This window comes from Marmota monax, unplaced genomic scaffold, assembly GCF_021218885.2.
Source record: "Marmota monax isolate L192 unplaced genomic scaffold, Marmota_monax_Labrador192_F-V1.1 WCK01_AAM20220418_F8-fsc00195, whole genome shotgun sequence".
Classification (NCBI taxonomy): Eukaryota; Metazoa; Chordata; class Mammalia; order Rodentia; family Sciuridae; genus Marmota; species Marmota monax.
Window position 1 is genome coordinate 2,952,266 of NW_026691979.1, and position 144,179 is coordinate 3,096,444.

The 144,179-nt window shown below is 46.9% G+C and overlaps 2 protein-coding genes across 12 annotated transcripts; one reads left to right on the forward strand and one right to left on the reverse strand.

Annotated features, from left to right (window-relative positions):
• The first annotated feature begins 3,088 nt into the window (after positions 1 to 3,088).
• On the forward strand, positions 3,089 to 24,902 carry Tdrp (testis development related protein). 2 transcript variants are annotated; one of them, XM_046446645.2, is made up of 4 exons: positions 3,089 to 3,308; positions 17,813 to 17,992; positions 21,455 to 21,558; positions 22,521 to 24,902. In XM_046446645.2, the coding sequence occupies exons 1-4, from the start codon at positions 3,204 to 3,206 to the stop codon at positions 22,864 to 22,866; spliced, it is 735 nt and encodes a 244-aa protein (XP_046302601.1). In that variant the 5' UTR covers positions 3,089 to 3,203; the 3' UTR covers positions 22,867 to 24,902. The 2 variants fall into 2 exon arrangements, with proteins under 2 accessions (XP_046302601.1, XP_046302610.1); XM_046446654.2 differs by lacking the exon at positions 17,813 to 17,992 and having other exon boundaries at positions 3,096 to 3,308.
• A 12,560-nt stretch (positions 24,903 to 37,462) lies between these two features.
• Positions 37,463 to 88,493, reverse strand: Fbxo25 (F-box protein 25). Of its 10 annotated transcripts, none has more exons than XM_058580321.1 (11): positions 88,363 to 88,493; positions 81,930 to 82,070; positions 59,175 to 59,278; positions 58,346 to 58,395; positions 55,710 to 55,802; positions 47,783 to 47,876; positions 46,039 to 46,223; positions 42,703 to 42,882; positions 40,620 to 40,763; positions 38,475 to 38,501; positions 37,463 to 37,875 (listed from the first exon to the last, which is right to left on the reverse strand). In XM_058580321.1, exons 2-11 carry the CDS (start codon positions 82,061 to 82,063, stop codon positions 37,786 to 37,788), a joined length of 1,101 nt encoding a protein of 366 aa, XP_058436304.1. In that variant the 5' UTR covers positions 82,064 to 82,070; positions 88,363 to 88,493; the 3' UTR covers positions 37,463 to 37,785. The 10 variants fall into 10 exon arrangements, with proteins under 10 accessions (XP_058436304.1, XP_046302650.1, XP_058436289.1 ...); XM_046446694.2 differs by having other exon boundaries at positions 42,703 to 42,885; XM_058580306.1 differs by having other exon boundaries at positions 42,703 to 42,885; positions 88,385 to 88,479.
• Between the last annotated feature and the right edge of the window lie 55,686 nt (positions 88,494 to 144,179).

Below are 144,179 nucleotides of genomic sequence, written 5' to 3' on the forward strand. Positions count from 1 at the left end.
GGGTCTGAATGAACAGTTTGCAAGAAAAGCAAGGTATTTTTTTTTTTAATTTCTTTTTTATAGTACTAGAAATTGAATCCAGAGGCACTCTTCCTCCTGAGTTGTACTCCCAACCCATTTTTATTTTGAGACAGGGTGTTGGTAAGCTGCCCAGGCTATCTCTGAACTTGGCATCCTCCTGCCTCAGCCTCCTGTGTAGCTGGGGTGACAGGTGTGTGTCGCTATGCCCAGCAAGGTACGTTCTTGATACGGGAAGGTGTGAGATATGAAGGGCATATACTTTGTTAAAGGAAGAAGAGTGATTTTTGTCCTACCCTTCTAGCTGGGATGACAGGTATGTGTCATTTGTCCTAATGACTGGTCATTTTAGGATAAAAAAAAAGAAAAATACTGGATGGTACCTGAATGGATATAGAAAGCAGCCAAAGGCTTTTGTGTGTTGTCTTGCTGGCAAGATTGAATGGATTTATAAGGTTTTAAAAAATGAACTTTCATATCAAAAGTACACTGGTGGAAAACTATAATTTGGTCTTTTTCCCATTAAAACTTTTCTTGGATTATTGATCATCTGGCTCTTGACCAGAGGTTGTAACAGGCCTGGAGAGAGGTATGGAGCTTTTGAATTCCAATCTTGTTTCCTTGGTGTTCTTTTGTGTCTTCTTTCCACTTATTTTTAAATATTTCCTCTACCCTTCCTTAGTAAGACTGCCTTTCTTCCATATTGCCTGGGATCTGCAGGGTTACAATTTAACTTCCAGTGACATCGGCCTGACAGCAACCTAGAACAGATGTGCCTGGCCATGTTGTCCTGGGCAGAGGGATCCTTCTGTTCCTCTATGTCCTCAGTCAAGTTCCCACCTTGGACTGAAAGTATCTTTGAGTAAGCTATGTTTGGACCCTGCTGTGTTTCTTTTTTGTTTGTTTGTTTGTTTCTTTCTTTTTTAAACTTTAATCTGTGTTTGTGCTTACAGTGTTTCTGACAGCACCCTGAAGCAATATGTTCATTGTGTGCTTCTCTAATCCTTAAGTTTTACCAGCCCAGGGCATGCCCATTTGATCTTGCTTGAAAAGGCACACAAGCTATATATATTCCCAATGTTCTTAAATATCTGTGCAGAAAGGAATTCCTAAATCTTCCTATATGGGCTGCTTGATCTTCAGCAGGTGCTTGTGCTTTCTCAGATCTTGTGCTCTTTGGCCTGGTGGGTTCAGAGGTCTTTGGGGAGAGGCATGTGAAGCTGAGAACTGGGTTGGGAGAGGTGGTGTTATTGCCACTGTCTTGGTGCCCAGGTAGCAGCTGATGTTTATGTATGTTTATGTCATGACTCTGTGCCTGAGTTCCTGGGCACCTTCCTATCTGAGTCCTGGACCAAGTTGCCACCCAGTTCCAACTTTAAAAGTTTTGTGGCCAGTCACTTTTGGAAAACTCACAAGTATACTTGATTATTTTTTAGAGCAATCAAGTTACAAGGTTTAGAAAAGCCTTGTAGAAAATTCTGTAGTTTTGGATCCTAAATGATAAATTTGGTGTGAAAATATAAGCAACATAGAAACATAGCAGGTAAAAATTTCTCCGTAGAAGCTAGTTTGCTGGGCAGGAGGGTATGCACATTAAAACTTTAACAGATATTAACAAACTGACTTCCAAAAGTTTGCACTGTTTGGCTGCCAAAAGTGAGTAAAGGTGTGCAGCAGGCCTCCCAAAGCTGCACCAGTGTCTGTAAATATTCACCCTCCTGATAGAAGGAATGTTAATTTGCATTGCTCCTTTTGGATGAATTGTCATCTTTTTGCATCTTGTTGCTTGGCTTTTCTGCAAAAGGAAGTAAGAGTAGATTGTCCTTCGAAGTGTGTGGGACTTAAGTGTTGGTGACTCTGGCCTGCTCATGACCATCCTGGAAATGCCTCAGGGCAACCTGGAGCCCCCCCCTCCCCCTCAAAGGCAGCCACAGCAGTCAAGATGGCTCTGCCTGGTCTTCCCAGTGCAGTATAGCTGACTGCCTTGTCCACAGCTGGAGAAGCAAGGAAATGACACAAGACTGACTGGTTACTGCCACCACGGCATGGCAGGGTCGGCCCTGCCTCCGCTCCTCTGGACCACAGATCCTGCGCGGGACACTTGACAGTCCTCCCTTGGTTCATGGAACCTGCTCTGGAAGCTCGGTCTTCACTTCTCCTGCTTGGTCTGGAGTCCAACCATTGGGCCCACTGCAGGCTCAGAGCAGAAGCAAGCGCCGGCTGCCCATCAGGGACTAGTTCTTTTTCCCTGGGGCCTCCGTCCCCTTCCCAGCCAGCGCCTGCCCCCTACCAGTGTCCCACTCCTCTTTCAGTGTACAGACAGACCCCTGTGCTAAGAGCCCGGGCCCCTCCGCCCGAGCCCAGCAACGGCCCCGCCCCTCTGCCCTGCCCCGAGCCCTCTGGCGCCGCAGGCTGAGCATGCGCGCTGCGCGGCTCCCGACCTCCAAGTTGCCTGGGTGACCTGGGACGGGCCACGCCCCCAGGCCGGGGCTCGGGGGCTAAGGGGCTGGGGAACTGGGGGTCGCCGGGGTCAGGGTCCGGCCCGGGGTTGGTTCTCTGGGTTGGCGGGGGTCCGGGTTGTGGGTTGCAAGCGTTGGTCGGCGGCTCGGTGGGATGGTCCTGCTTGAGGCCGAGCACCTTGGGGCGGGGGAGTCGGGCACGACGGGGGCTGGGGTCGGCGTGGCCCGTGGGGGCGGTGAGGGGAGAGTCACCGGGGAGCAGGAAGGCCCTGGAGAGCGGGCGGGCTCGGTGGACCTGGGGGCCAGGTGGGGCGGGGGCTGGCCGGGGGGGCCGGGGGCGGAGGGGTTTGGCCGGGTGGGGGGTGGCCGGGGGGGTGGGCCGGGAGGGCCGGGGCGGGGGGTGGCCGGGGGCGGGGGTGTGGGGGGGTGGCCGGGGGCCGGGGCGGAGGGGTTTGGCCGGTGGGGGTGGCCGGGGGGTGGGCCGGGAGGCCGGGCGGGGGTGGCCGGGCAGGTAGGCCCGGGGGGTGGCCGGAGGGCGGGGTGTGTGGGGGGGTGGCCGGGGGGGGGCCGGGGGGTGGGCCTGGAGGGCCGGGGCGGGGGGTTGGGCCGCCCGCCCGCCCGGCCCCGCCCGGCCACCGGCCGGCGTCCGCAGGAGCCGCAGGGAGCGCGTCAGCCGGGCTCGGGGAGGGGCGGTGGCGCGGACGGACCAGGTCGGAGCCGCCCGCGATGTGGAAGCTGAGCCGGAGCCGGGTGCTTCTGGATGAGCCCGCGGAAGAGGAGGACTGCCTGGGGGCGGCGCCGCGGTCGGGGACAGCCGCGGCCCCGGCGCAGGTGAGGCGCGCAGGTGGGGTGCGGGTGGGGTGCGGGTGGGCTGGGGGCGCCGGCGGGGTGCGGGTGGGCCGGGGCGCGCTGGTGGGGTGCGGGTGGGGTGCGGCTGGGCTGGGGGCGCCGGCGAGGCCGCGGCGCCCAGGGAGCGGGTGGAGCTGCGGGCCCACAGGTGAGGAGGGCGCGGGAGAGGGAGGGTCCGCCGTGAGGGGCGGGTGGGGGACGGGGGTCGCGCTCGTGGGGGGCTGCGGCTGGTTAGGATCCCGAGCGTGAGGGGAACTTGCCGCGAAGCTCGTCCCGGGCCGCGGGGTGCTTCTCGCCGCGTGGGCCCCGCGTGTGGTCAGTAGACGGCGTGGCCAGGGCCCCGCGGGTGGCCGGGGCTCCCGAGAGCCCCCAACGTGTCTGCCAGCTCCCGGAGCCGGCGGCGGCAGGGCGCACGGCAGAGCACTGCCCGGGCTGGCGGTCGCGCTGCCCTTCACATTCCTGCGAAGGTGCACGTCTCCCGGCCAGGTGCTGCCCGTTCCTGGTGGAAGAGCGGAGAAGCCCTGACTCACGGCGCCAGGGACCTCTGGTGGGGCGCTAGAGGGTCCGGGGGCTAAGTGTTTGCATAACGCGTGTTTCCTTTGAACCTTGGATTTTCTGAAGTTTGAAAGGCATTTGCTTGACAAATGTAGAGAGATGTTTGGAATGTCTGGAATTTTTTAATTAAAAAGAATCACAGGTGCATCCTGTATCATTCATAATCCTCCCCCACCTTTTTTTCGTGTGCCATGAAATTTAGGTCGGAAACCCAGCTTGCCTCCCTCCCTCCCTTTTCTTCCTTCTTTTCCTTACAATTTCTTCCTTCCTTCTTCCCTCCGCCCCCTTTTTATTCTCTCTCTGTGGTACTAGGGATTGTATCCAGGGCTGCCCTCTGCCACTAAGCCATATCTCCAGCTTTTTTTTCCGCACTTACGGACGTGCAGCATGCCTTTATCCTGTTTATTTTCATGTGGAGCAAACCCAGTGTCGCACGTGCTAGGCGCGCAGTCTGCCCTGGAGCTATGGCTCGCCCCTCTCCAGCTCTTTTTGTTTTATATTTTTGCACCAGGGTTTCCCTAAATCGTCCAGGCTTGGCCTGGAACTTGTGATTCTGGTGCATCGGCCTCAGGGAGTAGCCACCATGCCCTGCTACCTAAATTTCTTTTTGTGTTAAATTTTGAGCAGCTTTTATGAAAGCCGATGATGATTTACAGATCTTTTCTTTCACAATTGGAGTAGAAGAACTCTGAGACAAGTTGTTTCATCTTATGATTTTTTTTACAGGAGTTCATTACCATTCCCAGCTCACAGAAATTGGAGTTGGTTTCTTTCTCCTTCTGGTACTGGGGATTGAATGAAGGGTTGGAGGTGTTGGTCAGTGGTGTGTTACTAGTGACCAACACCTCCAGCCCTTATAAGTTTTTTTGAGACTGGTTTCACTGAGTTGCTGCCGAGGCTGCCTCAGCCTCCAGGGTCACTGGGATTATAGGTGGCATTGCTGAGCACAGCTGATTCTCTCTCTCTCTCTCTCTCTCTCTCTCTCTCTTTTTAGAGAGAGAGAGAGAGAGAGAGAGAATTTTTTAATATTTATTTTTTTGTTTTTGGTGGACACAGCATCTTTATTTTATTTTTATGTGGTGCTGAGGATCGAACCCAGCGCTCGGCGCACGCCAGGCGGCCGTGCTACCGCTTGAGCCATATCCCCAGCCCACAGCTGATTCTCTTAAAACATTAAGATATGGTTACTATCAGAATTTCTCTTTGAAAAGTCACCTTTTGATAGTATTAGTGCTTATGTATATTTTACTTATTTTGTTATTTCATTACAGTGCTGGAGGTAAGCCCAGGGAGGGCCTGTAGCATTGCTAGGCAAGTGCTCTACCCAGAGAGAGATACACTTCCAGCTCTACCTTTAGTTTTTTAAGGCTTAAAATTTTTCAGTTGGTCTAAACAGCATCTATTTTCTTAAGTACTATGACGAGGACTTATATGTGGTTACAGAAGTATCTGAAGAAGCTGTGAGTACCTAATGATGCTCCAAGATGAGCAGGGCTGTTTCCACATGGAGTCGGAACCAATTCAGCGGAACCTTCCTATGTTCTGCCTCCAGATCTCTTAATGAACACTAAAACCATTGTTTTTCCTCTTATGCTTTCATTTTGAACAGTTTCTAACATACAGAAAAGGTAGAAAAAAATAGGAGATCGAACACCCACAGAGCCTCTACTTAGATTCAATCATAGGCAACACATTTGTTAAAAGCTCTTTCTGATCTTTAGTTTACAGAATTGTCATTTGTACTCTCTGTGTGGGTTTCAAAAAAATTTTATTTTAATATACTTTATTTTTTAGGTATGCAATTTGAGATACTAAGCAAATTCATGTGGGAAGCACAGAAACTTCCCATGCCACCCCCCCACCCCCCACCTCCCTCCAAACTCCTGGCTCCTGGCACCAGAGCAACCACATGTCCTCTGTACCTGAAGTCAACCCAGCGCTGAAGTGCATGCTTGGTGTGCCTTCCTGTGGGTTTGGACCGATGTCTGCGTATGACATGGAACCACCTCTGTAGTATCCTACAGAGTAGGTGCACTCTCCCACAAGCCCTCTGGGCTCTGCCTACTCCTTCCTCCTGCCCCCCTATCCCCTGGGACCCCTGACCACCCCCTGTCTTCAGCATTTTGCCTTTCCCAGCATGTCTGCCATTAGCAGGTTTATGTCATTCCCACCTTACAGGAGTTGCAGGTGACTGTTGCATTTGAATATGGTCACTATCAGAACGTGTATTAGAGAAATTACTTTTTGAGAGTATGTGGCCTTTTTACATTGACTTCTTTCACTCAATAATATGCATTCAAGATTCCTTCATGTCTTTTTATGGATCAATAGCTCATTTCTTTTTAGTGCTGGATAATACTCCATTTTGTGGATGTACCAGTTTTGATCATTTTTCTTTATTATGGCATTGGGAATTGAGCACAGGGCACTCTACTTCTGAGCTACATCCTCAGTCCTTTAAAAAAATTTTTTTTTATGTGAGAAAAGATCTCAGTTGCCCAGGCTGGCCTGAAACTTGCAGTCTTCCTGCCTCAGTTTCCCTCTGAGAAGCTGGGATTACAGGTGTGTGTCACTGTGCCTGACTACCACAGTTTATTCATTCATGCACCTACTTGCTTGCTTTCAAGTTTTGGCTATTATGAGTAAGAGTGCTATAAACATCCGTGTGAGTAGTGTGTGTGTGTGTGTGTGTGTGTGTGTGTGTTAGAACATGAGTTTTCAGTTGGTTTGGGTAAATGCCAAGGATGCGCTTTCTTGGTATGAGTGTGGGTAGTTTTGTGAGACTGCTCTACTCCTACCAAAGCAGCTCACCATTTGGCATTCCTAGCAGCAGTGAGTGAGAGAGAGTTCCTGCTGCTCCACATCCTCTCCAGCATTTGGTGTTGCCAGTGTTTGGATTTGGGGCCATTTTTATTGGTGTGCAGTGGTGTCTCATTGTTTTTTTAATCTGCATTTCCCCTGTGAAATAAAATATGCAGCCTCTTTTCACATGCTTACTTACCATCAGCATATCTTCTTTGGGGAGGTGTTTTTTAATGTCTTGGCCTCATTTTTAGAGTTTTAAGAGTTCTTTGTATGTTTTGTATAACAATCTGTTTTCAGATGTGTCTGCAAGTATTCCAGTCTCTGGCTTTTATTCTAATTCTCTTGACAGTGCCTTTTGTAGAGCAGAAGTTTTTAATTTAAATGAGGTTCAACTTTTCAATTCTTTCATGGATTGCACCTTGGTGTTGCATCTAAAAACTTGTGCCATACCATAGTCTTCTAGGTTTTCTCCTGTTGTCTTCTAGTAGTGAGTGTAGACTGTGCTTTTTTGATACTTTATTAAGGATGGTCAGTATGTTGGAAAAACATTCAGTACTATCCAAAGTACAGGTATGAAGACACGAATTGGTATGTAAATACTGTGTATACAACCAGAGATATGAAAAATTGTGCTCTATGTGTGTAATAATTTTAATGCATTCTGCTGTCATATTAAAAAAAAGAACAGTAGAGAAAATATTTGTTAATTGTGGCAGGTCCTTCATACTTTTATTTCTTCAGGAGGATTGGTCTTTATCCAAAGCTAACTTCTCTTAGAATTAAATTTTAAAAGTCATGACAAGTCTATCATAAAACTGCTGCCTACAAATTTATTTAAATTTGAGAGAAGCAGAAACTAATATGTGAATAGTATTGATAGTACTGCAATTGATCACTCGTTTCATCAATAAAAGGTTTTAGAGTAGCAAAAAAAAAAATGCATGTAGTATTGAAGGAGTCTGCTAAATTTGTTGTCTCAGTAGAAAGATGTTCTCAGTCCTTTTGTGCTTTCAACATGCAGGTTGAGAGTACACTGATATTAAAAAGGTATTAGTTTACATTCATGCCTGTTCTGTCAGCTTCCTTGAAAATCAGGTCCACAAAGCTATAATCTGTATGTGTGCATTAAAGAAAAAAAATAGCTAAATGTTGAGTTCTAATAAGTTCAAATATGAGGTGCTCAAACTTACTACTTGGATCAAGGGACACTTTACTAAAGTAGTTTTAACATGGTGAAGAGTAAATTACCCTGTGATTCTCTTTAGGCCATTGACCTGTTTGGTCATAAACACACAAATATTTTGATTAAAATAAGCAGGTTGATAAGGAGAATCACTCGTTGTTGTCATTCAACAAGAAGGAGTGTGTTTTAATGAGTTTCATCTTTACTTAAGTAGGTCACTAAAACACGTGGCAAAACCCCTTTGGATACTAGTTGTTACGGAACTTCTTCCCCCTGTCCTCAGGGGTGCATTGTTAATGTTTTTGTGTATCATGGAATCTTTATGCAGCTTTACAGATGCATATGTAAGGACACACATTTGCCTTCCCGTCACAGGCACCTCTCTGTCCTCAGATCGTCCCCTTAACAGTACGTGTCTCATGGAGGACTCCATTTTAGCATCGCCAGCTGAAAAGAGGTGAATTTTCAAGACTGTGTGGTGGTAGATGTTTTTGGATGGATATGCCAAAATGTATTTGATTGGGCATATTGAGGGGCTGGGCCTTGTTTTGATCCTCCCCCTGAGAGTGTTAGCAGAGAGTGGAGAAGACCCAGCACTGGGGGTCTCCATGGGTTCATGCAGCTGAGCTGACTGCAGGCGGACTTGGTCAGCTGTAAGTTGGGGCCTTCACAAACAAACCATGGGGAATTTTTGACATATTTTCATGTTAAAAATACTTAAAGGGTTAGACGTATTCTATAGGCATTGCCAGAAGGGATGGGGGAAGAAAAGAGAAAGAAAGGAGTCAAAGACTGTTTCAGGAGTTTCAGAATCAGGTTTGAAGATGAAGAGAATGAGGGAGTCTGAGTTGATCCCCCAGCACCCTCCTCTGCTCTTCTGGAGCTCGCTCAGCTGATGGTCTTTGGGAAGGAAGGAATGCCATCACCTAGGCCCAGCCAGCCACCACTGGCGTCTTTCCAAGGGATGGCACAGTGGAAAGAGGCCCTGAAGCTCAGATGTGCCTGTGCACCCTCCTGGCCTCTGCTTCTGTAGCTAACTAACATAGTTCCAGCAAAAGTGCGCCCTCTCCTGTCAGAAGGCCACATGTTGTGTAGACGTCACCCCCGGCTTTCCCACTCAGCAGCGAGTGGCGATCTTTCCTAACCAGTGCAGAAAGAGGGTCCTTGTTCTTCCAGGTGCATTTTCTGTGTTTAGATGTTGTGTGCTTGTCTCAGTCCATTTCCTCTGCTGTAGCAAGTGGGATACACCGGAGGTGAAGTGGCACTCTCCATAGTTCTGGAGGCTGCAAGTTTGAGATCAAAGTGCTGGCATATCTGCTCCTGTTGGCCTTCCCATTGGCCTTCATGTGGAGGAGAGCAGGCTCTGGCCTCTTTGTGAGGACACTTATCTCATGACCTCTTTGACACTGATGACTGTCCTCAGGCTATCCCCACACACCATCCTCTGGGAATAGGGCTTCAAAAGGTGAATTTTGGAAGGACACTAACATTTAGTCTTCAACAGTAGTGTTTCCTTGTATGGATATACAGATTTCTTTTTTTTTAATAGTCCTCTTTTGAGGACCTTTAGGAGCACATTCTAGTCTTGTCCTTTCACTTATCTGAGGGAAATTTCTTCAAGTAGATCAATCACGAAATCCTTGAACAGTGAAGATCAACTGCACCTACCTTGCAGGGCCACCACAAGACTCTGCCGTAACAGACGACAGCAGACAGCAGGCCCTCCATGGGGCAGCACCAGCACCCTCAGTCCAGTCACTAACAGACCTCTGCTGAGCCATGCTCACAGCACACACGGTACAGGGGTCACAGAGCACCAGACTCTCTCTCAGATGTTAGAACTGATTAACATCTTCCAGTTTTGAACAGAATACTGTATTCCCAGGGAGAAAATTCGAGAGCTAAAGCTTCATTTTCTTTCTTTAATAGACACTTATTCATTAAAGAGCTCACACAAGGAATCCTGGAATCATGGGGCCCTTTCCCCTAGAGCCCTGGGCCCTCCTTACATTAAATTTGATACCCTTCCTGCTTCTGGTGTTTGGAAGTAACTGCTCCCTCCCTGCACCTGCAGAGAGCCACAGGGGGAGCGGAGACTGCAGGGTATGTGCCTGCTCCAGCCGCCTGTGGGATCCACCAGCTGACAGAATGAGCATGGAGAGTTCCGTCTGCCTGTAGCCGACAGAAGACAGCTGTGTTCATGGTCTGTGCTCTCTGTCTGGATGTTGATTCACCTGAAATCACAGGTGAAAATCCTCTCAGGCTTCCGCCTTTCAGTTTCCACCCCTGAGGCTGTTGCCCTGAGCCCCACTCCTCAGCCACAGCAGAGCTGGCCGTCCTCCCGAGTGGTCCCTGAGGGCAGAGGACAGCTGTGGACAGAGCGCTCCGGGAGGCCTGCCGTGGCACGGTGAGCCCGTAGGGTGTGAGGCAGTGCCCACAGGCACCGAGAAGGCCCTCCTCCAGGCCACGGAGTCCAGGGAAGACCAGCAGTGACCTGGGTTTTAAGCTCCAACTCCCACGTTTAAAACTGGCTTCCACAGGCGCTCACTGCACAGGGCACCACAAGGCCTCCAAGGCGCCACGGCCTCCCTGAAGAGCAGACCTGCACCTACAGGAAGATTCTAGAGCTGTGCTTTCCGGTTCCGTTGCCTTTAGCTAAAACTAGCTATTAAGAACCTGAAACGGGGCTGTGGCTCAGTGGTGGAGCACTCGCCTAGCACAGGCGAGGCCCTAGGTTCTATCCTCAGCACCACTTATAAATAAGTAAATAAATAAAATACAGGTATGGTGTCGACTACAACTGAGAAGCATTTTAAGAAAAGAAAAAAAGAATCTGAAACAGGACTCATGGAGCTGAGTTTTTAATTATTTAAATTTCAATTTAAAAGCAGATATTTAATTTCAGTTATTGGAAAACTTTTCAGGATTTTTGTAACAACTCAGATAAAACAATCTACTTTTACAGCTGTGAATTTTATAACCCTTAAATACTGATCAAGTATTTCTGATGGAAATTTAGCACTGAAATTAAATGTAAAATGCGCCGATAAATGTAAAATACCACATATCTAAGACCAAGCATGAAAAAAGTACAATGCATATCTCATGAACAGATTTTTATAGTTTACATATTTATGTAATTATACTTTGAAAATACTGATCTGAAATTTTGCATCAGAACTTTTAACATTTTGATGAGGCGACTAGAAAACACTATACTATGCATCTAAGGGACAGCAGCACTGCTCTGCCCCTGACGGGAGTGACCTCAAGTCTCCTCTTTCTTCTCTTTACTCCTCTTCCCTCCTCTGAATAACTCATCCATGGGAAATGGACTAGGGCTCTTCTGCTGAGCTGTACCACGTGTCCAATAAACAACCCCATCAGCAGGTGTTGTCCGCTCACCCAGGAGAGGAGTCTGAGCAGGCGACCGTCCTCCCCTCTTCCCCAGGTCTGGTGCCTCCGCTCGACCAGCACGAAAGAGGCCAGCTCTGCCCTAGGGCAGGATGTCCTCGTCCACTCATCTCACAGGTGCCTGGCACCAGCATGTGCCTGGCTCTGCTCTTGGCATCGGGGCACAGCCTGCTTCACGGTCTTTTCTGTCGTGAAGTTTCCAGTCCAGAATGTAGATGACTTGGGAGAAGACAAGTGAAACACGCAGCTGCTGGAGTCCAGCTGTTCCCCTTGCTGGCCACAGCTCTGTGGGCAGCAAGCACCCACAGGAGTGCCAGCAAGGACTGAAACATGAAGGTAGAACATCACCCTTGTTTAACCCCGGCCAGGAAGGAGCCCATTGGATAACTCAGATTTTTTTGCTATTCTGCACGTTTGCAAATAATTGCATGAGCACTTATTGATCAGCATTGGTGTTGGATGTGACAGGAAGAAATAGGTATGTGAAACCATGTCAAAACAAGCAGCAGGGCACAGAGGCAGCCTTCTGAATGGGATCAGTATTTCTCAACCATATGTCTGATAAACGGTTAATATTTAATGTGCAAAGAACTTGTGCAACAATGAAAAAACAAATGGATTAAAAATGGGAAAGATACATTTAAAGAAGATATACAAGTGCCCTATAAGCACATAAGATATTCATGACCAGTTCTCAGGGAAATGCAAGTCAAAGCCATGAGAGATTACTTCACACTTGTTGGTGTGGCCACTGGAAAGAAAGAAAGCCAGAAAAATGTCCAGTATAGGAGGATATGGGAAAATAGGACACTCATACACTATTGATGACTATATAACAGGAGGTAGCTACTTTGGAAAATGGTGGCAGTTCCTCTAAAATTTAAAATTGAATTACTATATGATCTAGCCATCCTTCTTTGGGGTGTATATCCTAAAGAAATGAGAACCAGATCACAATGAGATATTTGCTTGCCCACATTCATTGCAGCACTATTCACAATAGCCAGGAGGTGAAAACAATCTAAATGTCTATGGATGGTGCCATGGGTAAAGCAAATGTGAGCTCTATGAATGGTGGAATATTATTCCGTGTTAAAAAAAGAAGGAAATCTTGTCTTATGCTATTACATGGATTCACCTTGGGACGTTGTGCTTGGCGAATTAAGCCAATAATAGAAGATAGATAAAGCATGACTCTACTAGTGTGGTATTGAAAGTAATCAAACTCTTAGAAACAGAGGTTGGTTGACAACCTCTGTGGTGGGTGGGGCCCTTTTTACTGGAGGTCCCGTGTCCTACCATTATTGATGACAACTGGGGCCGTTGGTGGTGGAGCTTGTCTCCAGCCCCTCTCCCCCTGCAGTTCAGGGCCAGTGGTGGGTGTTTGGGGGCAAGTTCCAGCCTCTGAGGGTGGGGTGCGTTTTCCAGGTGACCAGTCTTCTTGCCGAAGCCATCTAGGTCCTGTTCCGTGAGTCACCATATTAGCAGACAGTAAGTTCCAGTGGTTTGGGGAACTTGGCCGAGCCAAGGATAAATACTAAATTTTGTTTTCATTTTACCACATGCTGAATTTTGATCTATTTGTATGGATTTCAAATTAGACTTTATTAAGATAATTATGTGAATGACTTAAAACTTTTAAAAAGTGATGAAATACCCCGGTCTCCCCCTGACCTTTGCTTTAGGGCTTGGATAAGTATTCCTTCCCAGTCTTCCAGTTTCTTGTGGCTTCATTTAAAAGAAATAAGTTTAATCTGTATGGAATTATTTTGTCACAATGAAATGGATCTGTGTTTTCTCTCAGAATAACCAGTTATCTTAAATCCATTTTGAAATGAGCCTTTTCCCTTTGTCTGTGCCACTTTTCGTTGTAAATCGTGTCTGTGTTTGGGGCTTATCGGGTTTTCCACCTGTATAGTGTTTCTTTATGTTTTCATTTTACTTCCACAACTTTACTTAGTAAAGTTTTATAATCCATGAATTACTGGGTAATGTAAATTGATTTTTATTTTAGACTTGAGAAAATACATCTGCCTTAGCATGTTTATTATTAATTTTTTTGGTATTATTAAGCAATTCTATTGTCTTCTCCTTTTTCAGTAGATTACTTTTTAGAGCACTTTTGGGTTTACAGCAAGATTAAGTGAAAGGTACAGAGATTTCCTGTACATCCCCGGTTCTCACACCATCTCCTGTACCAACATCTGCACAGAGAGGTGCATTTCTGAGTCAATGAACCTGTGGAATTCATCATCACCCGGAGTACACAGTTGACATGAGGGACCTCTTCTGTGTTCTGCAGTCTGTGTGTGGGGCAGATGTGCGACGGCAGTGTCCACCATCGTGGTATCACAGAGACAGATTCCCTGCTGAATACCGTGTTCATCCTGGCTTCCTCCATCCCTGGCAACCACTGACCTTTGCACTGGCTCTGGGTTTCACCTTTGAGGGGTGTGATGTACTTGGCACCACAGTGAGCGGCCTTTTGGAATGGCTTCTTGGACTTAGCAGTGTGCGTTGGTTTCTTACGTGGCCTCTTTTTATGGTTGATGGTTCATTTTTTTTTTTTTAATCACTGAGCACTACCTGTTATCTGGATGTACCACAGCTTACGTACCCACTCACCCACTGAAGGGCATCTTGGTTGCTCTGGAGTTTTGGCAGTGATGAGAAAAGCCTATATACACGTCTGTGTGCTGGTTTTAGTGTGGACACATGTCAGCTTTTCAGGGCTTTTGAGTAAGTAGCAGGGAACATGCCTGCTGGGTTGTAAGGAATGGACAGACTGTCTTCCAGGGTACATGTGTCATTTTGCATTCCCGCTGCAGTGGATGAGAGCGCCTGCTGCCCTGTTTTCTCGTCAGCACGTGGTGCTGTTTGTGTCTGGAGTCTGGCCGTGACGGGTGTGCAGTGCACCTTACCTGTCTGTGTTCCACACCACATGTGCTGACTTGCATCTGTCTCTCTCTTCCATGGAGATAGCTGGTCAGGCTGTTCTAGAAGTGTTCTTTGTGTATTTTTGATAGCAGTTCTCAGTAAGATATCTCTTGCAAATATCTTTTCCAAGTCTGGGTTTCTTCTCATCCTCTGCAGTGTTTTTTTTGCCTCATACAGTCCTGAGGGACATGCTTTATCACAAGAAGTGACAACAGCTTACTGTCTGGTTTTACTTAAGTAGAAAGGAACAGACGAAGATCTTGTTTCTGCTTTATGTTCTGCCTTCCTCCCGAGCACCATGCTGTGACACCTAGCCCAGTCCTTGGCTCTCAGACCTCTGGATGAGCAGGCAGCCCTGATGCCTCCGTGTGCTCGCAAGGTTTAATCCGAGAGAGATTTCACAGTGTCTCAGCTGAGAGGTTGGTAAATGTGTGCCGCAGAGGATGTGGACCAGAGGGGAGAGAGTGGGAGGAGGGCCATCCTGTGCATGTCCTTCATCAGGGGTCCACACAGCAACTGTCAGTGTGTGTGTGTGTTGGTGACATTTGGGCTGGGGAGGTGCTCTGTGATTTCTAGGAGGTCACAGAGTGGGTGAGCAGGGCCAACCACCCGATGTTCACCCAGGACAGGTGCAGCCTGAGGACTGCTGTTCTACACACCATGGAGTCACTAGGGCAGGTGCATCCTGAGGACTGCTGTTCTACACACCATGGAGTCACTCAGGGCAGGGCGTGCCTTGAGGTCTACATCTGGTTTCAGTGGTCCTCTGGCAATAGTAGCAGGCCTGGGGGCTCAGCCCTTCTGCCTGGGGCAAGTGGCCCCTGGGATCTGTTGAGTGACCATGTTCTCTGAGCCTTTCAGCTCAGGGCTTGTGAGTTGGCCACAGCCTCATCCTCAGTTCCCCTGTCACCAGATCCTCCAGGCTGATAAAAGGCCTGGCTTTGGTTTCACAGTTGACCTAGATGCTGAATTTCTCCAGAATTACCAGTTTTTCAATACCTTGAGTGTTTAAGATTATCTGAGTTCCAGAGTTCAGAATGGCTAGAGGCAAACCAGGTCTCTGCCTCTCTCCTGATTAACCCAGCCTGGTGCCCGTGATGGCGCTGCCTGTCTGTGGCTTACACACTGTCTTGTGGTGACTGTCATTCCCATGAGCAATGCAGGAAGAGCAGCACTGTGGTGGCTCAGGGTGCTGCCAAGGGGAGTGGCCATGGGGTGGCTGGCTTCACTCCCTCACCAGAGCACACAGCACAGACGGTGCTACTGCTGTCCTCCTGATGAACAAGCTTCAGGGCACATCCCAGTCCCAGTCCCTCCCTTTAGCCAGAATGCCAGCCCTGTTCAGGAATGTTCTGGAGGTGTGGCAGGTTCCTGCAGGACGTGGGCCATGGGCTGTGTGTCCTGCTGTCTGCATGCTGCTCTTGTTCCCACCCAGAGGCAGGCTGTGTGCCTGTGACCCCTGGGGCCAGCATCCTTCAGTAGGTGCTCATCCTCTCTGAGACCTCCTGATGTCCAGCAGAGGCCCAGATGGTGTCAACTGCCTGTTTCTGTCCATGCCTCTGAGGAGGCTCAGTGTTCAAGTTAGGCACAGTAAGAGGTTGACAGCTTCACTTGTGACACCGTCCAGTAGGTGTAACGAGGAGCTGTCGTGAAACGGGCAGCGTCAGTGTTGTTGCACTGTGGGTCACTGTTGACTAAATAAGGATGGCGTGAACACAGGGCCGTCCAGCTGATGATCCCGGGTGCTCAATGACCGGCCTGCAGGTAGAGTGCACAGAGCAGAGGAAGGTTCACGCCCAGGTGGGCCAGAGCGGGTGTGAGACTCCACTGCTGCTCAGAGTGGAGCATAGTTCAAAACATGGATCGCTTCTGGGTATCTCCATTTAGTGTTTCCGGACTCCATCGTCGTGTACCTGAACCTGGAAAGAGAGCTCTGGGAGGGCTGCCGTGCACCCTCTGCACGGGCCTCACACCAGCATGGCTCCCAGGCCCCGGGAACCGCGTTTCCTAGGAGAAAAGTGGCATGCATGACTAAGTTTTCTCCCTGCCCATGAACTGAGGGTCAGCCTGGGCTGTCAAGGGCTGTGTCCCCAGGTCAGCCTTTGCCAGGTGACTGAATCCTGAGGACTCTGATCTCCTCTTGAGGAATCCGTTGATGGTTCTTCATCTGTGGGGCTCGGGAGGTGAGGAAGTTTAGGAGGTAGGCTCAGTTGGAGGGAGGGTTGTGAGGGCATGTCCTTGAAGGGGACAACCTGTCCCCAGCCCTTCCTCTCTCTTTGCTCCATCAAGTGCTCCCCACCATGACATTCTGCCTCAGAAAGGCCCAGAAACAACAGATAACTGGACTGAAATCCCTGAAACTGTGAGCCAAAATAAACCTTTCCTTCTTTTAAACTGTTGTCAGGGATTTTGTCACAGTATTGGAAAGCTAAGTAACAGTAAATTTTAAAAAGTGGATATATAAAGTTACTATTACTGAAACATTGAAATTCTGGGCACCTGGACAGAGCAGGCATGCAGGCTGACCAGAGGGTGATTGTCCTGATTTCCTGCTCACTCGTTTGTGTGTCAGAGGTACTTGGTATTCTGTTTCCTTTGTCTGCCTCATTGAAATGGTATTTTCCTCTGTCACATGCAGTCTTTCCCTTTTCTAGCCTGGTGAAACTGTGCTCGATGGCCTGTGAGAACAGGGGCTGTACTGCGCAGCCTGGGGTCTCACCGGTTTTCACTTGGACTAGTAGTTTAAGCTAGTTTTGTATCTCAGGAAAATAGGAGAAAGTGTAAATGATACCTTATCGTGGTGTTTAAGTGACATGGGGACATTTTGACGTTCTGTGCTGAACTGACAGTGAAGGATGGCACATGACCATCTGGCTGGGAGGCCCAGGGTGGCAGAGTTGGTTTAAAACCTTCTGGGATGTCCCCAGGGTAGGCGCCCTGGGTGCCGGCTGGGCAGCTGGGCTCTGCACACTGTGCAGACACACACCCCCCCCACAGGGAGGTTCAGGTGAACTGGATGACGAGGCTTTCCCCATGGACCTGGGCCCACTGGGGTGGTGCTCGGAGCTGGAAGGTATCTCCTCGTTTCTGTGGCTCCCTTCTTGGGTTCCACACCCCGGCTACTTCTGTTTTCAGCTGTCACTTTTTCTCTAGTTTTGAAGAAGTTTTTTGCCCTGCTCCCCAGAGGTGTTTCGGTTTGTGACCTTCCCAAGAGTGGCTCTTGAGGGACAGAGCTCTTGGGAGAGGAGAGTTCCACGCCATACCCTAAACAGTGCCCGTCCCCAGTGCCCAAGGTCCTGCGCACGCAAGGACCGATTGTGTCCTCTGGACCTTCAGCCCTGGCACCAGCGGGACGTGCCCTCCCTGTGGAGGAATGCCATGTGGGCTCGCAGCCTGCCCCTACTGCAGCACAAGGGGAGGACAGGCCCCTGCGCGCTCCCCGCTTTGCCTGTTGTGTGGTCACTGGGACCTCGGTGCTGCCTCGTGGGTGGGGCCTCAGCTCTGGGGCTCTCTCAGGGGACGCCCGGCCAGGCACACAACCAAAGGGTACTGCAGGGCTGCAGGACGCCAGGCCCAGGCTGCGTGTCCCTAGGTGAGACGGGCGTGGTGGCTCCTGCCAGAGCCCAGGAATGGACCTGTAGGGGCGCTCTGGTCATGCGAAGTCGCGGTGCTCAAGGACCCTCGGCCTGGATCTACGCTGCCCATGGGAAGGCCAGCCAGCAGCAGCCTGATGCTCGTGTGGTGTCCTGTATGTCTGAGCAGTCACGCGTGGGTAAGCCTGCGGGTCTCGGGGGGCGGCGGGGTGCTGGCTGCCTGCCCATCCTCTCTAGGACGTGCTGCCAGGGCCTGTGCTGCTCTGCAGCATCCTCTCCGTGTCCAGCCTCCTGGCCATTGTGGTCTGCTCCTGCTGCAGATGTGAGTCCAGTAGGGTACTGACACCAGCTCCCAGGGACAGGAATAGAAAGTGGCTCTCAGAACAGGCCTCAGCCCCAGGTCCTGAGCCGGTGCCTCTTACCACCCAGGTCTAGTTGAAATGTATACATTTAATGAACTTTGACAAATGCTTGAGTCTGGAAGGATTTGACGGCACAGGGCTGCTGCGAACTCTGCCTGTTTTGGTGGAAACAGCTTCAGTTCATCGGAGAGGATCCCCATAAGGAGGGGCCAGGGGATGCAAGGTTCCCAAAGTCCCAGGACTTGTGGAAGGTTTGTGTGAGAGACTGAAACGCTACAAATGAGGGTTTTGTTAACCCTCCAGGAGTATATGTGCAAGGATAAGGAAGCCAGCAGGATGCAGGAGATGGAGGTGGAAGTCTGGTCTTGGGGGTGGCTTGGTCCAGTGGTTGCTGATGCGCTCTGTGGCATCTGAAAGTGCGGTGGCCCACTTTGCATGTGTAGAACCCAGGGTTTTGGGGAAGCCTGTTCATGGAGAGTCTCCAGCTTGGTGACCTCGGCAGGTGGACAGGAGCAGTGCCCTGGCCACCCTCAGGCACTGAGTCAACGTGGATTCTATAGCCAGGTCAGAGCCTACCCCCACCCCCAGGATTGTGCTTCTGGGTTTCTTTTTTTGGGGGGTGGGGGTGGCGACAAGGGATTGAACTCAATCTCTGAGCCAAATCCCCAGTACTATATTGTATTTTACTTAGAGACAGGGTCTCACTGAGTTGCTTAGCTCCTTGCCATTGCTGAGGCTGGCTTTGAACTTGCGACCCTCCTGCCTCAGCCTCCTGAGCCACTGGGATTACAGGTGTGTGTCACTGCTCCTGGCCCATGTTTCTGGATTTGCCATATTCAAGGCAGTAATTTAAATTCCAGCTGGGCATGGTGGTGCACACCTATGATCCCAGTGTCTCGACAGGCTGGGGAGGAGGAGGATCGTGAGTTCAAAGCCAGCCTCAGCAACTTAGCAAGACTCTGTCCTAAATAAAATATATAAAAGGGCTCGGTATATCATTCAGTGGTTGAGTACCCCTGGTTCAATCCCCGGTCCCCAAAAGAAATAAATTCCAGTTCCTCTCCTTTCCTGTTGATTTTTGTGGAGGTGCCAGGAGAGGTTGCGGGGGAGGGCCCATTAGGATGCTTGGGTGGGGAGTGAGATCTGTGTGCAGCAGGGAGCCGCGGGAGCCACTGTCCATGTGCTGGTAGGTGTGTGCCCTGTGGCATTTGGACAGGGGACACTGAGGTGGCGATGAACAACCTCCCCAAATCTTGCATTCAGCCAGCCTCCTCTGTAGCTGCTGCTTTGGTCACATGACGAGGGCCTCACAGTGCTCACAGGAACAGTGTCACTCTCTGGGTCACAACTCCAGGGAAGAGATGCTTCTTCACATGGAGCTGGGCTTGTGGTGGCTGCAGACCATCCTCCTCCTGGTCGGGACGGCGCACTGTCTAGCGCTCTGTCTTCTTCCTGGTCTGGATGGCGCACAGTCTAGCGCTCTGTCTTCCTGGTCTGGATGGCGCACAGTCTAGCGCTCTGTCTTCCTCTTGGTCTAGATGGCGTACAGTCTATTACTCTGTCTTCCTCTTGGTCTGGATGGCACACAGTCTAGTGCTCTGTCTTCCTCTTGGTCTGGATGGTGCACAGTCTATTTCTTTGTCTTTCTCTTGGTCTGGATGGCACACAGTCTAGCACTCTGTCTTCTTCCTGGTCTGGATGGCACACAGTCTAGCGCTCTGTCTTCCTCTTGGTCTGGATGGCGCACAGTCTAGCGCTCTGTCTTTCTCTTGGTCTGGATGTCGCATAGTCTATCACTCTGTTGTTGAGAATTCAGACTCCATGGGGTCCTGCCTGCAGCTACACCATGCCCTGAGCCCTGCGCAGGGGGACCAGCTGCTGCCAGGGCCCTGCCAATGTGTGATAGGCAGTCCATCTCTCCTTGGCTTGTGACGTCTGGGTTCTCTGGGAGGAGGCAGCAGTGTGCTCGTGAGCAGCTTCAACAACAGTGGGTTGTTGGAGGCCTGCCTGAGTCTGCCCTGCTGGGGAGAAGTGGCATCCCAGTTCTCCATCCCATGGTGCCTAGTTGGTCTCCCTATGTCTCACACCCACGCTGGGTTGCGTGCTGGACCCTGCATCCCAGCCTGCCTCAAGGGTCAAGAGTGGACTTTGTAGTGAACCACCTTTTTCCACTGCCTCCACATTCAGTTTTCAGGGCAGCTTGATTTCTGTTTCATTTTTAACATTTCAAAGTATTTGAAGCAAGGCTGCCCCATGACACACCCTGCTCCCCAAGCCAGTCCTTTAGCTGGAGTGATGGGCACAGGGAAGTATTAAGCCATGGGAGAAAGCCACATTTTCAGGAAACGCTGGTCTGTCTGCATACCATTCTTTGTTCTTTTAGTATTTTATGGAGCCAAGGTGCCATTGATTGTAAGATAATCTGACTTCAGAAATGAAAACTGCATGAAGTCCTTTGTTCAGAACCAATACATATTATTTTTTCTCCAAAGCCTGCACTTGAGGTTGGGGTGAGGGCCACTGTCCCTCACAGGTGCTGACGCCCAAAAGTGGGGCAGACGTGCTGGGGCCAGGAGCATCCTGCTCGCAGTCTCGGACAGGGCTCGTCTCCAGGTTCTGGCTGCCAGGGCTAAAGAGACCCAGTTCTTCCTGCAGTGAAAGCCGTGTCTAAACACAGGCCTCGTCATCAAGCCTATAAATGTGACTGGAGGAGAATGCATGCGGGACACAGGTGATGGACAGGTAGGCAGGACGCCGACACCGTAGTCACCACTGGCAGAAACCTGGTGTGTGCCGAGGTGGAAGAGCAGGTCGCAGGCCCCACAGTGCAGCCTCATGCTGTGGTGAATGCTTCCATCCATGCAGGCTGCAGTGTCCAGTGAGATGATAGCAGGGCTGAAGCATCTCCTAACCTAGTGACATTGTCACCATCTCAAGCCCCAGGGCAGTGCATTCCACGCTGTGATGCTGGTGTGAGCACACCCACAGCATCCATCAGGTGTGTCAAAGTGCAGCAGGTGGGCTGTGTCCATGACCTTGACGAGCAGCCACGTCACCAGCTGAAGTGGCCGCTGTATGTGCCTTCTCATTGTTTCAGGGTTCATCATGCACTGGGGCAGCATCTATACCACATGTGTGGGTGAGCCCCAGGCTGGCCCACCTGTGTCAGCACACTGTGATGTCCCTGCATCTCCCAAACCCTGCCTGTCATTAAGGAAAACTCAGATGATGAGTGTCGACATCAGCAGCAATCTGATGTTTCCCTTAACCTTTCTTCAGGTTCAGGGAGCAAGTTTCCGAGGTTGGAAAGAAGTGACTTCTCTGTTTAATAAAGACGATGAACAACATCTGCTTGAAAGATGTAAATCTCCAAAGTCTAAAGGGTAAGTCACCTGTGTGTGGAGGCGGTCACGTCTTGGGCAGCAGTCACTGGGCAGTGGAGCAGCTGTGTGACCACTGTGTGACCGCAGGCCCCGAGCAGCCATCCTGACTGTGCTTGTGGAGCCTGGGGGGTTCTGCCTGGAGCACAGAGGAGTTGCATTCTGCAATGGTATGGAAAGGTGAAAAGATCTCCAGTTCAGGTGTGTGTTGGCTTTAAGGCTGTCCAGCCATGCTTGAGGTTCTTGGTACTTTCAGAAAATAAGGAAAGCTCTATTGAAAACGCAAAGGCTGAATTGTAAACTAAAAGGTCTTAGAAACTGAGACTCATGTATCACTGCCACTTTACTATAAATATTTCACAACGTTAAAAAGTGCATTTAAAGTTGAAAATCAAGGCCACAGGCTGCCTGATGGACCTGCCACTGGCACAGCTGTCAGGGAAGCCCTGGGATGGAGGGCGCATGCTGGTGGGCCTCAGTGGCCGCCTGCCATCAGGACTGTGAGTGCTGGTGCTCTTGAGCCAGAGCCCTGACTGGGCCCATGAACTGCACTCTCGCTACGGGCGGCCTGCTGACCCGCGTCTGCAATGAGGCCTGTGGCGTTCTTTCCTTTTGTAGGATGTGTTCTTAACTCCCAGGTGCTCAGGTAGCTTGCTACTTGAGGAGCCTGGCATCCTAGTTTGGACCCTGGATTTTCCTGCGACTCTGCCTGGTCTGGATGGTTCAAATCTTGTCTGGACTAAACTTTGCCTCTGCAGGTGGTACCCTAAATGGCTTTTACAAGCTTCCTTACAGCGAGAGAAACTGCTTTTCAAAATTTCCTTATTAATTTTGATACAGATTCAAACCTGCACACATAGGGTAGGTTTCTAGGCAATTTAAAACTTCTAGGCAACAGCTTCATAGATGAGTGCATTTATGGGATGACGGGATCACCAACACGTAACTCTTTTTCTCTCCTGCAGATCTAACTTACGTTTAAAGGAAGAATCGAAGACAGAGAAGAAAGCTGGATTTTGGGACAATTTGGTTTTAAAGCAGAATATGCAGTCCAGAAAACCAGATGAGATTGAAGGCTGGGAACCTCCACAGTTTGCTCTGGAGGATGCAGCAGCTGGCACAGGGGACTCCGTGCACAGCCAGCAGCTCTGGATGGGCTGGGAGGGTGAGGACAAGGGCTCCACCAGGTACAGCAGCCTGACCAGCTCAGCCAGCAGTGCCAGGTGGAGCCTCCGGTCAGCGGGGAGGTTGGTCAGCCTCAGACGGCAGAGCAAGGGTCACCTGGCAGATGCCCAGGAGGAGGTGGAGTGAGTAGTAGTGCCCAGTGCACAGCCTTGTGCTGCCGTGCGAGCCAGGTTTTGCTGGCCTGCGTGGCCTTGTAGCACACCATCCAGCTGTCGAGCCTTCCCACACGAAGCCAGGAAACTGCTGGGTACCTGCACTTCCCATGTGGAGACCCTGTGCTCGTGCCCTTGGGGAACCCGGCAGGGCCTGTGCTTGGTTGCCTTATGTAGAAATGCCCACCCGCCACAGCCCATGCTCTGGGAACTGGATGTTTGACCCCAGTAATGACGCACAGTCTGTCCTCAGTCATCTGTCCAAGGACCCTGACCCTTTTCCTTGCATGTGACATGTGTTTGGGCTGTGACTGACCCGTGGTGGCCTGCTACCCTCTTTTCACCAAAAGGTGAGATGAGTCTCCCAAAGGTCACGTCAACCTCTGACATGCAAGTTGTACCTTTCCCTTATCAAATTTAAAAGAGGTGTAAACAAATGCTGTAAATGCAGAGGACACATGTGATGTGAAACGGTAGCACCTTGAATGCACACTGGTCTGACAGTGGGTTTTCCTTTGAGATCTTATTTTTACTTCTCCTGATTTCTTTTCTTTTCTTTTTTTTAATCCTGGGGATGGAATCGAGACCTTGCACATGCTGAGCTGCATCCCCAGCCCACTCTTGAACTTTTATATATTGCTTTTTATTTTCTTCAAACCTTCTGTTCTCTTAGTATACAGATTTAGGAAATTCTATAAAATGAGGCTAATTTTAGCTACTTAATAATTTTGTTTGGAAAACATGACCTTGCTCATTATAGAGCAAGGTGAAAAAACTATACTTAAAGGTAAAAAACTGTACTTAAGACACTGAAGTGCCTATTTTCTATTATTCCCAGGTGTTTAGTTTTTCAACACAAGATACTGTGATTGATGTTAGGTCTGTAAGTTTTGTTTCCCTCACAAGAGTAACTTTGGCTAACTCGATAGCATCTCACTTTGCCTGTCTCTGGACATGCTAACCGTCCTCAACAGTGTGATCCTGTATCAGGTGTCTTTGTCAGGATGACCTTAGTGTCGGGTGGGACAAATATCTACCTTAGGTGAAACTGATAGGCTAGGAATAATTTTCTTTGTTTTGATTAAAAACAAAAGCTTCTAGTTACACTGTGCATTCCTTTCCTGGAAAAACAAAGCCAAAAAAAAAAAAAAAATCCTGCCCTTGAGTTTTTTAGTGTGTGTTTCTGTGCTGTTCCGTGTACCTGGATGTTCCATTTAGTGTGTCCATGGAGAACCAGCTTTGCCTCACGGCTGAGCACACTGTGGTGTGTCAGAGCATCTAACTGCACTCTTGATAGAACAAGTTTACTTGATCCATTCATCTGTTGGTCCTTTATCATCCATGGCCATCCACCCCTCCATTTCTCTCTCCATCTGTCCATCTCTCCCTACATCCATCTGCCTACCTATTAATCTCTTTCCATCAGTCCATCCATCCATCCATCCATCCATCCATCCAACTTTTAGTAAAAGAACAAGTTTACTTACTGAGCTTTGAGAAGAGGAGATACTTAAGTGCTATTCAAATAAAAATTGATCTGTTAGAGACTGTTTCATAAGGCAGAGGAGAATTAGAATTTTTGTGCTGTAGCTGGATAGACAGGTGCAGGCACCCTCAGGTCAAAGTCTTAGAGTAGGGGCTGTGCAGGTGGAGTTCAGTGGATACCTGAACTTCCTGGGACACCGCCTGCTAGGATGGTAAGAGAGGACCCAGGCAAACATGACGCCAGGAGCTGGTCCAGCTTGTCTTTGGCCAGTCCTCTGTGTGGTGCACAGGTGTACCCTTGTGTTTGTGTCTCTGGAGCGTGTGGGGGCATCGCAGTCCTGGGAGTCCAGGTGGCGGTGGCTGCTGTGCCTCTGTGTTGAGATGCCAAGTGCCTGTTGTGTACCTTGCTGACACTGCTGTGATTGGAATATGCACTGTCAATCCAACTTTTCTTACCCACAAAGATTAATGTAAAAATGGCTTTTTTTCTCTGTTGTATCTGATTAAAATAATTGTTTATGGTTTTTGGTGTAAATATTTATTGGTGTGCTTTGGGGGGAGATGTTTCTCTGGAAAGGGCCACTTGGCAGCATGCTGTGCTGTGTTCACCCACGCGGGCAGCGGTGAGACGTGTGGTCTCTGCAGGTCCCAGTGGTTCTGACAGGAACGCAAGTGGCTTTGGGGAGGGAATGGTACTCCTCAACGCTTCTGTCTCCTTTCCTTGTGAGTTTGCCTGATTATCAGCATCAGCTTCTGATGACGTGACCTGACCGCAGAGCTAATGGCACTTTCCTGACCCTGTGGATCTCACACACGTTTTCATAAATAAATGAGTTCCAACTGAAGCCACTAATGTGTCTTTTGCACATCTGAACTGCTTTCTGGGTGTCCCGAGTGACCAGGTGCTCAGCACAGCATCTGTCTGCACTTGCTGGGTGCTGGTGTTTCTGGTCTTTGCGCAGGTTTTACCTTCTTGACAACTTAACAGTGGTACAACATTTTACCTCATCATTTTAATTTGTATTTTGAAAGGTGTGTCCATCCTTGGAAGTACATCTTCTGTGGAAGACAGTGGCCTCTTGTAGACGTGTTCAACTCCCGTGAGTGCTGGACGCCCAGATGAGGCCCAGTGTTGTGTTTCCAGGGGCGTGCACTTTGGGCAAGAGGCACAGGACCACACTGGCACCCTCACCAGATCTGATTCCGGCAGCTGGCCCTTCCCCCTGGCCCTGCCACACTGCCCACCGTCCTAAATGCTGACTGTGCCTGGCCATGCTGTTTCCTGCCACCAGGTGAGGGAGTGTCCTGGACCCCCTCCTGTTTGCCCAGCCCCAGCCCACTCTACCTGGGCAGCCAGACGAGAGCAGTAGGCCAGGATGGGCTTTCTAGCTCTAACAGCTCTTGAAACGATGCTCGTGACTGTCCCTAGGCTGTTTAAACAGGCGCATCTCCACCCTGGCTTATTGTGGGGCCGGAGAGTTGAAGCACTCGACCTGGTCGGTCTAGCATTGGCCAGAGCAGCACCCTGGGGATCCGTATGGCAGCATGATCCTGAGACTGTTTATGGTCCATGGAGGCAACACTGCAGAGTACTGATTGGATGGGATGTTCAGTTCGTTTCAGGTAAGCGATTCAGCCATCACGGTTAGCTCCTCAGAGCCCAACCAGGCTGCACAGCTTCCCATCAGGCACTCCTCCAGGGACCAGCCCTCTCCTCGCTGTTGGGGTCTATTGGCATGTTGCCCAAGCCCCCGGGGATGGGCTTTCTCCCCTGGCGCTGGCCATAGGACTCATTAATCACCCAGGGCAGCTGGGGTACAGGTATCTGAGAAAAAACCACCTCTGGCACCTGAGTGCCTCCTGCAGAGGAAGAATCCCACAGGGGCAGACACTAGACACTATTTTCCCAGCTAGTGGGAAAGTGATGGAGTGGTTTTCTAGTTGCTGAAAAGTATGAAGTTGCTACTGAAAGGTTCATTTGAGCTTTATTATTACCTGGAGCAGAGAGAATGGCTGATGGTGCTCAGGCCATCAGCTTGGTCCTTTGAATGAGGCCCTGGACATGAGCCCAGTCTCCAAGGGCCTGCAGCATCTCTGGGGTTTCGTGAGTGTGAAGCAGGACCTGCTCAGGACTGAGAGGAGACAGCAGTGTCCCCGAGTGGGTGAGGCCGTGCGATCCCGGGTGCTCTGTGGTGTTCCTTGCCTTGAGTTGGTCTTGAATAGCTACAACCAACAGCTCTGTGAGTTAAGACCTTTCAAGGCTAATAGCTGGAGGCAGATGTGCTGGATCCCTGCCGAGGGCTGGCGCCGCAGCTTTGCACCAGCCTCGAGGGCCGTTGTTTGGGTTGTTCGGCTGGGACGGCAGATTGCGTACTTCTGGGGAGCTGCGCAGGAGGCTGGGGGTGTTCACAAGGCGATCCTTTGACAGTGTCCTGGGATCTTGTGGCTGTTCTCAGTCTCCACATCCAGAGCCCTGTCTTTCCCACCAGGAGTTGCCCCCGCTAGTGGGGCTTCAGCAGATGTGTTACTTTTTATTATACCTGTCCATTTTCAAGAGGGGGAATATCAACTTCCTGGCTGGACCCGCAGCCCCATGAAGCCAGGTGGCCACATTGGGCTTGTGAGGGTGAGTAGCTAGGAGAGTGGACTTGGCACTGCAGATGCAGATACCCTGAGGGCCTCTCAAAGCCATGAGCCTCAGGCCCAGCTGCTGTGGGCTCTGTGTGCAAAGTCCCCATCCTGCCCTTAGACCACACCTTTTGCAGTTTCACCCACGGCCCTGACCCCATACACGGGAGGAAGGTGGTGCCACCTGTCCCCAGTGACTGCTGAGAGTGCCCACCCCAGACCTGGGGCCCAGGATAGCTCATGAGCCACCCGTGACTGGTTACGTGATGGCAGGGACACCTTCTGTACCACTGGGGCTGCCGGGGTTTCTGCTCATAACTCTGGGTGCTCTATCTCTTTGCATGGTTGTGGGCTGCTGTCCGACCCCACGAGCATGCAGAACAGATGGTGAGGGGGACACAGCCCACCTCAGGCTGGACAGAACTGCTATTCCCTGTAGACCTGGCTTAACAGCAGGGGCTTTTCCTCTCAGGGGCTGGTTCTGATTTCATTCTTCCTGCCAGGGAGGAAGGGGCCTGGGGAGAAGCCCTGGCGGAGAACGTGGGTGGCACATGGGTGAACTGGACGGGGATGCCTTCTTCCCCTGCTGCCCTAGGCTGCTCCACCTGGGGGTGGGATGAGAGGCTCACACGAGCTCTGGCAGGAAACTGGCCACGTGGATGGGTGATGCTCACAGGAGGCCGCAGACCGAAGGCCACGCTCTAGGTCAGCGGTTCCACGGCCAGGTGTTCCAGCCTCTTTTAAGGGTCAGCTGTCAGTTTCTTCAGGGTCACTGGGAAGCTGTTTGGTGTCCCTGGGTCCACTTCTCAGCTTCATGAATGTCTTCAAGCCTCTCTTCCAGTACTAGAGAAGAGGCAGAGGCACAGATCGCATCAAAGACAAAGACAGGACGTGCTAGAGCGGCAGCGTCCCTGAGTGGTCAGCGTTCACACTGAGTCTGGGCTGGTTACTCCTGCTCTGCTCTGCAGACAGTGTCCCTGGCAGCCTGGGATTCTGGAAAGCTCCTCCCCACGGCTGAGATGACCATGGCTGGTCCCGTGCTGTCTCTGTAGATTCACATTCATGGCACTAGCAGCCCCGGCCAGCTGTAGACCAGGGGGCCTGGGGGTGGGGGGCCTAGGAGGCGGGAGCCTCCAGGAGGGGGAATGGTCTCAGGGACCAGGGTCCTGGGGTGGGGGTGGGGTCTTTCTCTCTAAAGGGTCAAGTTTCCAGGGGGTAGGGCCTCAGGAGGCTGGAGTGTTCAGGGCACCAGAGTCTCGCGGGGGGGGGGGGGCAAGGACCAGAGGGGTGGGGGATGCTGTCAGGGGTCTGGGGCCTCTGGGTTGAAATGGTGGACAGGGGGGAGTTTCTGTATCACCATCAGTACCCTGCACTCTTCTCTTCCGTGTTGATTTCTGAGCATGAGACTGAGTGGTGTTCATGATAACAGCCTGTATCTTCCTGGCATCTGTGGCTGGTCTGGCCTAGCCTTGAGGGGAGGGTTCCATCTCTGTTGGCTGAGGGCCCCCACTTCTCTCAGACCCACGGAGGATGAAGTGACACAGCAGACCCAGACCACATGGTAAGTGCATGTTTTAACTATGTTAAGACAAAGGGAGAACGGGATGACTTTAATCTCCCTGGGATACATTAAAAATAAGAACAGAGACAATTATTAAGCACTGCGTGTTCGTGACTTGAGGTGTTTTCTAAATGTGGCATTAAGAAGTTCCACAGGCCGCACCTAAGGACATGAGACGTTTTCTAGAGGTAGAGGTCAGCTGGACCAGCCCCAGTGCCACACTAGGGACGTGGCCCCAGCCTATCCAATCTGTGTGTCCTGATGGCTTAGGTGGCCCCCCCACAGAGCTCCACTGCGGTCACGAAGCACGAGCTCAGGAAGCCTCAGCAACCAGGCATCTCTCTGGGCAGCCCCAGGTCCCCTCTGCACAGGTTTTAGGAGCCGGTGCAGCTCGGGGTGGTGCAGAGACTGGGCTTCTCACATGGTGGACAGCAGTATGCCATCTGGGCTCCGCTCTTCCCCTCTCACCTTTGCGGGTGGTACTTACAACCATCACCTAGATGACCCCGAGTAAGGCTGGGGCCTCCCAGAACTGATGATCATGTTTAAATTTAGACCACCAGGCAGGGACCACTGCAGGAGTGGGGGGATAAAACCAGTCCACTGTTTCAGAGTGAGCCCACTCACTTCACTTCCCTGAGGTGGAGAACTCCAGCCCACACCTCCAGCTCTGTCGATGAGCCCACTAGACTTTCTGTAGAGCATTCCAGCTGGAAACCCAAACAGGAAATGAGCAAAGCACACCAGACACTAAGTACTGAAGTCGGCTGACTAAGACCATTTAAAAATAACCTGCCTCTTAGACAAGACAGCAGTGGCAGTGGCCAGCTCTCTGCCCTCCCCAGGGGGGGCTGTCCCTTGGTCTCCTCTCCACACCTGCCCCTGCTGGGCCCTGGGGGGCCCTGGGCCCATGGGACTTGGTGCTTTCCCACGGGGCTGGGCATGCTGTGCCACTTTCGTGACACTGAGGCAGGAGCACTGGCTTGCAGCAGCTGGAGCAGGTTTGTTGGTGTCTGGGAAGAGTCAGGATCTGCACCTCCAGGCCTTGGCGGGGCAATGCAAGTGCTCCAAAGTCTCTTGTTCAGGCTGGCAGCTGCCAGTGCGGGAGTTGGGACACTAGAAGGTGCTGAGGGCCGGCATCCTGGCTCCTGGGTGTGAGCCCTGGTGAGCAGTGCCAGCAGCATGGGGCAGCTCCCAGGGGCCAGGGCCAGGGTCAGGCTGCAGGCTTCATCTGAGGCAGATGTTCTCACAATGCAGATCAGTGCTGTCGTGCCCTTTGTGTGGGGCTGAGCCTCTGGGCCCGGTGGAGGGAGTTCTGGCCTCAGGCCCCAGGCCTCACAACATGACAGGAGCAGAAAACATACAAGGGAACGTTAATCAAGTGATGCCCTAACTTGGCCAGCTCCATGCAGAGGTTTTAAAAGGAACTTTAGAATCCCCCTGCTGTCCTGGGCATTCGTCTAGGTCCATTTTGTCCTGCAGCCTGGGTGCCGGGGGAGGTTCTCAGTCCCTGTCCTCAAGAGGAAGCCACAGGGTTCCCTCCACCTCCCTTGCAACTCCAGTCTGCTCAGCCTCTGTGGGGCCTGGAAAGGGAGACGCCCTGAACAGTCACCCAGTGTTGACCCAGACCACTAACCTCAGGGGAGGAGGGCCCCACCTGGCAAGGACAGCAGTGTCGCCTTGACCTCTGCTTCCTAGGCTCTGGGCTGGAGGGTGGAAGGTTGGTTTTGCTTTTCTCCTGTAAAGTGCATTCCATTCCTGACCCTCGAGGGACTGGCAAGGTATTAGGACAAGAGGAACACATTAGATCTCAACCTCTAAGTGACGGTTAGTTGTCATAGTTACTCTGGCATATTTTAATTCGGCTCATTTTGGTTTTGGCAGAGAATATTTATTTCATTTTTAAACTTTACAATAAAAGTATGCAAAAGCAGAATAGTGTCCTGGACACCCACATGCAGCTGTGGGTTGCGTGCATGTGGTGCTAATCTGTGTTGCACCTTCTGCGCGGTGCACGGCTGTCCACTCCTGGGCATGTGTGTTTTCTAGCTGTCAGACCAGAAGCTGATCAAGAATCATGCCCGGTACAAGGCTGTTTTGTATCTGCAAGTTGAAAACGGGAACCACTGACAAACCTCTCCTTCCCAGTTCTTTCTGAATATGGCTTCATTCTTTGTGACATTTGGCTTATTCATCTAGGTAAGGCATGGTTGAATTCAGGCTGAATCTTTGGCATGGACACTCCTGGGGCCTGCTCCCTGCTGCCTTGTGGTGTGTGGGCTCACAGCTGGGTCACAGCCTAACCAGCTGCTGGGCATGAATCAAGAGAAACCTGCCATGGAAATCAGCAGCCTCACCATCTTGAGCCCAGAAGGCCCAGGAGAGCTAGGCTCCACTGGCTCCTAGACACCAGCTTTCTGTGTGCCATGGCCAGCACCTTCTCTCCACCACTCCTGTGCACAGAGGAGGAGGGAGGCAGGGAGAGCCTGGGAAAGAAGAGCATCCACCACTGTGGCTGAGAGCGCAGCCCCAAGGCCACCAAACCCTGCCTTTCTCCACCAGTGAGAGGTCACAGAAGACGGGGAAGGTTGCATGTCGTGACCATGCAAATAGGTCCTGGCACTGAGAATGGCTTTGGGATGTTATCAGTGGCTCGGTGGATGCTGGTGCTGAGTCGTGGCTGTGGAGACCTCAGGGAGGCCTGTCTGGCTGGCACAGGAGGGAAGCCAGTGTGGTAGTGGGAATGTGTCTCTCTGGGGAATGGCTCCCTCAAGACCTCAGCAGGATCCGATTTGGAAGAGGGTGACTGACATGGCACACAAAGTGCTGGGCCTGACCCAGGGGCTCAGGAAAGACTCTTCACGTCACACGTGCAGCGTGGGGCTGTGGGGCGTGCGGGCTCCTGCATTCCTGCCCAAAGGCCTCCGGCTGCCGGGTGGTCTCTCTTCTCTTCCTAAGGTCTTTGTGTAGTCCCACCCCGTGCCACACTCTGGCACTCAGCCCACGCCCTAGTGTTGGTCCTTTGTCTCGGAGTCGGGTGGTCTTGTCTCTTTCAGGTGCGTCTCTCCCGGTTCGTTCACAATAGTGGCTGCTTGTCCAAGAGGCCATAAATTTGGAAGTTAAGTTTGTGTGTTTAGAAACTGATGTCTTAGCGTGGCTTTTGGGAGTTGTGCCTGAGATGTCTGCAATTTATCCATGAAGGCTAGGGGGAGCTTTAGCTTTCAAAATGAGTGATATCAATTCCTTTGGAATTACTCATTAAGTCAAAATTAGTGTTGGGAGTTTTAGGGAAATATTTTTAAGAAGTTTATATAACCAAACTGTACTGTCCAAGAAAACTGAACAAATTGGGGTGGGATCGAGGTGATGTGAAGTGCTATTTGCTTTATCTGAGTTTTCTCTTGGAGAAGTGATCTTTTTCTTTCTTTCCCCTTTAGAAACTAGAGTTTCAGAAGTCTTCTCCCTGGAGACTTTACAGCTGGCGTCCTAGTGAGGGCACAGCAGCAGCTGGCATTCTGTAAGGGGTTTCCACAGCTCAGCACCCAGTTCTGGGGGAGCCCAGCTTGGATCTGTGCTGGGCTACTTCTTCCTAGGAGCCCAGGTATTTGGTTCTGAGCAGCAGGGAGAATGGTGCAGCCTCCCATGTACCTGTTTTCACTTTTCACAGGGAACAAGTTATGAATCTTCAAAAGCAACATCAGAGAAAATATTGGAAAGCTACATCAAACTGTTAATAACTACACTGAAGTAGAATTATGGGTAACATTTTAAATACTTTTGTGTTTTGACTTTCTAAAAGAATTTTCTACAGTGAACATATTTTTGCCATCAAAAAACAGACTTTTTAAATGAAAAATGTCAAACATACACAAAGAAGAGATCATACAAGGTCGAGGCCTGCAAACCACAGCCTGCTGGCCAAATCTGGTTTTGCACAGCCCATGAGAGAAGTTCTTACATTTTTAAATAGTGAGGAAAACAGCATGACATTCACGAGTCAGTGTCTGTGACGTGTATGGACTGGCTGGCTGTTCCACCAAGCAGTCCAGCAGCCATGGAGGGACCACATGGCTGCCAAGTATCTACTGTCTGCCTCTCTGCAGAAAGTGTTCAGACCCCTGGTGTGAACTGTGAGTGCCCACCCTCGGGCCCGGGTGACAGTTCCTGACCAGTTTTGTTTGAATCACGTTGAAGTGACACCCCGACATCTTAGGGACAGTCTTATCTTCATGTTGTGGGAAAACTCACTAAGACCATGAACAAACTAATGCACCAAGCACCAAACTCCAAATGCACGAGCAAATGCAGCAGGACCAAAGGACCAAAAAGGGTGCTCCAGGGCGAGGGAGACCCTCAGCACCCGCCCTGTGGGACACACCAGAGGCAGCAAGCGGCATGTGATGCCATGCCCCGGGGCCTGACACAGGCACATGGGACAGTCTCCAGGACATACAATACGTGAGCCCATAAAAGACTGAAATAATAAAAAGTACTCTGGTCACAGTGGGATGAACCTAGGCATCCACAGCAGAAAGAAAAGTGAGAAGTTCACAAATGTGTAGAAATTAAACGACATGCTCGTAAACAGACAACCAGAGAAGAAGCCACAGTGGAGATTGGAAAATACATGAGAACTAACACACAACATGCGAACATTTAAGTATGCAGTGAAAGCAGTGGCAGGAGGGGAATTTATGGCTGGAAACATGCCTAAAAAGGTGCTTTCAAATCAGCAACCTACATTTACACCCTAAAGAAGCAGGAAGAAACCCAAAGCCAACAGAACGCAGGAAACGATGAAGATGAAGGCTGAGTGCCATGCAGAGTGAGTAGACAAGTAGCAGAACAGAGGCATCGGGGCAGTCTGCAGACCTGGGAGGAGAAGCACGGTACAAGGCACTCAGAGCGCCTGGGCCACCCGGCGCTTCCACCGCCCACTCACGTGACTCAACCATGAGCACACAAGAGCCCCAGTGGCCCACAGCCCTGGGTGGGCAGTCACACAGCAGCTGACCAGCAAGACACGCCCAGGCCCGGTGGCTGCACTGGAGAATCTGCCCGTCCTTCTCAGATGTCCAAACACGCACAGAGAACACCTCCAAATGCATGCTGAGGCTAGCACTGTTCTGATACTCATACCAGACAAAGACACTCCAAGAAAATGGACAGTACCCGTGGTAAACATTTTTATATCAATATTTGATGAAATACAAGCCAACAGAATTCCACAGCACATGGAAAGGATGGCATATCACCGCCAGGTGAGCTTTGCCCTGGGGCGCATGGACAGGTGAGCTGTGCACCCCTCCCTCCACCCCGCAACATCTGCTCCACATGAGCAGAAAAGCATCAGCGGCCATCTCGGTAAAAGCATCAGCGGCCATCTCGGTAGAGTCCCCACACCCTTTCATGTGAGAACTCCCAGATGAGGAGCAGAAGAAAATGAGCACAGCCGATAGGGTCACAGGCAAAGCCACAGCACACATCACATTCAATGGGAGGAGTGAGGCAAGGTGCCACTCTCACCGGCTCCACTCCACACAGCACTGAAGCTCCAGCAAGAGAAACGAGGGGCAGCAAAAGGAAGACGCTTCTGTCTACAGAGAACATGACCTCTGTAGACATCTAGGTGGAGAACCTCAAAGACTCCATACACATAAAAAATGGATAAATGAATTCAGTAAAGTTAAAGGATTAAAAAAATCAACATGCAAAAATTCAATAAGAAATCCAAAAGGAAATTAAGAAAATTCCATTTATAATAGTAACAAAAAGAATGAAATACTTGGTAATAAACTTAAACCAAGGAGGTGAAAGATTTGTCAAACTACAAAAATATAGGCTAGGTTTGTGGCTCAGTGGTAGAGCGCTTGTCTGGCAGATGTGAGGCACTGGGTTCGATTCTCAGCACCACATATAAACAAACTAGTAAAGTAAGGTCTATCAACAATTAAAAACTACAAAACACTGATGAGAGGAATTAAATAAGACACACACACACGCACAAAATGGAAATACGTCCTGTTCATGGATTGCGAGAACACGGTTAAGAAGTCCATACTATCCACATGATCTTCAGGTTTAAAGCCATCCTGACCACAGGCCATGGTATGTTTTGCAAAAATAGAAAAACCCATAGTGAGGTTCACATGGAACTTCACTTTAAAGAAGGCCTGAGGGTGCAGCCCAGAGGTGCAGCCCTGCTGGGATCGATGGCCACTGCTGCACAAAGAATCGCCATGTGTCCTGGCTTGGATGTGAGGTGTCCCCCAAAGCTCCTGTTGGTGCAGGGATATGAGGGGTGGAATGGTTGATGGTGATGATGGTGAGGGCTGCGACCCCCTCAGTCCATCCTCGCTTGAATGTGGTGGGCGTGGCTAGGAGATGTGATGTGGTGGGCGTGGCCAGGAGATATGATGTGGTGGGCGTGGCTAGGAGATGTGATGTGGTGGGCGTGGCCAGGAGATGTGATGTGGTGGGCATGGCCAGGAGATGTGATGTGGTGGGCGTGGCTAGGAGATGTGTCCCTGCCTGTGTCTTCCTTGGAGCCTTCTCCCTGCTCCGTCTCCCGGCTTCCAGGCTGCCGGGAGCCGAGTAGCCCTTCCTCACCTAGGGCCCAGAGCAAGGGAGTTGTCACTGATGGACTGACCCTCTGAAACTGCGAGCCCCAAAGAATCCCTCCTCCTCTAAGCTGTTCTTGTCAGGTATTTTGGTCTCAGTGACTAAAATAGCAGGTGAGGTGGCCACCTCACTTAGAGTATGTGCCCACAAGAAGCCAAAGCAGAGTCTTGAAGAGAGACCTATACGCCATGTTCTCAGAAGCCAAGAGATGGAAGCAGCCCACGTGTCCACTTTGAATGAAAGAATGGACAGGACATGGGACGGCCACACAGTGGAATTAAACTCGACCTTAAAAATGAAAGGAAGCTGGGTGTGGTGGTGCACACCTGTAATCTCAGTAGCTCAGGAGGCTGAGGCAGGAGGATGGCGAGTTCAAAGCCAGCCTCAGCAATTTAGTGAGACTCGCTTGTTTCTAAATAAAACGGAAAATAGAGAGAGCTGGGGATGTGGCTTAGTGGTTGAGCACCCCTGAGTTCAATCCCTGGCGGTACCAAAAAAGGGGGGGGGGAGGCCTGATTCGCCAAAGCATGGATGGGCCTGGAGAACACAAGCTGGTCCCACGGTCCCACACACAGGGGGTACTAGAGTCATCACATTCACAGTAGAGGCCTGTCAGGGGCTGGCAGAGTGAGCAGGGAGTTACTGTTTAACGGGGATAGTCTTCACTAAGAAGATGAAGGCCTGGTTAAGTTCCATGAATCTTTTACTGCACTCTACAGTTGGTGACTGACATCAGAGTCGCCTACAGAGTGAACCCTGAGGAGCGGCTTGCCACCACCTGCAAGCTTCCCGATGCCTGTGACCTGGGGGTTCTACGCATATGCCAGGGCGGCCTCTCCTGACCCAGGATGAGCTGAAGAGTGGATCCCTACAGGATGGTACACTTTTCTCTGAGAGAAACTGCTCAATTCATGCAAGTTAAATGCAGATGTATGTGGTTCCTCAGCACAGCTGAACAGCACTGTAACGATTAACCTTTCAAGAAAAAACAATACGAACAAGACAACACCCAAGAGAGAACACACAGCGAACACAGTGCCAACCTCAGCCCAGCATGTCTCCGCTGCTCACCTTGGTCCTGCTGTGGATTGCCCCATGCAGAGCCCCACGCAGGGTCAGAGGCTACCCACTGCTGACCTTCACAGCAGCCAGGGCTTCGAATGACACAGGAGGAGGCTTCTGGTCACAGCAGACAGGGTGTTTATGATTTCATGAAAAGCTCTCCTCTGGGTCTACACACAGGGGCTGAGGGTCTGCATCCATCTGGAGGGAACCTGTCATCTGACGTCAGGAAACTGTTCTTGAGCTTTTATGTCAGCTCAGCACAGAATGAAGGACCGAAGATCCAAAATATGTTATGCCTATTCACAAATTTTAACATGCTTCGTCTTTTGTTTATTTTATTTATTTACTTTTGGTTGTTTTTGAGGTGCTGGGGATCGAATACAGGGCCTCATGCATGCTAGGCAAGTGCTGTACCACTGAGCTATTTCCCTAATATTTTGAGGTGGGCTCTTGCTGAGTTGCCCAGGCTGGCCTTGAACTTACGATCCTCCTACTCAGGCTCCTGAGTAGCTGGGATTGCAGGTGTGTGCAACTGTGCCCAGGGGAAAGGACATTTTAAAGAAATGATTTGCCAAGGTCTCTCACCCCATACAGAGATGAGTGAACAGTGGTGCAGTTCCACACAGCAGCTGCTGAGGGTCACTTACTTGTATTTGCATTATGGAATCAGGGGTGACATTTATTTGTTTTTTTTACATACCTTCATTTTCAAAATTTCCTGAAATGGACATACTTTATTTTAAAATAAAACTCTTTAGACTGATATGAATGACATCAATTGACATCGTCTTCAGTAGGATGCACACTGGCAAAGCCACCTCAGCACACACGAGGGCCACTCTGCTGCCTGTGGCAGCCGTCTTCACATTGTGCTGGCTGCCCTTCTTGGCAGAGGCCTTCTCCTGGGCTTGGGTCCCCCAGCAAGGCTAGGGACAGTCTGCACAATCACCGCCCGGCTGATGGAACATGCTCAGTGCTTCCCTGGGTCCCTCTGATATTGGAGGCCTTACCTGACATTGCCAGTGCTTTTGTGAAAGTAACTGTGTGTGATATTTATTTTTCTTATAATGTATTTACAAGGATCAGTGTTCTCCCCTCTTCCCCTGTGGGGTGGAAGATGTCCATGGAGAACTGTCACCTGACACCCCAGAAGCATATTCTTGGTCATTCGTATCTATTTAGCACAGAATGTAGAGTTTAAAACCAAAAATCTTTTTTGATCTGATTTATAAATATACAAAATTGCAAATTTTAAGATGCTTAGAAGAAAAGAAGTTTAAAAGGAAGAACAGAAATGATTTTCTTGGGTCTCCTGACTCCTTCAAAGACAGAAATGTACCACAATCATTCCTGCCGCACAGCCCAGAGTGGCAGTTTTTCATGTTCTTTCCAGTTCTTTCCAGAAGTGTGGGCCTCCAGATACTGCCAGTAGCAGAACCATCATGGCTTTTGGTCACGAGAACACTTTCCACCAACTAAGCACAGAATGCGCGGTGTTCACATCTGACGGCCACAGCAGGGTGAGGGCTGCCTTTAGAATTTGAAGAGATCGATGAAGTGCTGTGGGGACACGGGCGTGAAGCAGCTGTCGGGGTCAGCCGCAGTGCAGGGGTGACCTGAGTCCTGTGGGGAGGGGAGCTGGGTTAGGAACTTGCCACTACCACTGCCAGTCACAGCTGCAGAGAAGACACCAGCACTTGGCAAAGGGGACCCCGACCTCACCCAATGGTGCCATGGTACCTCCTTGGTGGATTCCTGAGGCCTGCAGTGGAGCAGGACACCAGTGCTGTCCTGAGTGTGAGGAGCTGCCAGTGCAGGGGCTGCTGGTCTCCCTGCCCACTCCCTCCCACCTCCTCCTGGCCCAAGCAGACCTTGCTGTTGGGATCCCTCTACTGGGCACAGGCCAGGGGAGTGGCTGGCCTCTGCCCACCTGGAGCCCTTGTTCAGGAAGGATGGGGAGAACCCAGGGTGTGCTGCCCGGTGCTGCCCACGGCCAAGGAGACAGAACTGTAGTTCAGAAGTGAGAGAAGAAAAGCAAGCCTCGGAAGAAGCAGACGCCCTCTTGGCCAGGCCGCGTGGGGCAGCACTGGGCTCTCCGGCCCCGGAACTGAGTGTGTTTTTATGGATGGTCTCCAGTTTTCCTGAGAGCCGGAACCTGAGCCAGGCTGCTGCCAGGCAGGGCTAGGAGCAGGCACGAGCAGCACAGTGCAGACAGGCAGTACCTTCAGGAGCCAAGCGAGGTGGTAGTCCTTAGCACGCAGAAAAGCCCGCGGGAGGCAGCAGAGGGGAGAAGGAAAGATGGGTTAGGAAGAGCTGCGCATGGTCATTCAGGACTATGCAGATTACTCATGAAAATAAAAAACGGTAACTAGGGCAATGCAAAGTACGAAAAGACAGGAACCGCCAGACACCCCGAATCCCATACAACTGAAGATAGTCTTGGGACAAAGATACTCCATTTCCTTTTAATTCTCTCAAACTGAGAACTCACAAGGCCCCTGTGCTAAATCTTCACAACTGTTCACTGAGAAACATAAAGCAAGGCTCGTGTTTCAATGTGCAAGGGACATTTGGAGAAAGTCCTTCATTCCTCCTTTTCCCCAAGGGTCTACTCCTCCATGCTAAATAATGGGTGTGTGGATCTGGACCTTCAAGTGTCTCGCAGCTGTGCGTTCAGCCTCTACCAGGAGGACCAGCAAGCCTGCTGCTCCCCACAGGCCCCAGCCCTGCGCTCCTAGCCCATCTGGAGGGTTCCCACATTCTCCCTGCTCATGAGTAGGGGCGGCTGGTCAGAGTGCTCATAGGAGATGCTCCCCAGACCTGGGTGCTGGACAGGTCAAGCCTGCCTCACCTCAGGCTCTGGCCACAGCTCTGTTCCTGGAGCCCACAGGCACCTTGCCGAGTGTTCTGTCTCAGGAAACCTAAGCAGCACCTCTTTCACTGACATAACCACAGAAACTCACGAGAAAGTGTGTGTTTCTTTATTAACTACTTAGCAGATAGGGCGAGCTCCAATATTCTTACATATTCTTGTAAGAATGTTGACGTCTTCACCAAACTGAAAGGTTTCTATACCACGAAGAGTTATTTCCACGTATGTAATTATCATTACTTTCATCGTTTCTATAAAATCGGGAGAAAAGAGATAAGCGACCCTTATCAGCATCAGTTCAACCTAGCCGTACCGTCTATCACCAGCTCTGACTGGGTGGGAGCTGCGTTCTCAGTAGTGTGAGCGATTCAGAGCATCCCCTGGGCCTGGCCTGGCTCCCACCAAGTAAGGAGTCAAAGCAGGTGAGAGCTGCTTCACGTGTCCTCTCCTTTCAGGCCAGGGCACCGGCATGTGCCTCTGTGCCCGAGAAGGGGGGAGGGATCAGAGCAACGTGCGCTCCTGGGACCACCCAGGACATCAGGACACAGGACGTTCCCTGCTCTTTACAGCATTACGGAGCAAAGCTGTGCTGTGGCTCCTGATTCTGAGGAAGAGGGAAGGCACTCTCCAACACAGGACAGTAACCCTGAAGGGGTAGAACCTCCTATGCTATGCCGTCCTTGCTGAGGCCTGAGTCACTGTGCATGGCCTGCTTACCTCTGATGGAATAGGTAAAGCCTGTGAAACAACATGAGATCAACAGGCCACTTACAGCGTCCACTCGGCTGTGGATCACCATAACAAGCCAGAGCATCATCAGTGGAGTCTGAAATGAAAGCAGCTCTCTCTTTCCAAACACTCTAGAGCCTGCCTATGACCCATCTGATAACATATGTAGATAAATGCAAAACAGAAGGTCAGTCAGAACAGGATCTGTAGCTGCCCTCAATTCAGAGAGATTGGGAGCCAGACACCTGTTTCCAGGAGAGGCCAACCCTCGCCCAGCCTGGAAACAGTTGGGAGGGGCCCCTGGGCAGTGGGTGGGCAGCGGGGTCAGGACTGGCACTGCCATCAGCATCAGGCCTCTGTAGTTTGAACACCTTTTCCCCACTGAAGCCTCAACATCAAACACCATCAAATGCCAGGTTCACCACCAAGTCTAAGACAACAGTAGGCAACAGGTGAAGGGGTCCAGCTCTGCTCTTCTGACACAGTGGATGCTGTAGATGAGCAGATGATGTGTCTAAGTTTTTCACCAAAGCCTTGCTGATAAGTAACAATGCTCAGGAGCCACCTCTGCTCTCTCTCCTGTCACTGACATCCGTGGGGAGAGGACACGGCATCTGTTTTCAACAGGCCGACTCAACAGGGCTGATGAAACATGCCACAGACAGCATTCTCCATTTTATTCTTACCTTTCCACTTAAAATACAGGTGAATGATTTGTTTTGCTGCATTACAGCCCTCACATTCCAGGAGACACTTAAATGATTACCTTCCAGAAGAGGATGCTGCAGTGCCGGCAAAAATGCAAGGTGTCTCCATACTGCTCCTTGGTTGGGTAATACTTCTGAAGTGTGAAATACATCAACTTCCATTCTACATGTCCTTTTTCTGAAAGAATCAAATGTCTACAAAACTAAACAAACAAAATTCTGTTCAGAATTGGCAAATGATTTCCAAAACAATATAAAGTGTAAAGCTATTTTTAAAAGGCAGCAGAGTTCACGAAACAATTATTTGAAATTAAACTTACTTGGATTACACCAATAAGGGACAAGTCAATGGTGGGATACCTGTATACTGATACCACTGCAGCTGTGCGACGGGTTTGATGACCCAGCACTGGCATGATGTCCATGATGCATAAAATAAGCAACTCATGTCATTTGTCTGATAAGGGACTTGTATGCAGAACACATAAAGAACACAACTCAATACAAAGACAGCCCCATGTAAGAATAGGCCATAGAATGAAAAAATAAAGAGGTGCCCAACCAGCCAGGGACCTAGGGCACAACACCCCTCACACCCCATGACAGCAGCAAGTGTGGGACCCTAACGCTGCTGCCGGGAGTCAAGTACGGAGACAACTAGCCGGTCCCCCAGGCCAAACACAGCCACAGCTGGCCAGCTGCTCCACTCCTGGTAACACCCTAGAGAAGGGGAGCATGTCCACAAACCTGGAGGTGAGCAACCGTAACAGCACAGGGTGGGCACACAGCCAGCGTCCCCCAGTGAGGAGTGGACAGAAACACCCGGGGTGTCCACAGAGTGGAATGTTATTTAGCCTGGAAGGACAGAAGCTCTGGTTTGTAGGACCGCATGAGCTGAGGGTAGAAGCTAGATGTCCAGAACAGGGATGTCCAGGGACAGAAAGCAGACACGGGGTGATGATGCTTGTTCCCACACTCGTGGCAGGGACAGCCACACGAAGCAACAGCATCATAAAGGAACGCTCCACTCTTCTGGTTGTGGGAAAAGAGACAAGCTCTTCCATGGTGCCCACAGAAGCCCAAGGTGCACCCGCGGCCACGGCTGGCAGAGCCTGCCCTCCTTGCTCACCACAATGCCCTCACTCTGTGCCTTGCGCCTAAGAGCAATGCTTTATGCCATACTCGAGCTGGGTCCCTGTTTCTGGGGACTCTGCAAATTATGATGGAGTCTGTGAGGAAATCTGCTTCTCATTGAGATGGAACCAGGGCAGCTCGAAAAGTAAAGGGGGGTCCTTACCTACCCGGCTGCAAACACCAGTCTCCTGGAATAAGAGCAAGCTCAGCTGCCCCTCTTCTACCAGCACGGTGCCCACCCACGCACAAGGGGAGCAGCCCACTCGCCCATGTTTTCTGACTCTGAATCCCTCGCCCACATCAGAAGCTCAAGTCAAGCCTGTTGGTCACTTGAGACAACCGGTCCAAGCTCACTTCTGTTGGTTTCGCCATGAGGATGCTTCCCACCTGCGCCCTGTTCACGCATTTCTAATATGCCTGCATGTTTTTCAGGGTCTGTTACTAAGCTACGCCTGGCCCTGAGAGCGCATGTTCCGTCCCACACCTGCACACCCCCAGTGCTCCTAGTACTTAATCGGAGTGATGTCTGATGAGCTGCACAGGGTGTCCTCTGCCCTCCCTTGGTGCAGAGTCAGCTCTGCAGAGGCTCTGAAGCAGTCCAGCAGGACTTGGCCAAGGATGGGGAAGGCCCTAGACAGGCTGCCGTGAACACACGTGTGTGCCTGGGGACTCTCCGGAGAGAGCTGTGGGGACAGGAAGCCAGGCCTCCCAGAGCTGTGAGGCTTTTCCAGGACACACAGCTTGGTAAAAGGCAGAGCTGGAGGTCAGCTCGTTAGATGAAGGGGACCCTGGGGAACTTGTCACCAACAAGTGGGACAGAGAACATGCTGCGGCTGTGCTAGTTGTTTCTGGGTGGTTTTCAGAATCACGGTTCTTTTTAAATGTGGAAAATACAGCCTGATCATCCTGATGCTCAGAGCTGGAGCCTCAGCCCTCTCTCTAGTGGCCAGGACAGACATGGCAGGGCACACGGGCCTCTGCAGCCAAGTGTGTCATGCACACACCCACCTGCTTTTCAGCAAAATGGTACTGACACAGCTTCTTCCACAGTTGCCTGTCCTCGCTGAGCACGTACAGGGTGGGTGTCACCTGGCCCAGGGTGACGACATCCCACCCGTCTGAGAAGCGATGGAGGATGTTGCTCAGCGTGTGTAATGGCAGGTCGCTGAGGGTGAGGCCATCATTCACCTGCTGGAAGGAAACATGGACAGCATCTCGTTGAGGCAGCAGCAGCTGTCGTCACACAAAAGCCCAGATGCACCCCAGTGATGCCTGAGAAGGTGGAGGCACCAGCCCTCCAAGGATGGTGGGCTGCACCACACAGCTCCCACACAGCGACCTGGGGCAGGACTGGTGCCTGAGGGACTCGCCCTGCCAGAAGGCCACACACTCCACACACCGGCTCCATGCTCATGTTCAGAGCTGAGAGTTTCACTGGCTGTTTCAGGGCACGCCCAGGAGAAGTGGGCTCCAAACAGGGGAAGCGTCAATGTGACCAGAACGTGTTTCAGAGACAGTGTCTTCAGAGGCCTCTTCAGCATTATTTTAGCTATTGTTTAAAAGTTCTGCTTTTCCATATTAAGATATGACCAGAAGCAGAACTTGTCTGTGTGTGGTGCAGCCTGATGTCTGAGGCATAGGTGTTTGGTGATATGGCTGCGTGTGACACCACACAGCAAGGTCCACTCAGTGCGTCTGCAGTGGACACTGCCGTTACCTACAGCCATCTGCCTCCATATGCTCCACTTCTGTGCTCACCCCACAAGCCCAAGGTGCCCCCTCTGGCTGCCAGCCTATGTGAGTACACACACACACACACACACACACACACACACACACACACGCGCGAAGCCATGTCCTCCCTTCATGCAGCTTGAGCACAAGCATGCTGTGCCTGCACTTGAGGGGATGCAGAAAGGCAGAGGCCGGGGGGAACGTGAAGCCCGGTGGTGGGCCAGCTCAGCTCCACTGAGGCTGATCAGTGGGGTCTGGGCTCACCCCCTGGGCTCTTGGGGCCTTGGTCCAGCTGTGTCAGTGTTCCCACACCCTCCCTGGAAGCACTTCTTCCTAGTGTCCTGAGATGGTGCCTGGGTCTGTGGCAGATGGGCAGCTTCTGGTTGTGCTTCCTGACTCTCTCATCCCCCTGGTCAGTGCACTCTACTGCGTATACTCCTGCAGAAGCGGACACTGACCATCTGGTTTTGCAGGATGAACTGACTTTGGGGTTTGGTTCAGGAAATCACTAGATTTCTGGGAGTGCAGTGTTCCTGCCACCATCCTCTGCAGGAGGACACTGTGCCCTGGCATTCTGGACAGGATCCTGTGGTCTGTTTCTGTCTTCTCAGCTGATGGGACCAGGGGTGGCGGCAGCAGCCCCACCCTGGCTGTAGTCCAAGAATGGCGAGCATCCCTTGCTACTGATGAGCCAAGTGCTTGTGGCTCAAGTGGAAGCCATTCGCGTCCCTGCTGTCCAGCGCAGGGCAGAGTCCCACAGGAGGCAGTGCGCGTCTAAGCAGATCCAAACAGTGGCACTTTCTGAGTCTGTCCTACTGCCAATGCCATGAAGATTAGGCACAAAGCCACAGAGACACTCCTGGAGCAGCGAGGTTCAGAGCCAAGGGCAGCGTAGCACCTGTTCCCAGGTCCAGCTTAAGGGCCCCACTGTACCTATAAAGACGCAGGCCATTTGCAGTGAGGCAGGGAGGCCTCCTGGACACTGCTGTGGCAGGCAGAGCCCTCTGCGGACCAGGCCAGGCTGACCAAGGAGCAACACCCTCTGGGCTGTGGGATGGGCTTGGGCTGCAGTGAATGTCACCAAGCCCACCTCGGGAAGCCCTACAGTCACAGTCCCCTTTATGTAATGGAGGACTGGCATCAACATCAGTTGGCCTGGACAGTGCCTGCCACCTCAGGGTCCTGGCCTGCTCCCACCCCACCCACAGGCAAGGCCCGGGCACCAGCGTACTGTTCTCTCCCCTCTTGCCTGCTTCAGAGCCAATAAGGCCCATTCCCTAGTACCCCATGCACCTGCAATATCAGGTCCTCAACAGCCCCTAGTGCAGTGCTGCCGGCCCCTGGGCTTGGAGACCTCTGCTGGGAAAGCCTGCAGTCCGACAACACCCGGAGCCAGTTCTGCCACATGGAGGAGTTCTACGAACCAGCTGACCTCTGGGTGGCCTGAAGCCAGCACAGTGAGAAGCCATCGAATGCTCCAGATCAGTGCCGCCCGGAGACCCCACCCAGCCCAGCCAGCACACACCGCTGGTGCTTCTATGACTGTCGCGCTCCAGACGCACCTTGCTCGTGAGACAGTGCGCTTGCTGCCAGCTCCAAAAGCACAGGCAACAAAAGCAGAAACTGGCAAATCAGAGCTGATCAGACTAAAAAGCCTCTACGCAGCAAGGGAGAGCACAACAGGGGAGCGACCCATCCCGTGAAGTAAGACATGCAGAATGGGAGAAGTGCTTGAGCTTGCGCATCCTGCAAGGAGTTAATTTTTGGAACACACAGGAAACTCCAAAAATCCAGTTAAAAATGGGCCAACTAACTGAAACAGCATGTCTCAAGAGAGGACACAGAAGTGGCACAGTTGCATGAAAACATGCAGCATCACTGATCCTCAGGAAATACCCCTCACCACAGTCCTAATGGCTGTTATTATCCAGGGAGGATGTGGAGGAAGGAGGACTCGAGACCTGGTTGACAGGAGTGCCAGTTAGTACAGCCACATGGAGAACAGTGTGTGGTCCCTCAAGCCTCAGACAGGTCTTCAGTGTGATCCAGTCACTCCACCATGGGCTACACCAGCAAAGGTACCCAAGCCCATGGGGTGGGGAAACACCTGCCCGGCACATCCTCTGCAGCATCATTTGCAATAGCTGTGATATGTATCAACCCTGGTGCCCACTGACGGATGAATAAAGAAAATGTATATACACAGTGGGACACTATTCAGCCCCAAAGATAATAGAATCCTGTCATTTGCAGCAAAATGGATGGAACTAGAACATACTATGTTAAGTGAAATAAGTCAGGCCCAGAAGGATGGAATAGGAGGTAACAGGTCCAGGTGTTGCTGAATGGGAGGGTCATGGCTCATGTTCTGTGGCACTGGAGGATAATGATGATTGACAATAACTAACTGAATATTTCAAAGCAGATAACAGAGAATTTTGACTGTTCCCAACTCAAAGAAATGGCACTGTCTGAGGTGACAGATATGCCAATCACCCTGACATGATTGTGATCATTGCACTGTACATACTAAGTGCCACTCTGTACATAAGTGCATATAGTTACTACGTGTCAATTAAACAATATTTAAAAGAAGAAAGACACTCATACCTTCGTCATCTGAAGGTTCTGTAGTTGTTGTTGCCAGTTAAGGACAGTTTCTAAACGGCAAATCCAAATGTTGATGTTGCCCACCAACACTGACTTCCCTACCCCTCTAATAAGGGTGCAGAGGGTGGAGCTCAGGTCCTGCAGGAGGTTCTTGATTAGGCGAGGGTTCTGGTGGTCACAGAGCACTGGAAAAGGAAAACAAAGTTACGGGCTGATGTAATGAACCACACTTTACACTGGTCTAGCCTCACACTCAGGTGTCTATTGACCCATCCTCATGATGGAGTATTAGCCTTAAGCAGAAGACTGAGGTGCCGCCACACGCACGAACCCAGAAGACCCTGTGTGGAGTGAATGCAAGCCTCGCAAGGACAAAGATGGTGCACTGTCGTGGGCAGGTGACAAGTCATTGCTTTGAACTATGTGAGACCCTGGACAGTGAAACACGCACTGCTCTTGGGAAATTCGGAGTGCAAGGGTGCCCGGGAGAATGCCCATTTGCAAGTTGATTCCTGTTGACAGGGGAAATTCTATGTTTGTCATGGAACTCACTAGTTCAGAAAGGCTTAATTTCGAATCACAGCTGCCCAGAGGTAGAGGAGATGGGCCTAACCTGCCAAGCCCCAAACAACTTATTTTTCCCATCTTCATCCTGTTTTCCTCAAGAAGCTGGTCACACTGACACACTTTGATGTTCCTACCTATGAAGATAAAATGCAGACTCTTGTTCTTTGTTAGATCCAGTCTCATCAGAGCTGGTCCCCATCGGATCCTGCTGTTTCACTTATTTCTGTCTTGTCTTTGTTTCTTAAATTTCTCATATCTTTAGTTTTTCTAATCTGACTCACTGCCCTACTTTGGGGAAACGGAGTAAACATCATGCAGGTTGTGACAGTGCACTTCTACTTCCATGAAGTATCAACAATCAGAATCACATCAGAACACAGGGCGTGGATGCCAGGGGCCAGAACTGGTGTTCCATGGGGGCAGAATTCAACTGGGCAGCGAAGATGTTCTTGAGATGGATGGTGGTGATGCACGCAATGCTGCCGAGCTGTACACTTAACAATGGTCAGAGTGGTAAACGTCAGGTGTATTTTACCACAATAAAAAAACAAGTGTGTAATTTTATTACAGCCTAAACTGGCTTCATTTTTGAGATATCTCAAGTATAATGAGATTTTTAAAAATTTTACATTTTATCAGCAAATCTTCAGCTGGAGCTACAATTTTGCCTTTAAAATGGTCAGTATACACTTTTTTGTACTTGTCATAAAGAGAATATTTAAATTTTATACGTGCACTAAACTAATGGTATAAAATTTAAACTTCCCTCTACTGACTGCTGCTACAATAACAAAAGCAAGCTCATTAAATTTAAAAGAATATTATTATAGAATTATTGGCTTGTGTGATTATTGGCCAGAGTGAATGAACCACCATCTTGCTGTTTGTGGAGCCACTCAGCCAAGTAAAGTGTAGCTGGCTGACCACGAGAAGGCACAGTGGCTCTGTAGAACTGGGAGACTGGTTCTCTGGTGTGCCAAGAGAGATTTCAGAAAGAAAACCGGCACCCAAAGAACTCTGGGACTTCAGGGACAACCCGCCTTCCTGTCTGACGTTGTCATGTGTCTGTATTGTTGTTTTTCACTACATAAATACTGGGGAAAGATAAAAGAAAAATCCCTTCTTGCCCTAAATTTCTAATGATTCAGATTATTGGAAACATCAGTGATTGTCTTACCCTTCTGAACAATTTTATCCAGAATGTTGAAGTAATTCTTCTGTGCAACACCACTCAACGAAGTTAACTGGGATTTTGCAATCAGCTGCAATAGCTAAGGAGAGAGGGAAAAGAAAGCTAAGCATCTTCAAATCCATGTGACATGGAACACAAGCATGGTGGCAAGGCACAGTGCAGAAGGAAGACACCTGGACCGAGGCTCCTGGCCAGCCCTGGGCAGTCTGCATCCATATAGGAAATGGCTATCACTTGTCTTACCCTGGGAACACTCCGGGAAGGCCATTGTGCAGGATGCCTTCTGCCCTCCAGGCCTGTGCGGGTGCTCAACAAGAGGCTACAGGATGGGGATGCGGGTGTGCCTGTCCTGATCAGACCCACTGTGATGCTATTTCACACCCAGACTCACGGTTGTTTGCTGACCACACAATCAGAAAGTCAACAGGCCCTTCCCTTTGGAAGCTGAGAGGCAGAAGCCATGCCATGCTCCAGCTCTTTCAGCAACACTGGCAGAACATCGAGGGCCCCACAGTAAGGACCACTTGGGATCTGCAAGGTGCAAGCCTCACTCTAGGCACGAAGAGGGCACACATCCACCTCTGCCTGCCCTCTGGCCTCACACAGCACCCGCGCCATGCTGGCATCACAAAGCTGATGTGCTTTTCTTCCATACCTCTCCTCCTGGTTGGAGCCCACCGCCCTCCCCCAAGAGTCTGCATTTTGGTGTGCTGCTCTGGCACAGCCTGGAGTCGCTCTGCTTTCTGGTTCTATCTGGAAACCTCGTGGGTTTGGCCTTATTTGAATGACATATTTTTGTTTGGTAACTTTTAAAGAAAGTCCTCATTTTCCTTTAGAACTTAAGGAAGTTTGTGTATTCATCCCAGAGGTTACTTTTGTAATTTAAGCCAGCACTGTTCTCTCACCCTCCTGAACCTCGACAGCACGTCTCAGTTCCAGTGGTTTCCAAAACCTCAGGGTAAAGCTGACATTCTCTTGCCCCTCCCCCTTGCCCTGTGGCCCTCTCCCCACCTTGTGTTGCAAGCTGCACCACCTCTTCACTGCCAGGGTCTAGGACATTCACTTCCGTCCTGCACCCTGGTCCGTGCATGTCACCTCCCGGCCACAGTTAGTGCACTGGGCCACTGCTGATGTCCACTTCTGTTGCCACTGCTTTCCTAGCCATCTCTTGATTGGTTAAAGTTAGTTTCCTCAAAAATGCTCTTGATTGCCAAGGTCTGGACTAAAAACAGGAGCTGTGACCATTTCAGACAGATCCTTCTTCACTACCTTCTAGAGGAAACTCCTGAAGCACACAACTTACGAAGACTGAATCACCAGGAAACAGAAAACCTGTACAGATCAACGGTGAGTAACAAGCCTGAGCAAGGAGTAAAATCCCTGTCCCAGAAAAGTCCAGGACTACCCAGCTCCACTGCTGAGTTCTGCCAAGCACTTGAAGAACTAATTCCACTTCTTCTCAGATTACACCAAGGAGGGGAGGAATTATTCTAATGCATTCTAGGAGGCCAGCATGGCCTGGTGCCAAAATCAGACTAGAACACAACAGAACACCACCAGCCAGCATCCTGGGGGACAAAGGCCCACAGAACTCTAGCAACCGGGGCCAGCAGCATGACAAGACGACTCGCCATGATGGTCAGGGAAGCAGTCAGGAAACATGCACACCACTCATCAAGGGCAAAATCCACAGGGTTGCTTGGACAGAGCATCTGATGGAAGCCAACATCCTTCAGGACAAAAACCATTGACACAAGAGGGACGGAAGGCACACAGCACACGCCCCCAGCCTCCAGCATCCTGGAGGGGCAGCTGAGAACTCTCTAGTCTGGATGGGACCAGATGCCCACTGTGCACTGTCAGTCAATACAATCCTGGAAATCCTAGCCAGGGCATCCCAATCGGAGCAGAGGAAGTCAAACTGTCACCGTTGGCAGATGACAAGATCTCACTGCCAAAAAACTACTAGAACTAATAATCAAATTCAGGAAGGTGCAGGATAAAAATCAGTGTACAAATGCAGCCTTTGGAGACAACACCGAAAGAAATGGAAACGATTGTGTTATGTGAAATAAGCCAGACACAGTCTCTCTCATGTGGAATCTTCAACAGCTATTCTCATAGAAGACAGTACCACAGTGTTAGCAGGAGCTTGGGAGGGTTAGCAGAGGCTTGGCTGACCTGTGCCACACTACAGCTGGACAGGAGGAGCACTGGTGTTGACAAGCATAGTAGGGTGAATGTCCTTAACAACAACACCATGGATCTCAAAACAAGCTGAGTGATCTTGAATGTACTTGCCACAAAGAAATAATGAATGTGTGAGGAAATGGACAAGCTAGTTATAAACTATGTGGCCAGAACACTGTACCTCACAAATTTGTTCAATTATCACGTGACAATTACAGTTTTCTAAATATACACGAAAACAATATTATCTGTGTTTCTATGTGGTCAGTGCTGCCTGTCTTCAGCCTCCAAACAAAATGCTGTTCAGACACACAGTCCCGAGGATCCAGCAAGGACTTCTCCGTTGCCTAATGAAGAAGGAGCAGTCTGAGGGCCCATTCTTCCCACTCTGTGAGGACTCTGGTCTGTTTTCCTGCAGCAAGTCCCTCGCTTTGCCTCAGGGCCCAGCACCTGGGTGGAGCAGCAGCCACTCACACACCTGCCACCTGCCTGGGTCTGCTCTGCCATGGGGAAGAGGCCAAGCCTTCCCTCCAGTGCTGCTCTCTGAGGATCTGTGAGGGTACCAACCACCCCTTGTGTCCTCTGCAGCTGTGCTGAGCCTCTTAGTCCTGAGACCACCATGTTGCTCCGTTCTGAGCGTCTGCGGAGCTTCCACCTCTACCCCCGGGGTTCTCCAGCCCCCAGTGCCTCTGACCCTTTTCTGCAGGCTCACCTGCCTCTCCCCTCACCTCCTTGGTTGTGCTAACATCTTTCTTCAGCTTCTGTCCTGAGCCTGCCTTTGCAGAACTGCCTCACTGCTCTGGTCCTCCAGCATGTTGAGATGTGGTTATGGCATCCACCCGGCTTCATGGATATATTTTTCTGGTGTTCATTTAGCTGCTCTTTCCATGTTTTCTTCAGAGAATGATCATGTGGTAAAAGCTATCTTCTCTTTGATGTCTGCTTCTGGGTAGGCAGAACTTCCTGGGCCCTGTTCTGCAGGGGACTCCAGGAGGAGAACTAGGGCAGCTGCCAAGCTCATCTATGTGAGGCTCTCTCCTGCGTGGCTGCACAGGTGGACAGCCCTGGAGCCATCTCTGATGTGACTGGTTGGAGAAGCCCTTCGCAGCTAGCCTCACACTAGCCTCTGCTCTTACTGTGGCAGGGTCCAGTCCCCAGGGCTCCTCATGCAGGGGGTGCTGAGTCTCTGCCACCCAAGCACATTTGCTCAGTCTGCCTATGGTATTTCTACCAGTACTGGCCGTGTGGGAGGCCTTGCGCATCTCACAAAGGCCACGAACTGCATCTGTCTATTTCTTGGAAAATGGAATTTGTCACCCCTTCCTTCTTCTTCGGGGATTTGATTTCCAGAGAGAGAGAAGAAGATACTAACTCACACAGCCCACAAATAACATTGTAAATACGGCAGTCCCGGGGTAATCTTCTGAACGAACATTCTGCAGCTTCCATGTGTTTCTATGGGAGAGCTCTGTGCTGAAATGACACAGAAGCAGAGCAGGGCTTCGACCAGAGGTCAGGTCAGCATGAGCCCAGTGAAGCTGAGAAGCCAGCGCTGAGATCCAGTCCTGTGCCTGAGCTTTCAGTATGTGCATGCTTCTGTGCACTTGCTGTGGTGTGCTGAGGATGGAGCCCAGGGCCTACACATCCTAGGCAAGCACGACACCACTGAAACACACGCCAGCCTCCTCTCTTCTCCGTTCAGAATCACACTGCAAACTAGGTCCTTGTCTATCCCTTGGCATAATCGGCACTGTAAGCCCCGGCCTCAGTTCAGAGCCAATTCAGAGACAGGATTCAGTTCTATAGGTTATTAGCTTTGCTGCTAATAAAGCAGGGTTGACAGAAGGAACTTAAGATCTGCACGACAATGGACTTCTTGTCCATTCTGAATTGTGGACTGAAGTGGAGCCTCCAACACCCAAAAGCCATCCCACACAGATTCAATCTGAGGACATGAAGGAAACAGACCAGAACACAAACTGAGGAAAGAGGAAAGAAAGTCATCATACCCTGTTTCTCACCCATAAGAACAGTGAGGGCCGCAGAAGGGAGGCCCTGCAGTATGTGGGGGTTTAAGGTCAAGATCATTTCCATCTCCTGCCTAGGATGCCTGCCTCCTTTCCAGCCAGCTCCAGGCCACCTGGCATGTGGCAGCAAGGAGGAGGGCTCTCCTATTACTCCGGATAGCCAGAGGGTGTGCGGAGCAGCACGCCAAACACCGAAACAGGGAGAATCACACTCAAACCTTCTTAACACCAAATGCCAAATATCAACAGATCAACTCCATGAGCCACCCCTTGGTGTCCTCAGTCCCCCGGGCACAGAGCGAGTTACAACTGAGCTCCAGGGGAGGAACCTGCAGGGACAGTAGCAGGTATCCCAGGATATGATGACCCCCACCTCCAACACAAATGACACTTTCCAGTACCAGGCCTGAAAAATGCTTCAGAAAGATGCCAAAGTCACTCGCACAAGGCTTAGACTGGTCACCACGGAGGACTCACTCATGGACCCACCTGGGCCAACACCAGCATCTGCAAACTAAGATGATTCTGGGCAAAGTGATAATTAAGATAAAAGGGCAAAAGACACAATTTACAAAGAAAATATAACAACCCTAAGTTTCGGTATAGCTCTAAAGCAAAATCTTTTCGCATTTTGAAAATCTGTTTAAAACAAAAATATTGTGGAAGATTTTTATTTATCTCTTAAAATTTGAGGCTAGTCTCTGTTGATCATGCAGCTCAAATTCAGTAAGGCCAAACAGAACCATGGCTTCTGACCCCTTGGGCCTGAGAGGCTGGAGGAGGGTAGCCAGCCTCAGCTCGGCCTTATTTCTAAGTTCGTCTCACAGCACAACGTGCACTGGGCGGGGCAAAGCAGCTGTGCTCCCGTTTGACTTCTGGACTCACCAGATTCCCACGTGAGCATGAACTGAGTTGCGATCTCAGAGGCATCGCTTGAGGTCCTTGACTGATGGCCTTTGATTCTCAGGATGCCTGTGAGGCAGTGGTCACCATCATCCCTGATGCATGGATAACAGAAAAAGATGCAGAGAGAAAGAACGGCCCAGAGTCAAGCTGCGATGGGTGGAGCCAGTGTAGCAGGTCGGCTTCAGGGCTCCCCACCTCCTGGCCGGCTGCCCTGGAGCTCTCCATGACCTTGCATGGCATGAAGTTTGCTCATTTGATTTTGAGGTCATTTTCACTGTCTTTAGCTCAAAATGAACAGAACCTGTGGTCCTTGGGGCTGCTGACTCTCTGAACCTGTGTGCAGTTTGTGGTTTCGAGGGTTGCTGGCCAGAGCCTCAGTAGCTACCTGCAGACCCCCACAGGCGCCCGCCTCCGACACAGTCCTCAGGTGCTCCAGCAGAGCTCCCTCCTGGACCACCCTTCATTCACTTACAATCCAGACAGGACTCGCCTTGTCCACAGACTTATGGCACTGTCAGAAAGACAGACTGTTACTTCCCCCCAAGCCAACTACCTTCTAACTTGTGTTCTGATTTTGTAAAAACATCCTTAGTTGCTGCATTAGGCGTGCTCCACAAGTCACCTTGCTGAGAGGATAAAGTTGCTGAGTTAAACAAAAGCCAGAGGGTACAGGCACTTGCAAACGGTCTCCAGGCTATTCCAATCTCAAATGGAGCTTGGGATCCACTGGAAGACAAGCTCTTGTCAGCCCTCACTTGATGAACCAAGCCCAGCCTACCCCCCTCATTGTCAATTATGCCCAGATTTTCTTGAAAGCACCAGAGCTACATGGTCAGATTCACTTCACTTGAGGTCAGACGCCCATGTTAGAAGAAAGATGCTCCTTCAAGTGAAGCTGACTTCCACAGGAGGCCCCAAGGCTGGTCTCTCACAGTCCTTCCTCCTTGACAAAACTTGTCCTTAGGAGCATTAACACATTTTGCTCATGTACTTTCATCCAGCATGTTTTGTTTTTTAATTTTTATTTTACTTTTTTTAGTTGCTGATGTACCTTTATTTTTTATTTATTTATATGTGATGCTGAGGATGGAACCCAGTGCCTCACACATGCTAGGCAAGCACTCTGCCACTGAGCTACAACCCTAGCCCCTAGCATGTTTGTTAAGGGGAAAAATTATATAATACCTGGAGTTAATCAAATAGGCTACTTTCAAGTCACAAATCAACACTTAATAAAGGTTTTCAAAATATGTAAATGCACCCTTTCCTGCATAAGAAATTCTGCTAACTTGGAAGATGGGAGGACATCCTTTTATGAAGAATTTTCTTAAAAGGAGAAATAATATGCTCCATGTTTTCTAAGAAACAAGTATTCTTGAAAAGAGAAGGTACTTGTACTTGGCAAAAAATTTTGATGATTTTAGAACGTCCTACTAGCCAGTTCATACTTTAAGCCAAACTTCAGAGAATCCTTAACAGTGGCAAAAGTCAGTGGAGTACCTTACCACAAGCCATGTGGAAGGTGACTGGTCTGCTCTTCTCCCACTCAGGAATAAGAAATGCCTACTGTGTTTGAGGACTCTGTGATATAGCAGGGCTCCGAATGCAGTATGACAACAACACATCAGCCCTTGACTTGTCCCTGTGGCGGCCCGCTGAGCAATGTCCACACAAGCGTTAAGGACGGCACCTTTCAAAGACTTATGTTGACAGACACTGTTTTCAAATGTCCTTTGATGACTGAGAAGCCACTTGCTTTCTATCACAGTTTACAGAATCATGGGAAATGAAGTGTCAACAACGTCTCCTGGTGCCAGGACAGTGAGATTTGGCTTCCGTCCTTGTCTTCTCACCCTGCGTCCTGATGGTGAAGGACCTATTACGTGCAGCCTAGTCCTTGCCCACGGCCACCTCAAGAGAAGACAGAAGACGAGGGAATAGCAGCAGCCCTTAAGGTGGGTCCCAAACTCCCACACACCATGCACGAGGAGGCTCAATCACTTTGAGGTCCCTTAGCAGAGGAGTGGAGCCGCTTCCCTGAGCGGTCCTCCACAGGTGCTCGGCCTCTGCATCCTCACCATGCACAGCCAAGGAGGCTGAGGCCACTAAGCCATCCTCCGTAGAGAGGTGAAATGTCTTTAAAACCTCATAATACCAGATGTCTTGGCCCACGGTGTCTTTCTAGGTTTCCAACCTCATTACTGAACAGAGAAACTGGGAGACAGGGACGAGATCTCAGGGCTAAAAAGACTGGGGAGTGATTCCCAGGGTTGTAAAACTCCGAATGAAGACAAGAATGACCAACTCTACCTACAGTAAGACCAAAGGGGAAAATACAATCATGCATAGCAAAGAAGGGTTAGAGGCTTGACCAAAACACACCGTCTCTGATGTCCTGCCTCATGACCCATCTGCAGGCATAGCAGGATGTGCTGGAGAAAGCCTACTTTCCCAGTAACTAAAGCTAAGGTATGGCCCCTGGGAACTCAGAGCCCAGGGTGGCAGGGATAGCCTGCGGGAGGGAGGTCCCTGACTCCTGTGTTCCTTCCTGAATATGCCTTTTTCTTCCTACAGCCAGTGGGAAGACCTTGCTGCAGTTGCAAGAAGCATCTTGGGTACTTCATATTCATCATCTTCAAAACAGGTGTGAAAGAATCATCAAAGCATTTTTTTTTTCTCTTTCTATAATACTGAGATTGAACTCAGGGCCTAGTGTACGCTAGGCAAGTGCTCTCCCACTGAGCCGCGTCCCAGACTTATCAAAGCTATTTTTGAAGTAGAAAACTTACTTTGACCACGTATGTAAACCTCCGGATATCCTGGATGGCACTGGAGAAGTCCAGACGGTTGAACGCCTCCCCTAGAGTGCAGTAGCCGTGCCTCTGAAAAGCAGGGGAGTGAGATTAGTCAGTGGTCAGCACAGTCAACAATCAATGGCTGCCAGGCCATGTGGATATGTTTTAAAGTTGATGCATAGTACATCTGCTTTCATACAGAAGATTTCTTCCATATGTATTTACAGAATCCCTCAGTGGCTTCTTTTTTAAATTTTTAAAAAATGTTATTCATTTATATGCAGTAATGAGAATCGAACCCAGTGCCTCACACTGTTAGGCAAGCGCTCTACCACTGAGCCACAATCCCAGCCCCTTGCTGTCTTCTTTTGCTATGGACAGGTAGGGCAGATACAAATAGACCCAAGGGTGCTGGCATTGCACATGCTAGAGAAGGATTTCCCTGCAGGGAGGTCTGTACTGCCCAGGGCTGGGAGTGTGCTATGGTTAAGGTGGGTCCCAAACTCCTACACACCATGCACAAGAAGGCTCGATCACAAGGTGCAAGGCTCAGAGGGCCCCCTGGCTGTGGGTGAGAGGTCTGAAGGCACGTGGTGGATCTGAGGATGGCAAGTTTCCAAGATAGGGGTATTGGTGCCCAGCACCCAAAACAAAAAAGCTGGTAATGAGATCAAAGGTCTAACTGAAGCTGAAGAGTACTATCCTACCCTGCAGACCTCCCTTAATGGAGCACCTTGTACTCCCCAGTCTGCAGAACTCACTTGAGGCTCAGCAGTGCTTCTGAACTCCACCTTTATGTTTCAAATACCTAATGTCTATAAGTAGGGTTTTAATTTAGAGTTGTGGGGACATGTAAACTGGAGGACAATGACAGGAACTATAAGAAGTGACAGATGACTCCCCAGATTCCAAACAGGCCAGTGGGGCTGGACTGGGGGAAGCTGGGGTAGCAGAATGTCTGTTGGTCTCAGATATGGCCTTGGAGGCACTCCTGGTTTTGTGTCCAAGCCAAGGATAGTCCTAATGTGTGCAGAAAGCAACCCCACGCTTATCTGGAACAGTCAACATACATGTCCACTGAGCATCTCTTGTGCAGAATGCTTTCCTAGCGCATTTCCATTTTATGGTGAAGCAAAGAATAAACAGATACAGACTGCAACCTAATACATCAGATACATCCCAGCTTAGTCTTAATTTCTTCTTTTTTGAATGAATGAAATTCTAAATGTTGGTACAGACACCTCTTCCAGACAGCTATCATCTCACAACAGGAATGGGTCTGGTTCAGAGTGAACCACACAAGTGTGCTTGCCTTTGCAGGCCATGTGGGTGTATACCAGGTATAAGCAGGAAGGTGTGTGTGCGTGTGGGGGGTGAGGACCCATTAGTTCCCAGTGCCAGTCCTGGGCAGTCCCAAGCTCATTAGACACTAACCAAGGACTCCTGGACATCCCTGTTGCCTGAAGACAAATTCCAGTTGCGACCTGTGCAGTAACGCAGAGAAGGTGAAATACTGAATAGTCTTTTACAAGCTCCATACCTTGTTTTGTACAAAGTAGGTTAGATTCTGTCAATCTTCCCATGGCGTCCCAGAGTACGTGTTAAGAACTAGAGTCATGTTATACCCATTTAACAATACTAACCACCACCAAATAGGTCAATAGTTTTCTTTCTCAGAATCTAATCCCCAAGTTTCTAGGCTGCTGGGCTAGTTTAAAGATATCCACTGTTAACACTTCCAGGACACTTAACTTATCCTAACTTTTACTATGTAGTAAATAATTCCTCCCTGAATTACTTTCCCCAGCTGCTGTGAATGGAAGCAAATGCAAAGTTTTGAGAGGGGTAAACAAGGGCCAGGCTTCCTTGGCACTAAGGAGAGAGAAAGGAAACAGCTGGAAGCTAATGAGGGCTTGATGGCTCTTAAGGAAGCTTTGCTGACCTGGAAATCAAAGGCTGGCAAGCACTCCAACTGCTCTGCTGCTCCAACCGAGAGCAATTCCATAGGAGTCCGTCTCCACACAAAATGAGGGGCTCAGTGGTCACCCTCACTCCACCACACACACATCAGAGCAAGGAGCATCCTTACCTGTAGCCATGGCTCCCACCAACAGAATATACCTCACAACCTGGTCTGAAATAACCAGTGTGGGTTCAGAGATGTACAGGGGATCAGGCAGTGTGTGCGTAGACACACACACACCACACATGCACATGTAACAAATATGCAGAGCAAATACCACAAATACCATACATATGCACACACCATACATCACATACACACACACACACACACACACACACACCCCACATCCCATACATCAGATGCATGACAAAACATACACAACACACAATGCATATATGCACACACAAACACACACATTCAGGTAGAATATGCACTACAAACACATCCACACATGTGCACATGCACACATTCACAACCCACAGTCATACCTATGCATACGCACACAACTGTGAATCATCGCTTCAAACGCTACTCACATATACACACCTATCAGAATGTGAATCACAAACCTGATATTCAAAAACAATAACTTCTTTAAGGTGACATTACATATTCAACAGGGGCTATGCGGGATAGGCTCCTATTTATAATAAAAAATACTTACTTCTTTTGTGCTTTCTTTATGGACATAGATCCATTTTTCACGATAAAAACCTGAAATAAAAATTAACTTTGTTTTTAAAATATGGCAAGTTATTTCAAGATGAAGATCTTAAAGGAACCTCAACAGTGGACATGCTAACTAAGTTACTGGATGCATTATATGAACAAAGATGCTTTACGTGGGGCAAGGGAAACTGAAATGCCTTGTTCCCTGATGGGCTGAGGATGCTGAGATACCGCAGTGGAAATGACATCAGATGACCCTCATCTTAGCAGCTGAAGAGAAAACTAGTGCTAGTGATGGCTGCAGTGACATCAAAACGTAAATGACTAGGAACTACACATTCAAACATCCTTCTGCACCTGGATGCCTCTGGTGTTCCACAAACAAAAGCCTCTCCCCTGACCGCCTTCTTCACACCTGGAAGGTGTCAGAGACTACTCTGGATGCTGTCAGGAGAGCTTCTGCCCCACCTTCCTGTGCCCTTCTACCTGTGCAGCATCCCATGTCCCAAACTCCAGCTCCTCCCACTTCTAGTCCCGCCCTTCTCTGTCGGCTTCCCTGCTCAGGAATGAACTGAACTGTGACCACCCTCAGCATGTGGGGCAGCGTTGTGGGTTTTGCCATCTTCTGTTTGTATGAATCTTAAAATTCAAACGACTGAAATATAAAACGTCTGATCACTAACTCAGCAGGCAACACTGGACAGAGTGCTTGCTGACATACCCATAGCACTGCTTATTTTTAAAAGGTAGCACAGCCACAGCAATCAGGCATATCAACATACTCAACAAGTAGAACATCGTAGTATTGAGGAAAATGATCTTACTTTGAGTATTTGTGTCATTTCTGAAATGGTCCTTTTTCCTTTTTTTGGACGCATATTCACATTCTTCATTATTGAATATCTCTTCATCTTCACTATTTAACATACTGAAATAAAGATACGTTTTTTTTAAAAGAGAGAGAGAGATAGAGAGAGAAAATTTTTTAATATTTATTTTTTAGTTTTCGGGGAACACAACATCGTTATTTTTTTAATTTTTATGTGGTGCTAAGGATCGAACCCAGTGCCCCGCGCATGCCAGGCGAGCGCGTTTCCGCTTGAGCCACATCCCCAGCCCCTAAAGATACATTTTATTAAAATATTTTCCCAGAGAGACCTCTACTTGGCTTTTTTTATAAAGCACATAATAAATATCTGATTTGTAATTCAGAGACCAAAATAAAAATCATGTTAAATCAGAGATAAATCATGAGCTTCAATGTACAAGGGTAAGGTCTAATATTCTGTTTTCACTTTGAGAAATCAGGGATGTGCCCGGGTTCTTTCGAGAATGTTACATGCATTAGAATCTCCCAAGGGTTCTGAGACGTTCAGTCAAGGCAGTTTGAGACATCAAAATGCTCTATCAAAACAGAGACCAGACACAAAACCATGACTTTTGTGGCCATGTAGTGCCTGATCTGCTGACCACAGATGTGTCAGCTGCACCCTGACACATCTAGCAATGTCAGCATCCCTGCCGTCCCTCATCTTAAAGACATAACTGAGGCTAATCAGCCTGTGGAACATTTGCTTGATAAGCACCAACCAAACCAGAAGAAACAGACATTTTAACCACTAAAATATTCTGAAATTTTCTAATACTTCTCCTTTTTTATGAAATAAGGAAATAAAACCACAAGGCAATAAATAACTAAGCAATGTGAACACCTTTTCTTTAGAAAGTTTCTCCACTGTAGTGAGAAAAAAACACAAACTGCAATCCACATCATCAGCACTAAGGATGCTTGAGATTTTTATTTTCAACACACTGAGCACCGAGGCTATTCTTGGCCTAGAAGTGTAGAGGATGCACTGTGGGGACGAGCTGGCAGGTGGAGGCTAGGGAAGCACTCAGAGCCAACCCAACATTGCCTACTTGCCCTCTGGTGTTCCCCGAGGAGAGAACTGTGAAGTCCCTTTCACTCACCAGTGTTGGCTTTAGATGCAAATAGCCGAGCCGGCCACCTGAATCTGCTCACCACTGTCAGCACAGGCAGCCCTGGGCAGAGTGCGCTCAGTGCGCCTGCCCGCTGCCTCCCCTGCACCTCATCCTACGCTAGCTTGTGTCACTGATTCAAACACTGAATGGAGACAATTTTGAACCACAAAAAGGTTTTCCAGCTAAAGTCACAAACACACCAGAGGAAAAGCAGAAATTCACTGCTCTCCAGAAATAGTGCCATAAAAACAGGCAGGAGGCAGCAAAGGGTGGCTGACCAGGCCTCCCGCCAGGGGAGGCACACCTCGTACCCCCAGCACAGGGCAGCACAAATCCTACAGCCAGATTTACCCTGCCCACAGGTGGGAGGCCACTTCCCCAGAGGAAAAAAATCCATCTTGTTCCTGGCTGCCTGCAGTGATCTGCCTTCCATCAGCCTGGGGCTACACCTGCTGGTCCCCGCTGCCACACTAGTGGACCCTGCAGGGGCACTTCCTTGGCACTGTGGGCATGGCAGGGCTCAGAGGACTTTGGGGTTAGGCCCAGAGCCCCACAGTAATATCCAAGAGAAGTAGCTAGTCTGGAGAAAGTACTCTTAGCTTCTATATTTATAAAGTATTGAAAACAAGGGGTAAAAGGCCATGATTTTGGGGAGTGGGTGTTGTACTGTCAGGTAAACTAAAATGTAAAAGTGGGAAAGAAATATGATGCCTCTAAAATTAACCTACAATTGTATAAATACTAGTAGGGCAGTATTTAATGTTGCACAGGTCGTTCACTTTGCATGCACATAGCAAACACTTCCTCTTCTTACGGCCTTTAGCTTTATGAGCAATAAATATCACCTACCCTGGCTTAAAAAACCAAGGAAGCTTCAACAAACAAAACCCAACAACTCAATTAAAAAATAGGAAAAGGACTTCAATAGATATTTTTCTAAAGAAGAAATATGAATGGCCAATAAACACATGAAAAAATGTTCAGCATCACAATTAGATATTACCTTACATCCATCAGAAGGGCTACTGTCCAAAAACAGAAAGTAATTGTTGGCAAGAATGTGGAGAGATTGAAATTCTTGTGCACTGTTGGCAGGAATGTCAAATGGTGCAGCCGCCATGGAAAACAGAACAGCAGATTTACCACAAGGCCCAGCAAGTCCCTTCATGGTGGGTGACATTTCATCTGCACGTATCTGCACTCCTTCACTTACAGCAGCAGGATCACAACATCCAAGCCTGGAAGCAATCCACATGCCCACTGACAGACACTGAATAAACAAAAGATGGCAAGTCCACACAGTGGACTGTGACTCAGCCGTAAAAAGTGACAGAGGGCTGGGGATGTGGCTCAGTGGTTAAGTACCAAAAAAAGGGGATGCTGACATGCTACAACTATGCTGGGCTGACAAGCCAGTACAGGACAGACGCCATCTGTTTCCACCTCACGAGGCAGAGGGTAGGATGGGGCACTGAGAGCTGAAGGAGGGACAGGAGTTGGTGTTTAGTGGGCACAGGGTATCAGTTTGGGGAGATGAAGGGCTCTGGAGGTGGAGGTGTAACAGGAGCGGGCTGTCCTTGTGCCATGCCCCTGAACTGAATGCCTAGACGTGGCTGAGGGGTAAACGATAGGTAGTGTGTACCTTGCCACATCGGAGGGGGCAGCATGCTTGACTTGTCCTGTCCAGATCGTCCAGGGTGTGTGCTGGGCAGGAGGAAGGGCTGATCCATGGGACCTCACGCAATATCATGAGCGGACAACACAGGTTCACACACTTGCAAGAACCCCAGGACAGTTGCACGTTCATCTGCATGCCTGAGCTGGCAGCTTCCCCTCCTGCACCCACAGGCCCTCACCTTCTCCTTAGGAGCACACTCAAGAGCAACAATACTTCAGGGTTGTTCTATAAACCATGGGGCACACCTTTCCCCAGTGCAGACGAATCAACAGACGGCTCCCAAGGGAAGCACAGAGCTCAGCACTCAGCAGCTCGTTCCTGTAGCCCACTTCCAGGAGTAAGCAGTGCTTCACTGCACCCCATGTGACCTGACATTTCCCTCGGCTACAGTGTTCCAACGGTGACATTTCAGGAAGCATGCGTTTTCTCAGATGACATTTCCTGAAAAGGTGGTAACAGGTCTTTGGCTTCAAGGCCATTCTGTGACATGCGGCTTGGGCCATCTCTCCAAACTGCCTTCACTCTCTACCTGAGTAGAAGATGACAGGAGGGGGAACCTCCGATTTCTACAGCACCCAGTTAAGTGCAGCAGTTCTCAACTCCTTGTGGTAAGTAAGATACATTACAAACACCTGAGATCTCAGCAGCTCAGGAGGCTAAGGCAGGAGGACCGCAAGTACGAGCCCAACCCCAGCAATTCAGCAAGGCCCTAAGCAAATCAGCAAGACCCTATCTCAAAATAAAAAATAAAAAGGGCTGAGGATGTGGCTCAGTGTATGCCTCCAGGTTCAATCTTCAATACCAAATTAAAAAAATATATATATATGTAAAAAATAAAAAAATATATATAAAAAATAAAACTTCTGCTGCTATTAAAAAACATTACCAAGATTAACATTCTTGCAAACAATGCAAGAGTATGAAATGAAAAGAATCCCTGGCTAAACTCACCTCTGAATTAGCTGAACTTTTAAATTTCTCTTTTTTCTTGAGCTGTCCATAGAAGGTAGCTTGCTGTGGGTGGGCAGTTCACCCTCCACAGAAGCCAGCTCTCTCCCTCTGCTCCTCTGCCCACCGGCTCTGAACATCCCAGTGTGCCCCAGACGGGACAGGGTCTGTGTGAGTCTGGTGGCACTAACAGTCCTGTGGTGACTACTACTGGATCCGGGTGCTGCTGACCTCGTGCCTCCTACACTGTGAACACCCCCACTCCTGGGGCCTGGCCTGACCCTGCCCACGGGGCCTACTGCTTCCTGTGTCTCAGACCCTTTCAGGGAGAGTAGCCCCCATTTCTCAAGAACAGTAGATACTTCCTACCAGAAACAGAGCCTGGGGCCCAGATGAGGGTGTCAGAGGGCTGCTTCCCTGTGTCCTCCCTCCCCAGTTTTCAGGCAAGCCGTCTCCCGTGTCCCCACAGTGCTCTTCCTCTTCTGCTTCCTACAAGGACAGTCCCACAGGATCAGGATGCACACTCACAAACTCACCTCCTCGACGGCCCCTAAATATAGCTGGGGGTTGGGGGTGCTGTGACATTTGGAACATGTTCTGTCCGCAGTGCACAAGAAAGTCATCTTTTTACCCTCCTAGGGTTTGACACAGAGGGGAGACTTCTTGAAGCCAGAATCTTATAAACTGATTGTAATAGTTTGGATGATGACTCCTCCAAAGACATCTAAGTCCTAACCTGTGTGACTCTACTTAGAAAATAGACCTTTGCAGGGAAGGACATTGAGACGAGGCTATCTTGGCCTGGCCAAGCACTGGTATGTTCTTGAGCAGAGAAGAGCTGCACAGGGAGAGGCATGTGTCAGCCAAGGTGGGGAATGGGGTGGTGTTTCCACCAGCCAAGACAAAGGAGGTGTGGGTGGTGCTCTCCAGAGCCTAAGAGGACCAGCTCTGCCTGGCCCCTGATTTTGGACTTCGGGCTCTGAACCTGTGAGCACATGTAATCTCTGTTATTTCAAGCCACTGGGCTGAAGTCACGGGCCCTGGAAAACTCTCAGGTTGACTCTGATCTTGAAAGTGTGCCTGTGCCAGACACCTGCCACCCACAGGGGGAGACCAAGCAATAAGCAGCCGCCTATGATATTTTCTTTGAAGGCAAAGACTCACATTATTCATTTTCCTAATATAATGCTATTTTCTTGCCATCGTATCCGTAAAAAGATATTCTAAAGGCTGGGGCGGTGGCTCAGCAGTAGTGCACTTGTCTGGCATATGTGAGGCACTGGGTTCGATTCTCAGCAGCACATATAAATAAATAAAATGAAGGTCTATCAACAACTAAAAAAATATTAAAAAAAGATATTCCAAAAGAAAAAGTCCAATTTTCTATAAGTTCAAAAGAAAGAGCGAAGCGAAACCTATTTTTTAGATTCATACTTCTTTTCTCACATGCAGTCTTAGGAATCTAATGGTAATTGTTATGTGGCAGGAAGGCGAAACAGCCAGGGTGCATGGAATAGAGGTAAGGGGCCAGGAGCAGATTCAGGACCCGACACACTCACTGTACTGCACACCAGATCATCAGCTGGAGGAGAACACTGTGAGCTTCCAAGGGGACTCTCTGCCTTGACATCAGAGGAGGAAGCCATTAAAGCATCACATATGTACAGGGCAGGCAGTGCGGCCCTCACTCCCGACTTCCCATGAGGTGCCTGACCTTGCTCCCTGGACCATCTCACCTGCATGGACAGAAGCTCCCCAGATCACAGCGGCGTGTCACCATTGCTGCGGGGTCTATAAACTTCTCCCCACCCGAGCATGTATGTCCATGGAAACGGGGATGAGCAAACTGAACTAGTTGGCAGTTTTGTAGGTTCACAGGCCTTGGACCGAGCAGGCTCAGTAATGTAGATAAGATATCCAAGGGAAACATGGGAGCCAAAGATTTAAAATCTGAATCAAAAACTGTCCAGGGTACAGGCCAGGCTTTCCTGAACATGCAAACAAGCAGTACTGTGACAGGAGCAAGGGGACTACTGAAGACAGGCTCGGAGGCCAAGCTGATAGGCAGAGGCTGTGGCTTAGCTGCAGACAACAGAACCTGGTGGTGACAAAGGTGTAACAGGCAGTGGCTCTGCTCAGATAAGCAACAGACAGACAAACAACCCAGTGGTGTGGGGGGATGTGTCAGATGCCAACCAGGCACAAAGGGGACAAGGCCACTTTGGAAAAGATGTGGGGAGAGGGGGCTATCAGATGACTGCAATACCATGGTCTGTCAGCAGCCAAGAGGAGGTTCCAAAACCAAGGAACTAAGGGCATGACATATGGACATCAGCACAAACATTAGAAGAACAGCCACCCTAACTGCCAAAACAGCAAAAGCAAATACTTAGAACACAGTGTGATAGGCAGCCTCCAGTTACTTGTGATGTTAAAAAATATACATACAAAGAGAGATGCAGACGTAGATGCATGCTGCACACTGAGATGTAGACACAGGTATGCAGACACACGAACATGTTACGTACACATACACAGATATACATACACATTATGCACAGAGATACAGGCATAGATACATGTTACAGGTGGAAAGATGCAGACAGATAAACCCAGAGATGCAGGGGTGGGCACATTTCATGCAGAGATATGCAGGCTTGGGCAACATTATGTGCAGAAAGATGTAGACATAGGCACATGTTATGTGCAGAGAGAGACATGCAGATGTGGGCATGTGTAACACACAAAAAGCATTAACCTGAGAGACCAGAGGCCAAACAGAGCAGGGTGTTCAACAGCTCCTCCCACCTGTCATAAGGAAAAGAGCTTAAGACTGGCTCACAAAGCAAACTCAAACATCACAACTGAAAGTAAAATTCAGCTACAACAGGTTGGGGAAGGCTAGGGCTGCAGCTCAGTTGGTAAAGCACTTACCCTGCCTGTGTGAGGCACTGGGTTCGATCCTCAGCACCACATAAAGCAATAAAATAAAGATATTATATCCATCTATTATTAAAAAAAATAAAAAAAAAAAACGTTTGGGGAAATGCATATGGACCTAAGAAAAACAGCGAGCACAGAAAACTGTATAGCACCAAATGTCTATATAAAATTTAAATAATGAGAATAAATTATTGAAACATATAATTTAAAAACTCGTGAATGTTAATGAAAAGAAGGGAAGGAATTATTAAAGATAAAAGCAGATTTAAAATAAGACTAGGGGCTGGGGTTGTGGCTCAGAGGTAGAGCGCTTGCCTAGCACAAATGAGGCACTAGATTCGATCCTCAACACCATGTAAATGTACAATAAAGATATTGTGTCCACCTAAAAACTAAAAAAAGTAAATTTAAAAAAAAAGAAAAAAAGTTTTTTTAAAAAAGACTAGAAATAAAAAAGCAATCTAAAAACGATTTCTCTGCAGAAAACAGTCAAGAAGAACAAAAACTAGATATGTTAGGGAAAAAAATAAAGTACAGACACATGAAAGCATCAACGATGAGAGGAAAATCACAAATGCTAACTGATAAACTTATTAAGTAAATAAGCTAGAAGTAGATGAAGTATTATTCAAGAAAACATATGTGTATAAATTTAATGCTATTCCAATAAGATGGCTATTTTTTCTTAGAGTTAGACAAATTGACCGTGGAGCTCATTCCCAGAGCACTCTGGCCACCCCAGGTCTAAACTGCCAGGAGTTTCTCCAGGGTTCCGGCAATGCAGAGAAGCGATGGAGGGGCAGTCTGTCAGAACAGAGACCAGGCAGTTCCAGCCACACACGGAAATTTGACAGAGGACAATGGAGACCTTCCACACTGCAGAAAAGAGACGGGAGCCAGTAGGTATAACAGCTAGATGCTACCTGTTCCTCCTCACACCAGGACAAAGCCCAAAGGGAGTAGAAGCACAATTCACACACAGCGGGATGAGAGAGTTTTTAGTAGGGCTCAGGGAATCTACCCTATCATGAACCTCATGTTTCTGCCTCCTACTCCTAAACAGCCCCTCCCCAGATTCTGAGGGTACTCAGGCCCCTGGGTACCTACTGTCACACAGCCATGGAGCCAGGACCAAAGGCAGGAAATGCCACCAACTCAGCTGTGGCATTACCTGCTGGTCTCCCATCAGTCCCTGGGCTGGAGTCCCCAGGACCTACACTGACTCTGGATGACCCAACCCTGTGCCCATGACAATTTCAGTATGGTCAGCTACTCTGCAGAGTTTATCAGCCTGGCTGGTGTTCTTTCCTGGGAAGGCTTAGAGCTTCCATCTCTGGGAAGAATGGCACAGGGGATTGGTGGTTCCCAGCCACATGTGTGCTGCCAGCCCTGGAAGTTGGCGAGATGGCACTGCCATATAGAGCTGTCGACTGCTCCTTGGGATGAAAGGTGCCCTGGGGGACTGCTGACAGATGTGTTGCTCTAGCCTTTCACCTACCTTCTGGGCACCTGGGAAGGCTGGGTGGCAACAGCCATGCTTTCCTCATGGTCACTTTTACATCCTTCTTCCTCTGAAGTCTTCTATAAGAGAATTCTCCCTCATCCCTCATTTATTCATGTATTCAGTTATCAACACAAACTCAGGAATATTCACTTTCTCTTATGGCTATAATTCATTACTATAAGGTCTATTTTACTTATTTTTATTTTTTAAAGAATGAATATTCTTATTTCCTTTATGGATGTCCTGGATTTTATGCAATTTACCAAACGATTTGCTTTTGGGGCTCCACTTTTAATTGATTTTAAAAAATAAATGACAGCAGAATGCATTACAATTCTTATTACACATATATGGCACAATTTTTCATACCTCTGGTTGTATGTGAGGTATGTTCACACCAATTCATGTCTTCATAACATGTACTTTGAATAATGATGTCCATCATATTGCACCATCATTGCTAACCCCTTGCCCCCTCCCTTCCCCCCTCTGCCCTATCTAGAGTTTTGTCTATTCCTCCCATGCTCCCCCTCCTCACCCCACTATGAATCAGCCTCCTTATATCAGAGAAAACATTTGGCATTTCTTTTTTTTTGAGATTGGCTAACTTTACTTAGTATTATGTTCTCCAGTGCCATCCATTTACCTGCAAATGCCATGATTTTATTCTCTTTTATCGCTGAGTAAAATTCCATGTGTATATATGCCACATTTTTTTTTTTATCCATTCATCTACAGAGGAGCATCTAGGTCGATTCCACAGTTTAGCTATTGTGAATTGTGCTGCTATAAACATTGATATGGCTGTGTCCCTGTAGTATGCTGTTTTTAAGTCCTTTGGGTATAGACTGAGGAGAGGGATAGCTGGGTCAAATGGTGGTTCCATTCCCAGATTTCCAAGGAATCTCCATACTGCTTTCCATATTGGCTGCACCAGTTTGCAGTCCCACCAGCAGTGTATGAGTGTGCCTTTTCCCCACATCCTCACCAACACTTATTATTGTTTGTCTTCAATAATAGCTGCCATTCTGACTGGAGTGAGATGGTATCTTAGGGTGGTTTTGATTTGCATTTCTCTAATTTCTAGAGATGATGAACATTTTTTTCATATAATTGTTGATTGATTGTAGATGATCTTCTGAGGAGTGTCTGTTCAGGCCTTTGGCCCATTTATTGATTGGGTTGTTTTTTTGGTGCTTAGCTTTTCAAGTTCTTTGTATAACCTAGAGATTAGTGCTCTATCTGATGTGTGAGGGGTAAACATTTGCTCCCAGGTTGCAGGCTCTTTGTTCACCTCACAGATTGTTTCTTGTGCTGAAAAGAAACTTTTTAGATTGAATCCATCCAATTTATTGATTCTTGGTTTTGATTCTTGCACTACAGGAGTCTTATTAAGGAAGTTGGGGCCTAATCCCACATGATGAATATTAGGGCCTACTTTTTCTTCTATTAGACAGAGTCTCTGGTTTAATTCCTAGGTCCTTGATCCATTTTGAGTTGAGTTTTGCACATGGTGAGAGATAGAGGTTTAATTTCATTTTGTTGTATATGGATCTCCAATTTTCCTAGCACTATTTGTTGAAGAGGCTATCTTTTCTCCAGTGTATGTTTTTGGCACCTCTCTAATATAAGATAAATGTTTAAGACAATATGAGATAATATATTTATCTTATATTTAAAGTAATATAAGATAAATGTTTAGTCTCTGTGTCCTCTGTTCTGTACCATTGGTCTACCAGTCTGTTGTGGTGCCAAATACCATGCTGTGTTTGTTACTATTGCTCTGTAGTATAGTTTAAGGTCTGGTATAGCGATACCACCTGCTTCACTCTTCCTGCTAAGGATTGCTTTAGCTAATCTGGGTCTCTTATTTTTCCAGATGAATTTCACGATGACATTGGGATTTTGATCAGAATTGCATTAAATCAGTATAGTGCTTTTGGTTATATGGTCATTTTTATTTATTTATTTATTTTAGTTGTAGTTGTACAAAGTACCTTTATTTTATTTATTTATTTTTATGTGGTGCTGAGGCTTGAACCCAGTGCCTTGCACATGCTAGGCGGACACTCTACTGCTGAGCCTCAACCCCAGCCCCGAGTATGGTCATTTTGATAATATTAATTCTGCCTATCCAAGAGCAAGGTAGATCTTTCCATCTTTTAAGGTCTTCTCTGATTTTTCTCTTTAGGGTTCTTTAGTTTTTATTGAATAGATCTTTCACCTCTTTTATTAAGTTGAGTCCCAAGTATTTAATTTTTGAGGTTACTGTAAATGGGGTAGTTTCCTCATTTCCCCCTCAGAGGATTTGTCACTGATACACAGAAATGGCTTTGATTTATGGGGGCTGATTTTATATCCTTCAACTTTGCTGAATTCATTTACTGGTTCTAGAAGTTTTCTGGTGGAGGTTTTTGGGTCTTCTAGGTATAGAATCATATTGTCAGCAAATAGTGCTAATTTAAGTTCTTTTTTCCTCCTTTAATTTCTTTCATCTAATTGCTCTGGCCAGTGTTTCAAGAACTATGGAAGTGGTGAAAATAAATAGAAGTGGTGGGAAAGAGAGCATCCCTGTCTTATTCCAATTTTTAGAGGGAATGCCTTCAGTTTTTCTCCATTTAGAATGATGTTGGCCTGAGGCTTAGTGTAGCTAGCCTTTATGATGTTGAGATACGTTCTTGTTATCCCTAGTTTTTCTAGTGTTTTGAACATGAAGGGGTGCTGAATTTTGTCAAATGCTTTTTCTGTATCTATTGAGATGACCATATGATTCTTATCTTTGAGTCTATTGATGTGATGAATTACATTTATTGATTTCCGTATGTTGAACCAACCTTGCATCCCTGGGATAAATCCCACTTGATCATGGCGCACGATGTTTTTGATATGTTTTTGTATTCGATTTGCCAGAATTTTAGCATCTATGTTCATTAAAGATATTGGTCTGAAGTTTTCTTTCTTTGATGTGTCTTTGCCTGGTTTTGGAATCAGAGTGATATTGGCCTCATAGAATGAGTTTGGAAGTGGTGCCACATAAATAAAAAATAAATTGAAGAGTACTGGTATTAGTTCTTCTTTAAAGGTCTTGTAGAACTCGGCTGTGTATCCATCCAGTCCTGGGCTTTTCTTGGTTGGTAGGCTTCTGATGGCATCTTCTGTTTCATCACTTGATATTGGTCTTTTTAAATTGGGTATGTCTTCCTAGTTCAATCTGGACAAATCGTATGACTTAAGAAATCTGTCAATGCCTTCAGTGTTTTCTATTTTACTGGAATGTAAATTTTCAAAATAATTCCTAATTATCCTCTGCATTTCTGTAGTGTCTGTTGTGATATAACCTTTTTCATCACGTATGCTGGTAATTTGAGTTTTCTCTCTCCTTCTCTTCATTAGCATGGCTAAGGGTCTGTCAATTTTATTTATTTTTTCAAAGAACCAACTTTTTGTTTTGTCAGTTTTTTTCAATTGTTTCTTCTGTTTTGGTTTCATTGATTTCAGCTCTAATTTTAATTATATCTTGCCTTCTACTGCTTTTATTGTTGATTTGTTCTTTTTCTAGGGCTTTGAGGTGTAATGTGAGGTCATTTATTTGTTGACTTTTTGTTCTTTTAAGGAATTAACTCCATGCAATGAACTTTCCTCTTTGTACTGCTTTCATAGTGTCCCAGAGATTTTGATATCTTGTGTCTATGTTCTCATTTATATCCCATAGTTCTTGAATGTTCTGCCTGTGGTTTCTTACCATTATCATTGTGAAGTCTATGTTCTTTTCAAGATTATATATTTTATCTTCATTGTCTGATGCCCTATCTTTCAAGTGGTCTACTCTGTTGGTGATGCTTTCATTTGAGCTTTTAAGTGGATTGTTGTTTCTTTCATTTCAAGAATTTCTGTTTGTTTGTTTGTTTTAGCACCTCTGTCTCCCTGTTGAGGTGATCTTTCACTGCCTGTATTTGTTCTCTTATATCTTCCTTGAGTTCACAGAACATTTTAACCACATACATCCTGAACTTTTTCACTGTCATTTCTTCTGCTGTGGCTGCCAATGACCCTACTGATGTGGTGTCTTGATCTGTTTGGGGCACTTTCTTCCCTTGTCTATTCATGTTGCTCCTGTGTCTTCGTTTCCAGATCTGTGGGCCTGGGGTGTTAATTGTTTTTACCCTATAGGTAAATTCTCTTATTGTTGAATTTTAAGTGCTTTTTTTTTTTGGTAATGCTCTTGTAGGGTCCCAAGATCCCTCCTTTGTGGGGAAGGACAATGTTAACAGATCCCAGTAACAACGATATACCATCTATGAACAATCTGTTGTTGTTAAGACATTTACAGTTTAGTCTCAATGTTCAGAAATGTTGGATTCAATTATTATCTAAAATATAATCAGTAGTTTTGTAAAAGGGTTTAGAGTTTCTCACGGTGGACAATGAACTGGGGGTGGGGCATAGGACGATATGCCGAGGATGTAGGACGTGAGGATCCAGAGTTAATACATCTTAGGAAGTGTAAAAGAGAAATCTAATGAAGAGGGTTAGTAGCAAGAAAATAGATAGGAAGTAATTTAGGGTAGACAAGTACGTGGGAAGACAGTAGAGTACATAAATAGTAAAATTTGGAGGGGAAAGAAAAATGAAAGAAAAAAAAGTCATATACAACACCTCTATACAATATTATTCAGATGACTCAGTCCTCAAAAACCTATTTCTTGCAAAGTTCTTGGTTTCACATATGTTGGGGTTGTGAGGGCTGGAGGATAGACAGGTAGAAGAGAAAGAAAAAAAATATTCGAAGGAAGAAACGAAGGTTGTTGCTAGTTTTAGAGATCCGTATCTTTTCTGCTTCTCTTCTCACCAATAGGTGGGGTTGTCTGTTGTAAGCTGGTGTCTCTGCCCTCAGGATGGTGGAGGTAACCAGGGCGGGAAGACTGGTCCTGGTGTAGGGCGCCTGGAAGCGGGGAGTGCCACCTGCCAGTCCCTGCAGGAAGATTATACCTCACAGGTCTCTTTTGGGGACTGCTCATATGACTTGAGTGCCCGGCACTATTTCCCTCTCTTGTTTGGAGATTTCCCAGTCCCTGGTCTCTCTGTTAGGATCCAATCTTTAGCCCCATCTCCCTCTCCCTTAGCAGTTCCCACCTGCGGGGCCTCTCACACCAAGGCTCACATGAGGTGGGCAGCACCCTGGGTGCACTGCACACCTACCCAACTCAGAACTGTTTCTGTGTTGGGTGGTTACTGTGTTATCACCACTGGGATGGGGTCAGGGGGAAGTCACATACTGGGTTGGTGTCTGCCCGCGTAAGCTGGAACCCCTCATTAGATTTCTCAACTCTCGGCAATGAGGGCTGCTCCGGGCCTGTCTCTTCCCCACTCCAGCCCTGGAGTCAGTGTCCTCTCAGAGAAGGCCTGGATGCTCACCAGGGCTGCTCGGTGCCACCAGGCCTTCATGGACACAACTGTAGAAGGGGTGCACTCCACTCACTCTGTGCCCACAGATCCATCTCTCTCTAAAACACAGCAAGCTGGCTCCCACTGAGACCCCAACCCTGTCAAAAACCACAGGGTTCTGCCACAGCGTTTCCTGGCTTCACTTCTTCCTCTAAAGTGAGAAGCTGGCTCTCATCGTCCCACTCGCTCATGGCCGTAGGCTCCAGCACATCTCTAAAGGGGTTCCAGGTGCTCAGCCCACACCGTGAGAAGCAATGTGCCAACCAGCCTCCTGTCTCCAGCTGCATGGCGTCCTGTCACAGGGCCCAGTCCCTCACAGGCCAGCTCCTTCACAGGCACCTCTAGTGTGGCCATCAGACTCTGCCAAATGAGACCCGTCGTCACAGCCTGCATCATATGGAGTCTTCGCTGCCCCCACAGAAACTCCCTGCTGATTCTGGTCAGCACTACAGCTTGTAACGGTCCCAAATATAAGCACAGTTTGGGTACCCTAGAGCAGTCCTTTGCCTTTGGTAATCAGCCCCAGACCCCAGGATGCTGTCACAACTTAGAGGTGAGGTGTCTCTCACAGCCCATAGGTGAAGAGATGCAAGAAGGGTTAGAGGGAAAGTGAGAGCCTTAATCTAGTCAGCACGTCACCCTCGACAGGGTGGCCACTACGGTAGTTAGGGAGTGGCTGGAAAAAGTGGGTTGCTGGGGGTGTGCCCTGGAGTTTATATTTTACCCAAGGTGAGAACTCTCTCTGCTTCCTGATGCAATGTCCCCAGCTGTTTTCCTCCTCCATACACTTCATGGCGATGTTCTGCCCCACCCAGTCCCTGAGGAATGGAGCTGGCCATCTATGGCCTGAGACCTCTGAAACTGTGAGCCCCAAATGTACTTTTGCTCCTTAAAATTGTTTGTTAGGTCTTTTGGTCACAGCAGGAAAACGGCTGACTAAAACACACGTGTAGGCCTCTGGGTTAAGTTTCCCAAGACTCATCCACACTACTTTGTTGCTCAACAAGCACTCCTTGCTACTTCTGGGTAGTCTGCATTATAGAGGTGTTTCCTGTTTGTCATCCATTCATTAGGTGAAGGACAGAGGGTTCTGTCCAACCTCCAGCAATTACAGAATAAAACTGCCATTACTGTTCATATACATATTTTGTGTAAACAGTTTTCATTCGCCTTGGGTAAATGCAGAGGAGTGAGGTTGCTGGGCCATACTGCAGTTTAATTTAATAGCAAACTTCCCAACTGTCCTTCAAAGTGGCTGTGCCATTCACAGTCCACTGTCCTCATAGGAGTCTACCCTGGTCAGCCCTTGTATACTTTGCCGTTGCTGTTCTCCAACTTAGCCCCTTTGATAGGCAGGTGTGTGGTGGTGCCTGTGTGGAAGGTGACGCCTTCCATATCACCAGGAATGAGCAAAGGCCTGCCTGGGCCTGCAACAGTCGTACTACTCTCCACACTTCCTGCCAAACCTCCAGAGGGTCACCGGCAGCCACAGCTAGCGTGGGGACTCCCGTAAGCGCCCTGCTTCTCCCCCAATCCCCCTGCCCCCGTACTCTCCAAGGACAAGCAAGTTGAGAGTTGAGCGTGTGATTATTTTTCTCTGCTTGTTTTCCTGGCTTCTTTGCAATTCGAGAATCTCCTTTGGTGAAGCACAGGTTTAGTTCTTTCATCCCATTTTCTCCTGGGTTCTGCTTGTTCTCTTATTATTGAATTTTAAGTGCTTTTTGTATATTCTGAATAATAGTCCTTTGTCAGATATGTGGTTTACAAATATATTCTCTCAGAGAAAACATTCTTGATGAAATGTAAATCACTGATGTTCTTCTTTTCTGGGTTGTGCTTCTGGTGTCATATCTAAATGATCATGCAGACTTTCCCCTGCGCTTCTTACACAAGTTTTATTGCTTTACAATTTACAACTGGCTCTATAACCCATTAATTCTTAGATAAAGTGGGAGCTGTAGGTCAATGTCCATCTTTTTTGCACGTAGATGTCCAGTTTTCCATCACAATTTATTGACAAGGTTATATTTTCTCCATTGAATTGCCTTTGTGCCTCTGTCAAACTCAGCTGACTGCATGCGCATGGCCCTACTTGGGCCCTCTGTGCAGATGCACTGACTGACAGCCTCACACTCAGCAGCGCATCTTAAAATCATGCTCTGTTTTCAGAATTGTTCTGCATTCCAGTCCTCCTTCTTTCTAGTGATGACTCTAGACAAGGGATCTTAATACTGGATCATGGTTCTCTGTTCCCCAGGTTATGACAATAGCCTCCATGTTTTCCCCCTTGAAGCCTGAGTTTCGACTTTCACGGAGCATGCTGTGACCCGCCCACGTCAATGCTGTGGCTGAAGGGGGGTCAGCAGTGAGGGATACCTGAGAGTCCGCCTTTCTCAACTGGACTGCACTAGTCAAAAACGCCTCTTCCTTTGCTGATGAATTTGGACACCTGGGTCGAAAACACCCGACCTCACGCTGCAAGATCCTTGTTTTGAACATTGAACTGTCTGTACTCACAGCATTACCATGCTATCTCCATTATTTCCAAAAAGGAAAAAGAAAAATAGACCGATGCTGGAGTGCAACAGCAGACCTAAAGTCTATGAAAGAGTAGCTAACACACTCTGAAAATAGTTTGGCATAACTTAATGGTGCCTGGGCACTCACTCAAGGCCCCACTGTCATAGAAGTAGGGATATTTTCAGCCAAGAAAGAACTCACACATAAACCTGAAGACTTATACAAGAATGTTCACAGCAGCACTATCTGTAAAACCCCACTGAAAGCAAGCAGGTGCCCATCCCTAATAGAACGAGCGTGGCAGCAAGTTCCCTCGGCTGTAGGATAAATCTTGCCAACAACCACCATCCAACAGAGGCGAGACACTGCAGAATCCATCAGATGAAACCACACTACAGTGTTTAGACATACATCACTAGATGCTCAACTGTAAAAAAGCAAGAATGGGGTGGCTTTTGGGACAGAGGGCACATCTTTGATTATGCCAGTTACTCTGACACATTCTCTATGACATATCACTGAATTAGAACTCTTGCTTTGTACACGTTCTCTGTATGCTACATTTCACTAAAATAAAAGGTGAATGAGGAAAGGGGAGGAGAGAAAATCTAGAAATTTGGGTATTGGAAATTCTAAGGCCTTTTTAATGCCATACCTCAAATAAGAGATGAGCGTTTTGAATTAAAATATGGATACACGAAACAGAAAACAAAATGAGAAAGAATGCCTTAGAATAGATGCTGATAAAATCATGGGAGCTGATGAACATGCCAAGCTTCAAGAATGAACTAAGGCCTGAGCCTGTCTGGGCAACCCAGCTTCAGATCAGGGGACTAAGCCAGGCCCTGTCTCCATGACCAGGGTCCGCTGATTGCTCACACAAACAACCTGCATAAAGCAAGTGGGCAGCTTTCATCCGCAGATACCACCCCGCAGATGCAATTCAGGCCTCAATGCACAGCCTGGTGATCTGCACTGGAGGAGGATGCTTGTTCTCGGGCCCTATAGGCCCAGCATGACCATGCTACCTGTGGCCAGCAGGACACCAGTGATAATTCAATTCAACATAAAAATAGTAACTCGGCCCTCTATTTTTGGAAGATAAATCAGTCAGCAACCAAAACAAAACCAATTTTGATGGCTAGTCTTGGTTTCTGCTGGACTCGGTCACCTCCATGTATATTTAAAGTTCTATGACATGTCTCCACACTTATCTAGACTCTAGAACCCTGATTTTATCAGCATCTATTGCAGCTCAAGTTGTGATGGGAATGCTGTGCTCAGATAAAAAAAAAAAATCAAAACATGTAAACAAAGTATATTCACACCAATTTGTGTCTTTATAAATATACTTTGGATAATAATGATCATCACATTCCACCATCATTTATAACCCCATGCCCCCTTCCTTCCCCCCCCAACACCTCTGCCCTATCTAGAGTTTGTCTATTCTTCCCATGTTCCCTCTATCTGAATATACTTTGTATACAACCAGAGATATGAAAAATTGTGTTCTATATGTGTCATAAGAATTGTAATGCATTCTGCTGTCATATATAAATTAAAACAACAACAACAAAACAACACGTAGACAACATCAGAAGTATGCATAGCCTACTTAGAGAACCAACAGAGTGCTGCTCAGTCCTTCAAGTAAGGAAAGGAGAGCCAGCAACGTGGACACCCTATATGTGCCAGTGAAGCAGCAGCCCCGGGAGCAAAGGTGCAAAGGCTGCTCACCCTGCAGATGAGGGAAAACGAGCCAGCCAGGGGCGGGACGGGTTTCCATCACTCCTCTACAATCCGCCCCTTGTGCAGAGGGGCAACTACGCTAATAGACAAAAAAATCTTGCTGTAAGTAGGTTCTCCTTTTGTATACATCAGTTTGGATTAGGTTTTTCTCACTTAAAGGTAAGAACCTAGGTCATCTGCCAAGTCTTCAAGCTCTGATCTATCTATACATGCTCGGTCACCTCCATGTATACTTAAAGTTCTAGTATTGCCACATTACCTGCAAAATTTTGTATACTACTATTGAAAGTATAAACTGGTATAATTCTATTAGGAACTTACACTTTGTAAATATCATACAAGTATGCAAAGGGATACACACAGGTAACTGAAGCTACCAGTCAGAAATAATGACAAACAGAAATAACTAAAATGTGATTAGTAGAAGCTTGGGTAAACAAGACATGCTATATCTAAACAATGAAACGTGGTCATTATAAAGAATGAGGCAAACCAACGTGCTGATGTGGCACAACTTCTAAGAAGTGAAAAGTGGGGAAAAGGACGATGGCTTATGGAGCCACGCAGTGAAGGCCATGTGACGTGTGGCCCATCCAAGCTGCTCAGGCAGACCCTGGGCTTGTACCAGAAGTTCCTCAAGTCAGTGGGACTCATCCTTCCAGCTATGCAGCCAAAGGCCATCCTCCTCACTCCTTTAGACTACCCTCTACGCATCCTACCTGCCTGTGAGTCCTACAAAATCCCAACAGGATCTGAACCCTTCATAATCCCACCTCTTCCTCTCCAAGCCATCATCTGGCTACCTGTGGGCAGGCAGAGCAGGAGCTGAGGGACAATGGGGAGGACTCTGTGCCTCCTCTTCTATGCTTTTGAGATTACATAATTTTTCTCTTTTGTTCATTTACAATGAGCAGATATTGCTTTATAAATGAAAAAACCCACAAATCTGGGGATAAAATAGTAAAATGAAGTTGGAGAAGAGAATGTGCAATCCAAAGAAAATCACTTACTAAAAGAAATGACCTGCTTATGTAACATGTGCAAAACCCTGGGTTCAATTCTTAGGACCACACCCACACACAACCGGTCCCCTGTATGTACACACACACACACACACACACACGGCAGCAATATTGCCTAGAATGCTATTTGCTGAGTGTGATATACAAACAAATATTTTAAATCATTTACTTACATTTTGCTTTCTAGTCACCAAAGAAAACATGTAAGAAAGGTCAGGTGGGTTTTACAAACCTGTAACAACAGTGTAAAGATCCCTGGGGGACTGTGCTTGACAGCAGGGGCATTTATGCATGAGGACATAGGATGGCTGGGGGTCCAGTTCCTACTGCCCATGAATTCCCACCCCATGAATTCCCACAGATGCTTTTATAGTGTTCAGCTATCTCCAGAACTATGGCTGAAGGCAATTTTGGTGGAGCTCTAAATTCACAATAACCCCCATGACTATGCCTACAGAGAACAAAGTAACCATGATAAACCTTAAACATTTGAGTTTGAATAAGATAAAATAGAATGTTTAACAAGTTTTAAACAAACAAAAAAAAATGTGCTATGAGTTAACATGTTGAGGCAAAGGGCAAGTCCCAGAGTACTAGGTGGAGCCCGGGTGGGATGCATCAGTCCACAGGGCAGCAAGGCCTCTGCACGTCCCCAGCAGTGCCCTTAGTGGGAGATCCTGGAGATCTGCTGAGTGGGGAGAAGTTCTGAGACACACCCCTGCAGTGCTTCCTCCACACAGATCATGCCATACCTACAGCAATGGCAATCATGCGATGAAGAGCAGGAGCTAACACCTTAATATGCTTCATCCCATTGGCCTGCAACCCTCATGCTTTGCTGACTCTGCCAGTGGCATACACAGTCCCTGCCTGGTGAGAGCCCACCAGTTCCAACTGGGCTGGGCCACTGGATCAGGCTGCCTGTCCCCCCCACACCTGTATACCACCTGCTGCCTTATCCTGCATCTGTGGCTTAAAGGGGTGCAAGGTGAGCCCCTGTGCTCCAAGCTGCGCTCTGTAGAAAGACGTTTCCTAAGTTCTAATGAACAACATCTACTCAATGAAGAACCAAGCATTCAGAAGAGGGCTTAACTCTGTCTATCATCAATGACCTTGGCAGTATCACAAATGTCACCTGAAAGAGCACCTTAAGCAAAGGTCTGGAGCAGGAGCTGAATCAATGCACCCTTTTTTATCCATTTTTCTCAGAATTTTCAATCTTAAAATGAGATGAGAATAAACAGGGGACAGTTAAAGGTCTATTTTTAATGCCCATTACAAACAAAAAAAATATTAACAAAGTTAGAATCTTAATCACTTAGGCCATTTTTTACTATAACGGTTCTAGCTTTAGAATGCTCACTCCACACCAAAGAATTAAAAGGGCTGTTTCCCAAACACACATGGAGGGAGAGGAGCTGTTTTATGGAGCCACTCACACTGGGGTTGTTTAGAGCTTCATCTTAGTTACAACTGAGGTTGAAAGTTAGCAGCTTTTTCCTTTCAGGGAAGCAGGAAGCACTAGAATCCTTCTGCAGTCCTGGTCACACCCAGAGCCCCACAAGTCTGGCTGTGAGTTCTGGTGGACAGACAGCGAAGAAAGGCAGAGTGGGAAGGAGAAGGTCTGAGGCTTCTGAGGCAACTGGAGTGGTAGGGGAGAGAGAGCACAGCCCTTCCACGCTGTCCACGGCAGCAGCCGGGCTGCTGTGGAAGCCCTCTCTCCAACTGCAGACACATGGCCTCTTTGCCCGAAGCAGAGGCACATCTTCAGTGCGCCAAGGAATTAAACACGTCTGCAAGTAAGTTTGAGAGGGTGGGAGAGTGGTAAGTGTGCTGGGAAGCAAGGGAAGGGAAGGGGCCCAGAGAGCTACCAGCACGTTTGGATTGAATTCTCCAATCCTATGTGTACGTAAGAAAGTCAATTGGGGCTGAGCACCTGCCTACCCTCATGTGAGAGGCACTGAGTTTGACCCTAACGCTGCATAAAAATAAACAAATAAAACGAAGGCATGCTGTCCATACACAACTACAAAAACACATTAAGAAAAGTCGATTCTCAGACACTAAAAACATGTTTGGGATGATAGGGAAAAGAATACATAGGAAAAAAAAAACAAGAATTGGGCAAATCCTTTAATACAGAACTCGCGGAACATGGGTTTTCAGTGATGGCTTTTAAAAAAAAATGTATATTTTTTCGTTGTAGATAAACACACAGTATCTTTATTTATTTTTATGTAGTGCTGAGAATTGAACCCAGTGCCTCATGCATGTGAGCCAAACACTTTACCACTGAGCTATAGCCCTGGTACTCAGTGATAGTTTTTTTAAAACTGAATTTTGTGACCTGTTTCCCTATCCTAGAACTGTGAGTTGAGGAATCTCTATGCTTAACAGTGACCATCTGGAAGAAATGAGACACCCAACATTTCTAGATATATTTAACCAACTTTAAACTTAAATAACTCGCTATAAAAACTGTAAGACAGGGCTGGAGTTGTGGCTCAGAGGTAGAGCGCTCATCTACCATGCATAAGGCACTGGGTTTGATCCTCAGCACCACATAAAAATAAAATAAAGATATTGTGTCCACCTATAACTAAAAAATAAATAATAAAAAACCGTAAGACAATAAAAAACCACCCAAGAAATTTGCAATTGTCTAAAATTAATCATCTAATACCAATAGCACAGATAATTGCCAATTTAAATAGATTTTCCAACCTTCAGTATTAATAAAACACAGAATGGCAGAGAAATGCCACAACATAAACTCATAAATGAGTATTATGTATTACCTTCACTATAACTGAAGTATAAGATTAATTCCTGCTTCAAATATGCAAAAACCAGTCTCTGGCCTAAAACTACTAAACTTAAACAGAGGGACCATCACACACACAAATAATAGAATGCAAATGCCAAATAAGAACCCACACTAAAATCAAAGCCTAGACCCAGGCGCTCCAGAGGACAAGGGCTCATGACTTTCCCAAGCCTCCACATTGTCAACAGCTTGGATCAGGGACTGCTAGGGATGACTCCAGGGCCATCTACCTGTTCCCGTACCCATGTCATCTAACAATTCTACCAGGACAAATGGCCTCACAGCAGACCAACTGCAACCCCAGCGTCCCCGCAACTCATGCTCTAGTCAGTGAGGTGCAGGCAGCGGCGATCCAGGTAATCAAGGGCTATGTATGCCATAAAGTGCAGGAGTGTGTCCCATCCACCACCAGCTGGAAGCAGATGTAGCAGGCAGTACTGCCCCTGGCACTGAGCAGGTCAGACACAGTGGGTAACACACCCTCTGGATCCCTGCAGATGGGCCTGAACTCCAGGATAGGAAAGCAAAAGAGAGAATGCCACTCAGCCCCTGGTGATGTCATGAGCAAAGTCACTGCATCAACTCAAGTTGCCAGACAGAAAAAAGACTTCTTTCTTGTGCAAGCCACTATCGCCACATCCTCAACACTGGCTGCAACCTGTGCCTTTACTTTCCTCAGATCCTCAGCTATACTGTAAGGTTAAAATGATTTCTTTCTCTCAGACTATCATGAGGATTAAATGTTACAAATAGTAAGAAAAAGGAGCATCCATGTGTGGAAATCAGGCTAACTGCCAAGCTCATTCTTTAGCTAAATAAGTCATTTCCTCACATCGGCCTCCAAGAGTGGACAATTCTCAGCAAGATGACAAGTTACAGAGCTCTGTGGTGACCTGAAAAGCAGGTACAGCCATAACGGTAAAGAGGCAGCAGCCTGACTCTGCGGCCGTGACTCACACGTCATGGCTGAGACTACACTGGCTGCTTTCTCTTCCCAGCTCCGGGTTGCAGGACTCGCATCGCTTCCAGCCATCTTCAGTTTTAATCCAACTCCACCCAGGGGATCTCCAGTCCTGACCCAGAAATGGCATAGTTCTCCTGTAAAACAAAAAATCAATTTGCATTAAAAGTATAAATATATATGAATAAGTAATTAAAGTTTCATTTAGAAAATTTGTTCACTGATTTTAAAGAACAAAATACTTATCACCTAAATGTTGGCAGGTCATCGGGGATGAGACAACGAGGGCAGCACAGCACCTTGGGGGCTCTACAATGATAACGGTGGAGCATAACAGGTGGGTTTTCCAGCTCCAAGGTAACAGAGGCTTACACCCGAAGCAGCAGCAAGAGTCAAGGATGTCATTTCAAACCATGCACTCACTGCAATCAGAGGCAACACAGCCCGAAAGTCCTCACGTCCATCTCCTCCAGGTGGATCAGTTTGGGTGAGCTTGGCATAGAAGGTGGGAGTGGGGAGTTGCCAGAGTGAGAACAAGGAGTCGGGATGGCCAGATGAGGCCAAGGAGCTGGGCTTCACTCTGAGAGCAAGGAGGAACAAGACAGGGACTGACACATACGTGGTTCAAGTAATTGGATGGATCCTGAGCTGAAGAGGGCTCCAGTGTGTGCTACGACAGCAGTGGGAGGTGGAGAGGAGACCTCTGAGTGCTGGCCTTCAGAGGAAGGAAAGAAAGAGACTACAGCAACACTGAGGGGGCAGAGTCAGCAGCACCCGAGGATGGGTGGCCACGTGGGGAAAGAGCCAAAGATGACGTCCAGATTCTGACTGCTGAATGAGGTCACGAGAGACAGCAGGCTGGGGAGGGGAGGATGGAGCTAAGACACTGACCTCAGTTTCAGACATGCTGTTAACTAGAATCTAGAAATAAAAAGTATAACTTAAAAAGTGAAACAACAGATATTACTACTTCTAAGAAGCTTACAATTTGATGAGAGTGAGATCTGGAATACCGGCTATGTCACTGACTGGAATTCCCTTTCTGGTAATCAGTGGTTTTCAAATACTGCTATGCATTAACATCAGTTTGTGAAGTGCTTGGTCCCTCTCAGACCAATTAAGTTTGAGTACCTAGGGGGGAAGGCTAGGAGTGAGTAGCTTTTAAAGGTACAGGGGTGATTCTCTGCACAGACAGGGCTAGGAACTGGGGATTTGAAATGTTACCTCCCCACAAAGGCTTCCCCCACCACTCGGGAAAACTTCTCCCTACCTCACAGGTCTCAGCATTGCCTGGTGTCTACATCCCAACAAGGGCTGTCTAAAATTACTCATGTATTTATTTTCCTAAAAGCGAATGAGGTCTTTTTCAGTTCTGTATCCCAATTACCCTGAACAATGCCAGGCACATGGCAAGAGTTCAAATATCTATTTACTGAATTAATTAATTAATAGACCAGAAAAAAAAAGTTAGGTTAGAGAGAAATATAGGAAAATTACCAGCATTCAGAGCAATTGAAGTCATGGAAATAACATCGTAGAGTAGGCAGTGTAGAAATCAAGACCACCAAGGAGAGAACTCAAGAAACACCAACAGGTGAGGGACAGTGGCTTGAGATGACTCAAGAGAGAAACTCAAGGAAGAGTCGGGGGATTGGGAAAGGCGGAAAGCTAAGAGAAGCATGCATTTTAAGAAAGACATGTTTGACGGAGAGGAAAAACACTGTAAAGAAGCCAACACAGTAGATGTTCAAAAGCAGACATATTTTAGTTTAGCTACACCAGGAAGCCAAAGACTTACACAAAATTCATTTCAGCTGAGCAGCATCTATGAATCTTGTATCCAAAGTAGATTGGCAAGGGCTGGGGTACAGCATTTGACTAGTACTCATGAGGCCCTGTGTTTGATTCCCCAACACTGGAAAACACATACATACACACACACACACACACACACACAACCAAAAATCAAAGTAGGCTTGGAGCATTTCACGACATAGCATATTATATCAGAGAGAGTTCTTGAAAGACTGAGTCCAAACTACATGTAGTGTAACTAACAATCCAGGCTATCAAATGGGCATTTATGCTAACTTAGAAGACACAAAAGAATTAGTAAGGAAATTACATAAACATCACCATTATCCCTGGGTCAACTCCAAGCACCCAATTCCTGTACTGGTATAAAATATTCATTGAAATAATTCTTCCTTACGAGAGGATCATGAAACCTTGCTAAGATAATTTATAGCCTGGACACACCCTTTTCAGGCATATATTGATTGAATTCTTGCTTTAGAAGATCATTTTAAAACGTTCTTTAAATCTCAGCACCACTGTGGTAAGCCTTGTCTTACAGATCTGCTTCATAGCTATGGATCATTCCAAATGTGAAGGCCACCATTCATGTCCAATCAATCCAGAGTTATCTTATGATCCACAATATATCTATATTGAGATATGGGCCACAGGACACCCCCCAAGAGATGGAAGGGCCCTGAAGAAGCAATGCCTACTTTACATGACAACTTCAGTATCATCAAATGTACACTACAAAAACAAAGCTGTTTGACAATCTCTGAAAACTCCCAAAGTACCTCTCAATATCACAATGGAACCATGGATTCAAAAGAAAATCCAGTGGGGCTGGGGATGTGGCTCAAGCAGTAGCGCGCTCGCCTGGCATGCATGCAGCCCGGGTTCGATCCTCAGCACCACATACAAACAAAGATGTTGTGTCTGCCGAAAACTAATAAATAAATATTAAAAATAAATAAGTAAATTGCTGGGGGGTCTCACTACTTGCTGAGGCTGGCCTTGAATTCTTGATGCTCTTGCATCAGCCTCTTGATCTGCTGGGATTACAGGCATGTGCCACCATGCCCAGCACTATTTAAAAAAAAAAAAAAAAGAAAATCCAGTGGTGACCCTGAAATAACCATAAAAAGGGTCACTTCATGACAAACACTTGTCACTCACTAAATATTATAGTAATGGGTGTCCATGCCCTTAAGGTGTACCATGCAACTGAGGAACTAAAAAAACAAAAACAAAAACTATATTCACACAAAACAACAACAACAACAAAAACCCAAAGCATACATATGTAACATCAAGCATGTGTTTACCTGTATATCCAGGAGATCTTATAACATGGAAAACAAAGAAATGGTAAAGAGGGAACAACTAAAAGAAATTTAACCATGTAAAATAGTAGTGACTACGGAAGGAAGGTCAGCCAGGAAGGTTCCAGGGAGGACATGGGCTCAGCCTTCAAGCCTGGTCAATTTCACATGAATGGAGAGGCAAGGAAAGAAGTATTAGTCACAGGGATGGTGAGGGGAAACTTAAGATCAGGATACATGTGACACAACTGAGACAAATTCAGAGGGTCAAAAGACTCTGGGTAACTATGTTTTTGAGCAATGTGTCAAGGTGAACAGTGTTGTTAAAAGAATGATACCCCCCTAGGGCTTAGATCTAAATAGATCTAAGGATAGATCTATATGGAGAAGGAAGACAGGTAAAAGATAGATAGTATAGATCTAAATGGAGAAAGCAGACAGGCAAAAGAGCTCCACAGGCAACAGACTCTTATCAGTGTCCTGTGCAGACCTGTGTCCTCAGCTAACAAATTTCCTTAAAGTTAACCTGTGTAGACTATGCCTATTCCCCAATGAGCACACTTATTTTCTGGCTTCAAAAAATGACTATAACATTTATGTAAACAGCCAGTGTTGGCTGGGGATGTGGCACAGTGTTAGAGCTTTGACTGGCACGTGTGAGGCCCTGGGTGCTAACTCTAGCAAAACACACAAACAGCCAGTGTGGTGTGTCCAATAAAATAACCTTTTTAAAAACACCTCTACCCATATTACAATTTTGACTATAACAACTTGGGAAGAAATTAATATGATTTGGAGTGAATTTTTCAGCAGTTAAGTGATTCTTTCCTTCCTTCCTGTTTTGGATTGGCCAGTAGTGCAATGAAGCTAATGGACCATGGGAAATAAACAAGCCCATGCCCCAGATTTTTCAACAGAGAAAAAAATTAACTCTTCAGCAGGTGTGTGTATTTCATAAATTTGTAATGGTAAAATCTCTGGATTATCCTGAGCTTTATTTTAAATTTATATAGTTTAAGGACTAAACAGATTTTTTTTTAAAAAAAGTAACAAATAAGTAAGTCACTGGGAAATGCAAAAAAGAGAAGTTGCAATTTAAGAGGCCCACATCTCAAGTTTTCAAAAATACTCCCAATCTGAGCAACTGATTTTACAAATCAGAAAACAAGCTACTTAATTTTTAGAATGATACCCTACGACTTTGTTCAGGAATTTATCTGTACAGCTAAAAAATGTGAATTGCTAGAGCTTCACAAGTTTATTTTAATTAAAATTACCTTTGAGAATTTGCAAATACAAAAATTAAAACTGGAAATTATTTCTGAAAATTAATACAAAATAAAAGAGTGACTATTCAGAGTCTACTCAGTTGTATACAAGTCTACGAAGCTTGTATAACATGCAATCTTTAAGCACATCTTATGCTAACTATGTCAGAGAGCATATGGGGCTGAACTATTTTAAACCTCCTGTTTAATATGGCAGGACATGAGAGTGGAGTACTGCAGAACAGGACTTTATGAAATACATTTCTCAGTGGAAATTCCTGGCATGAAAGAATCTGAACCAAGAAATGTCTTTTCTTCTATAAGCATAGGTTTTCCTAACTGGTAAGACTAGTGATGATAACATTTACCAGAGATTAGTATGGGGTAGACATCAATCTAAACAATTTACAGGCATTAGCTCATTTAGTTGTCATACTACCCAACAAGATAGGAAATGTCATTCTCACTCTACAGGTTTAGTTCTCTTCTGTATATGAGAACACCAAGGCAAAGAGTTTGGGGGAACAGGATTCAAAATTAGGGGCTCTAGCTCTAGAATGCATGCTCTCAGCCACTATGTTTATAAAAGCAGTTCCTGAAAACCTTAGTAAAAGATGCCATATATTTACAAGAATTTTTTTTTAACTTATGTGACGCGTCACCAACATAATCTAAAGTAATGATTCATTTCAATGTAACAGTACTAAGACAAGGAAAACAAAACCCTAATACATTTTAACAAGCCACATGTGTTTCCTTATTTAAGCTAGATGAAAATAGTACTTAATGCAACTATTAAGTGGGGCTTTAAAAACAATAAGAACTGTTAAGCAAGAGCTATAATAGTATACACAATAAACAAAATAGCAAGGCAGTTGCTATTCAAATTCAGAAAAAGAAGTTAGTATAGGAACTTACTTTCCCCCTTCTTATTTTTCATTGTTCTGAAATAAGAAGGAATAACTGGTCTTCAATTTGATAAGCATTCTATTTTTCTTCATTGCGTTTTCTTATGATGTTTCCAAATAAGATCAAACAATTTTGGGTCAAACGTTGGTTTGTAAGTGTGAACAAATTTGATTCGGAGAGTACATCAAAACATTGCAAATTAGAGGCTGAGAGTCAAAAGTGGGATTCACTCCAACAAGGTCTGAAAGATAATTACTGATGCTTCACGGAAAAGGAAAACAATGCAAGGAGAGGAAAAGCGGTATGAAAGAGAAATCAGGTCTTTTCTGATTAGATAGTAAAAGAACTGGGAACAGGCAAAAAGAGAGAACTTCATTGAAGACAGTTCTTCAGACTCCTAGTTCAAGGTGAGTCTGAATAGGCCCTGGGATAGAGATGGAATCCAAGTGAAGAAAGGCCAAAATGAGCTGTGAAGGGAAGGATACACAATTCTCAAGTACCACCTGCAAGAAAAAAAGTAGGTAGGTACACAGTGGCGTGAAGGAGAACGGGGTCATTCCCAGGCATATGTCACAGAGAAGGTGCACAGGAACTCAAGAGATCAGGGAGAGGCCTAGGTTTGCAGAGCAGCTCTCTCTGGGTCCAGGGGGAGGCAGACAAAGCAAGGACCGGCAGAGGACGCCTTGGAGCTAGGTGGGGACTAGGTGAGCACCTATGGCAGGTCAACCGAGGGCAGGCCCAGCAGTGCACCGCCCTACCGGCGGCCAAGGGCCTGGTCCCACCTGGCGATCCCTCCCCACCTGAAGGTCCCCTTGTCACTGGCGGACCCCACGACTTCTCCCCACCTGGCGATGCCCTCCCCACTGATGGGCCCCACAGCTCCGGTCCCACCTGGCGATCCCCTCCCCACTGGCGATCCCCAAGGTTCCGGTCCCACCTGGCGGTCCCCTCCCCACTGCGGGCCCCAGGCTCAGTCCCACCTGGCGGTCCTCTCCCTCCTAGCGGTCCTCTGCCGACTGGCGGGCCCATGGCCCCTGCCTACCCGGCGATCCCCTCCCCACTGGCGGGCCCACGACTTCTCCATACCTGGCCACCCCCTCCCCGCTGGCAGACCCCGGCCCCTAGCCTACCTGTGGTCCTCTCCCCACTTGCCTGGCCTCACCCGACGCGACAGCCTCAGTGCGCACCGACTGCGTCGCACCCGAGAATATTGCCGGAAGTCGCCCGCCGTCACCGCCTCTACGGGAAGCCCCGCCTCCGGCCGCGCTGATTGGCCGTCGCGGCTCCGGTCGGTGTTGCTAGGAGCTTGTGGCCAGCGGCGCGCGTGCGCAGTGAGCGCCGCCTCGCCCGCTCCGGCGGGGGCTCCAGGAAAGGTGCCCTTTGACCCGGCCCTAGAGGCGTGGGCGGGTCCGGGCGGCGAGGGGACACGGGCTTGGCCGCTGAATTGAGCACGGGGGCTGGCCGGCAGCCAGCAGCCAGGGAACTGCCGAGCTTCAGCGCGTCGCCGGGCGTACGTGGGCGTGTGGGCGTATGAGCGCGGCCCTCCCGGCGGCCGGACTGGCCTTGCGGAGCCCGCAGGGCGGGGAGAGAAGGCCTGCTGCTCGGGGATTGCTTTGTGCGTGTGCAAGCGCCGTGCAAAACACGTGAAAGTGTCTCGTGTGTAGTAAGCAAATATGCACGTTCAATTTTAGTGTCTTCCCTTTCAGAATGAGTTTTTGTATGTGGAACGCATTGCAGGAAGGTAAGTATTCATATTTGAAAATGATTCTGTAAGTCATTTCTGATCGGTATCTAATACTGATTTTTGGCTACTTTAAAAGTAATGTAAAACCGATCATGGGCGAAGTGGGCAGTATTGCTTACACCGCCCTTCCCCTTCTTCCTTTCCTTCACACAGTGCCCATCGACTGTATTTTTTCTTGTTTGTAGTGGAAGTGTATTTGCAAGTAAACCTCTGTAGTTGGGACTATTGGATCAAGGTTAACTGCTTGTCGAGTTGATTAGATATTGGCAAGCCAAGATTCTGCTACCAGAATGGGGCCAAAAAACACAGGTAGTCCTTAGCTTGCGTGGCGTTTTATCCCCGTAAACCCATATAAGTTTAGAATATTGTGACTCAGAAATGCATTTAATACACTCAACCCGCCAAATGTCGTGCCTTAGCCCAGCCCACCTTAAACGTGCTCAGAACATTTACAACAGCTTACAGTCAGGCACAGTCATCTCTCACAAATCTTACTTTAAAAGTGTTAAATATCTCATGTGACTTATCAAATAGTGTACTGGAAGTGAGGAACAGAAGCATGGCTGTACTTTCACATCATACTAAAGTCAAATGTCATGTAAGTGCCATCTTGTAAGTTGGGGACCATCTGTATATATGTTAATCTAATTTGCTAGCATCCACACAATTCCTTATGAAGGAAATCTGTTGGCTGTGTTGAGGAGCCAAAATAATTTCAGAAACTCACAAAATAACAATAGTTTATAAAATAACACCAGAAGTACAAGAAAGCCACGATTTAACAACAGAACCCACAAAGCACAATAGCCTGCAAAGTAATAGCAGGAGCAAAGTAATAGTGTGAGCCCACAGAGCAAGAGTAGACACCTACAAAGTAACCACAGGAACTCAGAGGTGGTTCAGGCAGGTTCAGATGGACTCACATCCAGTGAGTCTTTTGCTACAGTATTTGTGTGCCCGGGTAAAGATTAATATGTTTGGTGACCCCTGGACTGTCACCAAAGGATGGAGAGGAAAGCACTCATAGAGGAAAGAAAAAGGCTAGACTTGTGGTGCCACTGGGGTGTTGGAGAAGTGGCTCAGGGACATGATGAGCAGAAAAGAGATGCCCACATACCACATATTTGGGGCATTTGACTCATTTAACACATTTATATATTTGGGAAAAACGTTTTGTTTTGTTTTGTTTTTTTCTTTAAGGCAGTCTACTCTTGACAGTATCCAAGGAGTTGGAGATATTTGAACTAGTGGTTGCTGCCACAGTGAGGTCTCATGGCAGTGAGCAGGTAGTTGCTGGGTACAAGCACCTAGTGGTTCATGCCTCCCTGAACTCAGCATGCTGGCCTTCCCTGTGCACCCTTGCCCTTGGGACTCTCTGGACTTCATCCCCTACAGGCTCACTCATCCTGCACTTCCCCTTTGGAACACGGAGCGTAGTATATCTGGTGGGGTCTTCGCGCAATGCGTGAAGACCACTTTATTCTATGCAGCAATAATACTGCAATAGTAAGTGAGTCACCGGATTCAATGTTTAATTCCCAGGTCTGGCCATCCCCTGCCAAAAAAAAAAAAAAAGGAAGAAAAGGAAAAAGAACCAAATCACCACCTGTGCCACTCCAAAGGAAGAATCCCTGATCTTTGGGAATTCCACCCTCTGCAACATGGATGGCAATACTAGGTGAGAAAGCAGGCAGTGAGCACTGTGAGTGCACACATGTGCAGGGGGCGATGCAGTGACAGCTGCTCCTGGAAGGGCAGCAAGTAGTACAGTCTGTGGGCTCAGACACCAGTGGGCAGCCAGGGTGAAGTCAAAGACAGGAGAAGGCTAGGTTCAGCATGCCATTTGCTTATGTCTTTCATCTCTTGGTTAGAATAGGATTTCAGGGCTGTACACCCAGGTGCCTAGCAATTGTCAACATGGAATGTGTGCGGTTGGAACAGGAAGGCCAATGTGAAGACCCCATGGCCACCCAACTGCAGCTCATCCCCACTCTGATGCCTAGACCTGAGTATGACTCCACTTTCAGCTCCCTGTCCCGTGCACAACATGCGCAAGGAGCAACAGGTGAAACTAGCATCTGCATTCCAGCGGATGCCTCTTGGGCCCATAACCTTCCTAAACCTGTTTCCTACCTCTGGGAGGCACATGGAGCAGCCAGGGGTGGGTCCAGGTGGGACCAGGCTTTGTGCTCCAGGCCTGCTGGTCTGTCCTTCCTGCAAAACACCTATTGACCAGCTATGTCAAGTGCCCCCTCTGCTCCCACCCTCCTGGGGTGTATTGTCCTTATTGCTCGCTAGACCATCATGGCATCTTGTGATTTCTTTCAGTTATTTAAATCTCAGCTCAGCCCCCCTCTGCTTAAAAAAAAAAAAAAAAATCCCAGTTCCCCATAGAAACTAAAAGCTCTCTGAAGGAAGAAGAAAGTTTTTCAGGAGCCATGAAAGCCTGTCTCAACTATAGGAAAGGTAGGGAGAGACATGCAGCAGACAGGCTGCTAATCCCAGATGGAAATGCTGGATCCAAATAGCTCAAGTCCTCCTGACATGCTGGGATCAAGTTCAGACTTTGAAGTCACATCAGATATGATGGCATCAATGTTAGTTCATCAAAATTATATTATTTCCAGTGTGACATGCTTATCCTGCTTTAATATTGCTTTAGGTGAGATCCAAGCAATGAAATAAATGAGCAGTAGATTGTTAGGACCAAAAGGGACCTTTGTCTGCCTAAGCCTCGTGGCAGACAAAGCCTGCACATTCACAGTATCAGACAGTGAGCACGCGGCCAGCAGGGCCCCACCCTGAGCCAGGTCCTGACTCCCTACCTGGCTTTCTCCCCCCAAAGAGGATGGTGTCTAACTCAGATACCATGGAACCTGGAATCCTCGAGCCCTCTCCCAGGTCCTCAGATCTCAGGGACAGGGTGCTGAAAGTGGGACTTGAGGTGTAGGTGTCCTCCTCAGTCCTCTGACACAGCAGGACTTCCAGAGGCTGGGTTGGCCCTGAGACTGCTTCTGGCTCCCTGGTCTCTTACCTGTCATGATTGTCCACTGCTTCATGGGGTTGACTGACCTCATTCTACTGGGAAAAGCATGAAGTTCCAGGCTCTGGAGTCAAATGAGCAAACTTTGAAGGGAACTTGGGGATGTAGATGTGGGGGGAAGCAGGTAGCAGAAGGGCTCTGGCAGGAGACCAACCACCCACAGGAAGAGGCCATAAGTTGCTGACCACATGAACAGAGGGTCAGCTTGTACATTCAGATGAAGCTTCAGCTCCATCTAAGGCTATGGTAGCATCACAAAAAAGGGAGATTTAAGCCAGGAGCCATGTGCTGCAGGGAGTAAGGAGAGAAAGTCAACACATGATCTGGTCACCCATTTGTGGATGAGTGGCAGGGATGGGCCAGAGGTGAATTGGGGTGTCGAGAGCTAAGGCCACGAGGCACTGTGGAGTTCTGGAAAGGCAGTCTTCTACCATGAACAGTGTGGATGCGTCTCTCCGTGCCTCTGGCCTGCATGGTTTTTGATAAGAAACACACTGGCAACCTTATTGAGCTCCCACCGATAGCCTCTCTTATAGCCATTCTCGTTGTTTTCAGATTCTTTGTTTTGGCTTTCAGCAGTTTGGTTATGATATGTCTAGGTGTGAATTTCTGAGTTTATCCCACTGAAGGATACAATGTCGAGGTGTTGAGATTCTTAGATATGTAGATCATTGTTTTCCTTCACATTTTAGAAGTTTAGAGCACTGTTTCTTCACTCCTTCTGACCTTTCCTCTCTCCCCTCCTCTTGGACTCACTGTGCATCTGTTGGTACAACTTCACTCTCTTTTTGCATTTAGGTGTGACACTTCCAGAAATTCTACTTAAGAGGCATGGAGTTGTGGCTCAGTGGTAGAGCGCTTGCCTGGTGTGAGGCCCTGGGTTTGATCCTCAGCACTGTATATAATAAATAAAAATAAATTTTAAAAAAGATCCATTACAACTAAAAAATATTTTTAGAAAAAGAAATTCTACTTAAGCGGAGAGATGCCCTTCCTCCTGGAATGTGGCTATAAGATCTGGCTCTCCACCAACTGTCTTGGGCCTGAGCTGACCTTAAGGATGGAGACCACAAGTCCGAGATCTGGGGGCCTGATGAGTTTCTGGACCCATCATGCTTTGGGCCTGCCAACGTCCAGACTACATTTTCTGAATTTCTTTTGTGTGAAAGAGAAATAAACATATATCTGGATTAGCTATTATTATTTTAGATTTTTAAGACATATGTCATGTAAGCAATGGAATTATCTAGTGTAAATTTGCCATGAAACATAAGATACCTCAGTTATGAGGAGTCAAGAGTTCTTTTTTTTTTTTTTTTAGAGAGAGAGAGAAGTATTTATTATTTATTTTTTGGCAGACACAACATCTTCGTTTGTTATGTGGTGCTGAGGATCGAACCCGGGCCGCACGCATACCAGGCGAGCGCGCTACCGCTTGAGCCACATCCCCAGCCCCGAGTCAAGAGTTCTTTACAAGGACTTTATGATGGTAAAAATTGTAGGCACAGTCTTGGGCAGACTCATTTTCCAGACTCATTTTTCCACTGCTTCCAGTGGGTGTCAAAGACACTGAGTAGGTATTTATACAGTGTGGAAATGACCATTCAGGTAGGTTCGACATCAGGAAACAGTGGAGCTTTGGGATCTCCTATCAGGAAACCATGATTTGCCTTGCTCTTCAAGGTTTTCCTATAGGCCCCTCCCCCCCAAATTTGTGGTAATTTCAGGCCATTTCTCGAATTGTTCCTTCTATAAAACAAAAGTTCCTCATACTTGTTAACTTCCTAAATCCTCTACCTTGCTACCATAGCCTTTAATGGAGCTGAGGTTTCATCTGAATGTAGAAGCTAAGCTAAGTTTCTGTGTTCTGACTTTATCTTAGGCATCTGCATCTCCAGGAAACAGAGTGTGTGCACCAGTGGGCACAGCACTCTTGTTGAAGCTGCAGCTGAAAGTCATGTCTCCTTAGTGGCTACTCAGCTGAGCTGCTAGTCAACTTCTCTGGTCTCAGCAATGAATCAGCCTCCTCTGCCTCTTCCTTGGGTTGGTTTGCCTCAAAGTTCTTCCAAGATGTTTATAAAACATGCAGTTAGTTGGCTTTCATTTCCTAACCTGAAGATGTTCCTTACTCTGGCTTTTGCCATTTTTCATTCCATCTCACTAGAGCATAGTAGAGAAGTCCTTCAAGGAAGAACGATTTCAACAGAGCAGCTGCCAGCTGCTGTACATTTTCTTTACCTAGTCCTAAATATGAGACCGTCAGCAACACCCTGCTCACTGCTGGCTCATGTCATTTATATTGCCCTAGGTTTTATGTTGGAGAAAAGACAAGAAAATATGTAGAAACAAGAGGCAAACTTGTTGACTTTTTGACATTCTTGCTTACACACACATGGAGGTGGACCTCAACACCTGAAAGTGAGCTGAAGACAGGGAAAGGAAGAGGCAGTTACTAGGCTGGGAACTGCTTCTCACCACTGAAAGTCAGGAGCTCTGAGCTTGGCTGCCTCTGGTTCCTTCACGCACTGAAATAAATTCTGGTCTCATGCAGACTCATTCTCCAGGACACTGTGGGCGTCAACCAGCCTGGTTCTCAGATGACTTCAGGCTCCTGGCTAAAATCTCCCCTTTCTGTCATGCTACCATAGCCTTAGATGGAGCTGAAGCTTCATCTGAAATCATCAGCTGTTTTTGTGTTCTGATTTTACCTTTTCCACATATACCTTATACATCACTATAAGGTTATACCATAGTATATTATACTTCCAAGAGCCCTGAATCATTTGTTTTGACAACTTTCCCCAGTTTCTCATGTCATGAGGACCCCTGCTAATTGAATTTACTTTAACTTCTTTTTTTCCAAAATTTATTGGAAGGATGTTTAGTGTGGACATTAACCATGTTATCATTTTTATGCTCATAACCAAACCAGAATTAAATTTTACAATATCATGTAGTACTTTTATCACAACAGCTTGCTACAACTCAGATACATTAAAAATGCTGCCTTCCTATTGAGTCTGGCTTTTTAAATTCCATCAAAAAAGCAATAAATTTCTGCTGACAAAATTGTCTGGGAAGTGCCATGTGGCTTGACCCATGGTCCTGCCATCTGTGATTTATTAGGCTCCCAGCTGCAGCCCTTGGGAGAGGCTCTGTGGCAGGTGGCCATCATTTGTATAGCTTGGAAAATCCCACTATTCGACACTCTGGCATTTGGGAACACTCCTGTCAAGACTGGTAGGATGAAGTCTCATGAAGAAACACCAATAGCTGCAGGAGGCCAGTGTTGTGGGCTGCTCAAAGTGGTTCCAAGTCCTCAGCTGGGCCACTGGAAATTGGCCATGGCTGGAGAATACACAATACAGAAGTTAGAAACACTACAAATACAAACTATGCACACTCTGACCCTCTTCTACAGAGCTGGCTCACCAGCACCACCGGACACACCCCAGTCAGGTACCTAGCCATCACCACGGACTGAAGGTTGTGTCCCATGCACTGTCAGTGACTGTAGGTGCCTCTGGCCACGCAGAAGCAGATTTTTCTGTCCAGCTGTGGTGAGTTTGGCTATGGCCAAACTTTTCCTTTTACTCCTCCTCCCCACCTTTTTTTTTTTTTTTTTTGTGGCAAATCAGACCATTTAACTCTCATTTAGGGCCTGCTTAAGGAAAAGAGGCACACAAAATTGGCTCTGCCCAGAGTGCTAATGTTGCAGTCCACTTTGCGTAACTTTATTTTCCAGCCTTCTAGCAGAGAGCCATGCAGAGCAATAAGGAAATAACTCGGGGTCTCCTAAAGGCCACCTTAAAATGGATGTATAGCAACTAAAAATCTTAGAATTATCAGCAAATAATGATGTTTACTTGTGATGATGGTAAAAGAGAAATGGGACCAAATAAGGTTTTCCTTCAATTAAACTCCAGATGGGCATTTCCTGGTGTCTGAATCTTCTGACTCACCCAAGCACTAGGCATAGATTCCCCTCTGAATCACCAGGTCGCCAATGCTGTGGCCTTTCTTCTGGGAGGGGACTTGATGATAGCAAGTCCAAAGCTCACAGATACGAGAGAACAATTAATCGACTACGTGGCAGGAGGGACCCAGCCGAGGTGCTCCAGCAACAGGGCAAAGTCCACAGACACTGGCCAAGTGTCTGGGCATGGGTCCCTCTGCCTCCCGAAACTCGTTGCTGTTGGAGAGACAGAAGGAGTAGAGTGTCTGCCCTTGCTTCTGGTTTTGTCCCCAGTCTAGTCCCCACTTATGTGTCCTGTGGATAGTGGAGTTCTTTAGTGTCGAGTTTCCAGGAGACATATGAAATGCTGCCAGTTATGAGTGCTCAGGGTGCTTGTCAGGGTGTGGATGCTGGCTCTGACCAAGTACAAAATCATGTGGAAGAAAGCAGAGAAAAGAAAAGCAAGATTAGTGTCTCGAGATCCTATCTTGTGGCGGAGGGGGGCGTGGCTGGGGTTGTGGCTCAGTGGTAGAGCGCTTGCCTAAGTGTGTGTGAGGCCCTGGGTTCGATCCTCAGCACCACATAAAAATAAGTAAATAAAACAAAGGTATTGTGTCCATCTACAACTAAAAAATAAATATTTAAACAACGATCCTATCTTGCCCTATTAAGAGAAAACTGCAGGGATAGAAAATACTCTGATAGTGTGACCACTCAAACAGCCTTGGAGGTCCACGGGAAATAGCATGTATTAAAGAAAAATATTGATAAAAAAATGACATACTTTCTGCAGCTATTTCTCTGAATGAAAGACAGTTGTGCCCTCCACAGTTCCTATGAGAGCTATTGAACTTTAAAAGGGCATTTATAAGCAGGAATCAGATTTGCTGTGGCTCCTGCTCTTGCCAGTGGAGGGCCCTCTGGCTTTTCCTTTTATGATCCCAGGTTGAAAGGAAATTGCCTCTGGAGTGAGTGGAACCTTTGTATGAGAACAACCCTCTCTGGTTTCTGTTTCCTGTTTGTGTAAGCCACAACCCTGCTCCAGTGACTGGGTTTTCAGTGAATACGTAAAGCCAGTGCAAGCCCAGTTGCTCTGCTGGACCTGACCTCCAGAAGGACTGACCTGCAGCAAAGGTGACCAAGCATCTGCAGAATGAGCTTCAGACAGGCAAAGCCCTGTTTGCTCCAGTGCTCATCCAGGTCTGGAGCCTGCCCCAGGGTGGGTGCCAAGATTCGCACAAGAACAAAGTTAAACTGTTCTGACTCCACTGTGAAGACACTCTGCACTCATAAACCACATGTGCTTGACTCCTATCTACAGCATTTCTTCCCAAGAGCATGCAAGGGCAGTCCAGCAGATGCCGGAGGAACAGTGACCACACTCTGAGGCAAGCCGTATACCACCGGTCCTGGGCCTGATCCTAGTAGGCCTCCAAGGAGCGTTCTCATGGTTACCAAGTGCTTTAGGCAAGGAGAGGGAGGCAGGGAAGGAGGAAGGAAGGGCGGGCACCACTCTGCTGTTGAGTCCTCCCTCCCTCCCTCCCTTCCTTCCTTCAAACCAAGCAGGTTTCCTCCAGGAATGCGTGGTAGCTGGTATGTATCTGTTTTTATAGCATTTGTCAAGGTCTACTGATAGCATCATGCAAAAATACAGATAGAGAGATCATTTTTCTGAGCTGGGCTTGAATAAAAGCTCAGAAACATGCAGTTAGGTGTGCTCTTCTCCGATAAGAGTCTACATGGTGTGCTGTGAAAAGAACCACGACAAAAGGACCCCGATGCTGGCTAGGCTACCTCAGTGATGGCCCAGCTTTCACGCGGGACCCTGCGGAGTGGAGAGGGACTCCAGCTGCTCTCTGCATGCAAACTGTGGGGAGCTGGGAACACTGACTTCTGCTTGTGCCTGATACCACCAGGTGACAATGGGGAATCCAGAGGTGTCACGTGGACACTGACCTAGTGTGGAAGATGCTGTGAGGGCGCAGGGGCCATGTCTGGTGGCCAGTATCCAGGCCTTCATCGTGGATGGGGTCCTGGACTGCAAGAGGGTGTGGAGGGTCCAGATTTTCACTGTGGGTGGGGGCAGACACACTAGGAGGAGACCTGTGCCCAGCTTGTTCACTCAGGGATGACTACACAGCAGTCAGTTGCTGGACACCAGCCCCTCTTGACCTTGTTGGTGTCCTGAGCTTGGGGTGGACTTCTGCCTGCACTGGTGGACACTCTTGAGTGAGCAGAACTGAACATCACAGTGTCCGACCAGGGTCCCTGCTGGTATGAGTGATGAGCACTGGGGGCAGGGACACCTGTCCATTTGTCAGTGTTCGCCCTTCCCCTTTGTAACACATCACTGCAGATTCCCTGGGAAGAAAAAACACGTTGGAAAAGAGGTTGCACAGAGGGCATGGTCAGCAGCTCCTTATCTGTGCTCATCTCGACTTCAGAGGAGCTTTTCTGGGTTTGATTAATTCACTGTTGTCCGGGAGATGAGGCTGATAGCGTATGGTAGGGCAGAGAGGAGGGGAAGCAGTTCTTCCACTGCTAACTCTTACTGATCTTCTTCACAGTCTGCAGTGGAGCCTCCTCACTCCTAAGATCAACTGTGAGTAAGTTACCAGCGTTTCCAAGGAGGACTCTCACCACCTCACAGGGGGATGCTCAGGACACATAGCAGACAGGTTCAGTCTGCTCAGACACAGCTGTACATCGGGGGTGGAGAGGCCACATGCAGATGTCAGGCAGCAGTGAAGCACTGGAGCACCACCTCGCAGGGTCTGTGCAGATGGCCCCTCCCCACTCAAGGTGGCCTGCTTGAGCACGGGATCATTCTACACCCAGCTCCTGTGGGATTGCCAGGGGGCTGGGGCCTTGCAGGCCAGGCAGAAGCTGTGGCACCATCTCAGGGCCCTAAGCGCCCTTCCTACAGTGTGGTCTGAAACTGAAATGTGCTTCATGTGTGGCTTTTGGTTTACATTGTGTTTAGATGTGTTTGTGGTGAATAAAATAAAAATATTGAAACGTTCCTGAACAAGTAGTTTCTTTGGTCTGTATGAACACAGTGATGCTGAGCATGCATTCACAAGGAATTTTCAAGTAAAATGGGGTTTTCATCCCAACAAATTGGAGCCTTCACAGCCGCAGGAAAGTGCCTCAGGTCTTCCTGAGTGAAGCCTGCATAAGCGGGAGCCTCTCGTTCCAGTTGGTGAGCAGCTATCCAGGAGAAGGCACGAGGTGGGTGGAAGCACCCTTTGGGCCTTGCAAAGCTTGTCTGATGAAATTCTGTCTTCTTGTTCAGTCATGGACACCTGTGCTCAGGGGAACCCACTGTCCTGGGCACCACCCTGCGGTGGTCAGCTCCTTGTCCTTGCTGAAGAGGCTGCATTCCAAGAACTCTGAGCAGGGTTAGCAACCATGTGTTCTCACCACAGCCCTCATCTGTGACTCCCTGGAAACCAGGCTCTCGGGGACAGCACAGAGTGACAGCACAAGCTGCTGCTCCTAGGTGACAGAATCTGGTGTGTCTGCTGTCCGCATCCCATGGTGGAGCCAGACCACGGCTGACGGTCTAGCATCAGGACATGGGGCTGGTCAGGCTGAAGCAGGACAGATGAGGAACTAGCAGGAAGCGGGCTTATTAGCTGCAGCAGTCCAGAATGGCTATTGTCTAAAAATCTCTGGACCCCAAGTCTGGAAATTCTCTAACCTTTATACTCAGTGGGGTGGATCATGTCAGTCAGTGGGTACATAACAGTTACACTTTGTCCCATATTTCTAGGCTGGACAGAGGTTTCACAAGTTTTTACCATAGAAAGCAGAAGTTGGGTTTGAGGCTCAGTTGCAGCACTTGCCTTACACGCGTGAGGCCCTGGGTCCAATCCTCAGCACCACATTATAAAACAAATAAATAAAAAATAAAGATATTGTTTTCAGGTACAACTGAAAAAAATTTTAAAAAAAGCAGAAGTGCTAAATTTTTTTGTTCATCACTGAGTTTGCTGGTATATTTAGCTTTTGCATGAAAGAGCAACTTAGTCCTTACAGAAAATAGAAAGTTTCAAACCATATTGAGTTCTTTGCAGAAATGTTTGCTAATATCTTATTAATAAGAACAATGATGGTGAGGATCTCTAGAAAAGCCCACCACAAGACAGTTTTTGCTGCTCCCAGTAGTAAGGCCACTCAGGCGGCCCAGCAGAGCCCAGGTTTACACAGCCAGCCTGGGACCTGGGCCACAGTTTTCTCCCTGCTGAGACAGGGATCAGGTGGTGCCTCCCTCACAGTGATGCTTAGATGAATAAGGGGGTGCCAGCACTCCTCCTGAGTTTGGTGTGGCAATCACATGGCCCTTCTTGTCACCTGTTAGCAGGTGAATCTACCCTGCCTGGTGGCACAAATGCCACCCACTGTTCTCAGCCAGGCTGGAACTCACTTGGAGAGGGTGGATTTTGAGTTTGAAAAGGTATGCAATGTTTGTGGGATGCCATTTAAACTTTTAAAAATGAAAATAGGTACAAAGTGAACAGAGAGAGTAGAATGGATGGTGGAAGCTGAGATCTCTGAACCTCTTACCACCCAGGCCAGGTGTGCAGATGAGTCAGGACAATGCCGCCACTCTGCTCACTAGTGACCAATGGATTTCAAGGTGGACATTCTTAAAAGAAAATAATAATAATTATACATGTATATTTAGTTGTAAATGAACAATACCTTTATTTTATTTATTTTTTTATGTGGTGCTGAGGATGGAACCTGGTGTCTCACACGTGCAAGGCAGGCACTCTACATCTGAGCTACAACCCCAGCTCAAGTTAGACATTCTTGACCCTAATTTAAGGCCTACTTCAGTGGTATAACAGGGTGTCTAGAGAGAACACTCCATTATTTAAGAGAAGCATTGGTAACTATGCTCAGTGGAACTGAAGTCAGAAGAAATGAACTGGCCAGAGAGCTGGGTGGTGGCTGCTGCTATTCCCTCACCTGGCACAATCCGGGGAACGTTGTGGGGAGGGGCTAGGCAGCCTGGAACAACATCTCCATTTTGTTGAAAAGGCATGGAAAAATACTTCTGATTAGCAGAGAGCTCGACATTGAAGGGCAAACGCATAAAAATACTGCAAGTGTTGCTAACTGATGCCTTACAGAGCCTGAATGCAGTAGATAGTGACTGCTAACTCCATGATAATAATCTCTGGCTGTAATTGGAGAGCTACCCTTTGGAAGCAGAGCTCAGGGAAATACCTGCAGAAAACAGTATGAGAGAGAGCTGCTCCTGTCTCGTCTTTGAGAATGTTAGCCCCGCTGTTACAGCTGCTCTTCTGACAGGCCTTTCCTGCTCCTTTCTGACTCACAGGCTCTCTGCTGCTTGTTTGCTAACGGGGAATGTACTGCAGTCTTCTCCCTGAGGCTGAGGCATTGATTATTTAAATGTCCCCAGGTGGGGTTTCTCAAGGAACAGGGAGACTGGGAGAATAACCCGAGTGCTGTGTCCCTGGGGTCTCAGGTGCCGGCTCAGGAGAGAGTCTGGGCTTCAGCCCAGCAGGTTCCCAGCAGCCCCAGGCACTGCCCCAGCCTCCTGCCCCCACACCTCCCCACCTAAGGGCAAGAGCGGGGCAGGATTCAGAGAAGAGGGGAGTCAGGGGAATGGATTCTGCTGCTCCCTGGGGGCCCAGCACAGGGCTGAGTGTTGGAGGAATCCATGCACCACTCTGCCTGGAATGTCCAGCACCAGGTGACCCACTCAGTGGAGGATGCATCCCTGCCCTGAGCCTGGACCGGGTCATTGAGAAGGAGGAATCGAGATGCTCGGAAAACAGCAGGGTCCGAACGAAGCTGTGGCTTGGCACCAGTTTCACCATCTGTGGTTCAGCTCTGAGCAGCCTGGCGTGAGAGGCTGGGGAGAAGGACAGCCATGGGAAGCTCGGGAAGGAAGCCTGGGAGCTATCTCTGAGGCCAACCAGGACTGGGTCCTGGAGCACGCTGCTCTCTGGGCTCCCTCCCTGCCCTCCTCCTGCCAGGCTAAGGGTGTCACTCAGCGGAGCTGCCTCCTTGTGAGTATGAGCCCTGGCGGCGTAGGAAGTGGGCTGAAGTCTGCCAAGGCCATGTGAGGTGAAAAGCAGTGGACAGACGGGAAAAAGTCACTAGGCAGATGGCGATCAGGAGAAAGACGATGCTGCGGAGTCTATCTGCTCCTCTGTTTAGCATTTCCTTTCTTAATGTCAGCATTAAGAAGGTTTGACAAGGGCTGGGGATGTGGCTCAAGCGGTAACGCGCTCACCTGGTAGGCGCGGGGTACTGGGTTCCATCCTCAGCACCACATAAAAATAAAATAAAGATGTCACGTCCACCAAAAACTGAAAAATAAATATTAAAAAATTCTCTCTCTTCTCTCTCTCTCTCTCTTAAAAAAAAGGAGGTTTGACAAGGAAAACAGTTAAAACTTTTCTGGGGGGCTGTGGGAGCCAGACTGGGAGAATGTATGAGAAAGCAAACTTTTTGTGAAGGTATAGTGTTCTCTACTCCATGGTGTGTAGAATAGCAGTTCTCAGGCTGCACCTGCCCCGAGTGTTCCCATGGTGTGCAGAACAGCAGTCCTCAGGCTGTGCTTGTCCTGAGTGATTCCATGGTGTGTAGAATTGCAGCTCTGAGGTTGTGCCCAAATCTTTGTTACTCTATCTTATAAAGCAGTAGTTTGCCAAGAGCTATTCCATTTTGAGTTTTAGTGCTGAGGTAGAATTTTTCAATATGCGTTTTGTACAAGTAAACAATGACTATCTGCCTTGATAAATCAGTGTGCTGATAAGAATGATCACCTGCCGAGGGGCCTGCCCTTCCAGCATCGACTATGGGGAGATTGAGGGCACGGAGAAACCCCTCCGGAGATGGTTTCAGAGAAGAGCGTCTGCTTTATTGTGCAGCAAAAATAGCTTTTATAGTGGGTATGTGCCAAAGGTCTCTAATTCCTCATGTTTTACTTTTATACCCTGGGCTTTTAAGAGCTGACATAAAATTTGTAGTTGAGCCTGTTTATGTGAACTAGGTAAATTACCCATTGCCCTGACTGCTTGCCTGTTTTGAGCTTTGAGTTTCTCCATGGCCAGGGATCCCTCAAGCGAAAGCCACCTGTTTGCCCCACGTTAGGCGCCAGAATGCTGAGGGGTCTTCCCTTCCAGCATTGACTGTGAGGAGCTTGAGAGCATGGAGAAACCCCTCTGAGACGGTTTCAGAAAACAGCCTCTGCTTTATTGTGCAGCAAAAATAGCTTTTATAGTGGGTTTGTGCCAATTTACATGAAACCGTCATGATAGGCCAGAAGTGATACACAACATACCATCTTATGGGAGTCCAGACACCAAGAGTTCAGAAACTGCCACGTAGGCTGTCCTTGCACCAACAGGGGAATAGCTCCTTGTCAAAGGAGCAAAGAGATTGTGCTTGCCAGTGTTCTCACAGCACTCTGTCCCACAACATAATGTTCTATATTAGGACTTCTCTGCTGCACAATGAGCGAGATAAGCATTTCTCCATGTAGGTCCACGGTCAGGCCCTGCAATAATCACCTAGGCATTTATCAAGTTAATCAGAAGCACATGGATACATGGGTGTATCAAACTCATGTCAGAAAAACCAGACCCATGAGCTCATTGAACAAACACATTAGATCTCCAAATGATGCAACCTCTTTACTCAAGACCCATAAAAGGGCGGGCAGCCCCAGACTGGACATGACAGTACCCTGACATGCTCACCTGGTCACTCGTCATAACCCTTGCCCAGGAAAATCACCACAGCAATAAACTTCCAAATCTCTGTTTTGGGGCTTTAGTAGAGTGCAGCTTCTCCTGCCTGTGATGGCCATGCACAGCCCGCTCCAAGCTGACATCTCAAGCTAAAGCTGTGGACCTGCGCCTAGGTTAAGTTCCTGCACTCTGATAGCTCTGTGCCCTAAACAGTTTCTTTGGCTGCTTCCTAATCTTATCTGACTACCTACCTTAATCTTTCTCTAGCCTTTTTGTAACACACACACACACACACACACACACACGTACATATATATAAATGTGTGACACAAGTGTTACAGTCACTAGAAATTAACTCAGAATAAAAGAACTTTTGATGGCCCAGTTTATGACTACCAGGTACCCACCAGTATTCAGTGAAATGCCACTGATAAGAGTGGTGTGGTCTGTGAACTTATTGCTATTCAGTAAATTCTGGCACTGTGGAAAGACACATGTTTGGTCCAAGCTAATGAAATAGCACATTCATGTCATTTAGCAATGGCAGAGATGTGACATCAGTACAGGGAAAGAGAATAGTGGGGCAGAATTGGGAGAAAGCGGAACAGACACCACTTGCAGGAAGCTGGGGGTGCACACCTGGGGGCCAAGGTCCTTGTGGAGCCTCCTGTACTCCAGCTCAGAGCGAACTTTAGATAAATAAAAGCCTAAATGTGAACAACCAAACTGGAAGGATAAAATATAAATGACGGGTTTGGTGCTAGTTTCACACACTGTGAAAAGAAGATGCAGAATACCAGATATAGCTGGTGCCACTTATGTAGAAATTCACATAAAAGATAAATGTAAATAGTGATCTATGCAAAAGTTTAAAAAGGACTATAAAAATGCAATCAAACTGCTGGCTGCTGGTGAGGAGCTGTAGGTGTTCAAAGGCCTGCAGCTGCCTCTGTCATGTCTTCTTTGTTTTCCAAGGACTGAGAACAAACAGGACAAAAAACCTTTGCTAATTTGGGTCATGAAATTCTTCATGCTTTTTCTGTCTTTTCAACTTTCCAAAACTGAAAGGGACAAAGAAGAAATCATCCAAAGAAACAAACTCCCTGAAAAAGATCAGTCAAACTTTGAGCAGACAGAACTATTGGGAAAGCAGAGGCCTCACCACACCAACTGCCCCTAGGGGTAAGGCATGTGAGTGGCCACAGGGGACATGACCTCGGTGGAGCCAGCTGAACCATTGATGCTATTGGGGAGGAAATCAAGGTGCAAGAGCACCAAGGGTCTCGGATGATCTCATGTTCCAAGAGAGAAACGATCCCTGAAGGCCGACATCTCCATGTCTGAACTGGACCTGGAGGGATGAGGCCAGGCAGAACGCTCCAGCCAGCACGGAGCTCTCACAGGGCCCAGCGCTCCCCTTGGCTGGGATGCCACCTGTGCCCTTTTTGGCTCTGGGTGGATTTCAGTCATGCCTGTGCTCCACCTTGGATTCTCACCCCCAGGTCTTTAATATGATCATTTTATGTTGCTAGTGGGGCCAGCAGCATAAGAGGGAGGTGGCCACTCTGGAGGTGGGCAGGGCTTTGCCTCATGCGTGCTTGTTTTGGTATGCTGCCTCTAGATGCACACTCAGTCCAGCCACAAGTCTGTGAGCAGGGCTTGTGGCAAGAGCCTGGGCCCTGGTTCCACCTGTGTTCTGCAGTCATAGGCAGACAGGTGGGAGAAAGGAGATATCAGCTGACCCTGTACTCTGACCTCAACATCTTTGTGAGGGAGCCTGGATGCAGAGCGGCTGACCAGCATATTGCAGTGTGGACAAAGGGTGATTCATGTCCCCGGTGGGACATTGTGAGGGGTTGCCGACTTTCATCACAGTACTCAGAACTTTGTGCAACTTAGAACTTGCCACTGTTTATTGCTGGAATTTTTCATTTAATATTTTCAGACTGTGGTTAACTGAGGGTGACTTAAAATGCAGAAAGATATGCGAATACCACACTACTTATGCGAGAGAGACTTTTGGATTTCTCCTGCTCAGACACACTGAATCCCAAGACAGAATCCTCCTGTTTTGTCCACTTCTGTCTCTGGGTTCCAGGCCCTGGTGAGTGTCCAACAGACAACTCCCAGGGAGTGCTCATGTGCTCAGGCCTGATATGCCCCTGGGTTTCCTCAGCAGGTTTTGTCAGTGCCCTCTTACATGAGCGTGTTCTCAGTTCTTCTGAAGGAAGGAAGCATCTGTGGGCTTTGGGCATGTGCAGCCTGGCAGCCTCCCAAGCTCCTGATCCACATGGAGCACTGCTGTCTCCCCTCACTAGAGTCCAAATGGGAGAGGGACAGGGTGTGGGGCTGTAGTGCCTGACGCCATGTGAAGCAGAGCCGCAGAACAGGATGCCCGGTGACTAGGAAGAAAATGTCCCAGTCTCCATGGTCCATGAAGCAGCATGCCTTCCAGGAAGCCAGCTCCTCCAGATCCCTGGGAAACTGGGTCCCCAAGCCCTTCCCTGGGGAATGGGCTTATCTTTCACTGATGGGCCCCAGAAGGCCTCCCATCATCCCTGCAGCTATCCCAAGTTGGTCTTTAAGAGGGTTCATTGGTCCAAGCTCATATCATCTGCTTTGCTGTGAAAGCTGCTGCCTCCCTGGGAGTGGCACTTGTCTGTGGCCTCACTGGGCATAGCTGCATCCTCAGGCAGAGGGCCGTGTGCAGCACCGCCTAGTGCTGAGCTCAGTTCAGGATGTGGAGGCACTGATGGGGGTTCTGGCCTCCTGACCTTGAGAGCAGGGATGGCCAGGATCCTCATGTACAGAATAGGCTTATAGAACATTCACTGGCCCAAAGACACAGCCTTTCTAGGCTTGATCTACTGTGAAGCCATTTGAAAATGTAATTTGCAGTGTGAAGGAGCATCACTATCTGCCCTAAGGGCCTCTTTTCAAAGCCATCTTCCTGCCAGGAAGCACAGCTGCACCGGGTTATCCCAGGGCCTTTGAATGAGTCACAAGTTTGGGGAAGCCTCAAATCTGGTAGGAAGTGCATTGTACCTGTATTTAACCAGGTGAGCTTCCTCTTGGGGCCCCCAACTGACAGATAAGAAGCACCTTGCTCTGGAGAGCAGCAGAACACATCCTGATTCTCTAGCCACTGAGTTAACCCAATCCTCTGCATGATTAGCTTGGTGACCCTTTTGAGCAGCCACATCCTTTCCTGGAGCAATTTCAGGCTGAACCGGAGGAGCCCAGGGGAGGGGACAGTAGGGCTCAAGGAATGCCCTCAGGGCCAGGAGCCCACAGCTTCCTGAACCCCATCTTCATCCCCTCCAAAGGCAGTGACCACCCAGGTGCGCCCACCTGACTCCCCCTCCATGTCCCGCCTCTCCGCTCCCTAGCTCTGTGGCCTTTCTCCCAGCTGACTTTGTCAACCCTTGATATAAGCTGGAGAGTGCGCTGCTGGCACCTGGTGGCAGAGGCTGCTGCTGCTGCTGAGTGTCTCAGGGTGTACAAGATGCCCTGCAGAGGACAACCTGCCCCAAACGACAATAGTGGGGAGGTTCCGATGCACCCAGATCAGGAAGAGCACTGGAGGCAGATGCAGTTACAAACTCTCTAGTAACCACAGTAAAACAGAAAGAAACAGAGGAGTTATTTTTCAAAACCTATTTTACTTAATCCAGAACATTATTCTTTTCATATGTATGCAATATAAACGTAATTAGTGAGATATTTACTTTTCTTTACTGAGTCTGAAACCTAGCCTCTGTTTTACTTTCTTGGGTTCAGACTGGCCCCAGCCCCAGTCAGTGGCTTCTGTGTCTGCTGGACAGTGCTGGTCTGCACAGTGTGGGGCCCTCTTTTCTGGGTAGTGCAAACTGAGATTGCTCTCTACCTGCCTCAAAGGTCTCCTACCATCAGGTTTCCCATGTTCCTTGTAATCTAGAGCCCCAAGAGCATGAAGGTATAGGAGATACTACACAGATACATCGAGCTCAGTCTTCATCTGGCCAGAGCCCCCTCCAGGTGCCTAGTCAGAGTCCCTCAGGGTACACAGATGTCTCCAGGTACCTGGCTTTGGCCTCGGCACTGAGCAGCACTGCTGAGAACAGTTCTCAGAGAGCCTGGAAGCACACATGTGCCTTATGTCCTCCACCCCTGTGTGGTACTGCCTCTGGGCCCCAGCTATGAGGACTTGGCACCCTGTGCAAGTAAGGGCCCTTGCTGCTCATGTGGTGCTGCAGTCGGGGATAGTTTGTCCTGACCTGTCCTGAGTACAGAGAGGGGTTACTGCAGGTGGACAGGAGACCATGCCTGGCCTGAAGACTCCCCAAGGAGTGTTACACATGGGGCTGGGTGGCTCTCTGATGACCAGCGCTCAGTGCCAGGTGCTGTCTACTCCACTGTAGCTACAAGGAAAGGAGCCAAGGCCTGCCTCCCGGCAGCCAGCCTCACCTATAGGCACACAGAAGATCCCGCTGGACGAGGGATTTGGGAGTTTGAAGCTTCTGGGGTGCTGAAGTCACAGGCCCTGGTAGTGAACCCACCAGAGGTAGTGGGAAGGAGGTGAAGGCCTCCTTAACCTGCACTAACCTGCCACGACACTTGAAACCTCAGCTCTGCAGTCTTCATGTGCAGAAGCTAAGAGGAGAGCATGTGCGTAAGAATCCCTCTGCCTCACTGCCTCCTTACCACATGGGACTTGGGTTGCATTCTCCAAGACAGAAGGAAGCTGCCTGAATTATAACTATGATGAAAGAAAAAGGTTAGTAGCAATTAGACAAGCAAAGCAGGGGACCTACGCTGGAGACTGGAGGCTTGGATGCACGAGAGCTGCAGACTCGGGCCCAGGCTTCCTGGAAGTTGCTGGCAAAAGGGGATCATCAGGAGCCACCTTCCTTCAGCATCACGGGGAACTTGCTGCTCTTCCTGGTAACAAAGGTGGCAGGAAGGGATTCCTCTTGGGAAGTCATATGGAGGCCACTGCTGTTGTGTGGAAAAGCATGCACAGTGACATGCTGAGGACAGTCTACACCAGCTCCACTGACCAGGCAGCTGGCCACCATGCTGCAGCACCAGTGCACCTGGTCAGAGGAGTCACCCAGGACCCTTGAGAGGTGCAGTGGAGTCTGTCTGTCATCCTAAATCTGCTAGACTGTGCTTGGTCACCACTTGTGAGGGCCCTTGACAGTTTTCACATGTAGAACTAGTTAATTGCATATCAAACCAGCACTTGCTATGTGACCATGAGCTAGACACTATCCTCAGTGATGAGTCTGAAAATATATGTCTGAATTGTTCATTTGAAAGCAGTGAAGATGGGAAATTGTATGTTGTGTATATTTTGCCATAACAAAAAAGTAAAAATGAACAGGAAACCCTCTCCCCATATTAAGGGGTTCACTGTCTGATGGGGGGGTATCAAGACAGAGAGAGAGTGGCTCGTCTATGACAGATTCCACAATGGGAGCAGGATGCAGACGGAAAAGCCTGTTTCCAGGGAGGCTTGTGGTCACGAGGCCTCTAAGAGCTCAGACGGCCTCCGGATCCTGGACTCCATAGTTCTGGTCTGCGTGGGAGCTGGTCCACTTCTCTTTCTGGTAACTTGAAGGCCAGCATTCAACAGTCAACCTGCTCGCCGTGGCACTTCAAGGAGCAGCCCATGCTCGGAGGAACACCGTACATGGCAACGACATTTTCTCTGTCCTTGCTCTAAGTGATGTGATTGATTGAGGCGGAGATCATGATATCTTATCTAGACTACAGGACATAGGTTCACTGTGTGTCATTGCTATACAATCTTAACAATGAGGTGTTGGCATGTCATTCATTCTCCTGTGGGCAGTAACAGAGAGATGAACCTGACAAAGTTCTCAGAGCCTTTAGGCTTTGAAATGTGCTGCTGGCTGGGATGTGGGAAAGCTCTGAGACTCACACGAGTGCCCAGGTGCTTGTGCTTCTGAGAGTGCCCCCAGTATCAGTATCAGTCCAGCTTCTGGGTCACAGAAGCTATACAGCCACATGTGTGGAGTGGATGATCAGGCTGTTTACCCTGTTTCCCCAACCTGGGATGGTCCTGCAAGTGTGGATCTGTTTGCTTCAGATCTCTGCAGCTGCAAGCCAGGGGCTGCTATGGAGGTCAGTTCTAGAATCTGTCACATGGTGTCTGCCACTCTGGTCCTGCGGCTAGTTGGCTGTGTGCCTGTGACTCACATCCTCCATCACTGTGGGCCTGTTTCCCTTCTATGCAAAAGGTGCTTGGCAGATCCATAGTTATGTCATGCCACAGCTGCGATGAAAGAGATGACAAAAGATGACTGAGAAATGGAACAAAAAAAATTGCCTCTCTATAGCACTTCAGCACTTTCCAACTGAAGTGTCTTTTCACATCTCAGATTCCACTGTTTTTGTTTTGTTTTGCCTTCTTGTTTTAAGATGAGGTATCACTATACTGCTGGTCTGAAATTCATGGGCTCAAGTGATCCTCCTACCTTAGTTTCCTGAACAGCTGGGACAATAGCCATGCAAAGATACCACTGTTTTTATTAAAGAAGATAAATTCAGGTAAAAAGAGGTAACTCAATAATCTAGTTTCCATTTCAGATGATTATTGCATATAAAACAGGCATTAATTTTCTCTTGCTATTGGGTGTGCTTAACTCATTGGACCAATTTAGAAAGCATAACATTCTTTGGAAAATTAAAAAATGGAATCTTGTAACTTGAAATCATGGAAATGTCCTTGTTGGTTTATTAGAGGCTGTATCGTATACATGGGATCCACAACCAGTGAACTCCAAGACCCTGTTCCCGTTGGTGTGGAGTAAATGTCTCTTGACCCTCAAGCATCTTGATGTTTTAAATGCTAGGGTTGAGGCTTTTAGACTCAAGACTGATCTGGCTGGGATGTGGGAAAGCTCTGAGACTCACACGAGTGCCCAGGTGCTTGTGCTTCTGAGAGTTGCCCTTTTCTTTCCACAATCCCAAGAAAATGACCCCAAATGGAGAAGCATCTTTATGTGAAGTAGGAATTTTAAAACAACTATTGACTCGCCAGAAGATCTGAGGACTTACTGGAAGATAGCAAAAGCCGCCAGATTGGGTGCAGGGAGGGCACCCTGGCACCTGCAGGAGGGAGATGATGCTTCCGGGCTGTGAGGGTGTGCCCAGGCAGGAGTCTGGTGGGCCTCTCGGGGCCTGCAAGTGCCACGAGGAACAACACTGCACTGGAATAATGTCAGGTACTAAGACTGTTACTGCGCAGAGCTGTGTTAAATAGTTGTACATGTTTGTGGAACCCAAGTTAATGCAAATAATGCTCATTCTTTGGAAAGAGAAGCTTCTTAATGTTGAAAGAATTTGAATAATTTAACACCAAAATGCAAGACAATTTCAAAAAACTTGGAATGTAAGGGGAGACCAAAGATACATTTAAAAAAGAAAGAACTTTGAAGAAGTGCTGAGAGTGGAACCTAATGCACCAACTCCTCTCTCGAAGCTAGAAAATACAGCCTCACATTGGCTGCACACAAACCCAAGTGCACGGCTTGTGAAAGTAAGCAATGCAAAGTAGCAGGCTGAGTGGCCAGGGGTGCTTAATGAACCTGCGCAAGCTGCCCGTGGAAATCAAATCTGCAAGCACAGAAAGGAGGGGAATGCTGTACTCAGCCCTTGACCACGTCTGTAGGCTACACGTGAAGAAGGGTGAGAAGAATTTGAATTTGTAAGCTACAGAAACATTCAACTTCAGGTGGAAGACACGCTGCTTTCACTTGAGAAAGGCAGGGTGAGGAGCTACTAAAGAAAGAAGCAGATGTCAGGGCTCAGGTCACCTAAGGGTGCCTCAGAATGGAGGCCCCGGGACCTCCGTGCTTCTCCCTCCTCTGCTGGGAAGAGCTTTCTGTAAGACCCCTGCTGCCTGAAGTCTGCACGCACTGAGGAAGAAGCCCTGCCCTCTGGCGCAGCTCCCCCGCCTGAACGTGTGTGGCAGGAGGATGAACTGCAGACTCTTCATCCTGGACAGATGTTTGCTTCTCCTCTTAACAAAGTCTGACTTGAAGTATCGATGCTTCCACAGCATGAACAGGAGAGGAGAGAGAGAAATTGCTGTAGCACAGCAACTGCCCCACCGACCCAGCCTAAAGCTGTGCCAGGAGGCCCAGAAGGTATTTTGAGCTTCTGCACCCCCGACGTTCTCCTGTGCTTGCTAACAATTGAGTCACTGTGACTGAAACACTATCTGGGGCCTTGGGCTTGTCTCCCCCACTGATGTGCCTGTGCTCTGATGGCATCGGCAGCAAGAGCATTTCTTCACCTGGGCCCTGTCCTGGAGCTGCTGCTGGAGGGAACGTCACCAATGGACCCAAAACATCAGCAAGGAAAATGAGGTCTTGTGAGTCAGGAGCACTGGGTTTGGCTTCTGGGGAAGAAAGTAATCTGGACAGCTTGATAGAAGTGAATCATGAGCCTCAGCAGCCTTAAATTCTTTTGTGTCACCAATGTGATACAGATGGCTCAAGAAGTAAGACACATATCCCTGTTCTGTTTCTCTGACATGGGTCCACGGGCAGCTACAGTGCCGTTTACAAGCTGATAGTAAAAACTGAGGTGATCCAAGGGTTTTTATTCATGCATACAAGTCTTAGAGCACAGCGTGTGTGTGTGTGTGTGTGTGTGTGTGTGTTTGTGTGTAAAACACCGTGGATCTGTGTGGAAAGCCCCGGTCAGCACTGTGAAGGAGGAAGATACCCAGAAGGATCTGTAAGTGGACAAGGGCATCCAAATGTAGGTGATTATCGCAAGGGACTCTGCATATGAAGAGGAGATTCACCTTGACTTTGATTTGACGGAGTAGAGAGGGCTGGTCTTCCACAGGTAAACTGCAAGATTCCCTGACCAATGGTCTTCCCATCCATGTGGACAGCCTCATTAGTGAAGCTGTGTAATGGTTGGATTCATTTCTCTCAAATTTCAGCTTTCATGAAGAATTCACAATTCCTGCACCAATCCTGGGGGCACTTTGCCTTCAGCTGTGAGTCTTATGAAGGCGTCTCTGATTGCTGTTACCCAGGTCTTCAGGCCAGAAGGTCTTTGTGTTCCTACCTGGAGCAGTATGTAGCTCCCACTACGTGTGTACCCCCACTGCAGGCATGAGTAGCGACTCCAGGGTGAGGACAGCCCCCTGACTTGGGGCTCCTTCCCTTCAACCACTCTAGTCCATCTGGCCTTGCAGAAGACCAGGACCGAAGGGACTGGCTCCCTCTTTCACAGCTCCTCTCCTGGGCGTGGTCCTTGACCATGGTGATGGACTCCCTCTTTCACAGCTCCTCTCCTGGGCGTGGTCCTTGACCATGGTGATGGACTCCCTCTTTCACAGCTGCTCTCCTGGGCGTGGTCCTTGACCATGGTGATGGACTCTCTCTTTCACAGCTCCTCTCCTGGGCGTGGTCCTTGACCATGGTGATGGACTCCCTCTTTCACAGCTCCTCTCCTGGGGGTGGTCCTTGACCATGGTGATGAACACCCTCTTTCACAGCTCCTCTCCTGGAAGTGGTCCTTGACCATGGTGATGAGCTCTTTCACAGCTCCTCTCCTGGGCGTGGTCCTTGACCATGATGATGGACTCCCTCTTTCACAGCTCCTCTCCTGGGCGTGGTCCTTGACCATGGGGATGGACTCCCTCTTTCACAGCTCCTCTCCTGGGCGTGGTCCTTGACCATGGTGATGGACTCCCTCTTTCACAGCTCCTCTCCTGGGGGTGGTCCTTGACCATGGTGATGGACTCCCTCTTTCACCTCTCCTCTCCTGGGCGTGGTCCTTGACCATGGTGATGAACTCCCTCTATCACAGCTCCTCTCCTGGGCGTGGTCCTTGACCATGGTGATGGACTCTATCACAGCTCCTCTCCTGGGCGTGGTCCTTGACCATGGTGATGGACTCCCTCTTTCACAGCTCCTCTCCTGGGCGTGATCCTTGACCATGGTGATGAACTCCCTCTATCACAGCTCCTCTCCTGGGCGTGGTCCTTGACCATGGTGATGGACTCTATCACAGCTCCTCTCCTGGGCGTGGTCCTTGACCATGGTGATGAACTCCCTCTTTCACAGCTCCTCTCCTGGGCGTGATCCTTGACCATGGTGATGGACTCTATCACAGCTCCTCTCCTGGGCGTGGTCATTGACCATGGTGATGGACTCCCTCTTTCACAGCTCCTCTCCTGGTCGTGGTCCTTGACCATGGTGATGGACTCCCTCTTTCACAGCTCCTCTCCTGGGCGTGGTCCTTGACCATGGTGATGGACTCTTTCACAGCTCCTCTCCTGGGCGTGGTCCTTGACCATGGTGATGAACTCCCTCTATCACAGCTCCTCTCCTGGGCGTGGTCCTTGACCATGGTGATGGACTCTATCACAGCTCCTCTCCTGGGCGTGGTCCTTGACCATGGTGATGGACTCCCTCTTTCACAGCTCCTCTCCTGGGCGTGGTCCTTGACCATGGTGATGAACTCCCTCTTTCACAGCTCCTCTCCTGGGCGTGGTCCTTGACCATGGTGATGGACTCCCTCTTTCACAGCTCCTCTCCTGGGCGTGGTCCTTGACCATGGTGATGGACTCCCTCTTTCACAGCTCCTCTCCTGGGCGTGGTCCTTGGCCATGGTGATGGACTCCCTCTTTCACAGCTCCTCTCCTGGGCATGGTCCTTGGCCATGGTGATGGACTCCCTCTTTCACAGCTCCCCTCCTGGGCGTGGTCCTTGACCATGGTGATGGAGTCTATCACAGCTCCTCTCCTGGGCGTGGTCCTTGACCATGGTGATGAGCTCTTTCACAGCTCCTCTCCTGGGCGTGGTCCTTGACCATGGCGATGGACTCCCTCTTTCACAGCTCCTCTCCTGGGCGTGGTCCTTGACCATGGTGATGAACTCCCTCTTTCACAGCTCCTCTCCTGGGCGTGGTCCTTCGCCATGGTGATGGACTCCCTCTTTCACAGCTCCTCTCCTGGGTGTGGTCCTTGACCATGGTGATGGACTCTATCACAGCTCCTCTCCTGGGCATGGTCCTTCACCATGGTAATGGACTACCTCCTTCACAGCTCCTCTCCTGGGCGTGGTCCTTCACCATGGTGATAGACTCTATCACAGCTCTTCTCCTGGGCGTGGTCCTTGACCATGGTGATGGACTCCCTCTTTCACAGCTCCTCTCCTTGGTGTGGTCCTTGACCATGGTGATGGACTCCCTCTTTCACAGCTCCTCTCCTGGGCGTGGTCCTTGACCATGGTGATGGACTCCCACTTTCACAGATCCGCTCCGGGGCGTGGTCCTTGACCATGGTGATGGACTCTCTCTTTCACAGCTCCTCTCCTGGGCGTGGTCCTTGGCCATGGTGATGGACTCCCTCTTTCACAGCTCCTCTCCTGGGGGTGGTCCTTGACCATGGTGATGGACTCCCTCTTTCACAGCTCCTCTCCTGGGCGTGGTCCTTGACCATGGTGATGGACTCTATCACAGGTCCTCTCCTGGGCGTGGTCCTTGACCATGGTGATGAGCTCTTTCACAGCTCCTATCCTGGGCGTGGTCCTTGGCCATGGTGATGGACTCCCTCTTTCACAGCTCCTCTCCTGGGCCTGGTCCTTGACCATGGTGATGGACTCCCTCTTTCACAGCTCCTCTCCTGGGCGTGGTCCTTGGCCATGGAGATGGATTCCCTCTTTCACAGCTCCTCTCCTGGGCGTGGTCCTTGGCCATGGTGATGGACTCCCTCTTTCACAGCTCCTCTCCTGGGCGTGGTCCTTGGCCATGAGGATGGAATCCCTCTTTCACAGCTCCTCTCCTGGGCGTGGTCCTTGACCATGGTGATGGACTCCCTCTTTCACAGCTCCTCTCCTGGGCGTGGTCCTTGACCATGGTGATGGACTCGCTCTTTCACAGCTCCTCTCCTGGGCGTGGTCCTTGACCATGGTGATGGACTCCCTCTTTCACAGCTCCTCTCCTGGGCGTGGTCCTTGACCATGGTGATGAACTCTTTCACAGCTCCTCTCCTGGGTGTGGTCCTTGACCATGGTGATGGACTCCCTCTTTCACAGCTCCTCTCCTGGGCGTGGTCCTTGACCATGATGATGAACTCCCTCTTTCACAGCTCCTCTCCTGGGCCTGGTCCTTGGCCATGGTGATGGACTCCCTCTTTCACAGCTCCTCTCCTGGGCGTGGTCCGTGGCCATTGTGATGGACTCCCTCTTTCACAGCTCCTCTCCTGGGCGTGGTCCTTTACCATGGTGATGGACTCCCTCTTTCACAGCTCCCCTCCTGGGCGTGGTCCTTGACCATGGTGATGGAGTCTATCACAGCTCCTCTCCTGGGCGTGGTCCTTGACCATGGTGATGAGCTCTTTCACAGCTACTCTCCTGGGCGTGGTCCTTGACCATGGCGATGGACTCCCTCTTTCACAGCTCCTCTCCTGGGCGTGGTCCTTGACCATGGTGATGAACTCCCTCTTTCACAGCTCCTCTCCTGGGCGTGGTCCTTGGCGATGGTGATGGACTCCCTCTTTCACAGCTCCTCTCCTGGGCGTGGTCCTTGACCATGGTGATGGACTCCCTCTTTCACAGCTCCTCTCCTGGGCGTGGTCCTTGACCATGGTGATGGACTCTATCACAGCTCCTCTCCTGGGCATGGTCCTTGACCATGGTTATAGACTCTGTCACAGCTCCTCTCCTGGGCATGGTCCTTCACCATGGTAATGGACTACCTCCTTCACAGCTCCTCTCCTGGGCGTGGTCCTTCACCATGGTGATGGACTCTATCACAGCCCTTCTCCTTGGCATGGTCCTTGACCATGGTGATGGACTCCCTCTTTCACAGCTCCTCTCCTTGGTGTGTTCCTTGACCATGGTGATGGACTCCCTCTTTCACAGCTCCTCTCCTGGGCGTGGTCCTTGACCATGGTGATGGACTCCCACTTTCACAGCTCCGCTCCGGGGCGTGGTCCTTGACCATGGTGATGGACTCTCTCTTTCACAGCTCCTCTCCTGGGCATGGTCCTTGGCCATGGTGATGGACTCCCTCTTTCACAGCTCCTCTCCTGGGGGTGGTCCTTGACCATGGTGATGGACTCCCTCTTTCACAGCTCCTCTCCTGGGCGTGGTCCTTGACCATGGTGATGGACTCTATCACAGCTCCTCTCCTGGGCCTGGTCCTTGACCATGGTGATGGACTCCCTCTTTCACAGCTCCTCTCCTGGGCGTGGTCCTTGGCCATGGAGATGGACTCCCTCTTTCACAGCTCCTCTCCTGGGCGTGGTCCTTGGCCATGGTGATGGACTCCCTCTTTCACAGCTCCTCTCCTGGGCGTGGTCCTTGGCCATGGGGATGGAATCCCTCTTTCACAGCTCCTCTCCTGGGCGTGGTCCTTGACCATGGTGATGGACTCCCTCTTTCACAGCTCCTCTCCTGGGCGTGGTCCTTGACCATGGTGATGGACTCCCTCTTTCACAGCTCCTCTCCTGGGCGTGGTCCTTGACCATGGTGATGGACTCCCTCTTTCACAGCTCCTCTCCTGGGCGTGGTCCTTGACCATGGTGATGGACTCCCTCTTTCACAGCTCGTCTCCTGGGCGTGGTCCTTGGCCATGGTGATGGACTCCCTCTTTCACAGCTCCTCTCCTGGGCGTGGTCCTTGGCAATGTTGATGGACTCCCTCTATCACAGCTCCTCTCCTGGGCGTGGTCCTTGACCATGATGATGAACTCCCTCTTTTACAGCTCCTCTCCTGGGCGTGGTCCTTGACCATGGTGATGGACTCTTTCACAGCTCCTCTCCTGGGCATGGTCCTTGGCCATGGTGATGAACCCTTTCACAGCTCCTCTCCTGGGTGTGGTCCTTGACCATGGTGATGGACTCCCTGTTTCACAGCTCCTCTCCTGGGCGTGGTCCTTGACCATGATGATGAACTCCCTCTTTCACAGCTCCTCTCCTGGGCCTGGTCCTTGGCCATGGTGATGGACTCCCTCTTTCACAGCTCCTCTCCTGGGCGTGGTCCGTCGCCATTGTGATGGACTCCCTCTTTCACAGCTCCTCTCCTGGGCGTGGTCCTTTACCATGGTGATGGACTCCCTCTTTCACAGCTCCCCTCCTGGGCGTGGTCCTTGACCATGGTGATGGAGTCTATCACAGCTCCTCTCCTGGGCGTGGTCCTTGACCATGGTGATGAGCTCTTTCACAGCTCCTCTCCTGGGCGTGGTCCTTGACCATGGCGATGGACTCCCTCTTTCACAGCTCCTCTCCTGGGCGTGGTCCTTGACCATGGTGATGAACTCCCTCTTTCACAGCTCCTCTCCTGGGCGTGGTCCTTGGCGATGGTGATGGACTCCCTCTTTCACAGCTCCTCTCCTGGGCGTGGTCCTTGACCATGGTGATGGACTCCCTCTTTCACAGCTCCTCTCCTGGGCGTGGTCCTTGACCATGGTGATGGACTCTATCACAGCTCCTCTCCTGGGCATGGTCCTTGACCATGGTGATAGACTCTATCACAGCCCCTCTCCTGGGCACGGTCCTTCACCATGGTAATGGACTACCTCCTTCACAGCTCCTCTCCTGGGCGTGGTCCTTCACCATGGTGATGGACTCTATCACAGCTCTTCTCCTGGGCGTGGTCCTTGACCATGGTGATGGACTCCCTCTTTCACAGCTCCTCTCCTGGGCGTGGTCCTTGACCATGGTGATGGACTCCCACTTTCACAGATCCGCTCCGGGGCGTGGTCCTTGACCATGGTGATGGACTCTCTCTTTCACAGCTCCTCTCCTGGGCGTGGTCCTTGGCCATGGTGATGGACTCCCTCTTTCACAGCTCCTCTCCTGGGGGTGGTCCTTGACCATGGTGATGGACTCCCTCTTTCACAGCTCCTCTCCTGGGCGTGGTCCTTGACCATGGTGATGGACTCTATCACAGGTCCTCTCCTGGGCGTGGTCCTTGACCATGGTGATGAGCTCTTTCACAGCTCCTATCCTGGGCGTGGTCCTTGGCCATGGTGATGGACTCCCTCTTTCACAGCTCCTCTCCTGGGCCTGGTCCTTGACCATGGTGATGGACTCCCTCTTTCACAGCTCCTCTCCTGGGCGTGGTCCTTGGCCATGGAGATGGACTCCCTCTTTTACAGCTCCTCTCCTGGGCGTGGTCCTTGGCCATGGAGATGGACTCCCTCTTTCACAGCTCCTCTCCTGGGCGTGGTCCTTGGCTATGGTGATGGACTCCCTCTTTCACAGCTCCTCTCCTGGGCGTGGTCCTTGACCATGGTGATGAGCTCTTTCACAGCTCCTATCCTGGGCGTGGTCCTTGGCCATGGTGATGGACTCCCTCTTTCACAGCTCCTCTCCTGGGCGTGGTCCTTGACCATGGTGATGGACTCCCTCTTTCACAGCTACTCTCCTGGGCCTGGTCCTTGGCCATGGAGATGGACTCCCTCTTTCACAGCTCCTCTCCTGGGCGTGGTCCTTGGCCATGGTGATGGACTCCCTCTTTCACAGCTCCTCTCCTGGGCGTGGTCCTTGGCCATGGGGATGGAATCCCTCTTTCACAGCTCCTCTCCTGGGCATGGTCCTTGACCATGGTGATGGACTCCCTCTTTCACAGCTCCTCTCCTGGGCGTGGTCCTTGACCATGGTGATGGACTCCCTCTTTCAGAGCTCCTCTCCTGGGCGTGGTCCTTGACCATGGTGATGGACTCCCTCTTTCACAGTTCCTCTCCTGGGCGTGGTCCTTGGCCATGGTGATGGACTCCCTCTATCACAGCTCCTCTCCTAGGCGTGGTCCTTGGCCATGGTGATGAACTCCCTCTTTCACAGCTCGTCTCCTGGGCGTGGTCCTTGGCCATGGTGATGGACTCCCTCTTTCACAGCTCCTCTCCTGGGCGTGGTCCTTGGCCATGGGTATGGACTCTTTCAGAGCTCCTCTCCTGGGCGTGGTCCTTGACCATGTTGATGGACTCCCTCTTTCACAGCTCCTCTCCTGGGCGTGGTCCTTGACCATGGTGATGGACTCCGTCTTTCACAGCTCCTCTCCTGGGCGTGGTCCTTGACCATGGTGATGAACTCTTTCACAGCTCCTCTCCTGGGCATGGTCCTTGGCCATGGTGATGAACTCTTTCACAGCTCCTCTCCTGGGCGTGGTCTTTGACCATGGTGATGGACTCCCTCTTTCACAGCTCCTCTCCTGGGCGTGGTCCTTGACCATGGTGATGGACTCCCTCTTTCACAGCTCCTCTCCTCGGCGTGGTCCTTGGCCATGGTGATGGACTCCCTCTATCACAGCTCCTCTCCTGGGCGTGGTCCTTGACCATGGTGATGGACTCCCTCTTTCACAGCTCCTCTCCTGGGCGTGGTCCTTGACCATGGTGATGAACTCTTTCACAGCTCCTCTCCTGGGTGTGGTCCTTGACCATGGTGATGGACTCCCTCTTTCACAGCTCCTCTCCTGGGCGTGGTCCTTGACCATGATGATGAACTCCCTCTTTCACAGCTCCTCTCCTGGGCCTGGTCCTTGGCCATGGTGATGGACTCCCTCTTTCACAGCTCCTCTCCTGGGCGTGGTCCGTGGCCATTGTGATGGACTCCCTCTTTCACAGCTCCTCTCCTGGGCATGGTCCTTTACCATGGTGATGGACTCCCTCTTTCACAGCTCCCCTCCTGGGCGTGGTCCTTGACCATGGTGATGGAGTCTATCACAGCTCCTCTCCTGGGCGTGGTCCTTGACCATGGTGATGAGCTCTTTCACAGCTACTCTCCTGGGCGTGGTCCTTGACCATGGCGATGGACTCCCTCTTTCACAGCTCCTCTCCTGGGCGTGGTCCTTGACCATGGTGATGAACTCCCTCTTTCACAGCTCCTCTCCTGGGCGTGGTCCTTGGCGATGGTGATGGACTCCCTCTTTCACAGCTCCTCTCCTGGGCGTGGTCCTTGACCATGGTGATGGACTCCCTCTTTCACAGCTCCTCTCCTGGGCGTGGTCCTTGACCATGGTGATGGACTCTATCACAGCTCCTCTCCTGGGCATGGTCCTTGACCATGGTTATAGACTCTATCACAGCTCCTCTCCTGGGCATGGTCCTTCACCATGGTAATGGACTACCTCCTTCACAGCTCCTCTCCTGGGCGTGGTCCTTCACCATGGTGATGGACTCTATCACAGCCCTTCTCCTTGGCATGGTCCTTGACCATGGTGATGGACTCCCTCTTTCACAGCTCCTCTCCTTGGTGTGTTCCTTGACCATGGTGATGGACTCCCTCTTTCACAGCTCCTCTCCTGGGCGTGGTCCTTGACCATGGTGATGGACTCCCACTTTCACAGCTCCGCTCCGGGGCGTGGTCCTTGACCATGGTGATGGACTCCCTCTTTCACAGCTCCTCTCCTGGGCATGGTCCTTGGCCATGGTGATGGACTCCCTCTTTCACAGCTCCTCTCCTGGGGGTGGTCCTTGACCATGGTGATGGACTCCCTCTTTCACAGCTCCTCTCCTGGGCGTGGTCCTTGACCATGGTGATGGACTCTATCACAGCTCCTCTCCTGGGCCTGGTCCTTGACCATGGTGATGGACTCCCTCTTTCACAGCTCCTCTCCTGGGCGTGGTCCTTGGCCATGGAGATGGACTCCCTCTTTCACAGCTCCTCTCCTGGGCGTGGTCCTTGGTCATGGTGATGGACTCCCTCTTTCACAGCTCCTCTCCTGGGCGTGGTCCTTGGCCATGGGGATGGAATCCCTCTTTCACAGCTCCTCTCCTGGGCGTGGTCCTTGACCATGGTGATGGACTCCCTCTTTCACAGCTCCTCTCCTGGGCGTGGTCCTTGACCATGGTGATGGACTCCCTCTTTCACAGCTCCTCTCCTGGGCGTGGTCCTTGACCATGGTGATGGACTCCCTCTTTCACAGCTCCTCTCCTGGGCGTGGTCCTTGACCATGGTGATGGACTCCCTCTTTCACAGCTCGTCTCCTGGGCGTGGTCCTTGGCCATGGTGATGGACTCCCTCTTTCACAGCTCCTCTCCTGGGCGTGGTCCTTGGCAATGTTGATGGACTCCCTCTATCACAGCTCCTCTCCTGGGCGTGGTCCTTGACCATGATGATGAACTCCCTCTTTTACAGCTCCTCTCCTGGGCGTGGTCCTTGACCATGGTGATGGACTCTTTCACAGTTCCTCTCCTGGGCATGGTCCTTGGCCATGGTGATGAACCCTTTCACAGCTCCTCTCCTGGGTGTGGTCCTTGACCATGGTGATGGACTCCCTGTTTCACAGCTCCTCTCCTGGGCGTGGTCCTTGACCATGATGATGAACTCCCTCTTTCACAGCTCCTCTCCTGGGCCTGGTCCTTGGCCATGGTGATGGACTCCCTCTTTCACAGCTCCTCTCCTGGGCGTGGTCCGTCGCCATTGTGATGGACTCCCTCTTTCACAGCTCCTCTCCTGGGCGTGGTCCTTTACCATGGTGATGGACTCCCTCTTTCACAGCTCCCCTCCTGGGCGTGGTCCTTGACCATGGTGATGGAGTCTATCACAGCTCCTCTCCTGGGCGTGGTCCTTGACCATGGTGATGAGCTCTTTCACAGCTCCTCTCCTGGGCGTGGTCCTTGACCATGGCGATGGACTCCCTCTTTCACAGCTCCTCTCCTGGGCGTGGTCCTTGACCATGGTGATGAACTCCCTCTTTCACAGCTCCTCTCCTGGGCGTGGTCCTTGGCGATGGTGATGGACTCCCTCTTTCACAGCTCCTCTCCTGGGCGTGGTCCTTGACCATGGTGATGGACTCCCTCTTTCACAGCTCCTCTCCTGGGCGTGGTCCTTGACCATGGTGATGGACTCTATCACAGCTCCTCTCCTGGGCATGGTCCTTGACCATGGTGATAGACTCTATCACAGCCCCTCTCCTGGGCACGGTCCTTCACCATTGTAATGGACTACCTCCTTCACAGCTCCTCTCCTGGGCGTGGTCCTTCACCATGGTGATGGACTCTATCACAGCTCTTCTCCTGGGCGTGGTCCTTGACCATGGTGATGGACTCCCTCTTTCACAGCTCCTCTCCTTGGTGTGGTCCTTGAACATGGTGATGGACTCCCTCTTTCACAGCTCCTCTCCTGGGCGTGGTCCTTGACCATGGTGATGGACTCCCACTTTCACAGATCCGCTCCGGGGCGTGGTCCTTGACCATGGTGATGGACTCTCTCTTTCACAGCTCCTCTCCTGGGCGTGGTCCTTGGCCATGGTGATGGACTCCCTCTTTCACAGCTCCTCTCCTGGGGGTGGTCCTTGACCATGGTGATGGACTCCCTCTTTCACAGCTCCTCTCCTGGGCGTGGTCCTTGACCATGGTGATGGACTCTATCACAGGTCCTCTCCTGGGCGTGGTCCTTGACCATGGTGATGAGCTCTTTCACAGCTCCTATCCTGGGCGTGGTCCTTGGCCATGGTGATGGACTCCCTCTTTCACAGCTCCTCTCCTGGGCCTGGTCCTTGACCATGGTGATGGACTCCCTCTTTCACAGCTCCTCTCCTGGGCGTGGTCCTTGGCCATGGAGATGGACTCCCTCTTTTACAGCTCCTCTCCTGGGCGTGGTCCTTGGCCATGGAGATGGACTCCCTCTTTCACAGCTCCTCTCCTGGGCGTGGTCCTTGGCTATGGTGATGGACTCCCTCTTTCACAGCTCCTCTCCTGGGCGTCGTCCTTGACCATGGTGATGAGCTCTTTCACAGCTCCTATCCTGGGCATGGTCCTTGGCCATGGTGATGGACTCCCTCTTTCACAGCTCCTCTCCTGGGCGTGGTCCTTGACCATGGTGATGGACTCCCTCTTTCACAGCTACTCTCCTGGGCCTGGTCCTTGGCCATGGAGATGGACTCCCTCTTTCACAGCTCCTCTCCTGGGCGTGGTCCTTGGCCATGGTGATGGACTCCCTCTTTCACAGCTCCTCTCCTGGGCGTGGTCCTTGGCCATGGGGATGGAATCCCTCTTTCACAGCTCCTCTCCTGGGCATGGTCCTTGACCATGGTGATGGACTCCCTCTTTCACAGCTCCTCTTCTGGGCGTGGTCCTTGACCATGGTGATGGACTCCCTCTTTCAGAGCTCCTCTCCTGGGCGTGGTCCTTGACCATGGTGATGGACTCCCTCTTTCACAGTTCCTCTCCTGGGCGTGGTCCTTGGCCATGGTGATGGACTCCCTCTATCACAGCTCCTCTCCTAGGCGTGGTCCTTGGCCATGGTGATGAACTCCCTCTTTCACAGCTCGTCTCCTGGGCGTGGTCCTTGGCCATGGTGATGGACTCCCTCTTTCACAGCTCCTCTCCTGGGCGTGGTCCTTGGCCATGGGTATGGACTCTTTCAGAGCTCCTCTCCTGGGCGTGGTCCTTGACCATGTTGATGGACTCCCTCTTTCACAGCTCCTCTCCTGGGCGTGGTCCTTGACCATGGTGATGGACTCCGTCTTTCACAGCTCCTCTCCTGGGCGTGGTCCTTGACCATGGTGATGAACTCTTTCACAGCTCCTCTCCTGGGCATGGTCCTTGGCCATGGTGATGAACTCTTTCACAGCTCCTCTCCTGGGCGTGGTCTTTGACCATGGTGATGGACTCCCTCTTTCACAGCTCCTCTCCTGGGCGTGGTCCTTGACCATGGTGATGGACTCCCTCTTTCACAGCTCCTCTCCTCGGCGTGGTCCTTGGCCATGGTGATGGACTCCCTCTATCACAGCTCCTCTCCTGGGCGTGGTCCTTGACCATGGTGATGGACTCCCTCTATCACAGCTCCTCTCCTGGGCGTGGTCCTTGACCATGGTGATGGACTCCCTCTTTCACAGCTCCTCTCCTGGGCGTGGTCCTTGACTGCCGCAGTCTCGCTGGGCACAATCAGGAGCCACTTGTCAAAAGAAACTAACTTTATTTTTAGAACCACACACACCAAACAAAACAGCCTCTCAGGAAAAACCCTCAGAGCCTCAACTGCCACCACCGGCTTTCCACAAGCCTCTCTCTCCCACACAAGCTTCTCTCCACCTCCCCCAATCCTCCTGCTCTTGAGGCCGATTGGCTGGGTCACGTGGGCGGAGCCAAAAAAGTCCCCCAATGAGCAGCTCCGTGGTCTGAAAGGGCAGGGAAACAGCCCAATGAGCATCACCACAGAGGAGCCAATCAGCTAGATGTTGCTGGGGCCGCTGTGAGCCAATCATCAGCCGGCAGCTGGAAGTTTGCTGGCAGCTGGAAGTTTGCTGGGGCCCCTTCAGCTGTGGCTCTCAACATCTCCCCCTCTCTGTTTAAAGAACAAGCATGTGGCTTAGGTACCGTGCCTGCCTTAGGTTGTCCAATAGTACATATGGTCCTTAGGTTGGTACCATTGCAATTGGATCTTACACGTCACTGACTACTGGTCCAGTATACAGCCACACCTGTGGAGAGGTCTTTGTACCAGCGGGGGGGGGGGTGAGGTTCTTTGCCTCACCTCTGTTGGCCCCCAAAGTTTAGCTGGACGATCATGACAAGCAGAAGGGAGGAAGATACACCAAGCCAATTGACGGCTCCTTTTGGAAAAATTGTACCACCAATGACATCATCAGCAAAAATACCCCAACACTACCACAAGTCGCTGCACCAACAGATAGTTCACAATGCATACAGGTGAGCTCACAATGTGTCCAGGCAAGTTCTGCAAGCAGTTCAGTGATGGCTATTGTAGAAGCTGTAGATTGGTTTTATCTTTGACTTCACCAGCACTGGGATGAAGATAGGAATTCTGGCAATAATGGCTAAAGAAAAAATTATGTAACATTACAGAAGGCACTAAAAGAAAACAATTTTCTTAACAATTTACATTGTCTTCACCAGCACTGGGATGAAGATAGGAATTCTGGCAATAATGGCTAAAGAAAAAATTATGTAACATTACAGAAGGCACTAAAAGAAAACAATTTTCTTAACAATTTACATTATCTTAAAGAGAATTATTAAATATAATGAAAAGGAAAGGTGAAAGTAAACAAACAGATCTGTTAACCTTCTTTTTTGTTTACACATTAAAACAATCCTCAACAGTTGTTTACCCAATTTAAATTAAACCATATAAATCACGTGAAAAAAATATTTGGATCCATTTTATCATGAGCGCTCATCATACATGATATATGGACATACGTACATTCAAACATATAACACAAAACACAAGTGTGCACACATAATATAATACATACAACACATAACATTATAGTAAAGGCCTTATAACTTTTTACAGGTGAAATCTCCATTGCAATGTTTAAAAACTCTATAGTCAAAAAATAGAACTGATCAGCAAAACATTAACCTAGGTCTGTATGAGCTCAAAAAACAAAATAGAACTTCATGATATGGCAAAGGGCAATAATAAAATAGATATTGAAAAAAGCATCCTGGTTCTGTTGCAGATGTAAGAATAGCCAAACTGGAGTTTTGGATATCAGTTGTTATGGATTTGAGCCAAATCATCTTCTTTTTGGTCTGTAGAAATCGCTTTAGTTAATCTTTCTGGAATCCAAATCGGCTGCTGTTCTCCCTGTGGAAACACATAAACAGACCCCCGACTCCAGACAATCACTGGGTCAGGACCTTGGTTAATCTCTCTGGAATCCAAATCGGCTGCTGTTCTCCCTGTGGAAACACACAAACAGACCCCCGACTCCAGACAATTACTGGCTCAGGACCTTTCCATTGTCCTGTTAGAATATCCTTCCAAAGTACCTTGGGCTTATGCACATTTTTTGGACACATATGCCTTTCCGCAGCACTAAGTCCTGATGAATCCAAATTTAAAAAGTTTAGAGTAAAAAGGGTTATTTTAAGTTTATCTTTGGGGAATATATACCCCTTCCCAATTCCTTCTTTTTGCTTTAATAAGTACATTTTAATAGTTTGATGAGCTCTTTCAACTATGCCTTGTCCCTGTGGATTGTATGGGATTCCTGTTATATGAGTAATGCCAAATGTTGAGCAAAATTGTTTAAAAGAGGTAGAAGTATAACCAGGGACATTATCTGTTTTTAACTGTTTTGGAACACCCACAGTGGCAAAATTTTGTAAGCAATGAGCTCTAACATCTTTAGTTTTTTCTCCGGCATGAAGGGAGCCCATCAAAAATCCAGAAGAAGTATCAACTGTAACATGCAAATATTTTAATTTTCCAAATTCTGGCAAGTGTATGACGTCCATCTGCCAAATATGGTTAGGTATCAATCCTCTAGGATTGACTCCAAGATTAACTTGTGGTAAAAAGGTCACACAATTTTGACATTGTTTTATTATTTGTCTAGCTTGTTCCTTAGTTATTTTAAAATGCTTTTGTAAAGTATTAGCATTGACATGGAACTTTTTATGAAAATTTATAGCTTCTTCTAGTGTAGAAAAAATATGTATGTCATGCGTAGTTTTATCTGCTAAATCATTGCCCAAACTAAGGGCTCCAGGCAATCCTGTATGTGCCCTGATATGTCCTATAAAGAATGGATCTTTTCTGTCCCAGATTAGACTTTGTATAGTGGAAAGCAAAGAGAAAACAGTAGAAGAAGGGGAAATCCTACCAGCATCTTCAAGAGATACTATAGCATTAACTACATACTGACTATCAGAAAATAAATTAAATACAGAATCTTTAAACATCACAAAAGCTTGTAAAACTGCATTAAGCTCTACCTTTTGAGCTGATTGTTTGGGTACTAAAAATGTAAAAGTTTGATCAGGGGTAACTACTGCTGCTGTACCATTATTTGACCCATCAGTGAATATATTTGGAGCATTCATGATAGGTGTTTTTCTTGTCATTTTTGGAAAAATTACAGGATGCAATGACCAAAAAGACAATAAAGGATTAGATGGTAAGTGGTTATCAAATGAAACATTAGATTTGCACATGATTATTGCCCAAGTATTTAACTCATTAGCTAACTCATCAATTTGATTCATAGTATATGGAGTAATAATTTTATTGGGAGAAATTCCAAACACTCCCTTTGCTGCTTTTATTCCTTTGAGTATTAATTGTCCTACAGCCTCAGGATACCTAGTAAGAATAGTGTTAGGAGAATAAGATAAATGTATCCATAATAATGGACCTTCTTGCCAAAATACTCCTGTAGGAATATTTTTTGTTGGTAGTACAATAAATAATAAAGGCAAACTTATATCAATTCTATCCAAATTCATATTTTCCATATATGTTTCAATGATTTTTAATGCCTTTCTTGCTTCAGGCGTTAACATGCGGGGTGAATTTGGATCTGATGGACCTTTTAGGATATCAAATAAAGGTCCCAACTCTCCTGTTGGTATACCTAAATAAGGCCTTATCCAATTTATGTCTCCTAATAACTTTTGAAAGTCATTAAGTGATTTGAGTTGATCTACTCGTATTTGAATTTTTGGTGGACGGACCATGGTTGAGGATAATAGAACTCCTAAATAATTAATTGGAAAATTTAATTGTACTTTATCTATTGCTATCTCTAGATTATAATTTTTTAATAAGTTTGTAAGTGTGGCATAACATTCTAGCAATGTGTTTTTATCTTTGTGTGCTAATAATACATCATCCATATAGTGAAATATTTGTAGTTCAGGATTTTGATTTCTAAGTGGCTGGATTACTTTGTTAACATAAATTTGACACATAGTTGGGCTGTTAGCCATCCCTTGAGGGAGTACTTTCCATTCATATCTCTGATCAGGACCTTCATGATTCAGTGCAGGGATAGTAAATGCAAAACGTGGACTATCCTCAGGATGAATTGGAATTGAAAAAAAACAATCTTTAATATCTATAACTAAAACATATCAGGTTTTTGGCAAAGCAGACAACTGAGGAATCCCTGATTGAGCAGGTCCCATAATAACCATCTCATTATTAATGGCTCTTAAATCTTGCAATAATCTCCATTTACCAGATTTCTTTTTGATGACAAAAATGGGAGTATTATGGGGAGATACAGAAGGTTGTATATGTCCTTCCGCTAATTGTTGTTTTTTAACCAGGTCATGGGCTGCTTGTATCTTTTCTTTAGTCAGGGGCCACTGAGGAACCCATACTGGTCTTTCTGATTTCCAAGTAATTTTTATTGTCTCAGTGGCCCTTTCTGAAAATCCAACCCATGTCTTTCTGTTCCTTGATCTATTTGTATTGGTGCTGCTATATCTTGTTCTTGTTTTTCTAATCTTTTTCCTTTCCTAAAACCTTGTCTATTCATAATAGTGGGTGCATTTTGGTTGATGTTATTTGTTAATGTCAAACCTAATTGATCTAGGACATCTCGTCCCCATAAATTCACGGGAAGATGATCCAATACATATGGTTGTATAGTTCCTTCACATCCTTCAGGATCCTTCCAATCTAATACCATTGCACTTCTATGGGGATTAGTCGCCACTCCTAGGCCTCGAAGCGTTTGAGTGGCTTGTTGTAATGGCCAATGTTTTGGCCATTCTTGACGAGAGATGATGCTAAGGTCTGCACCTGTATCCAGTAGCCCATTAAATTCATGTCCTTGAATATTTAGTTTTAGCATGGGGCGAGAATCTAAACTTAAAGAAAGCATAGCCCAATCTACACCTGTGGAGCCTAATCCCTTGGAACCTCTTTCTACAGTACGACTGGAAAATTTATCATGTAGGCTGGGTATTGTTAGTAACTGTGCTATTCTATCTCCTGGTGAAATTACTGATATACCCTTTGGAGAACTGGCTATAATTTTTATTTCACCTTCATAATCGGGATCAATTACCCCAGGACTTATCATAAGTCCTTTTAGAGTAGAAGAGCTGCGTCCCAATAATAAGCCTACTGTTCCTTTGGGAAGAGGTCCTTTCACCCCTGTGGGAATGATGTGAACTCCCATCTCTGGAGTTAGTACTGCTCTGGCAGAGGCGCAGATGTCCAACCCTGTGCTCCCTCTGGTTTGTCTGATGAGGGATCTGATGGACAATGTGTCCTGGGCACTACCCTGATGGGGTTGCTGGGTTCCTCCAGTGCTCCGTATATTTGTGGTTTTGGGCCCCGGAGCATTGGGCCCCCCTGTCCATTTTTTGGCAATGGAGCCCGATGCCTTTCTCCACGATATCATGGATAAACACCTGGTCCTTGTTCGTTTTTTGATAATGGAGTACCCTCTATGGTGGTTTGAGAATGGCATTCATTAGCCCAATGTCTCCCTCTACGGCATTGTGGGCAAATACCTGGTATTCTACTCCTTTGATACCTAGTTTTGTTAAACCCTCCTCCAATGGGGCAATTCCTTTTAAAATGTCCTGTTTGTTCACAATTGTAGCATGTTCTTGGCCTGGCATCTAAAGCCTGTTTTACTACAGCTGCCACAATTTGCCCTTGTTCATTAATGTCTCTGGCATCTAAAGCCTGTTTTACTGCAGCTGCCACGACTTGCTCTTGTTCATTAATGTCTCTACATAATTTAATATATGTGTTTAAATCTTCATGTTTCCATGGTCTAATGATATCTCTGCACCAACGATTTGCTTGCTCATAAGCCAGGTGTTTTAGTAATGGCATTGCTTGTTCTGTATTCCCCAAAACTCTGGTAGCTGTTTGAATAAGCCTATCTACAAATTCAGCATAAGGTTCATTAGCTCCTTGTATTACCTTAGATAATTGACCTTGTAAACCTCCATGTCCTTGTAAAGTCTTCCATGCCTTAATTGCATCTACAGCAATTTGTGCATATACACCAGGATCATATGCAATTTGTTGCTGCTGATCCTCATAAGGTCCCTTTCCTAACAACATATCTAGATTTCTCTGAGGATAACCAGCTGCTGCATTTCGCCTAGCCGTCTCCTTGCAAAATTCCTCATTGGCAACCTTCCATAACAGGTATTGTCCTCCATTTAGCACAGCTTTACACATATTAGCCCAATCTGCTGGCGTCATGTTCAAGTTGTTAATGGATTCGATCATGCTTACAGTGAAGGGTGCTTGAGGACCATAGGTTGTTACAGCCTCTTTTAGCTGCTTCACTGTTTTGAAATTTAAAACTTGGTAAAATCGCTGCCCTCCTGCCTCAAATACAGGGCATGTTAATATTTGAGATCTTGTCTCAGGATCCCAACTATCAACTGCGGGGGTTGGTGACCTCCCAGCATATGGAGGTGGCCTTGTTAGTTGGACACTTACGTCCTCTGGTGATAGAAAGGTGTTAGTAGCAGTCTCCTGTAGAGGTGGTGCTGTTGGTTGGACACTTACACCCTCTGGTGATAGAAAGGTGTTAGTAGCAGTCTCCTGTTGTAACTTTCCCCCTGATGGCTTTTTCTGTTTTACACTTTCTTTCTCTGTCTGACTAGCTTGAGAGGCCTTCTCTTTTACTTAAATCTTTTCCTCTGTCTGACTAACTTGAGAGACCTTCTCTTTTACTTGAATCATTATGTCTTCTTCTTCCTCTACCATTGTCTGAACTGAAGGCTTTGGACTAAGCAAACAAGATATGAATGTCCACAATGGCAATGTGCCAACTGGCAGAGTCCCTGGGCTTTTCTTTTCTATTCTTTTTAAATCTTCACCATGATGGTTCCATTGTGATATATTTAACAACTCCTCCTTAAAAAGCCATGGGCTACATTTTTGTATTGTATCAACGTATGCCCTGATTGTTCTTGATTTTACTGAGATGCCTCCTTCCTCTAACAATTTACTTAACACTCTTTCAGTTTGTTTTTTACTAATTTCTGATCCCGTATTTCTACTATAATACAACCCAACAAGATAACGCCTAACAAAACTGAAACAGAGTGAAACAAAATTGGAACAACACAAAATCATTATAATAGCCTCCTGAAATGTCCATCCGTCCTTTCTCCCTATCTGTTCCTCAGATGTGAGCGGTTTTTCTTCCATCTTACACAACTCCAGGGACAGGCAACTTAAAACAAAAGTGAAACAAAATAACAAAAGAAGAATCTTAAAATGGCTACCCATCCTCTCGCCCTGCCCTCAGGGGCGAGCAGTTCACTTACCCTCAGTCACTCCCTGTGCGAGCCACCAAATGCCGCAGTCTGGCTGGGCACAATCAGGAGCCACTTGTCAAAAGAAACTAACTTTATTTTTAGAACCACACACGCCAAACAAAACAGCCTCTCAGGAAAAACCCTCAGAGCCTCAACTGCCACCACCGGCTTTCCACAAGCCTCTCTCTCCCACACCAGCTTCTCTCCACCTCCCCCAATCCTCCTGCTCTTGAGGCCGATTGGCTGGGTCACGTGGGCGGAGCCAAAAAAGTCCCCCAATGAGCAGCTCCATGGTCTGAAAGGGCAGGGAAACAGCCCAATGAGCATCACCACAGAGGAGCCAATCAGCTAGATGTTGCTGGGGCCGAGGAGCCAATCAGCTAGATGTTGCTGGGGCCGCTGTGAGCCAATCATCAGCCGGCAGCTGGAAGTTTGCTGGCAGCTGGAAGTTTGCTGGGGCCCCTTCGGCTGTGGCTCTCAACAGCTGCCCTGTGGAATTTAGTACTAGATGATATTAGTACTAATATGATATTTATAATACAGTATCTAAATTAATAAAATTGCTCCATGTGGATTTTAGTACTCATATGATATCCATACAATAGCATCTAAAATAATACAATAACTGTGGATTCTAATTCTACCCTGTTATCTGTACTATATCATCTAAAAATAACATAATAATGACCCTATAGGCAGCCTTTAGTACTAAAGTAATATATATACACTATCATCTTAGAGTGATATAATAGCTGCTCTGTGGCCTTTAATACTAGTATAATATTCATATTATAGCATCTAAAACTAATATTATATTTGCTCTGTGGCCTTTGATCCTAATATGATATCCATACTCTCAGAACCAATACTAAAATAACAGCTGTTTTGTGATTTTTTCATTGTAATATAGTATCCATAGTAGAGCATCTAATATAACTATGTAGTTGCACTGTGGCCCTTAAATTTGATGTAATATCCATTATATAACATCTAAAACTAATAAAATAGCAGTCCCTTGGCTTTAATACTACAATTATTTCCATACTATAACATGTAAAATTAATATAATAGCTGAACAGTGGCATTTAAGGGTAATATAGTATCCTGTCTTAGCATTGAAACCTAATGTAATAGCTGTCCTGTAGTCGTTTGTGGTAAAATATTCTCTATATTATGCCATTTCAAGCTATAATATAGTTAGCCAGTGTTTCTAAATACTAAAATAATATCCATATTATAGCATATAATAGATGTCCTGTAGCCTTTAATATTAATATAACATCCATACTTAGCATCTTAAATTAATATATGTCCTGTGTTCTTTAATACTAATATGACATCTATATTATTGAATCAGAAACTAACATAAAAGGTAGGCTGTTTCTTTAGTACTAATATATTTATATAATAGCATCTAAAACTAATATAATACCTGCCCTATAGCCATTAATATTAATATCCATACTAATGCATCTGTAACTAATATACCATATGCCCTGGGGCCTTAAATATTAGAACAAATATTTATATTATAGCATCTAAAACTGATAAAACAGTGCCCTTTGGCTTTTACTACTAATATAATATCCATACTAAACCATCAAAAATAAATATAATGCCTACATACCTGCCTGTGACCATCAATACTAATGTAATATCCATATGACTATACCTGAAATTAACATAATGGCTGCCCTGTGATTTTATTATTAATGCCGAATCCATACCAAAACATCTTAAACAAATATAATGTCTTCCTTGTAGCCTTTAATATTAAGATAATATTCATACTGTGGCTTCTGAAACTGAAATTATAATTGCCCTGTGCCCTTTTAATACTAATACAGTATCCATACTGTCATATATATCTCCTTACTGTCATCTAATATAATAACTATTCTGGGGCCTTTATAACTAACATGCTCTCCATACTGTAGCACCAAAAATTAATGTAATAATTGCCCCTGAAAACTTTAAGACATATAATATCCAAACTATAGCATCTACAGCTAGTAAAATACCTGTTCTATGTACCTAAATACTAATGTGATATTTATATTAAAGATTAAAAAATTAGGAGCTGGGGTTATGGCTCGGTGGTAGAGTGCTTGCCTCACATGTGCAAGGCCCTGGGTTCAATCCTCAGCACCACATAAAAATAAATAAAGTTATTAAAAAATAAAAAATTAATATAATAAGTGAACTCTGACTTCATTACTAATATGATATACAAACAATAGTATCTAAAACTGATATAATATCTGCCCTGTGACCTTTAATGCTCATGAAATATCCATACTATGGCCTCTTAAACTAAAGTAATGATGGACTGATGGCTTTTAATACTACTATAACATGTATGCCATAGTATCTTAAACTATTATGATAGTTGTCCTATGGCCTTTAATACTAATGTAACATCCATATTATAGATCTAAAACTAATAAAATAAATGCTAGCATTTAATATTAATACCCATACTACAACCTCTAAAACTAATATAATAGATGCTCTGAAGGCTTTATTACTAGTATATTATCCATAGTGTAGCATCTAACACTAATATTATAGCTAAACTGTGGCCTTAAATACTAGTATTAAATACTAACATGATGTCTATAGTGTGGCATTGATATGAATACATACCATATATATGGCATTTAAATAATATAAAAGCTGCACTATAGCATTTAATACTAATAAGATATTCATATTGTAGCACTAAAACTGACAGAAAATCTGTTCTGTGACCTTTAATACTAATATGATATGCACACTATAGCATCTAAACTTTTTAGCTTTTAATACTAACATAATATGCATAGTATAACACCTTAAAATAGTATAATACCTAGACTGTGACCTTTGATATCAACAGAGGTAGCAATTAGAGAAATGCAAATCAAAACTACTCTAAGATTTTATCTCACTCCAGTCAGAATGGCAATCATCAAGAATACAGGCAATAATAAATGTTGGTGAGGATGTAGGGGAAAATGTACACTCATATATTGCTGGTGGGACTGCAAATTGGTGCAACCATTATAAAAAGCAGCATGGAGATTCCTTAGAAAACTTGAAATGGGACCACCATTTGACCCAGCTATCCCATTCTTTGGTTTATACTCAAAGGACTTAAAATCAGCACATTATAGTAACACAGCCCCATCAATGTTTATAGCAGCTCAATTCACAATAACTAAACTAAGGAACCAACCTAGGTGTCCTTCAATAGATGAATGGATAAAGAAAATGTGGTATACATATTCAATGAAATATTGCTCAACTTTAAAGAAAAATGAAATTATGGCATTTGGTGGTAAATGGATGGAGTTGGAGACTATCATGCTAAGTGAAATAAGCCAATCCCACAAAACCAAAGGCCAAATGTTTTCTCTGATATGTGGATGCTAATTCACAATAATGGGGGCACTAGGGAGAAATAGAGATAACTTAGATTAGGTAGATGGGAGTGAAGGGAGAGTAGGGAAGGGGATATAGGGATAGGAAGGATAGTAGAAACAGACATTGTTACTTTATGTATATATGTCACTGCATGACCAATGTGATCAATGTGATTCTACAATGTGTACACTCAGAAAAATGATAAATTTTATACCCCATCTATGTATGATACATCAAAGTGCATAAATGCATTCTATTGTCATGTATAACTAATTAAAACAAATTTAAAAATTACAAAATATATTAATGGAATATTCATACTGTAACAACTAAATGGAAAATAATAGCTGTCCTGTGGCCTTCAATACCACATGATAAACTGATATTATAGCATCAAAACTAATGTAAGAGATTTTGACCTTTAATACTAATATGATATCCATACTCTAGTTTCCAAAACTGATATAATAGCGGTCCTTGGCCTTTAATATTAATGTAACATATTTTGTATAGTGTCAAAATATTTTTTGTGTGCACCAGGGATATAGTAGCTGCACTGTAGTATTTATTATTAATATGATATGTATGCTGCAGCATTTAATGCTAATATAATAGCTGAGTTCTGTCCTTTAAGAGTAATATACATACTCTATCACCTACATGTAATAGTGTACTTCAGTCTTTAGTATTTATGTAATATCCCTACTAAAGCATCGTATGCTAATAATTTAGCTGTGCTGTGGCCTTCATACTTATGATATCCACATATAGCATCTAATGCTAATACAGAATATCTTCACTGTGACCTTTAATACTAATGAAATATTCATATTGTAGCATCTTAGACTAATATAATATCTATAATATAATAGCTGTCTTATTATTTGAAAACTATTATAATATCCATAATATAGCATCTAAAATTGATATGATAGTTGCCCTGTTACCTTTATATTAGAATAATATCAATACTATAGCATCAATTCTAATATAATAGCTGTCTCATGGTTTTTTAGTGATATAATATTCATATAATAGCATCTCAATCTAACATAATAGTTACCTTGTGGTCTTTAATACTAATATAACATGCATGCTGTCTTGTCTAATGTAACAGATAACCTGTGTCCATCAATATTAATGTGATATTATTACATAATTATTCTATTAATATAGTTATTATATTAATTAACATAATATCCTTACTATGGTACCAAAACCTGGTAGAATAGCTGCCCTGTAGACTTTAACACTAATAAAATATCCATACTATAGCCATTAAAAAGTGTCACTATAATTGTCTTTAGTATGAGCATGATATCCATACAATACCATATAAATATAACAAAATATCTTCCCAGAAGTCTTTAATAAAAATTTGACATCCATACTATAACATCTAAAACAAATAAAATAGCTTTCATGTGGTCTTAAGTACTAATATCTTATCCATGTTATTAGATAATAATGATAAAATAGCTACATTGTGGCCTTTAACACTAATATTATGTCCATCTTTTAGCATGTAAAACTGATATAACAACTGCTCTATGGCCTTTAATATTAATATCCATACAGTGACCTATAAAACTAATATAATAGCTACACTGTTAATTTTAATACTAACATTATCTGTATTATAACCTTGAGTATTGATAGGTTAGCTACCAGTGGATTTAATATTAATACTTTATCCTCACTATAGCATCTAAAACTAGCATAATAGGTTCTGTGTGGACTTTAGTACTAATATCATTCATATGTGGCCCTTAATACTACTATAATACCCATAAAATAGCATCTAAAAGTAATGTAATAGCTGTGACATGGCTTTTATTATTAAGGTAAATTCCACACTATGACACCTTAAACTAATAGCTTTTTGTGGCCATTTATATTAATAAAAGAAATATATACTGTGCCTTCTAGTACTAATAGAATAGCTGACATGTAGTAATATGATATCCATATTGTTACCTCTAAAACAAATATATTGCTGTTCTATGATCATGGTGTAGCATCTAAAACTAATATAATAGCTGATATGTGGCCTTAAGTACTAATATAATATTCATAAACTAGCATATAAAATTAACATAATACCTGCGTTGTGGCTTAGTATAACTAAGATGATATCCAAACTATAGCACTTGAAGCTTATGTAGGGATTCCACCTCTTGGGTCCCCTTCTTCCTCCGGGAGAAGTCTTTTCTGCTGTCCTTTAATAAACTTCTAATTTCTACTTTGAAAAAAAAAACAACAAAGAAGCTTACGTAATAGTTGCCCTGTGGCATTTAATAATAATGTGATATCCACGGAAGATCATCTAAAGCTAATATCTGCCCTCTGATCTTTAATATTAATATAATTTCCATTGGTCTTAGAGGTCACAGAATGAATATGCATTATATACATTAATATTGAAGGTCACCAGTCAGCTATTCTATTTTGTGTGTGTGTGTGTGTCTGTGTGTGTGTGTTTGTGTACTAATAATTATGACCTTTAATAATAATATAATATCCAAAATATAGCATCAGAAACAGACATCATAGTTTCCCTATGGCTTTTAATACTAATTATAATATGCATACCAGAATATCTGAAACTGGTGTAATCACTTCCCTGTGTCTTAGTATTAATATGATATTCATACTGTATCATCTAAAGCTAATGTAATACCTGACCTTGGGCTTCCAATACTAATACTGTATTACATCATCTAAAACTGACATAATACCTACTTTTTAATATGATGTCCATACTGTGACCTCCAACACTAATGTAATAGCTTTCATGTCACTTTTCATGTGAAAATATTTCCATATTATATTATCTACAATGAGCAAAATAGCGTAGTGTGGATTTTTAATACTAATATAATATCCATAATGTGGGATCTAACATTAAGTAAATGGAAACCATATGGCCTTAACTACAAATGAGACTTTAATACTACAGCATCTGAAACTAATATAATAATTGCCCTGTGACCATTTATATTAATAAGATATTCATAATATGATATCTGAATCAAATAGAATGGATATTCTGTGTCTTTTAATATTACAGTGATAACCTAATAGCAGACTTTAATATTTATTTAATATTTAATATTAATGTGGGGTCTTTAATATTAATGTGATAAGCATATTGGATATTAGTTATTATCTATAAAGGTCACAGATCTGCTGTTATATTAGTTTTAGATGCTATAGTATGGATATTATATTAAAATTAAAGGGTAAAGGGCAGCTATTATATTAGTTTTAGCATCTAAAACTAAATAATAGCTGCATTTTGGTCTTTAATGGATGAATTGTTCATACTGTAGCATCTGATACTAATATATTAACTGGCCTTTAATGTTAAAGTAATATCCATATTTTACCATTTAATATTAATATAATAGCTGTCCTGTGGCCTTTAATATTAATATGATATCTATACTATAGCATCTAAAATTAATAAAATATGTGACCTAGTGACTTCTATACTAACATGACATCCATACTATACCATCTAAATATAACAAAATAGCTCTCCTGTGCTCTTTAATAATAACGCACTATCCATACTATAACATCTAAAACAGAAGAGCTGTTCTGTGGCTTTTAATACTAATATAATATACATTCTAAAACTTATAAAATGACTGCCTTGTAGCATATCATATCCAATTGATATCCATACCATAGCCTCTAAAACTAGTAGTATAATAGCTGCCCTATATCATATGCATACTATAACATGTAAAGCTAATATAAAAGCTGTATTGTGGATTTCAATATCGATGTAATTTCAATACTACAGCATATTAAACTAATACAGTAGCTACCCTGATGCATTATTATTAATGATATTCATAGTGTAGCATCTAATGGTAATATAATGACCGAGATTTGTGAACTTTAATATTGATAAAATATCCATACTATAGCACCTAAAATAAATGTAATACCTGCCTTGTGGCCTTTAATATTATTTTAATATTTATACTATAGTATTCTATACTAATATATTAGTTTTTTGTTTTCTTTCATGCTAATATATTCATAATATAATACCTAAAACTAATAGCTGCCCTGTGGTTTACAAAAAGTTATAATATCTATAGTATAGCATCTAAAATTGATATAATAGCTACTGTGTGGCCTTGGTATTAGTATGACATTCATACTATAGCATCAAATACTAAAATAATAGCTGCTCTGTGTTTTTTTATAGTAATATGATATTCATACTATTGCATCTCAGTTGAACATAATAGCTACCCTGAGACCTTAATACTAATGTAATATACATACTGTCTCAACTAATCTAATAATAATCTAATATAAATTCCCTATATCCTTTAATATTAAGGTAATATCCAAATATAGCATCTTAAACTAATATATATCTCTGTACCTATAATAATAATATGATGTTCATATTATAGTACCTAATACTGATATAATAGCTAACCTGTGCTCTTTAATACTGTGGTATACATACTATAGCCTCTAAAACTGATATAATAGCTGCCCAGTTACCTTTAATATTGATGTAATATCTATACTATAGAATTTAATACTAATATATTAGGTGCCTTATGACCTTTTATACTAATATATCCATACTACTACATCACAAGATAACAATGGATGCTCTGTTTCCCTTAATATTAATGTAAAAGTCATATGATATCTTCTCTAATAGATACCCTGTTACCATAAATATTAATATAATATTTATAATACAGCACTTAAATAAATACATGTACTGTGCCCTTAGTAATAATATTATATTCATACTATAGGATCTAAAACTAGTGTAATAAATGACTCCTGGCCTTTAATCCTAATACACATTTAACTTAATATAGTAGCAGTCTTTAATATTTATTTAATATTTAATAGTAATGTGGAATCTTTAATATTAATGTGATAAACATATTGTGCCCTTTTAGTTTTTAATATGTGATATAATATCTGTCCTGTGTCCTTTAATACTAAAATAATATCTTTATTATAGCATCTAAAAGAACAGCTACCCTGTGACCTTCATATTAATATAATATCCATAATATAGAACCTAAAACTAATGTAATGGCTTTCTTATGGCCTTTAATAGCTATATGATAGCCATACAATAGCATCTAAAAGTAATGCAATAGCTGCCTATGGACTCTAATACTAAATATGAGATACATATTATGGCATGTAAAAATCATCTAAAAGCTTCCCTGTAGCCTTCAGTAGTAATATGATATGCAGAGTATAGCATCTAAAACTAATATAATAGTTGATCTGTTGCCTTTAACATTAATATGATATCCCTACTGTGTTCTCTAAAACAAGTATGTAAAACTCATGTAATAGCTTCCCTGTGTCCTTTATCACTAATATAATATCAAACTAAAAGAATCTCAAAGAACAGTCACAATATGGTGTTTTATATTAATACAATATCTAAAATATATCAACTAAAACTGATATAATATCTGCCCTTAAATACTAATGTCACATAAAAAGTATAGATCCTGAAACTTATAACAGCTGCCTCATGGCTTTTAATGCCAAATTACATTCATACTATAGTATCTATAACTAATATAATGTCTTCCATGTGTCTTTTAATACTATGGAAATGTCCATGCTTTACCATTCTGAAATAATGTACTAACTTCCCTGTGGCTTTGAACACTAGTATAATATCCATACTATAGGAACTAAAGCTATATTAATATAATATTAATATTATAGCCATTCTGTGGCTTTTAACATCAATGTAATATCAATACTACAGCATGTCAAACTGACAGAATAGCTTGCCCTGTGGCATTTTATACTAATATGATATCCATACTATAGCATCGAAAACTAGTATAATGTCCTATGGCCTTTAATACTAATATAATAGACGCACATTAGCACCTAAAACATTTAAAATACCTTCCCTTTGACCTGAAATATCAATGTAATATCCATACTTTGATATCTCAAACAAATATAATAGCTGACATGTGACCTTTTATATTTATATTGTATCCATAGAATAGCATCAAAAACTAAAATAATGGCTGATCTCTGGCTTTGAGTTAATATAATATTTATACAATAACATCCTAAGCTAATTAGGTAAAGTTTTATCTTTAATACTAATATGATATGTATTCTACAGCACCTGATACTAATATATTAGCATCTCTGTGGCCTTTAATATTAAAGTAATATCCATAGTATATCACTTGAAACTAATATGGTAACTATCTTATGGGCTTCAATTTTCATGTAATATTTGTGTTATGGCATCATAATCTGATAACAATAGCTGCACTGTGACATTTAATATTAATGTAATATCCAGTAGTATGGATACTAGTATAATAGCTGTATAATAACTGTATAATAGCTGCCTAGTATAAGTAGTATAATAGCTGCCCTGTAGTCTTTAACATGGATATAATAGCCAAACTATAGTGTCCAAAACTAATATAGCATCTGTGCTGTGGCCTTTCATACTAATGTGTTATCTATACTAGAGTATCTGAAACTAATATAACAGCTGCCCTGTAGTGCTTAATATAAATATGATATGTATATTATAGCTTCTAAAACAAATGTAGTATATGTCCTGTGGCCTTTAATGTTAATTTACCATGCTTTCTAGGTTTGTGAAATCAGTACAACTTCCTACTATTGAATATATAAAATAGTATAATAGCTGCTCCTACTATTGAATATATGAAGTAGTATAATATAATATTATAATATACTATAATAGTATAGTATATGAATTTTAATATTTACTCTAAGGTACATACTTTAGTATCTAAAGCTGATAAATATGGGTTCTGGGCTTTACTCTTAATGTGGTATTAAAATTATAAAAATAAAACAAATATAATATCTACATTATAGCCATTAATAAATGATATTTCTAGAGTTGTATCTAAAATTAATAACTGTCCTCTTGATTTTAATGCTAACATGATATCCATAGTAAAGCAACTAAAATTGGATAATCGTTGACCTGGGGATTTAATACCAATATGATATTTATACCAGAACACTTAAAACTGATGAAATAGCTGCCTTTTGGTCTTTGATATTAATATGATATCTATACTATAGTAACCAATACTAACATTGTGGCTTCCATGTGACATTTATAATTAATATATTGGTATTATGCATTTAAAAATGAACATAATAGGCAAATATAACCCTTAATTTTAATATAATATCCATAAAATAGCATTTAAAACTAATATAATAGTTACCCTATGACCTTTATTACTAACATTATGTTTATACAATGGAATATAAAACTGATATATTAATGTCCTTTATCTTTTAATATTAATATAACATCTTCACTACAGTATCTAATACAGATGTATAGCTGTGCTGTGGCCTTAAATGTTAATGTGATATAGATATTATAGCACCTAAAATTAATATAATTACTATATTCCCTTTATTATTAATAATATCCATAATATGGCCTGGAAAACTAATACGTGTCCTGTAACCTTTAGCATTAATATAATATCCATAGTGTGCTCTCCAAAACTAATGTAAAAATTTCAATATTGCCTTTCATGCTAAAATGATGTCCATATACAGAATCTAAAACTAACCCAATAGCTGCACTATGTTCTTTAACACTAATATAATAATCATAATGTGGCATCAAAAATTAAATAGCTATGTGTGGGGGCACATTTGTAATCTCAGTGACTTGAGATGCTGAGGCAGAAAGATTATGAGTTCAAAGCCAACCTCAGCAACTTAGCAGAGCCCTAAGCAACTTATCAATACCTGTTTCAAAATAAAAAACAAAAAGTCTGGGGATGTGGCTCAGTGGTTAAACACCCCTGGTTCAATCTCTGCTACAATGAAAAATAGGTGCTCTGTTTCCTTTAATACTAATGAGATCTCAATTCTATAGAACCTGAAACTAATATAATATTACCCCTATGGCAATTAATACTAATATGATATCCATAAAATAATATCTAAAGGTAAAAATAGCTCTCTTGTGGTCTTAATATTATATGATATCCATGTTGTAGAATCTAAAACTAATATAATAGCTCCCCTGTGACCTTTAATACTAACATGATATCCATACTATACCATCTAAATATAACAAAATAGCTTCTCCAGTGTCTAATAATAATGTGACATTCATAATATAGCACCTAAAACAAATAGAATAGCTGCCATGTGTCCTTTAATATTAATGTAATATCTATACTATAGCCATCTGAAACTAATATAAAATGTGTCCTGTGGTCTTTAATATTAATATAATATTCATACTATGAAGTAATTTGATACCTGAACTGTGGCCTTTGATATTAATATAATATCCATACTCAAGAATCTAAAATAGCAGAATAGCTCTTCTGTGGCCTTTAATATTGACATAATATCCATTCTATAGCATCTAATACTAATATAATACCTCCTCTAAGGTCTTTACTCTCTCTCTCTCTCTCTCTCTCTCTCTCTCTCTCTCTATATATATATATATATATATATATATATATATACACTATAGCCTCTAAAACTAGTACAATAATTGCCCTTTGATACTAATATAGTATCCAAAATATGGTATCTAAAATAAATATGATAACTGTGATGTTGACTTTAATATTAATGTAATATTTGTGCTAAGCATCTAAAACTAATATAATTATTGCCCCAAGTTTTTAATTCTATTGTGATATCCATATGGTTGCATCTAATTTTAACATAGTAGTTGCCCTATAACTGTTAATATTAATATAATATCCATGTATATTACCCCCAAATAACATAATAACTGACCTGTAGCCTTTTGTAGTAAAAGTATGCTATAAAATCTCAAGCTAATATAATAACTACACTGTGGACTAACATTATATCCATATTATAGCCCCTAAATATATGACATGCCCTGTGACCTTTAATAATAATCCATCCTACAACATCAGAAACTAATATAAAGGGGCCGAGGTTGTGGCTCAGTGGTAGAGTGCTCGCCTAGCATAGGTGAGGTTCTGGGTTTGATCTTCAGCACCACATAATAAATAAATAAATAAATA

What these genes read in the sequence shown, in the direction of transcription:
- Tdrp (XM_046446645.2), top strand. Translation starts at nt 3,204, where the DNA reads ATGTGGAAGCTGAGCCGGAGCCGGGTGCTTCTGGATGAGCCCGCGGAA. An exon ending in GTCTGAGCAGTCACGCGTGG is followed by an intron (nt 17,993 to 21,454) that starts GTAAGCCTGCGG and finishes ACCTTTCTTCAG; the next exon opens with GTTCAGGGAGCAAGTTTCCG. An exon ending in AAATCTCCAAAGTCTAAAGG is followed by an intron (nt 21,559 to 22,520) that starts GTAAGTCACCTG and finishes TCTCTCCTGCAG; the next exon opens with ATCTAACTTACGTTTAAAGG.
- Fbxo25 (XM_046446694.2), bottom strand. Translation starts at nt 82,063, where the DNA reads ATGCCATTTCTGGGTCAGGACTGGAGATCCCCTGGGTGGAGTTGGATT. An exon ending in TGTAGTCTCAGCCATGACGT is followed by an intron (nt 59,279 to 81,929) that starts GTGAGTCACGGC and finishes TCTTTATTTCAG; the next exon opens with TATGTTAAATAGTGAAGATG. An exon ending in AAATGACACAAATACTCAAA is followed by an intron (nt 58,396 to 59,174) that starts GTAAGATCATTT and finishes TTTTTATTTCAG; the next exon opens with GTTTTTATCGTGAAAAATGG.